Below are 121,216 nucleotides of genomic sequence, written 5' to 3'. Positions count from 1 at the left end.
TCTTCTGTCTGCTGCACTGTGCATCTAATGAAATGACCGGTGTTTCGGTATTTAACATTTATACAGGCGAGCAAGTCGGGACAGAGGGCAAGGAAGGTAACAGATCTACCCAACAAAAGGACCTGACGGAGCCTCCACAGGGGAGGGGAGACAGCACTAGTGTCTGCGTACCCTGGTGCACGGGCAACACACACACATTGAGAGCTTTTTGCCCCCAGGCACATGATGACATTTCAGCACCTTACTCAGACAATACCCCTGCAGTGCTTCTTGCCTATCACAGTTTCCTTTGTGCAAGGATTGTGTGTACGTACGTGCACATATGCTATCCGTCTGAGTGTCTCCAAGCACCTGTCTGCTCACCAGACCTCATTCTCTTCCCAGTCTGTCCCTTCTGTTCCCTCGTTTGTTTTTCTCCGTGTTATCTAACAGTATAGCCGGTCGTGTTGTGTTGCGAGCCGGCTGAAACAGGAAATAGCCAATATAGAGGGATGAACAACAGCCCGTTCCCACACTCCTACCCAAACATGCCGTTATTGAGCTGTAATGCAATTATCCAAGGAGTGGGGAGAAATTAGTTAGCAGTTTAGTGCTAACTTCAATGCAGTGGATGTTGGCATGTTTGAACAAGCAGAATACAGAGGAGGCAATAATAACAACTGCAGGTGGAGGATGTTATGTAAGCCGAAAGGAGGGCTAGAGAAACACTGGGATGTCGGGGTTTTCTTTTTTGTTTGCTTTCTTTGCTCTGCCTGCACTCATCATTTGGAGTGCTGCTTTAGTGATACGCATTGTTTGTTGTCAGCCGTGCAGTCGGCGGATTGGCAAAGTAAATGAATATCAAAGCCTATTCACCAGTTTCTGTTGTTCAGCTTTTCCGTTGAATAAATTTGGTAGCGGCCCTGTAAGTGTAGCCGTTTCATTCCGTCTTCCTGCACACCTGAGCTAGCTGGCCTTTCAGCACAATAGACTCAACCTTTCACTCTTTATCGGGCGTTATCGCAGCGTGTACGTGTGGGTGGGGGTGGCAATATCAGTTAAGAGCCGGCGGGATGAGATTGGTTTCCCATTTCATGCTTCCTGCCATCTCTGTTGCTATTGTATTGAAATTCATGAGCATATACTGTATTGGAAAAGGGACACAAAAAGAAGCGCACATATACACAGTCAGGACGTGAATTTCCTCCACCCAACCAACACCCACCATGCCAGTTCTGATAAAATCATTATCACCAGCCATGCGAGTAGAGCTGATGAATAATGTATGCACTGCTGATCCACAATGGTATATCCCTTCTGGCCTGCTACCTTTCTCTTAGAGTCTCTTTAGCTACTGGTGCTTCTTTCCACTGCTTAGGGTCATATCAGCTAATTCCTGGCTAACACTATTACAGTTTCCATTAGCATGGATCAGCACTATATATGCAGTGGTATGTGCACAAAGCATGTGTTGAACACATGTAGGCGCAGACACATAGACACGCACCAGACAGAAAAAATAAATTGAACAGGTATACAAGCAGACATCGCTCATTAATAGTGACGACAAATGTGACTGACAGGAATAAAAACTGAAACATAAGCAGGCATCAGGTGTTAGACTGCACCCCTCCATGATCAACACTGGGAAAATGTGACATACATCAGGGATAATGTCACGAGGGACAGTTGGGGTTTGACATGATGGGTGAGATGCCAATTATTCCATATCATATGTGGATGTGCCTTCCTCTGTGGTCCCTCACCCAACATACAGCCACATACAGGTAGTGTTGTGGTACTCATCCACCATGCTAAATGTTCAATCTGTCTTGAATTCATCTCAGTTTTTTGTCAAATCTCTTTATCTCCGCTAATATTAAATGATCATTACTTTTTGATATGAGGCAGATTTTCACTTGCGCAGTTGTATTTTAATCCTGGTTCACTGTCGCCAGCTCCAAAGGTCACATATGCAGGAAGTTGATGTTAACATTTGCTAATGGGCCAGTGGGATCTTTATCTTTAGACTGCAAGGTCACACAGCACAACATTAGCAGAAAAACCGCAACTGTAATGAATATTCATGTGGGAGAAGTTTGCTCATTACCTGCAGTTTGGTTATTATGCAGAAACATTGCATATTGTGCTGGTGGTCATTTGCACGCTACTGCTCATTCTTAAATATGCTTTTACAGTGCACGGAGACATGACCTTCAGCCCTGTGAGTGTGCTGTCAGAAAAAAAAAAGAGCTGGTTATTTACCTCATGGATGTGCCTGATTCAGAGCTCTGCTGTCTGATCAAAACATATTGAGTGTTGGCACGGAGTGGTTAAATCTGACAGACACAGTAGAAATGTATCTAAGTCATGCCATAAGTGAGAGAGGGGCTCAGTGTCATAGTGGGAAGGCACTGATGGCACAGAGCCAAGCAACGTAAACTATGTGAAGCAGAAGAAGTGATGCTTTTCTCATCAGCAACCGAGCTCAGTAAGAAAATGTGATTCAAGCGAAGAGAAACGCCAGTACAAATTCTGCTCACCATATAGTTTGGCATGAGAACAATGGTCTGTTTTTACCAGGCAAGATAATGGGCCTCAAAATATGATTTTATTTTTTTTAATTATCCTGGCTGATTACCTCTGTTCAGGTTGAAGAAGGTTAGATCTATGCAGACAATGATAATAGGTCACTTGACTCTACAATCTAGGGCTGCATTAAAAAACCGCTTGCTACATATTTATGATAATACTGCATACCATATATCGCCACAGCACACAATGTCAACTCGATTTATTTTGCTAGGACAGGTTTAGCTGGTTTCCAGTTTTGGAATGGTATAAAAATCTGGAAGTCGATCATTTTTCCGAAGATGAATGTTTACTTATGTAATGCCTGTCTGATGACTGGAAGGGACCAGATTCACTGCTTCACTGTTGCATAACTTAACTGTAAGTGTAACATGGGTTTAAACTAGTTCTCCTGGTATTTCTGCTGCTTTGGTAGTGTAATGTTAACTTTGATTCAATACAAGTGAGTGCCTTTTTTCTTCACTCTGGTTTGGTCATACTATTAACATTCCCCCCCTGTTAAAAAACTAGATCATTTTAATAACATTAGCAAAAAGATGATTATTATTCTCCCCCACTGACACTGCAATCCATACTGGAGAAATCCATACTACATGCTACTTTTTGTATAGTTATAGTACATGTTTACACAGTATAGTTTTTTGAATGCAGACTGTTAATAAGTGGAACATAGACTGTGCATGTGCAGGTCTAATCACGCATCACAATTAAAGTAATCTGTGTGTGCCTGCCATGGGTAGAGCTGTCATCATCATGAAATTTATTTGACAATTAACTGTCTCACAAATAATTGCCGTCAACAATTTAATTGTCTTTTTCTGCCATTCCTCTTATGCCATAAGCGCTATTAGCACCTTCAATCACTTGTCAAATAATTGTAAAATTGCCAAAGGCCTGCCAATGTGTGTGCACGGTCTTGAAAATAAAAAATGAAAGGAATACAAGAAAAATAGGAAAATCCAACATTTGATACACAAAGAAAGATGACAAATTGTTTTTTGTTGGACTTTGTTCGACTATGTTTCTACCTCCGTGCAGCTGCCAGGCAACTAATTGAGTGGCTCTGAGAAGTTAAGCTAGAGCAAGACTGAGCAAGATTAGCTATTTCCCCCAAGCATTACTTTTGAGAGTTAAGCAAAGTTAACTACATGTTGGAAATGGATTTACACTTAGCATAGAGATACAGCATCAGAGTGATATCAATCTTTTAATCTAAATATCAGCAAAAAAGTGAATAAGGAGTTTTTCTTTGGGGTAAAATCTGTGTGTACCAATGCTTCAAGGTGATCGCAGCTACTTTTACCATTTTACATTCTAAAAACAGTTGCAGAATGAGGTCAAGATAAACTCACAGACAGGAACACAGATGTATCAATGGCCTGTCATGGTGTAAATGCTCGAATCAGGATGTAAATTCCTTTTCCCTTATTAAATGAATGGATCGTGTTACAGTCGGCTCACACATCAATACTAATAAAGCACTCACTCAAACGTACTGGCAACTGTTCAACCATAAATCAGATAACACATTGAAGTTGCAGGTGCTCCCCCAAACACAGCACAAACAAATCCTTTCCCTGGAGACACTACAAAATTAAAACCATACCAAACTCATTTATAGTATATGTCTTTTTCTTGCTTATGCTGAGACAAACAGAAACGTAAACAAAACAAGTTGGAGCCGTACAGTCAGCACTGCTTTATTTTGGGATCAGATAGGTTTAAGACATAATGTCCAATGTGGGGTTTAGATTAAGACTGAAATAGGCAGCAATGAAAGCACATGTATTTCCAAAGGCAGAAAAAAATAATACTTAAAGTATCCTGCATGAGTCAGCAGAGATGTAGGGGCTTTGTGCTAAGCCCTCCAACAGCCAACGAACCAAGGATTTTGACTAATTACCGCAGAGAAGTCTATTGTATCCACATGTTAATCCATTAAAATGTCCTATGAAGAATATGTAGCAATGAATGAAGAGAAAATATATCTTTAAAACTGTTTAGGCAGGATAAACTCAAATCAGCACCCCAAAATGGACCAATACCAAGTCACAAAACGTCAGTGCCAAGTCCCATGAGAGTAATACCCACACACACTTATCTTCCCTGAGAGAATGAGAGGATATGGGCTGAGAAAGAGGCATCACTCGGCACTCTGCGTGTTTGGCAAGCCTAATCAGCATCACTGAGAATCAAACATAATCAGCAAGTATCAGCTATAAAGCCTCCATACATAATGGTACCTTCCAGATGAGTGGAGTAAATGCATGGTATCACACTCACCAATCATAATCCCCTTTAACGTAAACAGGGAGCTGCGACAATTAGGGCGCTGCATTCAGAGATGATTATCTGGAATACAAGCACATGGGAGGGGTGGGAACACTGCATGTGTCTGTTTTGTTTTCATGCTGGCTTACCTCAGCTCTCTTATTGTCTGATTCTCATTTGCAGAGAAATGAACAGTGAATGGCGGCAAAGGAATAAAAAAAATGTGTTTGTGCAAGTGGAGAAGCAGTAAAGGATGCAAGAGAGAAAGAGTGAGAGACAGAAAGGGCTGTATGGTGCTCAGATGGCTGCACACATGACGCACAACCTCCTGACCTTGTCACAAACTCATGAGCGCAAACTGCACGGCCCATTTCATTATTCACACACACACACATTCAGACCATCCTGCTCTTTTGTTATTTAAGCACGCTCCAGACACATCAGACACATAAGCTCAAACCCTTATGGGGCTGCAGCCTCGAACATCAAAAGACTTCACTGCTCATCAGAGACTGTTGGACGAGGATGGAAATGGGTTCTGACACGGCATCCTGGGAAAAACACCGGCCCTAAGCTTTGATATCGCATGTTACATTGGCCAGTAAAGAAACACACGTGTGCATGTGAAAGAAGGTAAATATCATGAAACCATGTCTCAGCTCTACAGTAATAATAGAAATATTATTCATTATTGTAAGTGATGATATTTATGGGAGACAAAACCACAAATGCAAACAGAATGATAGAGTAATGAGATTCCCTCTATTTCAAGGATGAATTTTACCCATAAAGTCCCATAGCATGCTGACATTAGCCTTCACTCCAAAGCACAGCTGTGCCGAAATACATCTACTAGAATCAGCATGACTACAGTGACTATAGTACAGTTAATAGAGCATAAGGGTTTCAAATTTTCTCTTATCCTCCTCCACTTTTTGCACACACACATTTCCCTACTCGTTTAACAAATCTTCATATATGGGTTGTATCCAGGTCAAGCAGCAGAGACAGAATTAGTTTCTTTGCTTATCTGCCAGTTGTGCTTGTCTCATTACATCTGTGACACACAGCCTTCTCAAATCTACAGCGTTTAGCCCCATTCAGTAGCACTGAAACTGCAAGCAGGCACAGTAACACACAGATGAAGGTATAAATGATCAGAAGGAATATAAAGGTCAGCACTGCAGTCACAACATGTGTATACAGTGTAATTGTATGACTGTTCTAAGGCCACGGTTCTCTGCCAGAAACTAGTGGTTTTCTCCATCTGGGTTGGGGGTGAGTTGCTGCCTCTAGTGAAGGAGTTTAAGGATCTTGTACACATGTGAAGGGAAAGTGGAGCATCAGCAGAAATGTGGGCATCGCACCAGACCATCATGGTGAAGATGGAGCCGAGCCAGATGGCAAAGCTTTCAGTTTACCAGTAGGTCTTTGTTCCACCCCTCAGCTATGGCTATGAGCTCTGGAAAGTGACCAAATGAATGAGATTGTGGATACAAGTGGCCAAAATGAGCTTTAAGTACAGTCACTGCTGCATGTCGAACAGAGGAAGCTGAGGAAGTTTGGTTGATCAGGATGCCTCTTTGGAAACTTCCTTTAGAGGTTTACTGGGAGTAGGGATGGATGGATGAATGGATGACAGTTATTTCCACATTTTACACCTACTGTTATAAACAATAAACCTCAATAACTGCAATATATAGGTGGGAAACCTTGGAGTCTGGCATCCACATGAATCTCATGACACAATGTACCACCCACTCCCAGATGGCACTAGCCTCCCCCAGCAGGACACACTTTTGCCATTCCACATAAACTGCTCATGAATGGCTCAAGGAACTCAACAACAGCCTCATCCTCTAAACTACTTAGATTACCAATCACTTCAACCATCTGCAGGGTGTTAGGGAACAAGCCTGATCCACTGAGGCCCACACCACACGACACCTCCAGATGACCTTTGTCTATACCCTGGTTTATTGTTGTTTCTGCATAAATGTACATTGTTTAATACAGATGAAATAAGTTATTTTACCCCTCAAGCATTTTTATTTATCAGTTTACATGATAAGCACTGATACAAAGCTGACAGTTTCTTCCCAAAAGGATAAATAAGAGCAGCATCTTGCTACTGAACTCATCCGACTGAGCTGGAACATCACAGCTTTAAACACTGCCACTGCTGCGTCTACTGAGTTTCAGCCACTTCAGCTGAAAGTTGACAGCCCGGGGGGAAAAGGGAGGGAGGGAAGAGAAAATGGGAGATGAGGTTAAGAGGTTGAGTGTGGGAAAAGGAGGGGAGGAGAGCGAAGAGGGGATTAAAGCATCAGAAGGTATAGTGTTCCTCTGAAAGATGACGGGCTGATGGCTGCTCCCACAGGACCGAGTGGAAGAGTAATCCCACCAAATGGAAGAGTTTAACAGTTACCACCCACGGAGAGAGAGATAGACGGAGACAGAGAGGAGACGCACAAACACAAACACACGTACAACATTTTCTACATGAGACAACCAAGTTGATGTAGGGCATTGTGACAACAGAGAAGCCACACATAACAGGCTGTACACAGACACAAACTATTGTAAAAAATACTACTAATGAATTGAAAAGATGTGTGTATGCTCCCATGCACCAAATGGCAAAATCCTTCGGAGTGCAGAGGTGGAAGATATTGTGCAGTGGGGTGTCAGATGTCCACACCTGACACCCCACTTCACCTTCCTCTGAAGCTTTCTGTGTACATCAGCAAAACCAAGAACCATTGTGCGCTGCTCTGAAAAGATAAAAATAAAAATACAGGACAGAGTGTTTCGCTGTTCTCCCGTGTCTGTAGCAGATTTGGAAATGTGTGACCCTGCGAACACATCAGTGCTTTGCTCGGTTTATGCTGCGTTAGCTGGCAAGCACAAATAATTAAAAGCACAAACGGCCAGAGAGAGGCAGACAACAGCAGGGAGAGAAGGATGGGATTTAGTGACGCTGAAAGACGCCGCCAAGCTAGTTTAAGCTCAGAGAAACCCCCAAAAAAAGCTTCCAGATACTTCATACTTCATCTGACTATTAGACTTTAGAAATAAACAGACAAAACATGTTAATCGCCCATTTGAGCCCCTCTAATTTTGTCAACAAATGTCTGAAAAGGGCCCACATCCCAAATATGTACCACTGTTTTTGTGTTACGTTGTGAAATAAAGGACTTCTGCAATAATGGCATAGTTTAACAAAAACAGCATGGTATTGATTTACTAGTATTCTCCTATATGTATTCATTTGACGCTTGTTCTGTTGATGACGTGTTTAATGTAATAATGTACTGTTTCATTAAGTGCTGCCATTATGACATACATTATAGATCTTCATGGTTAATGTTTGCATTTGTCAAATGAGCTTTTTCTGTAGTTACTACGCTATTTCAACAGCCGATCTGACCCTAAATTAGTATTTTAGTTAATTGATTTTCAGTTAGGGGTTGCACAGTGGGGTAGTGGTTAGCACTTTCTCCTTGCAGCAAGAAGATCCCCCGTTCAAATCCCAGCCTGGGCCTGGGATCTTTCTGCATGGATTTTGCATGTTCTCCCTGTACATGCATGGGTCTTCTCCGGGCACTCTGGCTTCCTCCCACAGTCCAAAAATAAGCTGAGGTTAATTGATTACTCTAAATTGCCCATAGGTGTGAATGTGAGTGTGATTGTTTGTCTGTATATGTAGCCCTGTGACAGACTGGCGACCTGTCCAGGGTGTCCCCTGCCTTCGCCCGAGTCAGCTGGGATAGGCTCCAGTACCCTCCGCGACCCTAGTGAGGATAAAGCAGTGCATAGAGAATGGATGGATGGATGGATTTTCAGTTAGTTGATTTGGTCATATTTGTTAATTTTGCGCCATCATGAACAGTCAAGATCTCTCCACACACACACACATATACACACACAGGTATCCATTACTCTCAGTCATGTGACAAGAATGGATGCTGACCTTTAGATGGGTGAGGTGAAGCAGAGGAAGCTTGTTCCCCATCTCATTAAACACAAACTGTTTGTCGAGTATGGATGATGAGTACGTTCCCTGAATGAGTGACAAAGTGCCCTCCTGACGAGCTGCTCCACTCTCGCTGGTTTCAACTGATTAATTGAGCAAAAAAATTACACACAGCTTGAGCAGGCAAATGGCTCCGGGGTCACAGTTAATGAGCAGCTATTGATCCTGTTTAAGGGCATCCATGTGTACTGGAGCGTTTAAGACGAACCGCTATCCACAGGTTTAAGTTGAACCCTAAGTTTAACCCTAATGGAATTGGCATTTGAATTTTAATTTGCATATAAACAAGTTATTTTAGAAACAAGTCTTCACCTTGGAGGATTTTCATATAATGGAGATTGGTCTGTAATTCACACATATTTGCTCAATTGCACTAGCAAGGGTCATGCCACAATAATGCAAGTTTACTGGTTTAATGAGGAATGGAAGTTTTGGTTAATGGGGAAGAATAATGGAGGACAGGACGGATAGGGGGAGGCTGATGTGGGACATTTAACTTTAGAGATTTGAGAGAAGAGACTGAGGGAGGGGTTTCCTTCTCATGTGATGGTTTCCCCGAGACAGCTAAGGAACCCAGACAGTGCCTGAAAAGTGGCAAAAAAGGAAACGAAAAGAATGGAAGAGGGGATGAACAGATGGGGAAAGGGATGTTGGGGGTAGCAACAAGCTCGGAGGTTGGCAGGAAGGGATCAGGGAAATGGGATAAACAGTGCTGGATGGGTTAACCAGGCATAAGTGGGCTTAACAGGTACCTAGAGGAGTGTTTGAGGTGCTGTCCTGTCCTCAGATAGCAAGTTAAATCATTTAGTAAGCTCTGCAGGGAGCTAAACGCTCCTCCAGTTAAGGCTGAAAACTGCTGTAGATCGGCACAGAAGATTGTTCTAGTAAAAGAGCAACTGTAAAAAACAGTATTGGACAAAAACATGCAATACCAGTGATTACAATTCAGAAAAAAAATGGATTCCTTTAACCAAATTTAGACCAAAACTATTGTAAAAATGGATATCTGCAATTACAAGGAGGTTGGATTTAGACATATTTACTGTAGATGCTGATTTAGTTAAATTGTGTCAAGAAGAGATAATTAATCAGCATTAAGTTCCTAAATAAAGTACAGTACAGTAACTAATCTAATAAAGCTGAATAGATTTTAAAAAAGGACATTAGATTGACGTTAATTCGCCTATTACTCAGCATCAGTTCCAGACAGCTACTGTCTAACCTAAATTCTTAGTCATATATTAACAGTCACAAAACAACACTTTTTCCCTGCATATACAGATATAGCTGCAGGGAGCAACAGAATGCTCACCTTCCACCAACCAGCTGCTGGTGGAAGAATCACCCTCACACTTACCTCCTGTCTGCCATTGCAGGTGTCGCTGTCACACCTCCTTTGGCAACATGAGTTCAATTAAAACGGGTTAATTGTTGTCCAGGACTGACAAGACTGGAGGCACAGCGAGTAATTAATACAATGACTTTAAACACCGGCTGCAGAACAGCTTCACCTCCACACACAAAACAAGCAACCTTGAGTAATGGTGACCAACATCTGTGGGGGAACTAGGAGGAATCTCAGCAGGAAACATAGGCTACATATAAAAATAACCATAAAATTCCACTATTATGGTTTACACTTGTGTAAAGTGATATAGCATGAACATATTGCATCTCACTGCTTAGGGTGCTGGCTAATTTACATGAAATATATAAAGCTTGGAGGTCAAGCGCTATTGCTAATGAGCACTTAGTATTGCAATAAATGAGATCAAGCACTTGGAGGAAAAGAAAATCAGCATTGCAGTAGAGACAGTTTGCAGACTTCCATGAACTAAGTCATACTGTGTGTTCTCTACAGTTTAAATGAGTAGCCAGTAGATTGACAGAAAACTACTCTTACTGTTTTTAATGAGAAAGTGGCAAAAATTTGTTGGTTCCAGCTTCTCAGATATGAAAATTATGAACTGCTGTCCTTACAAAAACTCCCCAAATTTGTCAGTGTGTATCCTGTGACATTGCGACAGGAATTCTTAGAGTTTTTGAGATTTTATAGGTCAAATGATTAATTGAGAAAATAGTCAGCAGATGCGGCCCTGGTCTTCTTCTTACGGTTCAGAATCTCTGAACATACTTTACTTTCCAAAAACGTTTCACAAGTAGATGAATAATTAAGCAAAACATGGGGTGAAGTGTATAATTCGGGGCTGGGTATTTCAAAAGAATGCAAAATATGCGCATATTAGCACAGTAATTTCCTCCTTCATCTCAAAGAGTGTGGGGGTCAGAGCTGAGACTCGTTCCATTATCTGCAATGGACAGAAAGGAGAACGGAAGAGCTGAAGAAAAAGCCTGGGAGGGAAGCAGATCTGGTCTGTCTATGGACAATGTGGAGTTTCTATTCTCTGCGAGGAGCAACAGAGACCTTCTCTTCATCTGTCTTTCTGTTCTCTTCCTTCCTCCTATCCCTCCAGCCTTCTCCTTCACCCTGACGGAAAAAGGAGTGTGTAGTTCTGCTGGGAACTGCAGAACACTTCGCACCTGTGCAGCACATTTCACACACTCGTATGAGAACTTTAAATGGAAATCTCACATACAAGTGCACACTGTAAGGAAGAAAATAATTGCAGAGGCATGAAATCTGTGCTGGTGTGTCTGTACAGAAAGGTCACCTTGAAGGCAGTAAACGCGTCTGCTGTAGGTTTAGTGCAAATAAACACTGATGTATTATTCTGATCAGACCCCTGAACAGAACGTAGAGTTTCTCTGGGCTGGGAAACATCTTGTTAAGCTGGCAAAGTTGGACAAACCACCTTGCTTTCTTTATCTTGTTCACTACTTCCTGCTTCTCTAACTCCCTGCTACATATTTGCTTTGATAACAGTTGAATGGGGAATGAATTTACATAACGGAATCCAGAGTGTGTCTGCAGGGGGAACATTTGCATGAATGGACTCTGGGGAACAAAGAAGTGGGGGACAGGAGGGAAGAGGCAATTCAAAACTCATTCGATTCAATTTATATACGGGAAATATGTAGATGAATACTAACATCACTGTAGCATTTCTCACATGGTGTCTTTTATACAGATGTCATGTTAACTAACGGAATTCCCATCGGACTGAGCTGTATACATGGTATTTTGTGCTAATTATCAGATGATGGTATGTAATTTAAGACTGTAAGCATTGTCTACATGAGTGTGTTTGCAAACTGAAGCCATCTTTTAGCTCTAACACAGCCTTCGAATATTGTTTTAGACAAGCAACTGACTACTGAGTTTCATTTTACCACTACTCAAAATTGCTCATCTGACCAACTGTCCAAACATGCCATTTACAAATATATAAAAGAAAAAGCACCTACAGTTGACTTGATGATTAATCTGTTATCAGAGTGATATGTTTATGACATACTGAAACATACAAAAATATAATATTAACTTATATATAAAGCAAATTCTATTTAAAAGAGTTTCAACAGTGCTTTGATTGTCTTGACTTAAAAGAAGATTCTCTAGAAGAAAATATTGCAAAAAAAAAAAAAAAACATAAACAGGGCAAACAGAAAAAAATGGTAGTTGCTAGAGGTACAGACCCGTACCCGTAGCCTGTGGCCTACAGATAGGGCACTTTCCATTTGCCAATCAGATACGCGAGATCTGGTCACGTGACTCCCAGTAGACGCTGGAGGTACGGACCCTAAACCTAACCCTAACCCTAACACTAACCCTAACCTTAACCTTTGCTTACCTTTCAACAGTTTGCAGTGGTTAGCAGCTTCTTGACTCGCGAGACTCGTGTACGGGTCCGTATCTGTCTGGCAAATGGAAAGTGGGTCCGTATCTGTCTGGCAAATGGAAAGTGCCGTATCTGTAGACACTACTGAAAAAAATACCAAAGAAGAGTGGAGAAATAGAGGTAAAAAATACTAAATACAGAGTTTCAATGTAATTGAATAACCACCAGTTGATATAAATACAGTAATTAAATCAACATAAATGCCACAGCAGAGTAAAAGAGAGTAAAAGATCTCATGAAAGCAAGCCTGTAAATTGGTTTTGAGAGGTGGTTTAAAAGACTGATTCTGTAGCCTTATCTCCTCAGGTAGGTCATTTCAAAGCCAAGAAACCCTGATGGCAAAAGCTTGATCACCCTTAAATTTAAGCCTCAACTTTGGAACAGTGATAAGTGCCCAACTTTAGGATCTAAGGCTGAAAACTAGATCAAATAGGGTCACCATTTCTGCTATATAGCTTGGGGTTGACCCTGACAAACTCTAAATATGACAAATAAAGCCTATTCTAAAATAATGAGGCAGTCAGGGGAGGAAATCCAGGATTTGTATCATGTTTTGCTGTGTGTTGGAACCAGTAAGAAGCCTAGCTTAGCTAATATACCAAAGTTATCCATTCCTTCAATAGCATTTTCAGGGCTGGTACAACATTATGAAATAGCTTCATACAAAGTAGCCATAAAGTGCAGCTTACATGAATTTCACAACATGTCAGTGTTGACTGTGATATTCCTACCAAATACCATTCACAAGTTGGATATAGGAGCTTCTTTAGAGGTCATGCATCTGGTAAGATATTTCATTGTCAAATATCCAATCATGCTGATCTCCCTGCCCTCCTAATCAGTACTGGCAAGAATAAAAAGCACTTTCTTGAGTAAAGGTGAGAGTTATGGTTGTGCAGGGTTAGCAGTTCACTCAGTTCAGAGGTCAAAACCCTAAACTGCTGTTTGACCATGGATGAGAACAGGGCTGTAATGTGTTAAATTGGCCTTTTAATCCCTCTGGAGACATTTTCACATAACCTACACCCAGTTAAGTCATGTCCTACACCCTGCTGAGGCTGGTTCACTATTGCCTATTAAATGGAGAGCATAAAAGGATATTAGCAGTATAAATAACTGAAGGAAAGCAAATAAAACGAACACAAAAAAGAGAAACTAGCTGGTAAATTTGAAAACCTCAGTGTTCAGGGGCTCCCCTCTTGTGGTCCCATGACATCTCTCAGGGGTCAGAGGTTAGGTCACAGGGGCCTTGTAATTAGTCTGTCTACCAACCAACCATGTCTCATAGGACGGGCACCATTTATGGCATCTCACCCCTGACCTATGGCTCCTAGTCTCTAAAATATCCTCACAATGTCGGTGGTAGACAGTGTACCGGAAGGTGAACTTTCACCCCAGAGAGTAGGGGAAGATCACAGGGGGGTGACCACCAATACCTCAATGGGAGCATTCAGGCTAGTGTGCAGAAAAGGTTTCTGGATTCATTTCAAAACGCGCATCTCCGTGCTTGCGGGGTTGTATCTCGAGAGGGTAATTGTACCCTAAATCACACAAGCCTTACTACTATCTGCCTGGGTTGAAGGAACTGCTCTGTGGTTGCAATTCAATTCCAAACCTGAATTAAGAGCAATTTCACCTCCATCACATCTGGAAGGACACCGCAGATCCTAGAGAACTTTTCATTTCCTGTATTGATTGATAACCTGGAAAGTGGAAAAATACTCCCCCTCAGATAACAGGCTGAAGAGCTCACAGATGAAACATTACAACCACTGCCAGATAGACGGGACATCTTCCGAGTGTCTTCTAGTAAAGAGGAAACTGCAGTGGGTCAGGGCTGTTTTGGTTGCATGTAAAGGGCCAACAGTGTATTAGTCAGCGCTGGTTGTGATGTTTAGCTTCATCTGTGCAGTACGTACAGTATGCAGCTTATAAACAAGTAAAAGCCTGTCCAGGATGTTCAGTTGGAGTTCTTGGCCATACATCTACTACTGCGACCCTGGGGGCAAAACAGTAAGCAACCTCCCCCAGAAATGTGACCACTCTGGTTCTTGTCAGGAGTGCTTCAGAGCGCAAAGCTGGATGCTCAGAGGGGAAAGGAAAAAAAATCAACCCTTTGACTGCTTCACAGACAAAGTACACCTACTCACAGACACACAAACACTCATGCCAGTGAAGTGCACTTTCCTTTGCTTATGTAACTTGCTTGAAAAGAAGAACCTCCACCTCTGAGTCATCTTTCTGTGAATACCAGAAGGACAGCCTTGCCAACACCCTAGTCTTACTGTACCGATGTGGGTGTGGGGGAATTGGTGAATAGCCTAACATTATTTCCCTTTTTTTTATATGATGCACACACACAAACTGCATAACAACAAAAGCGTTGGATCCCGTAAGACTGGTTCATCTGTGCTTTTGGGAAGAGCACACATGCTTTGTGCATAACCCTGGTGTAATGACCATTAAAGTAAGAATACACCTTAAGCATTACCGTTCACCTGTAAAGTTCGTGTGAAATGTGGTTCACACAGAGCTTTAAGCTTTATCAGAGTATATTGTATATGTTTTGCATGCTACGATTTCACTGAATTTGAAGAACTGTACTTACGTATGCATAATACGAAAGTTAGAACTTGCATGTTGCAGATATAAATTAAAAATCTAGTCCAATAAAATCCATCACATGGACCACATGTGATACACAAAGTAGGGACATGCTGATTAATAATAAAAAGCCAATATCATCCTGACATATGACTTCCAGCGTGATCTTTAACCAACAGCTGGCGAGAGAGCTCCCATTGTCTTTCTTATTCTATTCTGTTCCGTTTGTTTCTATTACGTTTTTTGCTTTCATACTAAGCTTTGTTGGACTCTCCTGCTGTCACGGCCCCTTTACTTCACTGTCAGCTGCAATGGTAGTCTCTATTATTCATCACCTCCACTCCCAGGCTATTTATATGAGCTTTTACAGCCAGTCTGTCTCTCTGCTCTGCTGGCTGCATCTGTCCACACTAATACAGCTACTTCAGCTTACAGATTTGAGCTTCCTTTGAACTGGGCTTGATAAAGCATCACTACAGGTACCCAAACACAATTCAAAAGACGTGCACATGTGCATTAAGTGACCAACACATCTGCACAAAAGAAGAATGCATTTATGCTCTATTATGAAAGACTGTTCTTTCTTTTTCAAAACAGAGTCTAAGGGACATTTTAAGGTTAAAACCAATGTCTGCCATCACTAATAATGCTGATGAGAACAGGCAAACCCCTGGTCATGCTTAAAACATGCAGATTTTCATTTTAGTAGAAAAGTAAGTAAAAGAATGTGCTAGTTTTTATTCAGAACTGTCAAAAAATCCTCTTCAAAGTAACACTTACAAGCAGTACATAATTTATGACTAAGTAGAAAGCAGACCAAGAGAAATGTCACTGCCACATGCCAGCAAATTTCCACACGCCTTGTAACATATATGATTATTCCGCTGCACATTTTCAGAGCTAAACATTTTATGTAGGAATTTACACACTCTGCAGCTTGCCTCTGGATTGCTCCCCAGGGTATTAACTCCACTCGAAGGGCTTCCAGTCTCTCATTTTTCCGAGAGTGGAGCACAGAGTCATGTCACTTCAGATGGGAGCATACGATTCTCATGAAAAGGGAATGGCTTTTAGAGTGCCCAGTTTAAGCAGCCATGCACTGACTGTCTGTAGGCACCCAGCTGTTCAGTTTACAGGATGGATGGATGAAGAACAGAGGCCAAGATTCCAACCACAAGCTGTTATTTATATGTTAGCAGCCTGACTGAGATGTTCATGAAACTCAGTGTTCTTATGTATGGGCAACAGCAATTAACTGAAATGTTTTTTCCAGTGTAGCACAAAAAGGGCTGCATGATTTCTGGCTAGAGAGAAGGAATGGAAACACTAACTTTCCCAGCTACTGATAAGCACTGCCACACTACTGCAATGTGTTTTTTTTTTTTACTGTTGTTGTCTAAATCTTGATAAAAGAACAAAATATGATCTGATCCATCTGTGGCAAATCAGATGAGTAGTTAGTGCAGTTTGAGTTATTAAGAGTAGTAGCGCCCTCTAGAGGAACATAGAGCCTAATACACAATGCAGAAAAAGCCAATCAAAGAGATCAAAGCTCATGCCTGTAAATCAAGTCACATCATAAAATTACCTTTTAATTATTTTGATATTTTTTAGTCTTTTTATTGAATCGGGGTTTGTTCACATGTCTAACATTAACATCAAGCCAAAATGTCTTTTTTCCCCCTCAGACTAATGAATCGTCTCTAAAGGTCTTGGAGGTCTTAATAGAAAAGAAATGCCTCTTTTAGCATGCTTTAAAATATTTGTTTAGAAACCGACCTGTAACCAAGTATGCGTCTCTCGCAAGCTGGGGAGAATATCATGATTGAAAAACCACCGTTGATGACACACCATCCCAGATACCCCATTGCTGAAAAAGTCAGGGGTCACCAGTCCTAGACTTTGTTTGAAGTGGATTGCTCTCGGGGTTGGCTGGATGCAACAAAATAACCAGATGTTATTGGTTTAGGTAAGGGATTTATTGCTTAGTAGCAAAAGGAACATAAAAGTGACAATAAAACGCAAGACTGGTGAGTGTCGCTAAAACAAAGAACGGAATAAAACATAACGAAGGCTAACAGAGTTTGTAACTAAGCTAACACAAAGAAAACAGCTAAACTCCCTAGCCAAACCGAACTACAAGAGCAACACCCACCACCTGGAACAAAAACTAATACAAAGGGTGTACAAACGAACCAAACAAAACTGATGCCTCACACTCATTGATTTCACAGTTCACAAAGACTGTAAGACAGAGTGGCTTCTTCACTAAAGTGGCAGGCTGCTAATTTGAGCCTCAGTCTCCGCTCGACAGCAAGCTCCACACCAAGATAGCAGCCGCCAACAGAAACCCAAAGTTTCGGCAGATCTCACCACGAGTATCTACCGACCGAAGTGTCTGCGGTACCCACCACCGTACCTGCAGACCGAAACACATTGAAACACAAAGAAAGTTCCACACACAAAGAGGCACCAGGGTAGACTGGTCAAAGTACCATCCACCCAAACTAATGGCATGGTGGCAGCTATAGGTTGCAGGTGTGGTGAAAGCTGCATCTGGTTGGATCAGAGGTGGAGGGGAGCTGGAGGGTGGCCCAATCAGGACGGCCGGAGGGCGGAGAGAACCGGAGTGCAGGGCAGGTCGTCAGCTCTGGTGTCATCAGCTGGAATGGCTGGCAGCTGGGTTCCTAGAGACTCTGAAACGACCAGAGTTGAACCCACACATGTAACTCTCCCCCACACAAAGGCCCAACAGGAACACCACCTCAAGAATCAAACGGCACACTGACACTGGTGGCTGTAACAGAAACCCATTCCATGAAGCTCTCTGCTGAAGCACTGTTCTTGAGCTCATCTGAAGGCTACATGAAGTTTGAAGGTCTGTAGCGACTGACTCTGTAGAACGTTGGCAACCTCTTGGCACTATGCGCCTCAGCATCCGCTGATCCCGCTCCATCAGTTTACGTGACCTACCACTTGGTGGCTGAGTTGCTGTCGTTCAAACTCACCTCCACTTTCTTATAATACAGCTGACAGTTTACTGTGGAATATTTAGGAGCGAGGAAATATCACGACTTGATTTGTTGCACAGGTGGCATCCTGTCACAGTTCCACGCTGGAATTCACTGAGCTCCTGAGAGCGACCCATTCTTTCACTAATGTTTGTAAAAAGCAGTCTGCAAGCCTAGGTGCTTGATTTGATACACCTGTGGCCATGGAAGTGATTGGTACACCTGATTCTGATTAGATGGGTGAACAAATACTTTTGGCAATATCATGCAAGTAGCTCCAAAACCAGCTGAAGCTAGGCCTCCTACAGTGTATCACTAGACAATAGATGAAGTGGGGAGCTAAGAGGGGGCTAAAGGGACAGGAATAAAATGCACAGCTTTTCTACACATAACTGAATATATTCTTGGGACTTGTCTCTTGTTTTTGCTTTTTGACTAAATAATAAATTCTGCCTTTGTGGGTCTTAAACAGTTTCTAAAATTAAACAAAGAAACTTGAAGAAGTCTTAAAGAGCTGATTAAAGAGCTGCATGTCATTCACATCTCAACTTCAAAATGGAGTCCTTATTTGTAAGAGGTGATGAAGCAGAAAGACTGAAAATGGTTGCTTTGGAGGACAACTTCATTACACATCGTGCACAGATGCAGAAAGCAACCAGCACTTGCTGGATAAAAAAAAAAAAAAAAAAACAGGATTACATTTTAAGAGTCTAATGATTAAAAAAAATGCAGAATTTGCTTGTGCTGATGCCAAATCATCAGCGTACTTGAAGGTTAAAAAAAAAAACAAAACAAAACAAAACTAAAAGCACCTGCCACAGTGAATCTGGCTTTTGTCCACTTTGTAATCCAGCTTTAGCTGGGTCTAAGATGATAACATTTGACCTATAAAAACACCAGGGTGTTGCCCTTTGTACAAGTAGGCAATAAGTGACCATATCAAGAAATAATCCGGTATCAGATAGCAGACGCTTTTATCAGGTGGTAAAAATTGACGGCAAATATTACTTACAAAGGAAACCAAGCCCACAGTATGTGCTAAGTAGAAGTGGAAAACTGACTGAAGGAGCCGTAGTTTAACAGAGGTGCAACAAATAAGATCACTGGCTCTGTGAAGAACAAGCATGAAAATTAAGGAGAAAGTGTTTTTTTAAAATCAATAACATGAAAAAAAAAAAATGAAGGCATAACTAGAAGGTATCTGTAGCTAAATATGAGCCACTTTCTTCATCAAAACTAAAACGGCTACAATCAGTTTATCCCCGAGTAACCCATACCAATAAGAATCCAAACCTGCTTTCCTAAAAATCACATGCAGCTTTTGTTTGTTAAACCTGTTGAACAAGTCAAAACGTTAACCCTAACAGAGGCCGACGATTCAAGGTCAGCTGCCAGACTTTGGAACACAAAAACTCAACTCTATCAACCTTACACAATATTAAACATCATAATAACCACACATGATTCAGATGAACTATTTATTTACTTTGTAAATTGTATACATCTGTTATTTGTGCGTTACCAATTCTTTGGGACCAAAACTAATCCAAACATAAACCCATACATACAATTGCCAATAGGAACGGACAGGGTGATAATATGGCTTATCTACTCAACAAAAAGTCAGAGTATTGAAAAAGACAAACTGTCACATCAAGTAGCTATATTGGTCTTATTACGTGCTTTAGGGAGAAAAGCTGCTTCCAGTGCTTCATGTTCTGGTGGGTGGTTTACTGGGTGATGCCAATGACTCCACAGGCCAGACGTCCACCAGCATTACCGGTCTTCAGACTCTCATCGTTTCCTCCTTTTCCCAGGTCATCAGCCTTCTCGTGGATCTAATATAGAGAACAAACAAAGGGATTTCCATTAACAACAGTTTATGGCTGAGACAATTAATTTCAGGCAGTTTGGTCTGACATAGTACACAATCTTTCAGCTGTAACCTAGAATACTTGTTTCACAAACTTCATTCATCAGATTTAAAATGAAAACTGAGTGGTGCTTGTTCTTACCACCATGGTTCTGCCAATGATGGAGTGCTGGCCCGTGAGGGTGAGCATCTTGTCAGTAATGCTTATCTTAGCAACATTGTCTGCTCCTGCAGTCACATTCCCCAGGTCTCCAACATGTCTGTTTACATTAATAAAGAAACATGTTAACAGCATACTTGCTCATCTAATCATAGAAGTCATTGGAAATTGCTCTACAATCAATGCCTACAGCTCACTTTGAAGTATGTATGTCTAGACCAGGAAATTACCTACTAAAATGTCAAAATTAAAGCCTTGTTCAGAAAACTGATTTTTGCAACACACACACACACACACACACACACACACACACACACACACACACACACACACACACACACACACACACACACACACACACACACACACACACACACACACACACACACACACACACACACACACACACACACACACACACACACACACACACACACACACACACACACACACACACACACACACACACACACACACACACACACACACACACACACACACACACACACACACACACACACACACACACACACACACGATCTTATCTGTTTTTCCTAGCATAAACAATCAATATCATCACAAAAAAAAAAGGACATATGAGTTAAATATTTCACATAGCATTAACTTTTCATGCAGATGACAGACAGACAAAGGCCAACGCTCTCTGTGTGCTTTATTTCCTATGAGTGTCACTCTAATCACAGACCGTAATATCATTCAAAGTCAGAGTTTCAGTCGTGGCTTAAAGTGCAAATGAGGACAAAGCGGTGCATCCACACCCTCACATTTTTCAAAGGAATCTGGAGATCTTTCTTGCATATTGTATGCTTTCCTCTTTAACCACGTTTCCTGTCTGTGCTTTAACTGTCACTTTAAAAAAAAAAAAATCCCCCAAAAAATGCTTACATAAAGGCTATTTTTTTTTCCCCCCCGCCCTGAAGAATAAAAACCACATACACACTCAGACAGGACATCAAACCTACAGTCAAACCATCTGCTAGTTGTAAACATATGTCAATAGATAGCATATCAAACTACACAAAGATCAGATGAAAAATTATGCAAACATCCTAAGTTGTTGCTAAATCACAGTTTACTACACAAAACATTTATACCAGAGCAGGTGGTCCCATTGTCAGTTACTGAATTAAAATATAAATAAACATTTAACAGTCCTAATAATATATATTTTAAGCATCCTTATCTTACATACAAGCTTTAAATTTATTATTGCATCTATAAGCTTTTTGCAAACATTTGCAATAATTTTAACAATAAGAATTACACCATGATTTTCTAAACAATAACACTACATTACAATGCCGCTCTTCCTCAAACCGGACTCACCTATCTGCATCGGTAGGACCGGCATGATTCTTGTTGTGGGGATTGAAGTGAGGACCTGCACTGATGCACCCTGAGAAAGAGGAAGTGTACATCTTTATGACGCAGTATATAATGAGCAACCTACAACTCCAACAATCTCAACACCGATTCTCACACACTTCTTGTCAGATACTCACCGTTTGTGTTATCTCCGAAAACATGGACATGGAACCCATGCTCACCAGGGGTAAGGCCTTTGATTTCTCCTGTTAGCTTGACAGGGGCTGAATCATTCTGCAAAGGACAACACAAAGACAAGAAATGTCAAAGCCAGGTGGCTAAAACCTGGATTACTTCAATCCCAGGCCCCACCCGAGGCAAACGGTCTGTTTCGCAACATAAATTTAACACCAATGGGAAGTAGATTAGTCTAAGTTGGTGTGGCTGCTAGACATCAAAACAGATCAAACAGAAAAGGCATATAAATTCCCAAATAAGTTTAAAAACAGGACTTCCTACTTTCTGCCTGCTTGAAACACTCAATTGACAAACTGTTTATTCCTCTTTTACGTCAAACTCTTTGTATGAGAAAATCTTATTCGTAAAAAAACAAATGCTTCTGACAACATAACCAATAGCAAACACAGCACAGAACAATCTGTGTGCTTTCATGGATGGTAATATTCAGACCAAAAATGCAGCACCATGTCTGCTATGACTGGGACATCACTGTATGGATTTGCCATCCAAATAGTCAGACCATCATGCATGAATTGCACTGAATGAAGCCTTCAGTAATCGGTAAAACCACATATTTGTGTCTTCGGGCAGTCAAATGCTTTAAACTCTCAGCCTTCATGAAACATGTTCGCTCAGTCCCGCGTTAACCTCATCAACAAGGCCAACTATGTAAAAGGCAACCAGGAGGAGTCAGGCAGTGACTCAGCAATAAACGTAATTACTGGACGTCTACCCTTTTCATTGATAGTATTGCATTTGCCTGACACTTGTCGGTATGAGCAACAGCTACAAACAGAAGAGCTCAATGGCATGGTGTCATCCAGCAATACATGTTCACATTAAAGGTTTTCAATGCAAACGCAGAAGTTATGCAACAGGCGATTCCAACAGAGAGCCTGTTAATCATGAACAAATCCAAGGCCTGTACAGAGGTTATGGCTGTAATAACTAGACACTGATTTCAGTCATTAGATTACCCTTGTTAATGAGTGTTTGCACAAGCAGCCTACTTTGAATTGACAGGCACAAAAAGCAGATACTGACTATATGCGCACTTTTTTAAACGTTGACTGACGTTCTGCGACGTGCAGACGGACGCTAATTTGTATCGAATAAGTGCAAACACTGTTATGTAATTTAGGCAAATCTGCCCAAGTTCAACGCCTTCTCAATCAAACGTAGCATGCAGCTAGCTAGTTAGCTATCTAGCTAACAGGGTTTCTCCTGAAAACCGGTGCAACTCAACTACTGGCTTGTGAATGGAGAACTTAGCTAGCTTAGCATTCGAGCGCCGAAGCTGCCAAGAAGGTGTACGTTAGGTTAAATCTCCGGGTATTTTTCCTTAGAATTACTGTTTACACAGTATTTTTCTGCACGTCTTACCTCCTGCTCAAAATAAACGGTCCCAGTGGTCTCCCCAGCTCCTTTCAGGACGCAGACAGCCTTCAGCACCATCTTTAAGCAGTTTCACGGACGGCCAACTTACCGTTGCGTGCTCCCACTCGAGACAACCAAATAAATGTAGATGCCTAGTGGGCGGGATTGAATCACAGGCAGCCAATCAGAACCCAATACAATCTAAACTACAAATTTGATTGGTCATAGTGTAGTCGATAGCAGCCTGTTAAACATGTGAACAATTGTTCCAATAGCAAATGTATTGTATATTATAAAATTACCTAGCAATACTGACTTCTAAGAAAGCTTTGCAATACACTTAAATTTAATTTTAAAAAAAAATGCAGTCCTGCTGTTTTTATTAACATCAGCACTATCAATATAAATATAAAGCTGGGATGCAAAGCTGCAAATGCACATCTTACCATCGGAAAAATCTTAGAATGAACAAACATAACCAGTAGGCCAGTGATCATCAACTGGCGGCCCGCGGGCCGAATCCGGCCCGCCGAACCGTCCAATCCGGCCCGCGACTGGATTCCAAAATTGTGAGGATCAAAGAGAAAATATCATGTGGTCCACACTATTAAAGCAGTCAGTCCAGTCATTATTAAAGGATCTATTTTCCACATCAACTTTTCGTTTCGTGGCCTTAGAGAGTGCCATTTTAAGAGGCCTTTTCCTGTCACTTCTGCGGTGTTTCTTTTTCAAGTGCTCTGTGAATAAAGTTGACTTGAGATGAGGCAAAATATCTCTATCACTCCTAGTGGTTGACTGTGGTACAGGTGATAGGAGCACTGACTCATAAAGGCTAAAAATGCCTTCAGTTTTGTAATGAAATGGAAAAAACATAAAAAATAAACATCAAATAATAATATTATGCCAAAATTCGATTTTTATTTAATTTTTGTTTGAGGGTCCGGCCCCCAAAGTGACTGTCTGGTAAAATTCTGGCCCTCTGGCAAATATAGTTGGTGACCCCTGCAGTAGGCACAAAGACTATAACTAAACTATAAGCTGATCACAATGAGATGAGCATTTATAGAAAATAATTTAGCAGGATGCACTACCACTTATGTGCTGATAGGCCTAAAAAATATAACTTATTTTACTCTTCACCATGTTGGTATTAGTCGACTTACTCCAAAATTGTGATACCAGACTCATTACATCCAGTGTATGAAATAAGTTTAAATGTCTTTATCCAACATCTGCCTGACAGTTAAGCATGGGTAAGGCACAGAGAATTATTACAAGCAAAACAATTTGGTACAAAAATAGTTTATTAAAAACAGTTTCCTATGGCTGAAATATTGAAGATTTTATGTCCATGTCTTTTGTATTTTTAACAAATCATAGAAACATCTGTCAATTTTCAAACCACTAGGAGTTAAAAACGTTAAAGCAAAGGGCCTCTGTTGTTCCTTCCAAGTCAAATCGTTTGTCTCAGAAAAAGAAATCACAGATTATTAACAACAATTAACCATGTCACCTTTAGAATCGTCAGTGATACAAGCATATTTACAGCGGTGTCCCAAGCAATACTCTTCATTTCATCACTTTAGTTTGACCCTTGTTGCCTCAGTGTAAAATTATTCCAGAACAAGAGGTGCACTTGCAGAATCTGGGCTTTAGATTTTAACTACTTAATATTTCATACACTATGTGTTCAGTGAAACACACAAGTTTGTAAGCTGTGTTTATCAAAAAACGGGAAAAAAAACAGCTACAGGGTTACATTTGGGAATTTTGTGTGGCAAAAACTAATCTGAATCCAAGTTTGACAAACACAAGAAAAAAGGATAAATGACGTCCAAAATACAGTTCAGCTCTTTTGTCTAATTCAAAAGATTTCTTTCTTCCTTCTATAAACACAGAGGAAAGACCGTTATGCTCAGACTAACTCATATTTAGAAAAAAAAATGCTTTCAAAATAAATGTGTGTAGGATTTTCCTCTGTTGAAACTTAAAGCACTCCTCTTTAGTTCTTTAACTGAAAAGAGAAAAAACATTTAGGCAGGGGTGTGAAGATTTTGACAGAAAAAAAATTTCTAACAGAACTGTCCTTCAGTTTGATTTTTATAATGTAAATGTTAATTTTGAAATTTGACAGCCAAGACCTTTAAAGAAACTGAAACTAAGACAAAACACCTCTATAACAGAAACAGATTTTGCTCTTTCAATGGAGTACAAACTAAGTGTCAAATGGATCTTTGTTTATGCATAACAATATGTATGTCTACTTTTCCTGCACTACCGTTGTATGTACAGATAAATGACAAAAAAGGTTGATTTGATTTCATACAACTTCCTGAGACCAAAGTCACTATTTTTATTCTCCCTTGTTAGTTTTCCATCTTTTTCTTTTCATTCTTAATTTCTGTGCAAGTTATTCCAAAATGCTTTGTCTGAAATGCCTCTGGCCCACTAGTCAATGTTAAGCAAAAGAAATGTGATATAATGCCTCCGTTTAAGTGTCAGTTCTTGGTTTTGACGCCTTACAATCACTTTTGTTGTCCAGTACTTTTGTAACCAAACAATGTAATTAAATACAGAGAGAGAGTTAGAAGATTTTGATAACTGTGACCAAGTGACACCTGGATCAGTACAGTGAGATCAAAGGATGTGAAGTATTTCTGATTTTGCAAAAATATTAGAATGATGCAGAAGTTTCTTTTTCAGGTATAATTGTCAGTACAATACGACTAACAAGTTAGACTCAGAGATCTTGTGAGAATAAGCTCAGAAGTTGTTCTATGTTCTTAATAATCTTACTAGTAGAGTACGCACATTTTACAAAAAAAAAACATGTATTGGAAGCAGATTTTTAAAGACACTGTAAATGTGCATGTTTGATTCAGGCACAGGTGCAGCATCAACTGTCTGGCAGACTGAAAGCCATATCGTCTTTATTCTGCCTGATAGAACGCGGGTCAAAGGATGAAAAGTGACAACATATTCAAAAGTATGCGCAATTTTTTTTGTGTCCAGAAGTACGCATTCCCTAACATGTACTTTTTTAAAATCATGGATTTAGGTTGATTTGATTTAAGGCCACCAAAGTCCTTCTGAACCTTTGCCTCAGCGGCTGTGATACTGCAATGAGGAGTTGACACGAAACACAAAGACAAAGGAAAAGTAACCACACCTCTCTTATTAAGGAGTTGTTTGAGATGGTATTCAGTCTTGGACATGACATTTTGGCAAATTTAAAAACATTTTTCTAAAAGAATAAATGTACAATGTTGCAAAGCTTTTGCTATCCCATGGAAGAGGGCATGAAGTAAAAATAAATTTGCAATAGAAATGATTTGTTACCCATGTCTGCCCACAAACAAAAAAATGGACAGAGTCAAGTTAACATGCAAACACTCTGCTCATTCTGACAACATAAGAGAAGGAGAAAAACTACAGTCAACAGCCAATATTCAACGACAGCCATTTTTTCCAAACTGATTTTCATCGAGACACAGATGCCAATTTTATCATAACCCGTGCAGCCTGAACATCCATTTTAATACGTCTGACAACATGTGTGGGAGATCTGTTTGTTTTCAAGAAATGTGCCACTGCCCAGAATCTGTCAACTGCAAACTGAGAAACTGTGACTAGTTAGAACTCATCTGCCAAGAGCTCAGACTGTCTGTCATGGTGAAAAACGCCTCATTTTTTTCGTTAATCTTTCAGTGGTTCACAGCAGTCTCTGGCTGAAGGAGCAGTCTATGATGCTGCCTCCTCTTTTGTTTCTGTGGTCTCACTTTGAGCAGGAGGTATAGGCTTGGAGGGCTCCGGATTTTCTGCAGCAGTAGTTCCCTCTGGTGGTGGAGCTAAAGGTTCAGATTCAGCCTTCTTTTCAGAGGCTTCCTCACCTGGTTCTTTATTGGTTTCCATGGTACCCGCGGGAGTCACGCGAGCTTGCTCTGTGCTGTTAGAGGTCCGAAATTTGTCCATGCTTTCCAGTTCAGCCAATCGATCGTCCTTGTCCCATCGTGTGACCCTCTCCCGCCGCTCCCTTCTCGGCCGGTCCCCTTTTCCTTCAGCTCCTCTGCCTCTTTCACGACTGCCTCCCTCTCCCCGTCCCCTTTCTCCTCCCTCTCCCCTCCCTCGCTCCCTCTCCCCGTCATCACCTCTCCCTCGTTCCCTGTCAGTATCGAGGCTGCTTCGCCTCTCCCTCCAGTCTCGTCTGTCTCGGTCTCTGTCCCGATCGCGGTCGCGGTCTCTGTCCCGATCTCGGTCTCTCTCCCATCCTCCTCCACGGTGATCACCCGCATCTTCCTGCCAGCCTCCGAGCCTGTCCCTCCCATCCATTTTATCACCACCCCCTCCCCTCCCTCCATCGCCAAATGGACGTCTTCCACCTCCAAAACCTCGGTCCCTCTCCCTATCCCTGTCCCGATCCCAGTCTCGATCTCTTTCTAGCTCTCGGTCCCTGAATCCAGGTCTGTCTCCCCTGAATGATCTGCCATCCATTTCGTCCGGTGTCTCCAGGCCACGAGGACCCCCTGGTCTAATAAAAGGAGGAGGAGGACCTGGAGGAGGAGGGCCATGGCTGTGAGGGAAGGGAGCTCTCATGTTGTGTGGAGGAGGCATTCCGAAGCTTGCTTTAGGGAGAGGTGGATCATGGTGTATTATCTGAGGGTGAGGCCCCCTGGGTATCATCTGTGGGGGCATCGGAGGCATGCTGGGATGAGGTGGTCTTGGCCCATGTGGTGGAGGGAAACGCTGCATGTGTGGTGGGGGAACAGGAGGACGTTGGAGTGGGATTATACCTGGCCGTGCACCAAGCAGACCACCAGCGGGTCCTTGGATGTTCCCTGGATGCCCACCTGGAAGAGCACCTGGAGGTCCACCTACCTGGTTACCTGATGAGGAAACAAATATAACAAACAGCTTTAATTTTGACGCAGTTTTCATAACTCTGGACAAGAGCTATGAAAGTAACTATTAATTATTTGTGGCTGTTATTGAATTGATAAGATTCCCCAAAGTTCACTGGACTAACTACTGGTGAAAAGTGAGTAAAGACACAGACTGACCCATTGGTCCCATCTGGTTGTTAAAGATGCCGGGACTCTCAAAGACTTCGTCATTTTTTCTGTTCCCCAGACCTGCTGGGTCAAGAGGTGGGTCCTCAACTCCACCTTTAGAAGGAGGTGGAGGACCGAGGGGCATAGCCCCTGGAGGAGGAAAGCCTGATGGAAGAGAGGTGGAAGGAGTTAAGGTGGTTTCAAAACAGGCTGATTAAACATAAAAAACATGCATTTCTCTATTTGGTTTATTTTATTTAGATTGGTACAAAAACCATCAACAGACTAAGCTGCGGGGCAGGAACCCTCTGAAGAAACAACAGCAAAACTGAAGTGATAAAACACATTTGCATAAAATGTGCATCTGCAGACATTTTCAGGGATAAATCTGAGAGAACAATGGTTCTGTGGTGTGTTGTATAAATGTTTTCTTACATAGAACTGAAAAAACACATCAATCCCAAACTTATCCCATGTTAAATTTAGATTGTAAGACAGAATTTGGTTTCATCTTTATTCTACGTGCGTATTACTTTCATGTGCTGTTGGTAACAGCATCTAGCTTGTTTATTGTCCTACCATAAAGTGGTAGTTATATGCTGTTTTCTCAGTTTCATAGATGCATCAGTCCATGTGTGGACTCTAAATGTATGCATTCTGGCCTCTTCTCTTCTTCGTGCATTAAAAAAATTTTGGTAAAAGTAACAGTTCAACATTTATTTTCTCCAACTGTGACATGGTCTGTTCCATTTCAGCTCTCATTACTTAAAGTACAATAAGAAACTCAATGCAGAGGCATACAAACTCCACCACTAACTAGTGTTGTATTGGTGTGATTGCAGAGCACATAAACCAGCACATAAGTATTAATGTGGACAATGATGTAAGCCACTTGCATAGGCTAAAATGCATTTTCTTCGTTGATTAAACATAGGAGTACAAATCAAGCTAAAAAGAGACTGAGTGAAAGCCAGATGACAGCTGAAGAGGTGCTACCTGGAGGCATCTGCATGGGGTTGAAGCCAGGTCTGATGAAAGGAGGAGGGGGGACACCTGGGGGGAAGGAAGGCGGAGGCATGCCTATGGGACCGGGGAAGACAGGAGGCTGGAGAGAACCCACACCAACCATGGGCTGCTGCATTGGAGGAACCTGAGAACATTTATATAAATTTACTTTAGATGTCAAAGTATAAAGTTATTTAAAAAAAAAAAACAACTCTTAGTGTCAGTCAGGAGATATCTGTAAACAATTATAATAAAAACCTTTGCCTGAGATATTTCATCTATCTGGTGGCATACCAGTCTGCCATAATATTTCAAATGCTGTCTCCACTCTTTTCCTCTGATTGAGGTCCATAAACAAACATATTAAATTGAACACTTGCATAAAAGAACAGCAGGCACAGAAATCTCATCAAAACAAGTTTCAGAATCGGCCTTACAAACATTTGTTTTTGTAATAGAGATCGAGCAACACATCTTTAATTCTTAAAGATTAAAATACTGATAACCTCTTGCAGCTGTTGTTTACCTGCACAGGAGGAGCAGCTGTGGGAACGACAGGTAATACTTGTGTCTCTTCAGGCTGCTGTTGCTCTGAACGGCCGTTGTGGGTGAGCTCCTCTGCGAGGTCAAGTGTCTTTCTTGCTCCACTCCACTCTGGAAAAGACAGCCATTTCAATAAAATTCACAAACCTTAAAGCAGAGGTAGGGTATGAATTGCTAAAGTCAGCATTTCATTTGCCAGATAGGTTATGGTGACTTTTTGAGAAAGAAGATACTGTTTTGTGTGTGACTAACAGGAATTCCCTCGTGCACTGAGTGTTTAGGTTTAACGGTCATTTGTTTGTATACTTGAAAGCATCTATACCTGGTGACAAGGTGTCTACATCCAGTATGCCTCCTTCTTTTAGCTCTTCCAACTGGTCCTCTTTAATTTTAGACCAGGGTATGTAGGTGACACCCAGCTCCACATCCCAGTACTGTTTAAACTCAGGCTTGATGCCCTTGTTCAAAGCCCAAGCAATCTGGCAAGAAAAAAAGAAAGACATTCTTGGTTTAGTCAGAAAATCACTAATTATTAGTCATTTAATCAACAGCAATCTGTGTTGGTCGCTCACCTTGATGGCTTTCTGGTTAACTTTGTATGACCCTCTACTAAGCTTCTGTAGAGCCCTGTAGGCATCTTGCCTATGTATCATGACAATATAGGCACATCCACGTGGAGGGATCATCTTTAACCGAGAGAAGGACAAGGTAAAAAATAAGATTTGGATTATCATTTAATTACGCATGTACACAGTAAACAGTTTATCTTTTTTAAAATCAGAATTTTACTAAAATACCAAACATAAACAACAAAAAAGAAGTTAAGAGTCATTGGTGCAGTAGCTTACATTAAAACACAGGATATATAAAAACAAACTTACTATAAGGTAACCAACAAATGCATAACATCTGAGAAAATGCAAATGTCACGGTTACAGGATGACGTTCCACTTGGATCAATGCAACCGATCTATAAGAGTCCACTTACATTGATGGACTCTATCTGCCCAAACTCCTCGAGTAAAGAGGCAACATCTTGCTGTTGTGTTCTCTTGTCCAACTGGCCCACCCACAGAGTTGTGCTGCAAACTGAAAGGGGAAAAAAAAATAGAATTCAAAAATACATATGTGATACATGACTAAAAGGATGGACAATTATTTTGTAAGCTAAATGATACCACTGAAATTAAAAAAACATGCTGTGCACCTAACAGATCATTTCAACCTTTAACATCTATCTGCATAAAGAAATGTAACCATAAATAGATGATGACTCACTGCTTAGTGTCTCGCTCTTGGGTGGCGGGAGGCCTTTCTGCCGTCGCTCTCTCTCCTTCTCTCTCTCCCTGCGGTCCTGCGAGCGAGAGTGAGGCGAATGATGACGTCGGTCTCTGGAGCGTGAGCGGGATCGCCTGTTCCTGGATCGTCGTGTACGGGAATTAGACCGTGACCTTCTCCGCTTTGGAGATCTGGAAAAAAGGCATTTGGGATCATATGATGTTCAAAAATATGGGCCCAGAAATGAAAGACGAGTTCAAAACATCAAATCCCATTTTAAAAATGCTTACCTGGAGCCTGAGTGTGACCTTTGACCATGTCTGCCATCCCTCATAGAAGAATGATCCATATCCATCGACAAATCCTGATTCGATATGGAGAAGTCATATTATGATATGTCACAAGCCATCAGACAGCATTACATCCTTGATTATGACGGCAGATTGCCAATATCTTGCCGTGGCAGGGTGCAAAAAATAGGACGCATAGAAATGCACTTAACTTCATTTTCACTGAGAATGGTTTACTAGGTGCCACTATTTTACAAATCCTTAATACTGTTCAGTCTACCTGTTGTTGTTGTTGGGCTGCATTGTGGGGAGGATATAACCCTGGGAAGCCTGGAGGCCCACCAGAACCAGGGAGAGGCTGCCCTGGCAGAGCATGCCCCATAGGAGGCATTGTAACTGGGAAACTTTGTCCTGGTGGTAAACCACAGACCTGGAGCTGACCATTAGGAGGGATGGAAACCTGTAAGAAACATTGTGCAAACACAACAGGGGTCCTCACATTACATTATCAGACAGATTCGTGCCTAGCTTTGTTAACATATTTTCAGATTTTTTTTTCTTTGTTCTTTTAGAGAGGGACTGCCTTCTACAAACAAAGACCATATACTATTCTGTAGATAGAATATGTAACATGTGGTCATACAGTTGAAGAACAAGTTACAATATTTTTCATCTTTTTTTAAAAAAGAAAGCAAAAATCAAAGACTTGTACGGATAAACTTCAATAAAAAGGAGCTCTTTTGTAACAAAAGATGCATTTCTTACTACCTGTTGTGAGAGGTCTTGCGACATGTTCATCATCTGAGGCTTAAAGTGCTCCATGTGCGGTGGGAAGGCTGGAGGCTGCTGCATACTGTGATGATAAAAAAATACATCAGCTTCACAGCTTTCATTTCATTTAAAAAAAAAAAAAAAATCATTCAAAGCATTCCAATTCGTGGCATCACAGACACGCTACAGTACATGTAATGAATCCAGGGCTTACAAGGAGGGCTGCGGAGTGATTTCATCCTTCTTCGTTTCTTCTCCAACTTCTGGTTCATCATCATAGTCAAAACGGTCGAGCAATTTCTACAAGACAAATATGATGAATTTGAGAATACACAAACAATGACATTTTTACCATAGCAGTTTGTACAGACTTGACATTTCCTTCACTGTAACATGCTCCAAACTGTGCCATAAAACGTCTCAACAGCGGTTCAGAATTACATTTAGCTGTCGGTGGCACGTGCAAATACAAAACCCCACTGTCACCTTGTCAAATGCTGTTTTCTGCTGTGCAGGTTGGATGGGCTGGGAGGGCGGTGGAGGTTGTGGAGCAACCATGCCCAGGCCAGTGGATATGTTTTGGGCTTGTGTTTGGAGAGTATGGGGAGGAGGCTGAGCGTTGGCGTCAGGCTTCACTGGATGCTGCTGAAAGTTCTGAAGCATCTGCTGCAGCTAAATGCCGAAGAGTGAAAGAATAGTTAGCAGTGAAGGCCGGGGAAATGCGGAAGTGATGAGAACAATACAAAACAAATGAATGAGGCCAAAGCTAATGCCACTTTGCATTAGTACACACACACCTGCTGACCCTGTGAGGACTGGAAGAGCTGTGCCACAGCAGCAAAGGCATCAGAGTTATGCAGCTGAGCAGCAGATGTCATTGTGGAGTTTGCCGTTACCACAGTAACTGGCTCTTTGGCTGGAGGGGGTGAAGAACCTGAGTGAAAAAACATAGCAAGAATACATGTGTACAGCACATAGATGTTTTTAAATGCCAAAATCGTTCATTGCTGCATGAATGTAACATTACTGCATCACTTCTTGTAATAAATGCTAAAATAAAAGCTCATGTATATTTTAGTTTTTCTTCAGATAGGTTATTTTCACCAGGGAATGCAACCATTTATTCGAAAAAAAAAAAATTATTCACACCAGTTAGAAGTGTTACGTTGAGTTGATAAAGTTTACAGCAACAAAAACAATTGTAGAATCATATTTAAAAACAGCATCATGGCTGTGAAAGAATCTGTACATACTTATGGGGACAATCAGACAAATTACCTGGCTCATCTGTGCCTGCATAGGGTGCAGCACCGCTGCTAGAGCCAGCCGCCATGTCCAAGAGGGGCTGAATGATTTCAATCTTAAACACCCCATTCTTCTGCCACAGGTTCAAGACTCGCACGATCTTACTCTACAAATGGAAACAAGGAATTTGTAAAAGGATTTATCATTAGAAGGATGACAATTAGTTTATAATACTCTAGCTAATATGTATCACTATTAAATTTCCTTACCCTGTCCTCCACAGGGCAAAGGCAGAGGTTCTCAAAAGTTCCTGTAATGTTTTTGGTGAACCGTGGACCAAACACATCCTTATCTGGTCCAAACTGGTGCCTGGACTGTCTAACAATGGAATCCACCACATACAAGCCTGCTACCTTATACTCAGGCTTACACTGGAGAGAAAAGAAGAGGAAACAGTTCATTCATGTTTAGCAAAGATGAACTGGTTCATTATTGAATTTAGATAGCTTCGGCTGACCTTTTTGATAAACTTTTCCACAATCTGGACCACATGTTTGTAGAGCTGAGAAAGAAAGAAACATTTATGTCATTAATATATAGCTATGGGTACACAACATCAGAAATATCAAATAATAAATATACGAGCAACTTTCTGATGCCAAGCTGATCCTTACTTTCATAGCTTTGATGGCTGATTTGGTGATGGAGATCATCTTCGCCCGAGATATTGGGGGCTTGGAGTCCATCAGTGAGAATAACTAGACAAAGTGGACAACATGTGGGTGAGTCAGGACACACGATGAAAAAAAAGCAAATTAAAAGAGAGGGCAATGCTAGAGTTTCACAGTTGATCATTTTTGTGCCATTTCTTTTGCTCGCTCTCGTGTCACACATGAAACATTCACAAGACAGACTCATTACAATTAAATGTTTCAGTTACAACAATACAAAGAACTGAACCTGATAATCCAAGCTATATGTGATGAATATACCAGTTTAATCAAAATAACTGATGAAGTGATTGTTTTCTTCATCTTTCATCACTGTCACAACTGGCAATCCGACTGTGACTGATTATATTCACTGATGACTTTTTCAAAATCTTGTGCGATTGCTGTGTTTTATAGTTATACCCTAATGGAGACATGCTGTCACAGTTTATCACTTTGATTTTCTGCTAATAATTCCTTCATCTAAGCAGACAGCTCAAAGTGATCTTTGAAAACAGAACTTCAAAGTCTCATTAGGTCTGATAAGATGTCGTGATTCATTCTGAATTTTCTGAGGTGAGGATCTAAAACACACAGCCACATAACTCACATTACATAAACAAGATACGGTATTGCAATCAGAATCAGAAATGTTTTATTGATCCACGTGGGGAAATTGCTAACAGTGTGCTTTGAGCATCTTAAAACATCTTGGCAGGTACTGATTAGCTTATTCTGAGATGTATGTACATCATGTGATTTTCATCCGTTAGCAACAGCTACTTTCTCTATTTATGTGGTGGAAGGATACTGACTTGAAACTGCAAGATATGTTTTAAGGAACAACAAAAACTGCTGCACGTCCGGGAGTAATAAATATCTGGTACAGTGAGCAAAATCTGTTTCGGATAAGATTACAAGTTTGTATTGGCCAATCAGTCTCAGTGGAGAATCAAGCAGAAGAAATTTTAAAGCAGGAATAAGAGAAACCTCAGCACCATTAGAGGACTTGACCTGTGTGTTCCCTGGACTCCATATAAACCCTCGGTAGTCAGGCCGTGCAGCAGCCTGGCCTGACATCCTCTCAGCAAACACAAGCTAGGCATGCTACTAAAGCTACAATAAACATTCAACCTCTAAGCTTGCACAGACACAATAACAGGATGATACCGTGCTGCACTGTATGTCTACTCATGATGTTGCTATTAGCATTGTTCCCAACACCAACGGTAGTGACCACAACTTACTCCCACAGGCTAACATAACGGCGGATAGTTGAAGCAGCGTTAGCTAGATATAGGCAATGTTAGCTTGCTAGGTAGCAGGAAATCCTCCTATTCGTTTCAGTAACACCACTTTGGCTTCAGGTGTACCACACAAACGCCAACTTCAGTTCAGCTTAAGCCACATAAGATGCCCAGCTAGCTAGCTCTCCGAGCAGGCCCACTGGTTCGACCTGCACGGCTAGCTCCAGTGAAGCACAGCAGCAACATGACCAGCACCGCAAGACTCGATGGGTTCAGGGTCTCAGAGAGCCCCAGATGCGGCTTACCTCGTGGTTAAAGGCGTTAACGGCATCCATGATTGCCACACGCTCCGAGCCTGCCCCCTAACTCCCGGTTCCCCGCGCACAGCGATGTTTATTCAAGGAAGGGTCGGTACAACATGTCCGCTCCCGGTTGCTAACGCCAGTTAGCCTCGTATTGGTAGCTTTCGGGTCGGCGGGTACGGCAAAGCATGATGGGATTCAATGTTGTTGTTCCGGCTTTTGTCCACTGGGTGGCGGAGTGCAGCGTGGATTGAAAACACGTGGACAAGGCATGAGACGGGGTACCTACAGAAAGATAGAATTTTTTTAAATCATATTTTTAAATCATATTCACTGTTAAAATGTAACACCGATCTATGTCATTTTGATAGAAAAATGTGTTGATGATCACAAAATACATGTTAGCTCAAACGAAATCAGATTTCTATATCTAATCAAATATAACTTCACTTAAATGTGTTATCAGACAGCTTCCACACAAATAAAAGCTCTGGATAGCTATTTTACATAGACAAAACACTTAAAAATGGATAAATAAAATCAAATAACTACAAAATATAACTGTATTATAAGTATATATAATATTTTGAAGTGAATAAATAAGTAGACCTCTGTGGTGGCCAATGGCCATGGTCAAAATAGTTTTGAAAGCCCAATTTAAATAAAGGGCAGACAAAGAAGAACCAAAGGTCAACAAAATGCTTTATACTTTTCAGTGGTTCACACAATTATTTCAACTGTTGTATTTGATTGTCCTTGAAAGGTTATTTGAGGATAATGAGATGCTGACATGACCTATCCCCTTAAAAGTCTCTGTTTTTAATATCAACATATATGTTGTCCCATTTAGCAAGTAGCCCCTCGGGTAAAAAAATGAGTCTTCAGTTCTGCATTTGATTTTTTCTTTATTTTGTCTTCTATATATTCCATGAAGGAGATTAGTGTTTATAGAATTGTATCAAATTTGGAGCTGAGGCAATGGAATGAGTTTGTAAATTGTACCTAAACACACATTTTCAGAAAGTGTCCCATGTTACGAATACTCATCTTAGTTGCCTTTAACTGTTTTATCATGTGCAGTGCACACACAGCAGACAGCAAATCTATTTTTTGCCTTCTCTCAGATACCAACTAGTATTAATAATGCTACAAAATACACATGAAACAAGTGAAGATTGAACAGCTGCTGGCTTTTTTTTAGGTATGCAATCCCTTACTCTTGTCAGCATTATCACAATATATTTCTGTGATGCAGAATGAGCAAAATGTCCACTGGTGAGAACAAAAATCAGATCTTTGACTCAGGCTAAGCGAAAGCAGCAATGCCACAGTTTAAAATACTGTGTAACAAGTGAATGTGCTGCTCTCCAGGATGTAAGTATTACCAGCAACTTGTAGCTATTTGAAGCATAAAGGTATATATTACACACCAAAATAGGCCCTGTGAGTGTTTTATTTTATGTTATACTATTGTATGATACATTCAAGCAGCATTTTAATATTGATTGAAGCAGAGCTGATTTAACTAATAAACTGTCAGATGGTTTAATTTACTGTATGACAGTTTGTGTTTTGTATCACTTATCATGATATCGTGGTGTTTTAAAATCCTACTACACTGTAAAGTAAGGAGTGACTGCATCTGCCAGTAACATGTAGAGAAAATGGGACATTTCCCTCTGACATGGAGTCAAAAAGTAACTTGGAATTCTTCTTTGATCTAGTATTTTGGTAGACATACTAAGTTACTTTGCACTACTGAATACACCTACATTGGATCTATTCTAAGTTTGAAAGTTGAGAAGGTGTTAAATCAAATAGGCAAAACTCTTTCATAGAACTTTAAAAATAATTAAGCTGTTTTTACTTGCATGATTCTCTCCAAGTTTCAACATTTAAAGATATGCACTTCCAATGAACACTTTTTCAATTGAACAGACCACTTTATGTGATGGATTAAAATATTTTATCTCACAGACTACTGTCAAACTGTAATGTCTAACTGACTACTTGCCATGTCCTCACTAAAGAAATGAACTATGTCAAGTCAGAGGAAAAAAACTGAACTCGTTTTTTGTTTTGACTGAATGCATGTTCCTGTAGTACAACAGGGCTCCAGTAGATGGTGCACTTATACTTTTGGTTCCCTAATGGTGTCTGCTGTAGTGTCTAGAAAGCATGGTCCAGCAGGCAAGTCAAACTGAGTGTGTATGTATTCCTCTCACTCCTTCTAGGGACCCATACAAGCAGTGAGCACAAAATGGCACAAATAGCCTTCAGCAGCACCACAAACAACGGCCTCATAAAATACCACAGTGCAGAATCAGCACCTCTCTGAAACAGACTCTAAAAACACCTGAAGGTTTCTATTAGTACCTGCAGAGCTGTAATGGATTGCATTATATAGTGAAGTGTTATTTTTGTTCAATCTTTGCAGGTTTGCTGTGTAGAAAAACATAATGCAATCACAGTGTCTCAGTTTAACCTGAGGACAAATACAGGTACATTATGTCTGGAACCCCCTCCCTGCAGGTGTCCTCCTTTGACTGATGAACAAGTTAATTAGGCCAGTGAACACCTCAGTGAGCATGAAGGAAAATGAGTCTTTGTCTGCCTGTGGTGTACTGGAGCACAACTTTCTATTGTTGGTAGAATCCCAAATTCAACAACAACCAGAGCAAAGAAAGCAAAATTATTTGGCACAGACAACATTTAATTAAGATCATTTGTTGCCATTACAAATGCAGGTGCCAATGTAATTAAATAACGTCTGCACAGAGCACGGTGTGGCCATCTGGGTAGACACTTTACGGACAGTTTTACCGACATGAATAAAATAGACAGGGACCCAGAAATCATGTTAGAGGAATTTTTAAATTAAAAAAATAAATATATGTAGTGCTTCTGTTGCTGTGTCTCTCTTCCGGCTACAAATGTATTCTTTGTTCATACCCATGTACTATCTGAGCGCACCACGAAACGCACGGTGCGCAGCGGCGTGGCGGTGGTACCGGGTGGAGTGCTCCCTCCTTGTTCTCACATGCGCTCCGCCCGCCTTACGCTGATTGGATTGAAAATTACCCCGGCTACCACTATCGTGTTTTTTTTTCCTCTTCCACCATCCCACTAAGAAACGCCCACCCATGAGGACCGGGAAAGTCACTTCAAACTGGGAAACAACACGCTGCCTGCACAGACACTATCCAGGAGATGTTTGGAGAAGAGGCGCAGAGCGTGTAGCTGACCTGTACCTCCGGCTGAGCCATCGCTATTTTTTTTAAGCCCACACAAGTATTAAGACAGGTTGCGTCAGTTAGGCTACTAACTTTCCATCACTGAGTCTGTTTTTTTGTGTCATTTTAATCTAAGCTCGGAAACTGCTGAGTGCGCTCACTGGATATGCGTGGGGTGAACAGGTGGCGCAAAGCTCCGGTTCCCTTAATTTGTCATTAAGACGCAGACAGAAAGGAGTTGACACACTTCACTGGACGATAAGCATTTAATAGGCTGTAGGAGGGTGAGAGTAGTGCTGCGTATTTTCCTCCCTTGGTAAAAGGAGGCACTTATCAATTGGGGAGCTGTGATGCCAGTTGCGGACAGCGACATGGTTGTGGACAACAGCCACGGGTTATATGAGGGGAAAACCCCAAGCAGTGCCGGGAGTGACAGCGTCCTCCCGGCTTCTCTGAGCAGTCCTGCAGCTGACATCCTGAAGAACTTCTACCACACCAAAAGGGTCGGGAACTATTTGATCGGGAGGAAGCTGGGAGAAGGCTCCTTCGCCAAAGTTAGAGAGGGTCTCCACGCGTTAACCGGGGAAAAGGTAAGCAGAATGCAACATGCAAATCCAACAAATTGTGTATTTTATGTCATGTTTGCATTATTTAAATTTACTCGCAATCTCTCACTTGTCATCAGAATGAATATAATTAATTTAACTCTGTTGATGTCTTATCATTTTTAAATTGAAAAATGCCACTTTTTAGAGAAGCTTCTAATATTTGAAAATCATGTGGTGCATGTGGTGAAGGTCTGATATACTTAAACTTTTATTTGACTTGAACATTATTTGCTTTAATTAAAAATTTAGTAATGCAATCAGTGGTCCCTCCTTGGAGAAAGTGATCAGCCCGTCTTGCAACAAGAGCTTTTGTCAGTGCAGCACCAGCAGCCGTTGAACTTAGTCTATGCGCAGCAGGGCAGCTCCACTGACAGTATTTACCTATTGTAAACCAGAGACAGAGACAGGCTTCTTTTTTATAACTGACTGTTCGCTCTGTGGCTTTTTTCTGAACCTCCGCTTTGTTTGCTGCAGGTAGTGGTTGTGGTGAGCTCATGATCTCACCGCTGTGGGCGCGCAAGCCTGTGGTAGGGACGGAGAGCCGAATTGACCGGCCTATGAGAGCGCAGCGCTGCTACTTGCATATGAAATCATGTCGTTGATAAATGAGGGCTTCAGTCTCATTAGGATTCCGCCAGCGCAGGGCTTTGATATGGGCAACCATTGGCCACTGGTTGCCTTTGTCTCTTCAGGCTTCTTTTTTTTTTTTGGGAAGCTGCCAGAACATTTGCATATTAGAAAAACAAGTACCTCCTTTTTTCCCAATGTGTTGCTGCCTGTAAGGCCATGCCAGTGTACAAAGCATGTGCTCAGAGGGCAGATTTAAGGCTCTGAATGATGCGCATGTGCATTGAAAAAAAAAATCGAATTAAAAATATGTTTGATTAGATCACCCCCCCCCCCCCACCTCCCAACTCATTCTGTTGCTGTGAGGAGAAAAACGCTCCTCTCCTGCCCCCCCCCCTCCCTTTTCTCTCACTGTCTTTGTTGAGGATGATGCAAACACTGGCAATCGCACAACCAAACACATCTCTGCCTCTCTATGCTCTCTCTCTCTGTCTCTCTCATTCATGTGTATACAGGAGTCCAACAGGCGCAGGGAGGGAGAGGAGGGCAGCGGGTTTATTCAAGCAAAAGAGTAGTCAAAGGGGGGCAAAGGAAGCAAAGGAGGATCCTTTTTTTTAGCATCACTAGAAAGTCAGTTAGGGATACAGAGATGAGACCTAGGGTGTGTGCTTTAAAGGCAGGGGGCCTGAAAGTGAGGAGAGGTGATGGTGCTGTCATGGTCTGGGGGTTTGGGAGGTCATCTGCACGTGTTTTTGACGTCTGTAACCCACTTTCCCCTCCATGCTCCCCCATCCTCCCCCTTTTTTTGTCTGAGGGGCGCCTGATAAACAACCCAAGCCCCCTGGCAGGGCAGGGCAGGGCGCACCCCTCCTCCTCTATACCCCACCCCTCCTCATATATAGACTACTGTAAAGACAGTGCCCCATCCCCCCCACCATACATACCCCCTTCTTCTTATCCACCGCTGTAAACACAGGCCATCTATTACTGCGCTCTGACAGCCCCACAAGGGCGCACATACATGCACTCGTGCACAGCCAGGTTTAATTAGCAGCCGTAAAAATGGTTTTAGAGGTGAATCAATTATCGGAGTTGAAAGGACGAATGTAAAAATGAAAGACAAGCTGAAGGGCGGAAGAAAGAGAAGACACATCTCACCATTTCATTAATGGATATGGTGATTAGCCTTCACTGGTCATGCCTTTCCATGTCTGTGGGCTCTCCTTGAGATGATTTGTTGTATATGGTGGCCACGCTCTTGAACCCAGTCTAGACGGGCTACAAGGAGACGCGGGCAAAGGATGAAATAGAGTAGATGGGTATGCTATTGAATGTAATTATCTACAAAGGGAAGCAAAGTGTTTGTCATTGAATTGGAGGACATGTTCTGTGGCATTTATGAGGAGATCCTGCAAGTTTTCTTTTCCAACAAGAAAACAGAAGAGCAACAGAATAAAAAATAAATAACAAATCTGCTTGGAAATCCACTTTCCTAGCCTGTGGAACTGTTTCTGAAATAATTCATCACACCACAGTTTGGATTCCGCATTTGTCCCGGCTTCTCATGTGTGTTCAGCTGCAACTAAACTGTGGCAAATGGGTGAACATCAACTGTCCATTTGGCGTCGGCGCCTTCTAAATATATCGGGTAACATTTGCTTTTCCCCTAGTTTATGATGGTTCAGTAACTCCTTCAGCTCTAACACACAAACACACACATACACACATCCCCCTCCTGCAGCCCCAGGGCCTTATAGCGGCTGGGTTGCCCCACACTCGGAGCAGCTGTGAGGGAGAGGTCAGTGTCGAGTTATACACCCCGCCACAGATTGGGTAGCTCATCACCTGTTACACTCCCTGAAATCGTTCCTTCGGCACACAGCAGCGCACCAGTCTATTCTCCATGGGTATTACTTACAATATCATATGTTGCGAGGTTTAAAACTCCACCTGTCAAGTGAGTGCTTTGTCTAAAATAACCTCACTTCATCCTCTTACTCTTTCCCTCTCCTGTAATTCTCCAGGTGGCAGTGAAGGTGATCGACAAGCGGAAGGCCAAGAAGGACTCATATGTGACCAAGAACCTGCGGCGCGAGGGCCACATCCAACAGATGATCCGCCACCCCAACATCACGCAGCTGCTGGACATCTTGGAGACGGAGAACAGCTACTACCTGGTGATGGAGCTGTGTCCCGGTGGCAACCTCATGAACCGCATCTACGACAAGAAGCGCCTGGACGAGAGGGAGACTCAGAAATACATCCGGCAGTTGGTGTTGGCAGTGGAGCACTTGCACAGAGCGGGCGTGGTGCACAGGTAAAAGAAAAAAAAACAAGAAAAACAACAACAACACACAAATTATTTGCATAAATGAATCAGAATGAATTGACAGGCATCCATAAATCAGAGAGCACGTGGTGTCGTGCTAAAGCTGCCAATAAGATCTCTGTCGCACGCGATCCTCTTACTCAAAGTGAGGGTTTAGAGCTTCTTGTGCACACATACTGTTAATCCGAAAAAACAAATCAGTCTGCTCAACATCTGCAGTGTGATTACGAGATTTTTCAGAGATCTTCTAAGAATTTCTTTTTAAAAAAGGAATTCCAGAGCAATTTTCTTACAAATACTGCTACCATGTCATTATAAAATGTTTGATTCAGTTTAGGGATGAACAGCATGTATACTGCATCTCTAAATCAAATGCCAGCTACGTATTTCGCCAGGCTCTACCTGGGAAAATTTAGTTCTTTGTCTGTCAAAGCCTGGGAACTAAATTTCTATCATGGCGAGATGGCCCATGTAGATAACTGTATAACAGGATTTCTGAGACTGAGGAGGGATTTTTGGAGACACACAATAGACTATGAAAATCAACCAGCTTGACCCACATTAAGAGGGTCATTGTGTGTTGGGGTTTGGGGGTGGGGTGGGGGATTCGGGGGGAGTAGATTCCCGTTGAACTCCTTTGTATGACAATGAAGGCTTAGATAAGTTATCTAATACAAACTCTGACTGTGCAGACGTTGACATCTCCTTTGTTCTTTGTCTTACAGAGATCTGAAGATAGAAAATCTCCTGTTGGATGAGCAGGACAACATAAAGCTCATAGGTAAACCAAGATCTGTTTAAATGTTTTTTCATCTTGCATGTACGGTTGTTGTAAAACTTGATACTATATTATATATTTTTTATATTTAAATGTACAAAAATTCCTACAGCAAAGGACAATAGTATTATTGAAGCGGTTCATAATATTTCTATAATTTATGTTAGCAACAACACCGTTCTTAACAACAACCTTCTTTAATGGGTGAGCTGAAAAGACAGTAAAAAAAAAAAAAAAAAATCACAAACAACACTCACCCCACCTTTTTTCTACCTCAGATTTTGGCCTCAGTAACTGCGCTGGCATCCTGGGATACTCAGACCCCTTCAGCACCCAGTGTGGAAGTCCAGCCTACGCCGCCCCAGAGCTGCTTTCTAGGAAGAAGTACGGGCCAAAGGTGGACGTCTGGTCAATGTGAGTTTTTACAAATATAATCAACACTGTAATAACTATAAAGATAAATATATTTCTTTATTTCCCGTGTGTGCCCAGAGGTTAAGTGTGTCTTTTGTGTCTTCCAGTGGTGTGAATATGTACGCAATGCTGACTGGGACTCTGCCCTTCACCGTGGAGCCCTTCAGCCTTCGAGCTCTGCACCAGAAGATGGTGGACAAGGAGATGAACCCTCTACCTCCCTCGCTCTCTACTGGTAAATATAACAGTAACAGTATAGATGTTCACCAGTTGTATGAGGAGAAATCATGCACGACAAGGTGTTTCTTTGTTGTGAACTAAATGAGACTGACTGGTTTCAGAATTTTAAGATAAAAGGCTTAAGTGCTTGTAAATGATTTATACTCCTTGATTAAGACTCTGTTCTTCCTCTATTTCTAAAAATAAATTCTGCCTTCAGACACTATCCTTATGAAGTTGTTAACAATTTACCACTGACCAACGTGAGCAAACAGCACGTGGACTTTATAGAGAAATTCAACAGAACTGCAATAGCCACTCATCAAACACACAAAACAAACAGACAGCACTGATAAAGCCGCTGATACACGTTTCTCAAGAAAGTAACCCTAAGTGATCAACCTGTCAGAAATGTCAAACGTAGCAGGGTATGACATAACGAGTCGCAACGCAAATGTCATGATGCTTGTCAGAAATGATCAGCGTGCATTGCTGAAGGTTTTTAGTGGCGTCTTTGGCACTGCATCAAATAGACCGTGTGACGGTAGCGTTTCTTAATATGCAAATCAGAATTCCTGAGAAAGTTGTTCACCCTGTTGTGGACTTTGAAAAGAAAAAAAAGAAAACAACAGGCTTTTCCAACTTATCAGTGGACTCGTATTCATTTGTACTGAAACTAGAATTACAATATATTTACAAAGGTATATTTAAAGATAGGTCATTATAAGCAGTGTGTGTGTGTGTGTGTGTGTGTGTGTGTGTGTGTGTGTGTGTGTGTGTGTGTGTGTGTGTGTGTGTGTGTGTGTGTGTGTGTGTGTGTGTGCGCGTGTGCGTAGGGAAGGTGTGTTTAGGTGGAATATGTGTTTCGGTTTATTGGAAGGGGCGGTGTTGTACCGCTGTCACTCCTCCTCCAGCGTGTCACAACAGTGCTACTCGCTAATATGCAAATCAGGGGATGCAATCCACTTATGTAGCTATAAATCACGATAATAACATCCCATCTGAGTTATACAAAAACAGAATGAATGTTCTGGCAGGATAAGAATCAGGGCAAGGAGGTGGAAAGCCAAGTTTGCGGTCTGTGGGTATGAGCTCTGAGACTAAAGTAATTGTGAAACCTGTAATAACACGTTTGAGCACTGGGAAGGATTCCACTTTATGAAGCGAGCATGAATGTTGATCCTCTCTCTCTTTTTCTTGCCTCAGCTGCCATCTGTCTTCTAAAGAAGCTTCTTGAGCCAGACCCCAACAAGCGTCCAAATATCCATCAGGTGATGGCCGACTCCTGGCTACAGCTGGCCAACAAGAACACAGGGGCTCCATACCTCAACAGGTAGACTCACGTACATTTAAGATCCTTTGAGACTGTCTTTTGCATTAGTAAGTCAACTGCTTCAAGGCATTACAAAAATGTAACTTTCTTGTTCTCCCTTCCCTTTTCTCTGATAAGGATCCACATTGAAGAAATAAACCACACAGTGTTGCTGCACATGACAGAGAAGATGGGATACAAGCACAGTGAGGTTCTCAGTGCTGTCCTCACCAATCGCGCCTGCCACACTTTGGCCGTCTATTTCCTCCTAAACAAGAAAATGAAGAGACTCTCCAAAGAGTACAGGGTAAGGAAATCCCATCTCCACGTTTTACACGTGAGACAGTAAAGAAAACCATTTGAACTTCAACACACAAGTGTTTCTTGGTGTCAGCACCAGTTTCTGAGAGTTACAAGATTGGAGGAATCCGAATGAAACCTAGTTGCACAGCAGGTGAGGCTTGTTTTAAACTACTGTTTATTACTTCTGCTCAGGAGATGCAGTTCCAGGAAAAGAAGAAGGGAGAAAAGCAGAAAAATGAATACTTCCAGACCCAGTGGAGAAAGCATGTCGACAAGCTGACCATCCCCCCAAAACAGACACCTGTCTACCTGGCTGTCAGCAAGGGGCCCAGCAAGGAGAAGAAACATCGAACAGGTGAGGATTCATGCAATACAATACATTTATATATGTAAAAAATGAAAAAAAAGAGTTTCGTTTTAAAAAGTGCCCCTTCATTCATTGTATCTGTTTTATTTACCTTTATTCATACAGGGTAGGTTGACTGCGAATGCATGTTCTTGTACAGCAACGACCAGTGTCACACATACGTAGTTCCCCATTCATCCATCCATCCATCCATCCATCCAACCATCCACTGTTTGTCTGTCCGTCCATCCATCCAACTACCCACCCATTCATCCATCCATCCATCCATCTGAGAGGAAACATCCTGGTGGACAACTTGCCAGTCAATCTTGGGGCAAAGACACAAACACCTATTTATTTAATTTAATGTAACTGTTGATAATCTAATGTGTTGACTGAGAAAGTATAGTACAGAAGTAAGTACATGGTTTGGAATTAAGCTGAATTTAATCTAGCAAAACAGCATTAATTCCGGTGCATTAAAACCAGGTCAGTGATTTTTAACAAAACGTGCCATGATCTGATCAGGCCACACTCCTTAAATAGGTGTTCACAAGTGCCAAATTAGTATTAGGCCAAAGCAGAAACCATATGTCCTCTCCCTCTTGTCATTTACTTTCAAAAGATACTGAGAAACCCCATAGGTTGTTCTAGATCCAGCATGTCAGGATGGGCTCTTCTTCAAAATGTGAAAAATTAGGACAGAATGTTCATTTGTCTATACACCTGGCTGTTAAATGCTCTGAGGATTACGTACATAAAGGCTTTGACGTGAGATATACAAGCTAGTAATTGGTTGAAAGTGTGAGAGAAGCTGCATTTCTCAACCTTTCGTTCAGTTGTGCAGCAAGTTGAGCAAAAATTACATTTGTAATTAAAAGGGTATCAGAGAAAATACAATATTTCAGAAATGTTAAAATGTTTCTCCTTTCCTCTTCAGGTCTTTTGCGTGCCATAACTGGTGGCCATCGTAATTCACCTCTGGCACCACCTGGCACAGTTGCTTCTTCTTCTATGGAATATCTAGAGATCCATCCTCTCTTTCCCAACACGCCACAACAGCGGAGACGCTTGGCCACTCTGCCGCAAGTCAACACGAGCCCAGAACACAATATTCCCGCTCCACCAGCACCATCACCGATCGGCATGCATTCCTTCGGCTCGCTCTCCAAAGCCGAACAAATTGAAGACACCCCGTCTTCACCCTGGTACAAGCTGACAAACGGGACTCTGTCTCCGCCCCGCCACGTCTCTGCCTTCCAACCCGACTCTTCTTACTTGAAAAAGGCCACAATCCCCAGTCCCCCTGTCCTCATTGTCAACCCGCAGCCGAAGAAGAGCATCTCGTCAGAGTGGTGCGGTTCTTCGGACACCAGTGGCAGCCCCCCCAGCACCATAGGAAGCCCACCCGGCAGTTCGGCTTTCAGCCCACCGAAGTCTGCCTTCAGTCCCCTCAACCCCACCTCAGCATTCAGTCCTCCATCCAACAGCGGTAGCAGTGATCCTGAGAGCCCAACACACCGCAGCAAGTTCCCCTCTATGGGCATTGGGCAGATCCTGAAGAAGAAGGTCCAGCTGCAGCCATTTACATTCCGACCAGAACAAGTTGTTGAGGAAGTCGTTTCCCCACCTCCCTACCCCATGCAGACTCTTCTCTGTGCTTCGGGTGCATTAAAGACTCTCTGCTGAAGGATACAAAACAAAAGATGATGAAAGACAGAATGAACTCAAGGCCACTCTCAACATTTTGTTGATGTTGGAGAGGTCTTCCAGAGCGGCCTTTTGAACTGTGAACTGTCCCTTTATTGCTACTGAGCCACTTTTCATGATGGACTTGATTATTTTAAATAAAATAAAACAAAAAAAGACAAAAAGGGTCAGCAAATACAACATTCTATCTCTCGTTACCACTTTTATTATGTAATAAGAAGTGGTGACATTGAGAGGATGAGATTTGAAACGGATCTCTGAGCAATGACTAAACCTCGCTGTGTCCTAGATACAGAGTGGACATGGGACATGATGTAATATGGGCCTTGCCAATTAATGTACACACACATACGCACACATGAAACACTGTATTATAGACCAAGTTAGAAATACTAACTTATGTAATTTTACTGTAACTGGTTACTAATTGAGTCGCAGACTGATTCACACCAGCTAACACATCCCAACTCTTCCCCCCACCCTGATTACATGTATACGGTAAATGTGTTGTCTCTGTGAAAATTGTATAATAGCTACTGTCTTCCAGCCGGCTGGCACTGTATCCTAAAAGCTGACTGGAAGAAGCTCACTGCACTATTCTTGAAAACCAAAACCTATAGTTAAAATGGTGTTTACCATCTTTTACCTCACTGCATTATTCATATATTAACGTATAACGGCGGTCAATTGTGACACGCTTGTGTGGATTTTCCCACACCGTTGCAGTGTCTAAGCGTAGCCATTAGAATCAACACACTGAAAGAGACGTAGGTACCAAGAGTAGAATGATACTCACTTTTTATACTGTTGTCTGTCACTCAGCTATGGTAATTCACGGTCGTAAATTTTCACGTTACATAACCTGTAACGTTGCCAGGTGTAATAAAATATATGTCTTTGTCAAAACAGAAAAAGCTGCTCAGTCTGGTTTAAGCAAACACACCTTCAAGCAGAAAAAAATAGAGCATCAAAAGCCTTATGTAACTGATCAACCTCACGAAAGGCTGACGGTCTGAAAGTAGGAACATCTGTGAAAATAATTCACGTCCTTTTGTCTTAATGCTGTAGTTTGTGCAATAGTCTTAAGTGTTAATTGCAATGATGAGTATTTGCCAAGAGCTCTCTGAGAGTGATGTGAAAATTGTCCCTGTAAATAGCAGTACAACTGTTGTACTCTCTTTCACTTTTGCCGTTCTGTACGAGCGGAATTCTGAAATGTCTATCGAGCTCACATTTTCACGTTAGTTGACTCTACGATAAGGCTTCCACAGGCACACGAGGCTTCTCACTGTTAAATGCTGTAGAATCTCTTGCTGTCCAAACGAAAAGTTGCATGAGTCAAACTGTACTGTCACCATTTGAATTTATGTCTTTGTAACTTTTTTCCGGTTGATACTGAGATTGATACAGAATCGGGGGGTCTTTTGTAAGATTTTGTAATGGATGGTTTTGTTTGAGTGTCAAGAGATTTCTATGCTGTATAAAGTATTTTAAATATTTATAAGGAATCCTTTGTGTCTATCTGGTCTTTCAAATGCACCTGTGTTCTGCCTGACCTTGGCACTGTACATCATATGTTCTTTGCACACATGGTAATGTACGCATCATTAGCTGAAAATTTATAAAATACACTTAAATAACTTTAAGCAGCTGATCCACAGAACGTTCTTGGTAATTTATGTATAATTTACAAAGAGCCTGAGGTGTATAATTCATTCCTAAAGCTCTCAGCTTCTCGAGGACGTGGCTCTTGGTCCTCTGTTACATAAGGTTCCTTTACAACCTCAGCGCCACTTGTCTCACATACCATATACATTTCTCACGGGAAAACCTGTGGTGGGTAAAAAAAGAAAAACCACTCCCTGCAACAGCTGAAGGACTCATACACACACATATACTACAACCCCTCCCTCTCTCTTCACTAACACACACACTGTAGACACTAATCTACTCAGCTGTGACTCCCCTCTCCCCATAATAAACCTCTTTGGGTGACACTGCCTAGTCGAGACAAAGAAGGGGGATCACCAGAGCTCTGAGACAAACATGCACATACATTGGACAACACAAACAGGGATGTCCGATTAAACCGCCATGGCTAAGCTGATAAAAGCGGAGGGGCAAGAGTGGCCCTAAAATGCATTAGAGCCAGAGCCTTTGTTTACCAAAGACAGGCTGACAGTTAGTCGGAATCCCTGGGAGGTCTGTTGAGAGAAACGGCCAACGGTCATAAAAACTGTGGCTTAACCACAGTTTAAGGACAGTACCAGGCATGGACAGGTTCTACCTGTACCTACTGTTCCCTGCTGCACAGGTGACATCTGTGCAGCAGTAAGTACTGCTAGGCAACTCTCCCAAATTTTCCTCCATAGAAAATAATGTTTAAAAACAAACAAACAAAAAACAAAACAATCAAATGGGAGACTACAATGGGGAATATCAGGTTTGGGAGCAACTTCGCTAAATATAGCAATAATTTAGTACATATCAAAAAACATCCCAAAAAATACTCTGAAATATGAAGATCTACTTTCTTTCTGACTGATATTAATATAAATGCCATATCTGTTGATTTGACATTGTTCAAAAATAAATCATATAGGTCACAAAATGACCAAAATAATAGTTCAGTTTATCCAAAAATAAATCCTACAGTTTACAGGAAAAAGCAATAGTTCAAAGATCGTTAAGGAAAATATCTAGAAGTTTGTTGCCTTTTTCGAAGATTTTGACTGCAGTGACATTGCTTTAGTTTACGCACAATTTCAGGAAACATTAGCGGAAGAAATCCATACCGATGAGATAAAGGGGACAACAAATCATTTTCCTTGACACCCGGATTATTTAAAACCTAATCTGTGTGTAAAGAGGTCAAGTAAGAACGATGGTAAACAAACACTACTCTCACCATCCCAAAAGGGTTTGGGCAATAAGTAGACTTTTTTTTTCCATCAGAATCATTTGATGGAGATAATAAGAATGCCTACTGTGACATACAATTATGTTATAGACCAAAAAAAGCAGTTACTGGGTAAGAATTTACTAACAAATATTACAAAATGTATATATATAATTTTTAGATCAGAGTTAGTTGTATTGACATTCTTATGGCTATTTATTTGTTTTTTTCGCCAAACATTATCAAGCTTTATATTTGGACTCATACACACCTTTAATATACTGTAATACAGCCATCCCTGTCAGATTTAGACAGAAGCTGAACACTTCATTCTTTTGCTGTATTAAAAATGAGACAACCAGGGTGATGGTATTCACAACATATCACTAAAGTACCTGTTTGTCATCTCTCTCCTTGGACAAATAAAAACATATCTGAATACTCAAATCATCAAATGGACCACTTAATGTCCAGCAGGACTTTATTTCTGTCAATCTGTTCAGGCTTAGATCCTGATGACACTAATCCTGTTTTCAGCCCACTCCTCGTCACATATACGCACACACACTCACACCAGGGTGTCAGTGGCGATGGGACGAGCCTTTGTGTCTGAGAAAAACAGACGATTAACCTGCTACACAGTGACGGACCCCGGGGATGTTCTCTCTCTCTCTCTCTCTCTCACACACACAGATGAGCTGAGCGTCCCGGTTCAGCCTCATGGACCAGTACTGCCTTCCTCAGCAGCTTTCACACAGGCAACGAAGGAGAGAGTGAGAGACAGCCAGACTGTACCTGGCAGACGCCGGTGTACACAAAGACGTAGGGGGAAATAAACAAGCAGATGTTTCTAATGAAGTAGGAGGCTTTGAGCACTCAGAGGAGATTTGGGTTATTCCGTCCGACGAGCCACTGACCGGCCGGCTATACTAGTTCGATCGCAGACACAGATGAAGGTGATTAATGAACTGAGAACTGAACCGAGTTGCTCATCAGAGACATGTCTGTTGTGCACCATTTGTAAAACAAAACTGGGTTAAGTTTCACAAAGACTCTCGCTCATGTTATACCCACTGAATCCTGAGATTAATTGGGAAATTCAACCTCCCAGATAAAGGGGTTTACTAATTGACCTGCCATCTAGTCTGCGCGACACAAAGGGAACGATGACATCAGACTGCCTTAATGACTTGTGGTCAAACATATGTTAGAGAATCAACGGTGGTTGGGGGGGGGGGGGGGGGGGGGTGTTGTACAGGCAGTGGCAATCAATCAAGTTTAAAAAAAATCATCTGGGTTCTCTGCTATTGTTTTCCTAATTAGATAATTTCTTTTCTCTTTTTTCATGATTACAAACAGAAATAGAGAGGATTACTTTTTTTAAAAAATTATACTTGCATAAGCATAATGTAAATAAATGCATATTTGTGAATACATTTTGGACGAAAATGACATGTTTAGGCAACACAGTCGGCATGCGGTTTTCACAGTGCTGCGGAAAATCAAGAGTTAAACCAGAAATCCTGCTATGAGCAACTGGTGGGGTGTGGCTCTTTGTCAGAGAATAACCAAATATTACGATGGCAAAGCAGAAAATTGGGATTCAGTGAGAGAAGCAAGTGATGACTAAATATTGTATGTTGGAATAATGCTGTTTTTCACCTTTCACAAAACCCCAGACACACGCATCTCATTTCCACTTTCCTCATCCCTCACATCATTACAGAGCTTTAAACTGCATTAAATTTAGGTCTCTCAAAGCAATAAAGCAGAAACATTTTCCCCTCTCACAAAGTAATCCTTTTTACTGCATGGAAAAAAACAAACAAACATATTTTTCAAACTTGGCACACAGGTGGCACTCCTTGAGATATTTTTTCCTCTCAAAAACAAGATCAGAAATTCAATCAAAGAGCACAGAACAGCCAATAGGAGCCCAGTGTCTGTGGCAATAGCAGCATCAGTCTGAGCAGCCATTGGTCCGTTGTTTCACACAGGGAGGACTGTAATTGGCTGCCAGCGTGCCGAGGCTTCATTGCCTCCATGGCAACATTGCTTCCTTATTGCTTAGGGAAGGTGAAAAGGAGGGAAAGAGGGGAGGCGACTTTCGCTCAGACACTACCTCTGCATTATTCATCCTTTGTCCCCAAGTGCTTGCAGAATGTGTGTAGATGTACTGACTGATGTGTGTATGTGTTTCTGTGTTGGTCTTGGTTTGGGTGGTAATGATTGGTTGAGACGTAAGGGGTGATCGGGGTGAAACCGGTGCAATAATTGCACTCAGCAGTGCAATGCATCCAGCAACACCATGTCTATATATAAAACGGCTAAATGAGTTCAGATGCCATTCACTGAGACACTGCCTTCGAATCCAGTCACAAGCCTATAAGCTTCAGTGCGCCGAATGGAACAACAAACAAACTGGGAAATATTCTCCAAAATGAGTGCGTTAGAAGGCACAGCAGCGCACATGTGGACAGTCAACTGGCTGGCTGGCTTGCATCATCCACTCGCAGGATGCATGCAGGTGCCTCATCCTTAAGAGCTGGATAAAGAAGACACCTCCTCCTCCTCCACCACCACCACGACCATCAGAAAACAACAACAACCACGCGGTTTGTTTGTTGTTGTTTTGACTTTTCCCCCTCAACAGTTGAGGGTGGGGAGAATTAGAGCGAGAGGGAGGGAGATAGAGAGACGAGGGTGGGGTTAGAGAGAGAGAGAAAAACATCACACTGAGATTACGGTTGGGGGGATGCTCGCTCAGGACTCCTCCTCTTTGTGTGCGTCTGAGCATGAGCGGGGGATAACGTCTGTTGACAGGCATGCTGGCCAGCGAGCTGGATGGCTGTTCCTCCGGCAGTGCACACGATGACGAGATGGCAACAGGCACTCAGCATAGCACGTGCTCTCAGTTGCCATCGCAACCTGCCCTTGGATACAGCGTGCTGGTTGGCCGTTTCTAACTGTTGTTGTTCTGTGAGGCTGATGAAACCTCGTGGGTGAGGGAGGGCAAGTGGTACAGCATGGAGCTGCTTTCCTGCCTTGGTAGAAAGTGTTGCTAGGCACATTAGAGGTCAGTTTTGGTAAACAAACAGTCAGGCTTTAATATATAATCAACCCCCAACCTCCTTCCTCAACCCCAAAGCCCTCAAACTTGCTGTTTAACTCTTAAATCCGAGAGATACTTCTAATTAGAAAGCAGGATGAGCCAATGATCTACAACGATCTTGGTGCAAAAGAAACATTTAAAAAGATTATCCTGATACTTTAAAGTTGCCTCATTTGGTTTAATCTCCAATTTGAAACTGACAGTCCTGAAACACAATTTAAAAACATTTTCTTCAAGGGTGGAAACAGATGAACGCTTTATTATACCAGATTCCTTTAGACAACAAGAAACTCGTACAACTGTGAACAAACAAAGCAAAAAATAAACAAACCTATAAGTTAATGAAACAAAAACAAATGAAAGGATGCAAATTATGACATATTTTGGAAAAATCTGATAAAATTTGCAAAAAAAAAAGAAGAAATACTTGGATTATACTTAGGAATTGCACTGTAATGTGCCCATCTGTATTCTTTTTTTCATGATGAAAAAAAAAATTCCTACAATGTTTTTCAGTTTGTGCCAACACCGGGCAAATAAAAATATGTACAGAACAATCCTGTTTGGCTTCAAGACTCCACACGTGAGAAAGGGAACAAAGAAAAAATGTGTATGTGTGACTTGGAGAGGCCAGATCAATACAGCATTGTGCTGAGTGTGCAGCCTGCCTGATGAAATCCTGCACAAATAAACATTCTGCTCAGAGCGCACGTTCACACTGCACTGAGACCCACAGAGAAGACGGTGCCTTGAGCTGCAGGAGCAGAGCTGGCAACATGATTGATTACAAGTGCAGGCAGTCTTTGTTTCACCACTGGTAATCAGGACAAAGCAGAGTGGAAGCTTTGTGTGTGTGTGTGTGAGTGTGTGCGCATAGGTGTTGGAGCACAAAGTGAGGCAAGGACGAAATGTGTTGCTGGAAGAACAGGGCTGATATAAAACCTAGAAGCATTAATGTAAAGGCAGGAGCAACGGGTGTGCATATTAGATCCTCATATTCAACATCTGGACAAATCACCAACCCCGACAAGTTGCCGTCCATCACTGTCGGATCTCATCACGTTATTCGTGAACGCCAACTTCGATCTCTTCCAGCCTCTGTGCCATGGACATGACCAGCATTTTCATCTGGAAAGGATGTGGAGGAGGGGGTCAAGCAGGAGAGATTGACAAGGTTTTGAAATTGTGCGGAGTTGGTGGTGTAAAGATGAACAGCAAAGGCAGAGAAATGAGTCGAGAGTGAGGATGGAAGGAGTCAGAACAGGGAAGAGAAGAAGCAGAGAATGGACAGGTGGGAAACGAAGGGAGCAGCAGGAAGCAGTGAAGAAGAGAGAAAGGAGGAGGAGTAAAGATAATTAGAAAAGGGAGATGGTGAGGAAGAGTGACAAAACCCAGAGAGGCAGTGGTCAGGAATGGATGGGCATGAAAAGGGGGCAGGACAGGGTGAGAGTGGGGGGAGACAGGTCAATGGGGGTAGAAGATGAAAAACCCAAACAAGTGTCTACAAGTCAGGCAGGCAGACAGACAGAATACATTAAGGATGGCAGCAGGGGCATTATCGTCACAGACAGTATAGACGAAAATGCATTAAAAACATATGAGCATGACTGAAAGGAAAGTCATTCAATGCATTAAATATTAAACGAGTAGTGCTTATTTTCATTTCATACACTAATAACAACACCGAAGTTCAACTAATGATAACCAAAGAAAGTTTTTTTTTTTTTTTATATCTTACTTTGAGAAATACAAATGTTTTCCTTTTCATGCAGCAGTATGTCAAAATGTGCAATCTAATCTATTAAAACAAATTTCACAGCTTGTTCAGAAAAACAAAATCTTTTCTTGCAGGTGTGTGTGATCTTTGTATTTTCTGTGCGCAATCGGTGAGCTAATACTGTTGTCTCAAAGACTGAAAATATATTATTTTTTGGTCCTTTTTCCTTTTTCAAAGAAAGCATTGATTTCTTTTAAAATTATTTTTGTGTCACATTTTTATAATTTGTGAATTTTTTTTTTTTTTAATCAGGTTAATCACTGAAACCTACAACCTATAAAATAACCAATGGTAAGGTCAATTTTTTTTTCTTTTTCAGCTGCTAAAACTGATGAATCACTAATTATTTCAGCAAAAAAAGAAGCTAAACTCGAGATGTAACGTGCAGGATTTAATTATCTAAACACAAGAAGCAGCACTACAAATATTTTGTCTACATAAAACATTAAATAATAATACATTCTACATAATACATTAAATTGCAAAACTTTCTTAGTTTTTGATATTTGCTGCTGTAGAAATGTTTTAGAGGCACCAAGAGGGTTCAAATTAGCACGAGTTTTGGATGAAAAAATGTTAAATACCACTTAAAGGAGAAATACTACTTTAAATCTTGCCCAAAGTAATTAAAGTAGTGTCTCAGTCAGCCTTAATGATTTACTAAAAGTGATGACAGAAAGTGCTGATTGTAATTCCTGACATTGTCCCAAGACATATACTATCTTGATACAACGTGCCAGTGGTGAACAACAAATGATGGCTACAAAACACCATCAGTGTGTAACCAAAGTCATGTTACTCTTCAGTTTATACACACAAGCACCAAACAAAGTCAGTAATAGTGTATATTAAGCAGTAAATGTCATTTAGACATTATAGGGTAAGCTTTTCCATTCAATTGTATGACGTCCTGTTACGCACCTCTTTGTTTGAGTGATATAGTGAAGCAACATAGTGAAGGAGTGACACAGGGTTCAGTACATGACATGTGTTTACAGTTTCTTAACCCATTTGTTTGGGCGGATCACAAAAGAGAGACAGAATTGAAAAGATAATAATTATGCATCAAAGCTATCAAAAATGACACACAGAGTACTGACATGGTATTTAACGTGCAATTATGCACGTAAATGTCTCAGTAAGTTGTTAAAAGCACACACTATGCTCTGTTGCTCATACATCACATCTTTTTTCCTTGTTGTCTTAGAGGCAGCCTAACCTGTTTAAAATATAGTGCTCCATAGATAACATAAAGCCACGGTTGAATTACCATGTGATTAAAACTCAGAGTTTGCTGTCAAGTAAAAACAATGCCAGAAATGCCACAAGTGAGCTAACGTGACAAAGGCGCAACGAAAACATGTTTTTCCTACAACAAAGATTCCTCAACATGCTCCCCATAACGTCTATTGTCCCTGGTGCAAGAGTGTGGGAGGGCTGGCAGGTACTCTGGCACGCTATCACCACCTACTGGCCAATTTGTGCTTTTATGGGTATTTGCTGAACAAAGGGTGATTAAGAATAACTTTGGAAAATACTACACTTTTGTGTTGAAAAATGAGAGAATAATTAAATAATGTAGCAGGAAAGCATAAAGCAGGAAAGGATTTCAAAATCTAAAGATACAGATATCTAAAAACAAAAGAAGATTTAGATGCTACCAAGGAATCTCAAAGGAAATATATTTGTTTTTTTCAGTCTGTCCGAATGGCATAGAAAATGAATTTGTTTGCAGGAGATGACCTGGACAGATGAGGTAATGTCTGAAATAGCAGTCTGCCCGTTATAGCAGTAAGGGTTTCCCAGAACTGAGCTGATGTCATCCTAAGTACAACCTGTGCATTGGTAATCAATGAGAAAGCTCCATCTGTAGGACATCGCAACCTGGAACACAGTAACCCCTGCTACAGCTGGTATAATGGGTAGGTCAGAGCTTTAGTTAAAAAAAAAAAAGCAATACAATTTTATGGAGTAAAAATTGATTGATTGGAGATATAATGAAGGTTATAGCAATGAGTTTAAGCACAGAAAACCTGCTTCTTAGTGAATTAAACACTTTATCTCACAGCAGGACATCAGAGAAACCAGACAAAGAACAGCAGCAGCAGTAATTTACCTCTGTAAGCTGTTGTTCAACAATGTTACAGTACTCCAGTGTGGCTGGCTGCTCTTTGGGGCCCTCTGCTGCCAACATCTGGTTTGCAGAGCCCAGCACGTAGCTGAAAAAGATTTACAGTGCAACATTAGGGTGCTTCATAAACTGGTAAATGGGGGCTGCATATGATCTCAATACCTCATCTCTCAGCACCTTTGCAACTAAATGAATCCAATAATATGTGCTTACTGCAAATACTACGTGTGTGAAGCTGTGCAGGAGCCTTATTTGGTGAGGTAGTTCACACCATGTCATCTTGTTGTCAGTTTATCTCAAACATACTGAGTTTGGTTTTCATTTGCTTATGTCCTTTAAAACCACCAGGGCTTTTCTGATATGGAGGTATTTTTGGCAAACCCCAAACAGATTTTAAGAGCAGCTGAAGAGGTTTTAGCATGTTCCACAGAACAATTACCAGCACCAAAAAGGGTCAACTGAGAGCTTAAAAAATAATTAACCAGACACTTTCATAATAGGATGGTAAAAAAAAAAAAAAAAACATAAAATAAAAATGGTAAAACACAGAGTTCTGTCAAGCAAGACAACACATGCATTGTTTTTACTTGATGTGGACTTAATTTAAAGTTGTAGAATTCACCATCCAAAGCACCATTCTAAGCCAGAAAAAAGACCTGACTGGTGACCACTACTGTGTTTCTTGATAAATTCAATTATGTTTATCTATTCAACTTGTGTAAAGGCATTTTAAGGATATACTGAAGCTGCCAGGATAATATTTGGTCATACTATTTGAAAAGAGGGGGTCCATGTTGTCAAGTCTGAGACCAAATTAGCGTTCATGCTCACTTTCCTGACATACAGATAATAATCATGCATTTCAATCTTCTCAGACAATGTAAAGATCTGAGTTCAGTGTAAGAACACGTCCATATTTTTATGTTCATACAACATGATAAAATCTTTTGACAGGTTTAAAAATCTTTCAAACACACATTTTGTTCCTCAGAATTTGAAAAAGATCCCCCATATATACAAATAAAACAAATTTTGTAGAAGCCAAAAATGCTGAAAACCACTGGTTTTATCTCTAACAATGTGTTGTAGCTTAAAAGCATGTCATATCTTCTTTTGAGTAAAATCTTCATCTTTAAGGTGACTAGTAGCAAAAGCTGTCAAATGAGTAGAATGCACAAGATTTCCCTGTAAAGTGTAGTGAAAATTAACTATAAACTAGTATAAAGTGAAACCACTCAAGTACCTCAAAGTCGTACTAAAGGATTTGTGTGAAGGTACTTGGTTAGCCGTGAATAAAAAGTAAATAAAACTAAACATACCTGTCGATGTCAGCTACATGGAAACAGAATGAAAACCTCTTGTGATCCAGATTCTTCGGTGTTGATGTGTAAACCATGCCAAGCACAGAGTGGCAGCCTCGACACATAAGATTCACAATCAGGCTGTGGAGGGAAAATCACAAGAGAACAGAGAACAGTTAGCCCAAATCATATATGCATGTATGATAAAATACCAGCAGGCTGAGGGTCAAATTTGGTTGTACTTAAGTGTGCGGGTAAAATATGACATGCATTTAACATTAGTGCTGTACATGTGCTTAAATTGTACTTGTATTATATTTGTACATGTACAGCCCATGTATTTTCAATTCTATTGCAGCTATTTGACAGTTTCAATCACTAATTAAAATTCACACAAAAATATGACTACCTGCCAAAAACTGACATATTAGTGTAGATTAAACAATGCAACAATGTCAAAAGCATTTAAATTTTGTCCCTCTCATGTTCTACCTAATAAAATGTTGCTTGCAAGATTAGGCATTACAACATTAACAGGGGCAGTCTTGTAACACAAAACACTTTACTTTTGATAAGTACATTTTATTACATTTTTGTGACTTTTATATTCATAACTATTAAATATAAGGCTTTGTAGTATTTACATAGAGTAGTTGTACATTGTTATACTGGCATGTTCATTTGATTTGAATGCTTCATTCAATACTAGACACAACCTTACCATCGAGATCGTTTGCTTGGTTCATACAGGTGACTTTCTTTTCCAATCAACACGTTGTCAGTGACCCCTGAAACCAAAACATCACGAACATGTCAGCTGCATAGTACAGTATTGTAATCACAGGGTAACTTAAAACTTGCACAACTGCACTTGAATGCACCATTCTGTCAGATTTTTCAGTAATTTGTCTTTTTAGTCAGAATCAACAGCCTTTCTGTCGACAGGTTTAAGTGCTAAAAACCTAATGGAAAAGCATATCTTGGAGGGGCAGTGGGATTTGTTGTTGCTGGCCAACTTAATTATTTGTATAAATATATTTCACCTTAGGCGTTTTAGCGTAAAATAAAGTGCTCTTTACTCTGAATATCAATGAGATAAGCATTCAATCTCAAACACAGACTCACGCTTCAGTCTTATTTGGTTCTGGCCGTCTTCACTTCCATCCCAGGACAGTGAATCGCCTACAGGCAACCGACACTTGGCGCAGATGAAGACCACCGGGTCGTCGCCGCCGTCCTCTTCCAGGGCGACTTGACGGAACAACTTTTCTTCGACGGCTGTGGAGTCTATACTGGACGTTTCAAACGTACTGTTCACTCTTTTCTGTCGGTATCTTAACGACTGTTTGGCAGACGCCATTTCTGCTGCGTTTCGAACTCGGCGGGTTGTGACGATGAAGCCAAAACCTCTGAAGAATCCAGATAACGCGAGATTTTGACTTCTGCATAAGTTCGTCTTCGTCTTTTTTTTTTTTAACCCCGATGCAATTTTAGTATTTTATTTCTTTTGTAGCCTAAATGAATACTTTTAGTTATACTGAAGTCGTTTTAATTTCAGTTTTATTGATGAATGTCCGTCATGTATACACCATTTTATCCTAATATTCCTATTTTTACTTTTTCCGGATTAGTGAAGGGGGTTCTTCCTGCGAACCGACGTAAGTTATCTTAACTCCATTTTCATCTTTGTGAGCCAAGCGGAAGTCCCCATATAAACTTTTTTTGATACTGAGACTTTTTATTTCCTTGTGTTTGTTTAAATACCCGTTTTATTTGTATTAACTTATACAATATGCACTTTTCTTCACTTTTGGTACATTAAAAATACAAATAATAACATTCCCAAACATAGCTTTGTTTCGTCTTCTCATTGGTTGACAACCAGGAAGTTATTGATGATTTTGGGTGGCGCGAAAACTATTGTAGTTTTTCCACATAGTTTGCTGGGAAAACGTTTTTTTAAGAAGCCGATTGTTTGTTTGTTTTTCCCTGTCCGTTCAGACACCATGTGTGAAAAGATTAATAAGGTAACGTTCAGTGTTTTTCGCTAACGTAACTCAGCATGTGACTGTCGTTGTTGTGTTTTGTTTACATCCTTCTGTTCAATATTATCGCTTGTTAAGGTGAACAACTGGCTCAGCAAAGTGTTCGGTGATCAGCCGGTGCCACAGTTTGAAGTAAACACAAGGACAGTGGAAGTGCTGTATCAGCTAGCACAGGCCAGTGAAGCCCGGTGCAGTGAGACAGCCCTGCTCATAGAAGACCTCAAGCAGAAAGCATCAGAATATCAGGCTGATGGTGAGTAAATAGTGAAATTCCCACTGCCATTGGGGTTTTACACTTATTTCACAGATAACAATACAAACATGGGCTACTTTTTTAGGCTTTCTCAGCTCAAAATTCTAACAAAAGGCAGCATTAACATAGTACTCAAAACATTTCTAAAAACATTATGCAGCACATGTATGCACATTAGTAGCTATAGAGGATAGCTATAGAAGTAAAGTGAAGATGCTTTCAAAACATTGTGCAGCCCTGCACAGTTTCTGTATGTATTTATAATATTTGTGAATATATATACTTGCATATATAGTATATGCACATATGAACATATTATATAGAAACATGTATGGTCATCTGATCATGACTTATTGTACTGTTGGATTTATTTTCAGTAACTAGACGGTAAATAGTATTAATACTTGTAGAAATAATGGTCAAAACAAAGACATGAGATCAAAGCTGTAATGAACTTTAACAGTACTTTTGATTCACTTTCTGTTTGCTGTTTAGTCAAATGTGAGACTTAAAATTAGACAGACTTCATTGTCATTCAGTGTACAGCAGTGCACACAAAACAAAATTCCATTGCAGTTGGCTGAGCACAGATTCTGCATATTGAAGAATGCGTTGAGATATAAAATAGATATTAAAATATGAAGAAAATAAAAACATACAGCAGCATAAATACAGTAAGGTACAATGGTGAAGAAATAGTAAAGTGACCTGTGGAGTTACAGTCGGTGCAAAAAAAATGAAAAAATGTTTGTAATGTGAGACAACAGTTGTTTAAGTCATACTCCAGAATTTCACAGAACCCAACTGTGTTTTGTCCAACTAGGTGCTCATCTCCAGGACGTTCTTCTACAAGGTGTTGGCTTGTCCGCTGCAAGCTTGTCAAAGCCCGCTGCTGACTACTTGTCTGCTTTAGTGGATAATGCTATGGTGCTTGGAGTGAGAGACAGTTCTTTGGGGAGGTACATCATCAATATTCCATAGCTGTCTTTTTTTACTATTATTTTCCTTTGAGTAGTTTCACAGATTTCCTAAAATAAAAAAAAAAGTCACAAAACATGGGCTACATATATTTTTATGTCTTTTGTAGCTTTATGCCAGCAGTGAACAACCTCACCAATGAACATATGGAAGCAGAGAAGTCAAACAGAAGACTTGAGAGAGAACTCAGGGCCCTCAGAAAGAGACTTGGTGCTACACTGGTGCTGCGGGGCAACTTACAAGAGTAAAAACGTGGCTGATGGCATTAGCATGTTGATAATACTACATCTTACAGAAACATGCTGAAACCCATCAACAACAGTAACAAATTCATAATTTGCTGCTGAATCTGTAGTAATCAGTGTTCTCATTTGTCAGGGATATCAACAAAACTTCCAAATCTCAGGCAGTGGAGAGCGCTAAAGCAGAGGAGAGACTGCTTGACATGAATTTTGTGACAGCAAAGGGTAAAGAGCTCAGTCACAGGCGAGAGAGATCAGAGGTATGTTGTTGTATTACACCTACACATGCACTAGCTGCTGAGTGGAACTTCTTGAGTTAATTCATTAATACATCGTACAGTTTATATTACCATGTCAGGGTCAAAAAGCAGGGCTAGTGGTAACATTTCCCTTAGCATTTTAGGAGATGGCAGAAGTCATCCAGATAATTAAAAGTACTCTTTTTGCATTTCTTTTTAAATATTCATATGTTAGTGGGAGGCTGGCTCTGGGTGAGAAAACTGAACCAAACTGTAATAATACTTAGTGACCTCAACAACCAGTAAGAACAATTGACTACCCAAAAAAGGCAATAGCATACACAGTCAAAGGTATAAAAATAGTTGATTTTAACTAATAACACAAGTTTATTCATACGTCAATAAATCTGGCACCACAAAAAAAAAACACTAATTCTTCTTCAAATGTGACAAAATGTGCAGAAATCACAATATTTCCTTCTGTGGTGTTACCAGTTTCATTTTGAGGCATATTGCATCATGTTACTGCCCCTGGCTTAGAGAACAGAGGTGATGCTGTGGACAACCTGACCTGACATTCTGAATATTAATGCAGCGGCTGGCTCTTTTTTTCTGCTCTTCGAATCCTACAGGCTGAACTTGTATCAAGAAACATGGACAAGACTATAACCCATCAGGCCATTGTGCAGCTCTCTGAGGTAATGTAACTTTCCCACATGCACCCCAGTCATCACCATGGATATGAAGATGTAACGCTGTTTGCTCTCAGGGCTTGAGATGTGTCATCCTATTTTTCTCTCTACAGGAAGTCAGTGAGCTGAAGAAAGAAATAATCCCTCTGAAAAAGAAACTGGGGCCGTACATGGACCTGAGCCCGGTATGTATATTTTCGTTTTTCTTCTGACTTTTCAGTCTTAATAACCACAACCAGATAGTGCGCACATTATCACAGTATCTTATTTTGTTCTTGGAGGAATTAAGTTCTTAGTATGTGTGTAAAATTGGCTTCCCTAAACTAACTTGACAGACCATATTCAGAAGGGATTTTACTTTACTTAATGCAATACTTTTCTCCTCTAAACCACTACAGAGCCCATATCTTGCTCAAGTGAAAATAGAAGAGGCAAAAAGAGAATTGGTGAGTATCTTAGACATTGGTTCAATAGTGAACTACATTTGGTTTCTTACTTTTCATTTTAATTGTATTTTTTTCCCTCCATTACAGGCTGCACTTGATTCCCAACTTGAGATGAATGTTGACTTTAAATGAAGATGTTAGTAACGCAACTCATTGTGTTTGTAAGCTGTAATTTTACTGTTTGAAAAATAATAAAGTCCATGTCTTGGTGACGCTTCTTGTTATGAATCGGGGTCAAAATTTAATTCAGTTCGTCAAAAAATGTATTTTTTTTGTGCAGTTTAACAGAGATTTGCATTGTGATCATCAACTTTAAAGTCACAGAGTCTCTTTGTACCATTAAAGATAAGCCTCAATATGGTTTCACATTCTACTATAAGGACTTTTATAACTACAGACAGATGACAAATTAAAGGAATTTAACACCATTGTTCTAAAACGCATTCACTCATGATTGTTTCTCAGTCCAAAAGTTCTCCTAACTGTTTAATTCGGTGGAGGCCTTGTGACTGCGAAGGCCACAGCATGATTCACAATATTTTCATACATATCAAACTATTTAGTGACCCCTCATTTCCTACAGATGAAGCCTTTGAGAGCACTCCCAGGATAGAAATGTTTCATCATAGGATAAAGGCGATCACTCAGAATAACTGCGCTGATTTCCAGTGACCCTTCCCTCTAAAGGGTTGAATCAGAATACTCAAAACAGAACAGCGCTACTGAATCTCCCCACTCAAGGATCGAGGATTCTGATTTTTATTCTTGAATTTCGCCCATCTGTAGCTGTTCCATGCAAAGAAGCAGGTCAAATTTTGTATCCATTTTATGCCAGCAGGACACCATTCTGATAGTTTTGTTCTCTATCCTTTTATCTCTATTTTATATGTACTATAGGCATATCAGGTGCAGTTTCATAAGATTAAGAAAATGCATTCTAAAAGGTTCCTCTAACTGGGACCACCCCAAGCTAATCACAAGACTTCTTTGGCAGAAAACGTAAATCACGATCTTCCTGTTTGCTGCAAACATCATTACCACTAATCAAATGTTTTGTCTTTATTTTCTGGTCACTGCAATCTAATTGAGAGGCTTTGTTCCCAAATTTGAGCTTGTTTTAGCATCATGTCATGAGAGTTTCCATTTGATCAAGTTTATTTGCCAGATGCGTATTTATTTTCCATGTGTCTGCCCAAACATGCAGAGAGGGATGGCATTGTATTCCAAATATTGAGTAAAAGAATCTGTAACAATGTTTGAGATTATATATTTTTTTAAATGCAGTTAAAAACACTACAGATTTTAAAAAATGAACACAACATTCTATTTTATGCATATTCTTACATGTAATTCCAACTGTATTCATTTGCTCTTTATGTTACCAGTCCAGGAGATTGCTGACACATTGCAACAAAAATGGCATGATTGGTTGTTTACAGGATATTTCTGTGTGTTTAAATAAGAATTTACATCATTTACATCATCATTTCACAACTTTTTCCACCATATCTGAAACCACCGTATCATTACACTCACTCAAGTGCAATTGTTATTTTTCTGTCTGGCCTACCCGTCTGACTTACGTCTTAAAAACAAAGTGCAGGAAATCTTTTTGAGTTTGACAACAGAATTCCACAGGCTTTGGAGGGATAACGGCACATGAAAGCGGTTTGGGAGCCATTCCCAGGGTGCCTAAAGCTAAAAGCACAGAGAATGGAAGCAACTTGTCCAGTTTGTATGCAAAATATCGGCCTGCGGTTCCACCTCCCCTCCTCCCTGCCATCCTCCCTCCTGTGGGGCTGAGCGTGGAGACCCCAACGGTCTCCGTCAGTTTGACTGTTGTAGGTCTGCTCTGTGGTCTGACACAGAGATTGAGCGGTTACCATGGAGTGGGTTCATGGATGTGCATGGGCTGGGGAGCAATTTACCCAGTAGGCCCCCGGCTTTATTGAAAGGCACCATGCTTGGGGCATGAATAGTTTATGAAAAGAAACAGAATCAAAACATCACTTGTTAAAAACCTGATGAAAAAACAAGCAATAGGCACTTTATCTTATCTTTGTGATCTAAATCAAGGGTTGCTATCAGGATTATATGTTTTGATTAGGAGCTGAAGCTGTATTTAACTTGATGTTTTTCTCATTCTCTGCATATTTTCACTTTTGCGTTATTAATTTTGGTATGAAAAGGTTGACAAATATGAATGAAGGGGCTAAAACTCTTAGGTTCAAGTTATTTGCACAAATCAGATACAAATTAAGGTGCACAGAGAATTTTTTGCTTACATTTATTCCATCAATCCTGCCAGAAATCTATATGACAAAAAATAATATACAATGAAAATTCTGACAGTTGATTTTTCCCTGCAAGCTTATAGTAGCAGATGAGAAGGAAGAGAAAAGCATGATGTGAAAGAATAAGAGACACTGAGGAAATGAGCAGAATGAAAGCACTTTGCCATAATCCACAAAGTAAACATGTGCCTCATGGGGGAGAAAAAAAAACTAAAAGCGTCTCCAGTGCGTCATACCGGAGAGTGTGTCGCCCCTCTTCCTTTTAAAATACTTTTATCTGCCACGCCCACATCATGATTCCCACTCAGCTGTTACTGTAAGTCGCTCTCACTTTCCACTTGCATCCATTCACAAATCTGCGCTGTTGACCAGCAGCAGGAAAAAGTCGGATTTGGAGAGTCACCGCCACCAACCACGCGTCGGATTAATCAGCTCGTCTGTCAGTTTTGGAGCAACTTGTTGCGCAGCTGTTATTTCTATCCTCCTCTGTGGTCCATTTTACCGCAGCAGGACGGGTCTTAATCAGCAGCAAAACAGCCGCTGTTATGCGTTTCCGTCGGCTCCTGATGTTTTCTGTGAGGGAACACACATGGATGAAGCGGTGACTTTCTCCCAGTTTCGGTGCGTACAGGCCAGAGGAGAAGATGACGCGGCCTCGAAGGATTCTTTCACCTTCTTCTGTGTGTGTTTTTTTGTTTAAATGAAATCCTAGAAGTCCTACAGTGAAATTCTCGAGTCTCTTTAATATGATCAAAGGAACAGGGGATGAGAGTCATGAGCTGCCACGGACTGGACTGGAGCCACAGCCTCATCTGTTTGACTTTACTGCTGTGGACCAGACGCATGAATGGACTGGCTGACTTCTCAAGTAAGATGATGATGATGGTGATGGTACTGTCAGGTCAGGATTAGAACGTTCACAGCGTCTCTCGAACCTATAAGAAAGTGCTACTGCCATTCACTCCTATAGCTGGTGTAATTACAGCTACATGTGGGGGCAGGGTAAAAAAAAAACAACAACAACAAAAAACTTATGTTGTTGGTGTATACTGTTATGGATGAGACGGCTCATAAATTACCAAAAGATCCTAAGTCAGACATTCAACTGTGCACTTGTCTGAGATGAGATAACATAAAAGACTAAGTAATGAGTAACATAAATTCCTTGTTTCACATTCTGACATTGCAGCGGTAATCAGCAGACAAAATCATGTTTACTGGACTTACAGATTAGCATCCATCTCTTAATGCAACATAGATCAAGACTGCAGCCATCAGTTTATGTAGAGAATAACATTCTCTGACTGTCTTTTTCTCTAACTTCTGATTCTTGCAAGATTCCTTTTCTTGAATACTAATAATCTAATCTTAAGATGAAGGATTTTTAAATCAGAAGCCACTATTCACATGAAGATTGGTCGTAGTGGTTGAACGCCAGTTGCTGGACTTTGCCACGCAGTGAAAGCAGACAGGAAGTCAGGCAGCACTGCACTGGTTTTATAAAGCAACATGAGACACCCCTGAGAGTGCCAAGGAGGCCAAATAATCTGATCCGCAACCACAGATGCATTACAGGTGTTACCAATACTGGGGAAATTTCTATTTACAACTTCTACAAACAGCGTGTTTTTCCACACTACTGTCAGCTCTGGAAAGATATTTTTACCATGCTGAGTGTATCTTCACCAAACAACCTGCTGATACTGCTTTTAAGCTATGCTAAGCTATGCTACTGTTGAGTTTTGGGCCATCTTTCCAATGCTTATCTCTGATCTGAGATAGATAGATAGATAGATAGATAGATAGATAGATAGATAGATAGATAGATAGATAGATAGATAGATACTCTATTCATTTCAATTTTATTTATTATTTTCATGTCTGTCGGTTGCAGCTGAGTCACTCATGACTTCTCAGTTGTGCTTAAGAGTGGACAACTGTACTTTTTTTCTGGTGTAAATGGTTTATTTTTGCTTATTTTTAACAGTTAAAATGCACTCAAAAGTGAATTGATTTTCCACAAATTTAAGCTTAGATTTGATCCATGTTTCTGATCCAACTAGACGTTGTGCATTATCCATTCTAGCACTGTATGAAAGCTGAAAATGTATTGTTTCTCTACAATTTGACAGTTTATGGCGGGATTTTTAAAGAAAACATGCCTTTCAAACACAATGGCTGGTTCATTGAATGTCCCTTTGGTTGCACAATAAAGTGGAATCCTGTCTTAGAGACATATTTTTATTTTATTTTAGAAAAACAACACAATTTTGAATTTCCCATGGGATTAATAAAGTATCCATCCATCCATCTGTCTGTCTGTCCATCTATCTATAATGAATTTCATGTTTGAAATTTGTGGAGCATCCTTTTTTACTTATCTGTGTTTTGTCATGCGCATTTCAACCTAACCGGTGTATTTTTCCTTACAGACTACCTATCCAGGATCATCACCAGCCACTATGCTCACGCCTGTGACGGCCAGCCTCTTAGACTCCACTGTCCACGTCACTCCACCATCTCCATCCAGTCTGCTTTCTATGGGAGCGGTGAGGTGCGGCTGTGCAGAGCAGAGCCAGACCCTCCGCCGACAGGCCACAACCACAGCTGTTCAGCTTTTACTGCTCTACAGGTGCATTTTATGTCACTTTTCTCTCTTACTGGGTCAGCTAATAGGTGGGTGTTCACCAGTTTTAGGTGATTTACTGGAGTGGTGTTGTCTCCATAAGTGATTTAGCTTTGCAGTGAACACTCCACCCTCCTGTGAATGATGTCATCTAGGTTTATAATCACAGCCCACTGTCTTCCATTTGTCAACCACTCAGTCTTCTTTGCATTTGATTTGGTTCTCTTTTGGTTGGCTCACTGTGGATTGTAATATCACATCCTGTGTATTTGTTGACCTCCTCTGGTGTTTATTGTGCAGAAGCTGCTGTCAGAGTGTCAGAGCCACAGAAATTGCCAGCTGCCTGTCAATCACCTGCTGTTTGGGAAGGACCCCTGCCCCGGCACAACCAAATACCTCCATGTGCACTACAAGTGTAAACCTAGTGAGTTCAGCAGCTCACATCTCACTTGTCCCTGCTGTTTCAGCAACAGTGTCTCGCACGCATTCACCCTAGAATGAGCACAGAATAACCTCACAGCTAGACGCAGTGTCTCCCCACCATCAGACCCTCCGTCTCTTCAACCTTACTATTTTCCCCTCACTCAGCTGAACACAAAAGACATGTGGCATGTGAAGGAGAGACCATGGTCCTGCGCTGTAAGCCCCCCAGGGTGCTGAACATCTATGCAGCTGTCTACGGGCGAAGTCTGGGTCAGACAGACACCTGCCCCTCACACCTGACAAGACCACCCCCATTCGGTGAGTCGACGTGAGTTTCATACTATCAGAGAACTATTGTGACTAAAATGTCTCAATAATCAATCATTTTGCATGACGATAGCGCACATAAAGCTTTAGCAAATAGTTACACGGCAATAAAAACGGGCAACATCCACTTACTGAACTTCACATTCATTTCTAAACCTTGTATAAATAGTCTAAATAAGCACAACCATGCCTATTTTGATAAGTAGCACCTGTTAGCCTCATATGAGGCTGAGAGTGTGACAGTTGGTGGGGCTAAAAGGTATTCAAGGATCTGCAACGGTATAATTTACCAACTTAACATGTCCTACCAGCAGTGCAAATCTGTTCAGTAAAATAAGAAATTTGCTTAAAAATACAAAACAATAGGGATTTACGGGGGAGTGTGGCTGTTATTAGATAAAAACAACACAGTAAGTCTGTTTCACTGCATATATTTTGACATGCCATAGCAAGACAAAACAGGTGTAAGTTATAACATCACTAATGGCTGCATTCCATTTGTCTCCCAGACAGTGTTAATGGAATTGGCTACACCTGTGCTTTTCCTTGTATGTCACGTCAAACAGTGGATGCGTTCCAATAGCCACACTACCGTACTATAAAGTGTGCCAGAAAAAGATTTAGTATGTCCCAATACATAGTATGTCAAATGCAGTTTGAAAAAAATACGAGGACATCCTGCGACATACAGGCTCATTTTGCAGCATGCCAGCCAGCGTGCTTCTCTGGCTGTTCTGACCCACAATCCTTTGTACATTACAGGATACCCTACAAATGTCAGTGTCTCCTTTGAGTAATGAGCTTGAGGTGCCAAGAGCACACAGACAGATGAGAGATCATTTCACATTGCAGGAGTGTAGCGGATAAATGAGCAAGATGGTGAAAGCTGAAGGTGTAATATTAGGGCAAAGTATTTTTTTCCCCCCAACTGTAGGCATACTGCATGCAATAATATGTGCTTTGCAGGGGCAGCTGCAGTATGTACTGACAGAAAAAAGAGAACGGGTGTGATATGGAATGCAGGGAGAGTGATGTGAAAAAGGCCCGTATAAGTACTGTGAGACATTGGCTAAATGTCACTGTGATTTCATGGTAGTTTTTCACAATGATATGACACAATGCTTTGGAGGATCTTAAGCAATCAGGCACTTTGCTAGATTAAAAAAGATGCCTGCATAAAAAGGGATTTTATTCTGGTTAAACTTCAACTATTTCAGCTGATGTACACTTCAGAGAACATTACGCACACAAATTCAGTGATTCTTACTCAGTGACTGACTCTCCGATTTCTCCTCGCTGCTCCCTACAGAGTGTCTCAACCATGAAGCTGTACACTTGGTGTCCAAGTCCTGCTACAACAAACAGAAGTGCGTCGTTGCCGTGAACAACCAGACCTTTAGAGACCCCTGTTTTCCAGGAACCAGGAAGTACCTCAGTGTGATCTATTCTTGCGGTAGGAGTCTCTCTGCTTCCTCATTCACAAAACATAATTACAAGCCCAGTGAAGAATTACGAAGAGGTTTCAAAATAGAAACTGGCTTTCATGATATTATGGATGGCTCCCGTCATGTATGTTTTTGTTTGTACCTTCCTACTGTGAATTCTTATCTGCTGATCCCAGCCACCAGCTGCTTTACTCTCACACCCAGAAACACAGTAGCAGGGAATAATAAGCTGTGAGCTCAGATTTGCAAGCTAAAGTTGACATCCTGGTAAACTTCCTGCGATTGGCACAAATGCCAGTGAGGTCATCCAGCAACATTGTTCATGTATCATAATTTGTAGTTGTGACTTTAGCTGGGTGTTGACAGAATTCTTCTGACTGGCACTGATGGCTCCATATAGAGCAAAACAATGTGTGGTAACCTTGTAGGATGGTTAATACAATTGGACAGAAATTATTCATGATTGGAGAGTGCATTTCTATTGTGGGACCAGTTTAGATGTGGGAGGTAACTTGCTGACAAATGGTCTACAATAGATTCACCAATACACAGCTACTGTATGATTTTTTTTTTTTGCAGCAATACAAAGACTCTTCTGTCTTCTTTCCAATAGTACCACAGACTTTACTAAGGGAGGCAGACCCAAACATATTCACCTCCACCTCATCGCCCACCATGGATACAGAGAAAGGTAACGGCATCATCCAGATAAGAACCATTGTCAAAATCAAATCAATCCTCCCTTGGTCAGACCTTGAAAAACTCATCCATGCCCTCATTTTTTCCTTTCTTGATAACTGCAACTCCCTTTTATCGAGCATTCCACAAAAATCCCTTTCCCGCGTACAACTGGTCCAGAACACAGCACCTAGGCTTCTTACTGGTTTTAACAGACGACATCACATCTCCCCTGTTCGAGCTTCCCTCCACTTGCTCCCTGTTCATTTTAGAATTGATTTTAAGATTTTACTGATCACTTTTAAAGCTTGCCAGGGCCTTGCTCCTGGCTATATTTTAGACATGCTCACCCCGTACGTCCCTTGCCTAGATCTTAGATCCCAAAGTCAAGGCTTAAATCTAAGGGTGACTGGGCCTTCTCTGTCAAGGCCCCTCGACTTTGGAAGGACCTGCCTGAGGAGATAAGGCTCATCAAATCAGTAAATTCTTTCAAATTGCTTCCTAAAACCCACCAAGTTCTCTTTTATCACTATGTTCTACCTGTCAAAGGTCTTCTGAAAGATGCTATACAAATAAAGTTATTATTATATATTATTATTATCATGCCATCTGCTGCTATTCCAGTCATGTATGATCTTTTCTCCACATCGCACTTGCAATTTTCCCAACAGTTTCTCCTGCAGATCCAGAGGAGCCTTTTTCCACTGGGACAAGGCGGCCAGACAGCTCAGGAGCTATGATGAGCAACTCTCTCCTCACTTATGCCTACATCAAAGGTAATGTTTTTCACATGCATGCACTCATGCAATCACCAGGCAATCCGTTCTTTGTTAGAACTCTTCTTTTTATTTTGATCACAGAGCACCCTGAAATGGCGGCACTGCTGTTTACCTCGAGTGTGTGCATTGGTCTTCTGCTCACGCTGCTGGCTGTTTCTGTCCGAGTGACCTGTAGAGGGAAGCACCGCAGGGACGACAGACTCGCACCCAAGTCTGGTAGCCACGAGGAGGAGGAGGATGAGGACGATGACGAAGATGATGATGATGATGACAACGGCGAGTTGACAGAGAACTCTTTAATCTCAGCCGCAGACAGGAAGGCGCTGCACGGCTGGGAGGAGGTGACGTATGTGAGCGAGGCTGCTGAACGGGCCGAGAGGATCGAGCGCAGAGAGATGATCATGCAGGAGATCTGGATGAACTCCTATCTGAATGGCACCTCATGTTGAATCCATCATGGACCAATGGATGCTAGTCTGCATCTTCAGGACTTTTTTTTTCATGATGCAGGTCTTTACATTGGATTATCGACGTTCCAAGAAATGTTTTGTTGTATTTTTTGCCATTTTTGTTTGAGAATTCAATTTGTGAAGGTCAACAAGGGTTTATGCTGCAAAATGGGTGATCATGGGCATTAATGTGATGCATTTATCACTAAATGAAGCTCAGATTTTAGACTAAATTCACTGATCAGATGTCACAAAGCTCCCATGCCATTCAAGAATATTATTGTAGTGACTCATTGTCAAGCAACTTCAGAACAGCTGTACTGGTTATATAAACCAAAGAACATGTCAGGGACCATTTAAACAGTTTCAGCTCTAATCCAAAGCTGCCTTTTAACACCAGGATTAAATCAGAGTTTTTTCAAACACATTTTAAATAAATGCCATTTTTTGTAATTGTGGTAAACAGTTTTTAGAGCTCATATTAAAAGAAACTGCATAAGCCATTTTGATTTGTTATGACAGACAAATATAGGCAATTACCATGTTTTTAGTCCTTGTAGTATAACTACTTAAGTGGTAGTTAAATTTGGCAGCTATTCACACCCGAGATTATCCAGTTTTACCTGCCACAACTAATCACTGTCTCTTTAAAGAGGCATCGGATTTGAATGTACAATAAAAGGTTTTTTATGCAGTATTTCTTGAAACTGGTCACACTGCTTTTAATCGCAACATCAGCGAGTGTGTGAAACGGTCAGTCTGACCTCTGCAGCTTCCTCATGCCTGCTGGGATGACCATCCACTGCTACGTAGCACCTTCCTGCTTCAGAGCAGCACCGACTTTCAGAGATGTGTGTGCCACTAACGGGAGACAAAGAGAGGAAAGGTGTTGCATCCTTGTCGCTGCTCTCCAAGGGAAGTTATGAGACTTTTACTGAAACATTTATAAATAATTAATACAAATCGTACCAACATTGTGTATATAGAGGTTACACTGGAAATTGTCGAGTTTTATTTTTCTTTTTACACACAGTAAAAATGTACAGATAATACTTTTTTTTAAAAAAACATTTTGTTTGCGCAGCTTCAATAAAAATGAGTCAAACAGATAAGCAACATTGGGATCGGATTTTGTTTCAAATAAATCTGGTTTATAAAGATATCAACCTTTATGACATATCATCTGTTCTTTCATATATATATATATATATATATATATATATATATATATATATATATATATATATATGCAGCTCAGTTTAAGTGTATGGCAGGTGTTAGTCTATAAATACATCTACTTCCAGCAATAGCATCACATCAGCTGTACATATAATATTCATTGGTAAGACCTCAAATAACAACAACTGGAGGCTGATTTTAGGGTTGTGATAAGGCATCTTGGCCAGCTGCATATAGAGCTGCTACATAAGCAGCACCAGTGGGTATTGTGAGTGTGACTGGCCTTCATCTTGGTCCCCATTTGATATTTGTGAGGCCTTGGAACTGCTTTTTGAGCGCCTGTCTGTCTGACCACTCTGAATCCAGGTAGCTATCATCATCTGCCTCCTCAAGTTTCTGAAAACGTAAAGAGTAGGAGGTTAGATGGAATTTTCCGCACAGAACACAGAACTTAGGGTCTTTACCGTTCCTCACCTTGAGCTCCTCCTGCCTTCTGTGGTAATGCATCATCATCTGTTTCTGCTGCTCATCTGTGATCAAAGGCTCTCTCGCTGGTGCCCCCTGTCCTTTCTGAAGAGAATAACAACAAAGGGATGAAAAATTTTCTCAAAACCAGCAAAAAACATAAAACAGCACACATATTATCTCTCACAGGACACAAAAATACCACCCCCAGATTGGTGAAATGACTCTCACCTTTTGGATTTTGACCACAAGCTTTGTCTTTTCATTTTTGCCAATGTAGTCCTGCAATTTTTTCCCCCTCTGCATCTCTTTGGCAGCCCACCAAAGCTGGCATTCGTCCTCAGTGATCACCTGCAGAGAGGCCTGAGGTACGGAGACAGATGGTGAGGGCGGAGGTACAGGAATGAGGGCAAAGGGAATTAAGTAGAAAGTGAAAGTATTTTCATTAAACTCAGACAGATAAAAAAATGAGACAAAATTTAAAAAGAAGGGAAACCTATTACCTTTAAAAACAATAGTAACTTTAATTTCAATCTTTGTTGACTTAAAACTATTTTTTTGTAGCCAGCACCCAATAGCTGATTGAGCTGTTTATTACCTGTGTTCCAGAAAGATCTTCCTCATCCTCAAACTCCATCCTGATGGGGTCATGAGGAGGAAGTCCCATTGGGTATACAATCATGACTGCACCCCTTAGCTGATCCAGTGCTTCTTTCACCATCTCCATAGTGACACAAATGTTAGCTTGAGCTTGTTTCTGCAGGAGGAGGAGGAGAAAAACAGACTGAATCAATTTATGACTAGTCTGGTTAACAATGTAAGAAGTAACGATCTGCCGTTAACACCAATACTCACTTTGGAGATCAGTGCTTTCGCCTCCTCCACTGTTCGCGTCAACACCTCTTTCATTTTATCATTTGGAGCTGGTGGAAGGTAAAGAGATGTTTTTTTATAGCATGTATTCATGGAAAATAAAAGAAAGTCTATGTACAAAACCTTAGAGTAGTATATCCAGGAGGGATGCACTTTCAGCATCAGCATATTAAATGATAGCACAATTTGGAGGTTAACTGATTATTTGCCTTGTTGCTTATCAGATCCAATATTCAGCATATTTATTGTTTTAAAAAGATTCCAGATAAAGTAAAGTAATTTTAAAATTCAGTACTTTGGCTCTGACACAGCCATCTTTCTATCTGCAGTCACTATTCTATGTAATGTCCTACAGCAATATCTGACTGGTTACATGTCAACAGCCTGTCAACACTATGTTTGTGTTGCATGTTTTATGTACTGTTATCCTTGTCTAACAGTATTGTATGTGTTCCTATGAAGAGTGCTTTGTTATTTGCACAATACTGTTGTTCATGTTCAATGTACTGCATATTGAGTTTGTCACCACACAGGCTGAAGGGAAACTGGTTAAACTTTCACACTTAAATATTTACAGAGTCTTTGACTGTGCAATGTGTTTGTAATAATTAAACTGTGTATGGACACATTTTGAGAGATTGTAATTTAATTACATGTGTAAAAATAAGAATAAAACAAAAGCATTTCAACATTTTTATGTTAGGATTTGTGTTACTTTCATAGGCTGTATGGCTATTCAGAATTAAATTTTTCATCTTTCATTTTTAATACAAATATGTTGGTTCCAAATATCAGTTATCAGTCTCCTTGACATCAAATGATCAGTATTGGTCAAAAGCCTGAAAAAATCGTACAGATTGATGCATAAATTTAATTGTGGAGTGGATGTGTTAGACGTTGCGGTTCCCCATCAAACCCTCCCCCAAAACAATGGCCACAAACAGACCGTAGGTGTCAAGGTTTCTCCTGACAACATTAAACATTTGCTTGCATTTACTGTGAAACTATGAAATCTACAAACAAGGGCCAGAGTGTCACCTTGTCCGTTTCTCCTCCCAATCTCATCCTTTCGGAATGCTGGCCCTCCACTGGGAACGCACTTATCTTCCCATTCATCCTTCAGATTCAGCTCCACAATCTGCTCCTCTGTCAGCCCCTGCATGTTGGGTGGCAGTGCAATGCCATGGTCTGCAAGCTCTGGGATCTCTGAAGAGACACAAAAGAACAAACAAGTCAGTGTCAATGCATCCTAGAAAACTGAACGATAAAAAGAGCTCAGAGATAATAAAAACCAAGAAATGCTAATTACTGTCAGTTGAAAATTATCTTGTACCAATACTACTATTTATAATAACTGAGCAAATTTAGTAGGTAAGTGTAATGTGTAAACAGTATTAAGCAGGAAATGCGAGCCTGCTGAAGTTTCTCCTCCTTCCAGTGAGTGCAGGCAGCTCTGACGATATGTTTTCACCTGAACACAATCTGTCCACTTTGAGCCTCCCGTTGTAAATGGCTGTAATTTGCTGGATCACCGTCTCCAGAGGCGCGTCCACTGTGGTGTTGAAAAGAAACTGGCTTTCATCTCCACGCTTCACATGCAGCTGCACCATCCTGTCACCTGTTCACCTGCTGAAAGAGACGTTTACAGGATGTAAGTTTACCCCTGAATACGCGACAACTTGTCAGTATGAGAACAGAGCTGGTGGACGTTGGTGAAACAGAGTAACCATAGCAACAGTGGTGTCCGGACGCTTCTAGAAAACACGAAGCTAACGTTAGCATTTAGCTAGGCGTTTGATGTAGCTGTTTACACTCACCGGCGCAGTCTGTTTAAGGAGTAAGTTCTCTACAGTGACCGGAGTGAAGATACTGACCTGTGTGGCAAAATGACCAACACAACACGTTTCTTCCACTGTTCAGGTTTGACTCACACTTTGTTTACAACCGGTGGCATTACTCCAATGAGGTCTGCATACTTCTTCTCCTGAGCTGTCGGACAAGTTACAGCAATGCAAGCAGTGTGATAGCACTGCCCCCTAATGGCCAGTAATGATAATGCTGTATTTCGTACAATTCGGAAACAAGTTTTTTTTTTTTTTCAGTTTTCCTTTTATAGCCACGAGGTTAAGTTACTTTTGACTTCAAGTCATGATGCAAAGGTCTCCTCTGGCATGGAAGTACCTTAGGGCCATAGAAATAAATTTATCCTAAGACACAAGTGAGATCACATTTGGCCATACTTTAGAGGCCCATATCTTTGTTTCTGTTATAGCTAGAATGACAAACTTGGTGTCAAAGTGTACATTTTTGGGGGTCAAGGAATCCAATAAAATAGGTTCCAAGACTAGAAAAAGAAAGCATTCTCCTTACCATAACAATTGAAAGTAAATTATGCAATTTACTTAAAGAAAAAAAACATGTCAAAAACATAGTTTCACAACCCAGTAATAATTTAATAAATAACACCTTAGAGTGTTGAATATGTTTATTATGGATGCACAGAAACTGAGCAATGAGACAAGTTCATAACTACAGTCATGGAAAAAATGACTAGACTGCTCTTGTTTTCCTCAATTTTTTTGTTTATTTCAGTGCCTGGTACCACTAAAGGTATCTTGTAGGAGATTCTGATTAGTCGGCAGTTACAGACCCAGGAGGAAGGGCAGGCACAAGTCCAGGTGTCTGTTTGATCTCTGTAAGTCCTCGTCCACAGCTGTCTGGTAGAAAACGACTGAATAATTTTGGAGCAGTTCAGTCCAATGGGATGTTGTTTGTTCTTCTTCCAGCAGGTTGATTCCAGAGTTGATGAAAGTCAGATGGACATAAAGAGCAGCCAGAAACTCCTGAATGCTCAAATGGAAAAAGCACAACACCTTGTCCCGGTACAGCCCTCTCTCCTCTTTAAAGATCTGTGTAAGCACTCTTGAGTACACTGAGGTTGCTTTCATACCGATGCCACACTCTGTCACGTTGGACTCAAAGAAGATCAGGTTTCCTCTCCGCAGCTGATTAAAAGCCACTTTTCCCAGAGACTCAATCATCCTCCTGCTGTCTGGACTCCAGTGTGGATCTGTCTCAGCTCCTCCATCATACTTGACCTTCTTGACTTTGGTCCTGGATGTACATCTCAGTCAGGGTTCTGGGCAGCTCTCCTCCCTCTCTGGATCTCAGCAGCTCCTCCAGAACTATAGCAGTGATCCAGCAGAACACTAGGATGTGGCACATGATGTGGAGGCTTCGTGACTTCTTCATGTGGGAGATGATGCTGCTGGCCTGCTCCTCATCTCTGGATCTCTTCCTGAAGTACTCCTCCTTCTGTAGGTCAGTGAACTCTCTGACCTCCGTAATCACAGTCAGGAGGGATCTGATTGTTGTGGAAGTCCAGAGGAAGGCGACACTCATCCAGACCGTCAAAGATCAAAACAACATGGAAGTCTTCAAAGCTGCAGATTCCTGCTGCTTTGGTTTCACTCAAGAAGTGATGAACAAGTTCAACCAAACTGAACTTTCTCTCTTTCAGTACATTTAGCTTTCTGAAAGTCAGTGGAAAGATGAACTGCATTTCCTGGTTGGTTTTGTCTTCAGCCCAGGCCAGAGTCACCTTCTGTGTTAACACCGTTTTCCCGACGCCAGCCACTCCCTTTGTCATCACTGTTCTGATTGGTCCATCTCTTCCAGGTGAGACTTTAAAGATGTCTTCTAGCCTAATGCTTGTTTCTGCTCTGTCTGCTTTCCTGGATGCTGCTTCAGTCTGTCTGACCTCATGTTCATCATTGACCTCTGCAGTCCCTCCCTCTGTGATGTACAGCTCTGTGTAGATCTCATTCAGGAGGGTCAGCTCTGAAAATGAAATCAGTTATCTCCAGTTTTAAACCTCATCATGTCTCACCTTGCTGTGACGTGGACGTTCACAACAGACATCTCCTTTGCTTCTACATTTTGACTTTACTGCAGCTGGCATGAATATATGTGATGCTGTTCCTGCAGCCCTGCCTCAGTCCAAAGCTCACTGTTTGCTCTGTAATATTCACATCTTTAACAAACTCTCCTCATAGCTGCTGTTATGCTGACATCTGCTGGACAAACACAACAACAACACTGTACATAAAGAGAAGCAGTTCGCTTCAGAAACAGGATTTTAAATGAGTTACTGAGTCAACCTGCTGCACATTCTTTACAAAGACGTGTTTGTTACTGGATTTAGTTGAATTTTGAAACTGGTAGAAAAGCATTTATGTTCATATTAAGGCTCCTTAATCCTCGTGTCGTCCTGTGGGTCAAAATTGACCCATTTTAAAGTTTGAAAACGTGGAGAAAAAAAAAAGTATTTTCACACTTCTGATGTCCACATTTTCAACATTTTTGGGAAATCTTGGAACATTTTTTGGTGAAAAAAAAAGAAATGTTAAAAATGCTTCTTAAGAACATTCACAAAAAATCAACCAAAAGAAGTTTACTGATATATATGTAGTCACTTTAGATATTTTTAGGATTTTTTTTGGAAGAGTTTTACTCTTTTTAAAAAAATAATTACAAGAATTACACCAAATTTGGTGGATTTTTTTTAAAATAAAACTTTTAAGGGATTTTTTTAAGGAATTATTGGAATTTTCTTCCTGAAGGTTTTGCATATTTTCAGAAATTTGAGGAGTTTTTTTGCCGAATTTTGGATTTTTTTCAGACAAGGGAACAATATTATTTGGTGCTCATAAATGAGGACAACAGGAGGGTGAATGAAACTGAAAAAGAACACAGAAATTAGCCACTTGGAACAACATTTAGCTAAAAGGCAGCACATATGTGGTATCATTACACAAGTATTTGATGCATGTTTATTATAAAATCAGTATTTCTGTGTGCTTTTCTTTGATTTAAGGTTATTTTATCATCCTTCCTGCATATTCACACCGTCGGGTTAAAGTGATCCTTTTAACAGTTCAGCAGGAAAGATGCAGCTTAACACTTGTTCAGGGATTCGCCATGAAGCCATCATGAGAAGGAATCCAAACATCTTCATCTGCTCCTTTAAAGTCTCACACTGGCAGCTCTGTCTCCACACTACATAGATGCTGTCTGCAGCACACGTGAGACACCTGGATGAATGTCTGCTGTATGAGGAAGTTTCAAAAGTGCTGGAAACCAACTCTTTGATACAATAATGGATCCAACAGCTCCGAGGAGAGTTCATATTTAACATCTCTCAGCTATTAACTGCTTCATATTGGAACAGTCTCCAAGTTGGACTAATAAACTGCAGCATGCTTCAACATATTAACATCTATCTGAGAATGTGCACAACTCTGAGAGTAAACTGAACACACATCATGTGCATCTGCACACCTGTGCACTAATCATGGTGTCTAATCAGCATCTTGATATGGCACACCTGTGAGGTGGAGAAGTGCTCACTATCACAGGTTTAGACAGATTTGTGAACAATATTTGAGAGAAATGGTGATATTGTGTATGTGGAAAAAGTTTTACATCTTTGAGTTCATCTCATAAAAAATGGGAGCAAAAACAAAAGTGTTGCGTTTATATTTTTGTTGAGTGTACATACGTGGCTATCAAGCACACATATCTGCTGAATATTTGTTGTACACTGATAAAACTGAAGTAAAATATGAAAATATAGTTGTCCAAAAAAAATGAAACAGAGGTTTCCCAGTGCTGACAAACCTAATTCTGTTGCAGCAACAAAATTATTTATTAGACAAGTAAAATGTCTGCACAACTGAACTGTGAATAATTTAGGATCCATTTACAGGTAGGACCGTATACATTTCATCTTGTGAAGTCAGGTTACAACCTGCAGTCAAAAATGACAAACACTCATGTCAACATACGTTTATTTTTGCATACATACAACATAAACTGCTTCATACATAAATGTGCCATCTGCTGGGCACTTAAAATATGGAACGTTTGATAATAACATGAATTACAGTTTCATGTTTGCACTTTAATACATACAGAATATGTTCCACAACACAGAATTTTATTTACTATGGATTATAGCCATAAAAAGGGACACCAACCTCACAAAAGGAGCAATTTGTTTCCTATAAAATCTCATCTTGAACCGTGACATGACACAAAGCACTGGCTAGTCACCTACTGTTAATGCAGATACAGTATCTACTGCGCACATTTGGATAACACAATAAATGCATTTAAGAGATGACACCGACATGTAAGCAAAGGCAGCCTGATACACTTGCTTACATAGATAGCTACTGCTTTCAATGCAGTGAATGAAGTTTTTTTTATTCTTATTGTGGATGTGTTTAAACATAGCGTAGAAGCATTAGTTAGCTGGGACCTTCCTACATCTGAAGTTTCTTTCTTTGCGTTCCATCAAATAGCTTTTCAGGCATTTTAGCCGATTACATAATTTCTGAGGGCTGGGGGAACGGCATGTGTTTAGTCTCCAACAGCTGGCGTGTGTTGTGTTAGGGAGGATGGTACGACCGCTGATCCTTTTGGACGTCTATTGCTTGCCTTTACCGTCAACACGAACGCCGACCATCAGCAGTGAAAGTACAGTACAGGGCGAAATACTGACACATCACCTCTGACAACACTGCACACACACATACACACACACACACCTCAAGAAAGATATCGGAGAGTCTCAGTAACAAAAACCCTCAACAGGAGGAAACAAGCATGGGTTGGATATCACAGCTGGATTTGACACTCAACACTCAAATCTCACTACTGTCTGGAATGTGCCACATTGCGCCTGATAAAGACACAACATTCAACTGGAAATGTTTTCTGGTGATGCATTTGTGTCTGAGCATACTGTGTAGTTCTGTCAACGTATTCAGTCAAAGTGGTGAATAATCTGTTAAGTGTTGCTACAGAGGAATTCTCATTTAGGTGGTTTAGAGGGAGGGGGGAACAAAGTCCTGCATTGTATTCTTTTCACATACAGTGATGCTGTTCCATAGCTGCTGGCAGGCAGGAGAGCAGATACACAGTTACAGCCGTGAACGAGTGAATACGGTGGCTGTTAGTTCAGAACCTGTAAGGAAATACACTGCTTATACTGAAAAGTGAAGACTTTCCTAAGGGAACAGCTCCAGTATTCCACTCTTAACTCTGTACACACACCCACATCCAAACACAAACACTGTTAAACACGACGACGGACGATATGCACCTCAAACACATTACATCACTTCTCACCACAGTAACGATATTAGATTATTTAGAGTAAATGCTATTAGAAATGATAAGCATGACTTTGTCGATAAACAAAAAGTTTAAAAAAAGAAAAAGAAGTGCCCTCTCATTGTTATGGATGGCATGTGTTCAGTGCCATGTCCACAGACCTAAATCACATCCTTTTCGTACTCGGAGCAACAGCAAACACACGCACACGGCATCCTCTGAATTTACAACAGCATGGTTGGATGCTTTGGAACAATCTAGAAGGATCCAAACACTGCAGAGAGGGAGAAAATCAAACAGCGCTCACATCTGTTCAATCTACACGCCCTCAATTTATGCCATCGACACACAACACAACCAGGAGAGCACACACAGCATTTCAGTGCATATCAGCAACTTTGTGCAAACCACTGGCATGGTCATCACATACGCACACATTTAGCGAGTAGTTTCCGTATTGAAAACGTACATTTATACATAATCACTATGTATAGGTTTTGATAAAGAGCTACAAAATATCTCCAGCTGAGCGTAACTGCCTATCAACAAAAGATGACTGGATAGAGAAAGTACATAATGCTTTACTGTCAGACGGGTGAGACATTACAGAGCATCAGTCCTGTGGTAGTGGACAGTTGGACCGACTGACTCGTGCTGCTTGTTTTCACACTGTGGTGTCAGCAACGAGGCGATGACGAGACCCAGTGCCAAATAAAGTACATTCAAGATAAAAGCAAGCACGCAATGCCACTTTTAAATTTGCATCTCTCAGACGAAAAAGAACAGACGAGACGTACAGCTAACTATTTGCAAGTCAAAACAACCTGATTTGGGGGCTAATGTAAAACCTGCAGCGTATAGCCTTCTGCTAGGAGACAAAAACCAAGAAAGTAGAAGGTTACCATCTACTCTGAGAATTCCCCTCTGATGAACAAATCAGTCAGAATGAGGGATATGAACCGCAGTGTGTCGGCAGGTGTAGCAGTAGCGAAGTTATACAGATTTACATGAAACCTCACAGGCGAACGCAGCGAGCTGCAGAGCCACACAAACGTGTCTTGATATTGCACAGGTGGGTTACACACGATTTGTGCGTGTAGATATAGTTTACATAACAATACACGGTAGACACAGGCACATGTTTGCTGCCATAAATAAAAATAAACATCAGAAGGATTCATATTAAAATAAGTGTTAATATCAGGGAACAAGCAAACATCTCTGTCGTAAAGTTAGAACACACATTTAGGCTCACTCGCTTCTCACATTACCACTCCAGATATAAATCCTTTCCTGTGATTCAGAAGGGGATTGGTCTATGCTTCTTAAATACTGTCTCTTTATTACATACACACACTTATACACATTTATTATAGATCTATACATATCTGGATATGCCCTTTATATGTGAAGGGTGATCCTATCTTTCTGTCGACTCCGTTGGGAACAAGCAGCTGTCACCGGCTCCCTTTTGGAGCCTTTTGTTACTGGTTGCAGTTATTTTTGGGATGGGAGGGGGGAGCGTTGGGAATGCTGTTGGGGCGGAGGACAACCACTTGGGCTCCGAGTCAAACACAGAGCTTGGAGGCGGAGGCTGACTTTGGGACAGTATTGAACTGGAAGGGAAGACAGGGTTCTGTTGTGTTTTGGTTGCAGATGGAAAATCCAAATCATCATCAAAAGTGACCCACTGCTGAGCAGGTTTCCCTGCTGGGGGAGGCGGCTGGGGACGAGGTGCAAGGGCAGGTGGAATTGAGGAGGGCAACGACAGGGGGAGGGCAGGGGCAGGAGATGGTTCAGGGGCGAGAGGGAGCAGAGGAGCAGGTGAGGGGTTAAGACTTGGGGATGGTCCAAACAGGGACACAGTCCTGTGGAGCTGGGAGGTGGGTGCAGCTGCAGGGGCTGCCATTGGAGCAGAGGTAGGGATGAGTGGTGGAGTAAGAGCAGACAGGGTTCTCTGAAGGTCTGCTGTTGGGGCTGGATGGTGGGAGCTGAAGTCTGGGGTGAGCGCTCGCCGCTGCTGATGCTGCTGCACCAGCGGGCCTGTAAAGGGGTTGGTGCTGCTGGGTCGGGCAGGCAGCGAGTCCGTCGGGAAGGGGTTGGGGGAGGCACGCAGCGTCTCCTGAGAACGGCTGCGAGATGGGACCGGAGGAGGAGGGAGCAGCGAGGATGCGAATGGTGACGGGGTGGAGAGTGAGGAAGAAGAGGAGGAATCAAAGGCCTGCAGGTCTGACAGAGCAGAGGACTGGAAAGAGAGGGATGAAGGGAGCGTGGTGGAGGAGAACATTGATTTGGGAACGGCGGGGGGAGTACGCAGAGAAGAGCCTCTGGTCAGGGACTGGGTGGTGTGCCAGGTAGATGAGGAGGAGGAGGACAGGAAGTCAGATGTGAGTGTGTCAAAGGGGTCGGGCTTCCATTGTGCTTCTCTTTGGATTCCATTCAGTCCATTGGTCTAAGGAGGGACAAAAGAAAGAAAATGCCATTCAGCAATCACAACAAACACTCTGTCAATATATCAACCATGCCGTGTTACTGCAGTGTTGATCTAACTAACTAATGGACCATACATTTAGAAAGTTTAAAGATACCCTTTGGAGTTTACTTGTAAACAAACTTTCAATGGATCTTACTTAAGTCCAGCATCATCCTTAACAAACCTACTGAACACACCGTCTTGTTAAAAACATTTGCATTCTTTTTGATCAGGTACCTTCTTCCTCGCCCTTGAATTTGTTAAAAAAAAAATAGGCAATCTTTGAGGTGAGTTTAGTTTTATGCAACTATAGACAACTGACATGCAGGCCTAGCTCATTCAACATGTATGGCAGCTAATCCAGTGGCTTGCATACGCTACACATTTGCATTACTGTCCTCCACAGGGTACCTTTAATCATTTACAGACACATATTGTGTTTAATTTACAACACTGACTTCTGCTGGCGAATGGTATATGCATCACAGTCCACATACAATCACACTAAATCTAATACAAATGAATGAAATAATTTTTTAAAAAAGTAAAATCAAATTATGAGGTCATTGCATATGTGCTCACTGTCAACACCAGAAGCACAGCGAGCCCATATGAAAGGACAAGTGAGGGGAAATGGCCAACAAACAACACAGCATTTTCATTCATCTTTTCAGGTCATTTATGGTTTGATATGTTGACTTGAGGAACAGAACTGAAAATAAAAAATGATCCATTTTATGCGGCTGAAACAAAAAAATACAAGGCCTTGCAGTAGACTGAAAGTATTCAGGTAAAAATAGCTTGATGTAAAAGGTAATAAAATCAATTCCAAAATAAGAGAAAGAGGTTACTGTGTGTAATGTATGAGACATAATAACATCAGAGCAGAGGACTGTTGTGCTATGGAGGATGAGGCGAAAAGAAGTGGTTTAATATCAAGTACCTGTCACCCTGAGGGCTTCTCCAGCTTGTGAAAAAGAAACAAATGTATCAGAGAGGCAAAAGCAGGAAGAATAACAGACAACTAAGCTCATCTAATGAGAGACAAAGAAGAAGTAAAAGAGGCTTTTTCCCCTATTGTTGCAGTCTCCATCTTCTACATCTGTAATTATTAACCGTTAAAATATCTAGTCTAACCAGCAGAATTTGAACAAAAATCCGTTGAGCAGAACTTAACGCAGTGCAAGCAGGAAAAGTACTCTCAACAAATAATTACGTTAGTGTTCTTTGTTCAGTAACTGAAATTCCGGCAATTTAATGACAAGAAAGTTGGCACCAACCTCTGCAGCTGGGGCTGTATCAGACTTGGCAGCATCAGGCGGCAGAGCATGAGAGGAGCGGGAACGTGGCGGGGGTTTAGGAGAGGCTAAACCCTGCTGAGGCCCGGCTGGGGCGGCAGGTGAAGCAGATGGAGCAGCTGCTTTGGGAGCTGCAGCTTGCTGCGGCAGGAGAGGAGCTGGAAGTGAGGGCTGCATCGGCGGTGGAAGCTGAGGCTGAGATGAAGGGGCAGCTGGTTGAGGCTGCATGGGTGGCTGCATGGGTGACGAAACCGGTGGTCTTCCTGAAGGTGGGCCTGCAGGAGGAGGTCCTGAGGGTGGAGGACCTGAAGGAGGGGGACCTGAGTGAGGAAACAGAGTCCTTAAGTTCTCTATCTTAATATTAAGTGTCTATTTTTTTTCTTTGGGGGGGGGGTCGCCATTGGCATATCTCTTCAGGATTTACTGGCATATTTACAGACCCTTAATTTAACCTAGGCTACAGAAACAAACAATAGCAGTTGGATTTCACTTCTTTTTGTTATTTGTAATTCGTCAAAAAAAAAGAAAGAAAGAAAACAATCAGTTTGTAAAATACATCAGTACTTCTTTAACTTTCAACTTAATCTAAAACACACAATTGGGCAACAACCGCCGAACACCGTTAGCAACAACTTAAACAACAAAAGCTATGGACTGTACGGCTATTTGTGGGCAAACAGTCAAGCCCGAAATTATTCAAATTTTGACTTAAATTTACTTTTATTCAACCAGCAAGTTTTTTTTTTTGGATTGTAAATGACACAGATGTTTCCCAAAACATAATAAGATGATATACAAGAGGCATCATTGTGGAAAAAAATATTTCTCAGCTTTTATTTACATGTAAAAGTAACTTGAAGTCAAAATTTGCTATGGGTATGAATAATATCGGGCTTTACTGTATGTGAAAAATCTAATGTCAGTTGGATGAGGACTTCTGACTTGCAGGCAGCATTTTTATATGTTCACTTAGAGATTAGGAACTTTGACTTGGATGTATAACACAAATTTCTGAAGTCATAACACTATATAAATGTCACCAAATCCCAAAAAAACTGCAGGACTCCAAGCCTTATTCTCCTGCTCTCTTTACCAAGATTCCTGTCAGTCTTGACTGAAAAAAGGCCAAATGCCAAAAACAAAAAGTTACAAAAAGCATCAAACGTCCCTTTGGTAATATTTTATAAAACAACTGCATTATTATAGTATACTGCCTTCTGTGAAAATATATTTCTTTACCCAGAGGCAGGTCAGTCGGTTTGGCCTGAGCACTGGGTATAGGTCGTGGGGCTCCAGGGTGGGTGTCTGGGATGGGCCGAGGGGCACCGGGATGCACCTCAGGGATGGGCCTGGGTGCTCCAGGATGAGAGGGTGGTGGTGGACGAGTCTGAGGGGGCAAACTGATCACTCCAGCTCGGGGAGGAATATTCTGGAAGACAAAGAGTGAGTAGAGAATAGAAATTAAGAGGTTGGGTCGAAACTGGAAAAAAAAAAAAAAGGTGAAATAAAATTTTAACTTCTTTTGTTATAAATCATCAAATGTAAACTCACTGGTCTGGGAGCACCGGCAGGTCCAGGAGCTCCAGCTGCCTGGCCTCGACCTGAAAGAGATAAGGCAGACAAGCCAAGCAAACAAATGTTTAAGGCAGCTTTCGTACTATTAAATATTCATCATGAGGACTGTGCACCGCCGGGAGAGATGTAAGAAACAGCAGGAGCATTTAAGAAAATGAGGTTCAAACAGATGAAAGTATAAATTCAAGGATACTGTACTAAATCTCACACGAGTAGACTACAACCCCCCCGCCCCCAACCTATGACAGAACAAATTCCCCATGGCTGACTTCATTCTTAGTGATGACTCAGTCATTCCTGAGCTGCAGGAGGTCTGGATAAGAGGCAAAGCTTTGTTCCGTGTGCCAACTGCTTACCACACAGCAGGCATACTCCTCTTCTTTCACTATTCTTGTTCTGAGCCCCTCTCAAAGCCTGTGAGCATTTTCCCACGCCACTTACATGTCTGCTTCTGTGTAATACTTCACTGTACAGTCACCAAACGTAAGTCAACCCTGCTTACCACACACACCCTTCCAGTGACAGAGGGGTTCAGCTAACCACAGACACCATACAAATGGGTGAGGTGCCGACAGGTCAAGTCACCAATAAGCTGCGCAACCAAACCCTAGTCTCCACGCTAGGAGGGACGTATTTAGTGTCAGGATTATAGTAAGCAGAAAGGGATAATCTCACTACCATATCACAAGGGAAATGAAACTCCACATAAAGCAAAGATGAACTTTCGTGGAACAAATAAAAACCTACATAACTGACTAACAATCATCTGTCTTCATTTGGTACACTTATGCCAAGTGAGACTACGTCATGCTTTGTGGCACTCACCTGCAGCGGAATCTGGTCGAGGAAGAGCAGGGCTTTTTGGTCCTTTGCAGCACAAAGGAAACCAAACCACATTACTGTTATACACAGAGTGGAACACTAGTGACAGGAAGCAGGAAGCAGGTGCTCTCTATGACAACATTTTACGAGAAGCACTAGGGAAAGCGTATGATGGCAATAATGCAGCAGAGTAGAGAAGCACGAGATGATCTCACTATCTACCTGCCTGAGAAGGATTTCCTCCACTAATTAGAATGGATTCCTGTAGTCAAGTAGACTTAAAGACCTTTTTAAGTCTGGATAATAGAGATTTTCCTTTAAATCCCATTATCTCCCTCGTTATGAAAAGACTACAATGACCATGTCAATAACAGTCCATAATGAAAGTGCACACTTGCGATATGTGTCCTGATTATAATGACTGATCAAAGAAGCCTCATTCTATGTTAGTCATTGCACTAATTGAACAGTTTAGTTTCAGAACCCAAAACAGATGTTTGTTGCAGCCTCATGTGGGTAGATACATTCAACACTAATATGCTAAAATGGTAGTGGATGCATTAGAAAACCATCAAAAATTAATGGGAATGAAAAGATGGTTTCCTTAGAAGAAAAGTCAGAACTTGTTTACAGTCTTACAGTAATAATGAGTGTATTTATCAGCCTCCTGCATTTGGACTTTGCACTTCCACCAGAAGCCTAGGTGCCATTATTAACTCAGACTTGAATTGTAACAACTACTTGAAAGGTGTTGCTACCACCTGAAGAACTTTGCTAGAATCAAGGGTTTCCTATGTAAAGAAACAGAGAAAACTTGAACATGCATTTATTTTCAGTAGGTTAGATTATTGTAATGGTGTCTTTAAAGGTCTTAACAAGAGATCAATCAAGCAGCTTCAGCTGATCCAGAGTGCTGCTGTTAAGAGTCCTAACTAACACCAGGAAACTGGACCATATTACACCGGTCCTCAAATCACTGCACTGGCTTCCTGTTAGTCAAAGGATAGAGTTCAAAATCGTACTCTTGGTCTACAAAACATTGAATGGTCTTGGACCAAAATGCAGCCTGTACTTAATAGCTCCATATGAAGCATCCAGAGCCCTCAGGTCATCAGGGACAGGTTTACTGTGTGTTCCCAGAACCAGAACTAAAAATAGTCAAGCAGCATTCAGCTAATATGCTCCTCACCTGTAGAACAAATGTCCTGAACACCTGAGGTCTGCTCAGACTGTCAGCTCTTTTAAACCAGGTCTGAAACCATATTGTTTACTGCAGCCTTCTCTGAGATGCTCAGTCTGTTTTCTTGTCTTTTAATGCACTTTTATGATCTTAATGTCTACTTTTATGTTTTATTTCTATGATTTTAATGTGTCTACCTTTGGATGTATTTCTTTGCCATTGTAAAGCACTTTGAATCGCCTTGTATATGAATCATGCCATACACGTAAACTTGCCTTGCCTCCTTATTCTGTATTCAAATAAGCTAAATATTATATGCAGCAGTCTACCAAACACATCTTTTTCTCACATGCACACACACACACAACTGAAAGGGCTCATAGGAAAGCACAATTTGTCAACCAGCAATGTCATAAAAGCACCAATGACATTGATGACCCAGTATAAAGTCTACAGGGACCAGGTGACATTTAATAACACAGCTCCTGGCCAGTTACCTTCACTGCCTCTCCTACCAAGCAGTGGGCTGGGGCATGGGCCAAAGTCTTAAAAGCCAAAGAAGGAACATAATAATTTTAAAGTAAAGTACAGCAGGAAACATTAAAAAAAATCAACTGGTTCAAAGTTAGCTGCAGTGTTGGTTGTACAACATTAAAACATCCATGACCTACTAGCTACTCTGACATTAAATGTGGGCGACAACGTCTCAGAACACTTGACATTTTCATAGTACTCACAAAGAAAACACAAAGGAAGGATAGCACTAAATTACCAAGCACAAAATGATATCGACTAAAATCACATACTATGGGGAGTGCTTGTATGAGGCACAAGCAGCACTGCGATTTGAATGACGCAAGCGATCATTCACCTCTTTTCACTTCCTTCACCTCATAAGCACAGACTTAATCTAGAAACTGTTTACCTAAAACCAAGAATGACATATTTGACACGCTGAAGCTACCATTCAGTTAGGATGGTATTTGGTTCAGTCAGAAGTGGGAGAGGCTGTGTGTTGCACTGATGTTTCAGTAAAACAAATGTGCTTGTGTTTCATGCCGTGCTGCAATGCCACTATCCAAAGCAAATGCCTGCTGGATTAAAGAAAGCTCAATGAGAAAAATAACATTTTCTGGCTCGCTGTTAAGTCTAAAGTCTGAAATATTCCAATAAATTATCAGCCGTCATCGCATATGTAATCCAAAGTCATTTTGGACATCCTCTAGAGCATCCCTATGACAGCAGATCTATGTATTCATAATTATACTCCACATAGGGAAAAACACTTTGCATGAGATCATCAGGCATGTATTCCAATCAGAAATCAATCCTCACACGCAAAAGTTGTAATGATGTGAACTTTTCATTTTAAACCACAGTGGGACATTATTGGCTTTAATGACGAACATTTGGTGATTTACAGCACATTGACTGAACTGAAATGAGCATTCGTATACGATACAAAGACTTGATAATAACAGGTCACTGAGGCAGCTCTAACTCATTGTTCTTCTCTATGTGTTGCTCAAATGGAAAAAGCAGCCGCTACATCAAATGCTTCGGCAATGTAAGCACATCGTTCCACAGCAATCACTTTACCTGCAGAGTCCTTTCTAACTGGGAGAGGGCTCATGCCTCCTTCATGGATGAGGCAAAAGAATGGGATAAAGGTGAAAATGTTAAAACCTGCCTGAAACATCTCATACTGCACCACGCTGAAAAATGTAAAACTGAAACTTCTAATGTAGGATTTTATTTCGTTAACCAAAGTTACAGGCTCTTGCTAGAAAATCAGGCTTTAATCAAATATAAACAAAAGGATTAAGGATGGCACTTTACCTGAAGGTGGTGGTGGGCGTTGAGGTGGTGCAGGTCTAGCTGGGGGCGCATTGGGACGAGGGGGAGGTGGGCGTTTGGGCTCCATGCTTTGAGCTGTGGGGGCACCGGGCTGGAAATCTACAGGAGGTCCTAGAAGGGAAAAATATATAAGATGGGGCAAATTTATACATGATAAGGGAGCGACTTGTGATAATTTTTCCAACTGTTTTTAGAAGCTGCCCGACTTCATACTTTATCCCCTCATTGAGAACATGTACTTCTTGTACCATTTCCTGAAGTGTATAGGATGGAAAAGCACATGCCTTTGAATTTTAAATGTAAAAAAAAAAGTGGGCTATTTTGTTTGATAAAACACACATCAAATTCTGAAACGCCTCTATGCCAGATTGTGCCATCATTTTTATCAATGTAATTAGGTCGCTGTGCAGACTGATGATGTGGTTTTACAACACACATTTAATGCTATACTACAAAATATGTCTCTAAAGCCGCACTGTGTACTGTTATTTACCTTGTGATGGTCGGGAAGGTTGTGGTCCACGACCAGGCCTGCTGGGGACAGGAGGTTCTCCATGGGTAGGGGAGGGACAGGGACTACTGCGAGGAGAAGGGAGAGGGGAGGATCCTGGGCCAGAGCCTGCTCCGGGCTGCAGATGCTGGGGAAGGATCTCCTCCACCTCCTCATCCACATCACCTGGTACAAGACAGAAGAAGGCATGACTTCATGTTTGGAAGCTTTAAACTCTACAGCCTCCTTCATAAAATTTGCAGTAAATACATAACACAAAACTGCCTTTACAGTCCATTCTTTTGAAGATAAGGCTTGGTGTTTCTTGGTCACCACTACTCACCTTCCATATCATAATCGTCGTCACCCATGTCTGTGTCTTCGGCCAGCAGGGTGGAGCTGGCTGATGTGGGAATGCTTCCGCAGATCCTCTCCACACTCATCTCCTCCTCCAGACTCTTGATCCAGCCTGGACTCTTCAGACGGATGTCAATCATCTTGCCAAGGACCTACATTATAAACCAGTCAACATAGACGAGAGAAAAGTAGAGGTTGGTTCCCATGTATACAGCCAGCAAAGAAGTACTGCAAAACTGATGCATGTGTGTTTCAGGCATATCCTGAAATGAAGCACACGGGTGATTAAAATAAGAGACTGTAAAGGATAGAGATGGATACACATTTTACATTAATAATGTTTCCACTTAGCTTTGAAGCAATTTATAACAATCAGTGATGACTTACAGTGGAAGCACTGAGAGACAGAGCAGCCAGAGCAGAGTAACCTTCCAGGAAGGTCACCCACATCTTCTCCTCAACAAACCTGCATAAACAAGAACATGGTCAATGCAGACTGACCAGCTGAAGGCGATATAGATTTATGTGTTTGTCTGTGTTCGGATGCCAGGCTAACCTGATGAGGATGACCTCTCCAAAATTAGCAAACTTGTCCAACAGCTCATCTATGAGTGCATCATCAAAGTAGTCATCAGGGCCAGAGGTGCAGAGTGACACCAGTATAGTGCCATCTGGAGGCCCCTGCAGGGCAATGACATCTTTGTAGACCTGGTGACGGGCTTCTGGGTCGACCTCTAGGATGTCCACATCCATTATTGCCACCACAGGCCTAGAGACACACGAAGAAAGGCAGAAGGCCTTTAATGATTAATTAAAAAGAGACAGCACATTTACGTTCTCACTACTGCAACAGTACCTTTTATGAATTAGATCTGATGGTTTCACATGACAAATTTTAATCTGAAATATTCACTCCTGCAGATATATCTGATTAATTACCTGTGATCTGAGGTCTTCAGCTCAGCCCTGCCATAGTACATTAAAGTGCCAGCACTCCAGGGATGATCTGGATCTTCCTCATTCTCCCCAAATGTGGAAGCTGCTCCTACTACATTCATCTCTTCAGCTGTAAAAAAAAATGTAAACATGCACAGGAGCAGACTTATGGATTCAGTACTACCATGCCTCACAGATTTACGTTTTTTTTTTGGTCATATGTAATTAAAGAACAATAGAAGACAGGTAGGGCAGAAGCAGTACATATAGAAATTCTACACCTAAACTAATGGAAATATTTAATGTTGCTATAATTTCTTTAGGTAATAGGTCAGAGATAGGACAGAGGAGGGTTGTCTGCAGTGGCTCTGCATCTGACCTGTTTTATCAAAGTTCCACTTTCTCCTCTTCCAAAGTATGCGGTCAGTCCAGGCTGGTGTGCGACACTTCTCACTGGTGTCATAATCTTCTGAGAAGAGGTCATACTTGTAGGTTGGTGCAAAATCCAACTTCCCCTCAATAAAACCTCTGAAGACCTGTGGATGACGTTTCAAGAGAATATTACAATTTAAACTACACGTGTACAAAGGAGTCTGCAATGTATTTCATTCATGATAAATGAGCGGCAGCAAGTTGGAAGTTGATGTCCTGATTAATGACTGAAGCTTAGATCATTCAGAGTTTTCCTATTCACATCTGAGTTTGGGTGTGGTATGATAGAAACAGAACCATGGAACACAGTTCACGGCAGTAATTAAAATGTGAATTTGCATATATCTGTGGAATACTGTTGTGATACAGTTCTCATTTTGTGTAGCCTGCACTGTACAAATAAAATAGCTTGACTTAAGAAATGCAAAATACAGGCAATATCTGTCTATCAACAAGTGGAATTAACAAAAACTGTCATGGCCCCTCCCTCTCCTGTGCTCTGCCTCACCTGATAAAGAGCGGCTGCGGAGGAGCGCAGCTGCTCCAAATCACCAATCAGCGGTGGATAAAGCCTGGCTCTGCCAACAGCTCAGCGCTGGGTCATTGCCTGCGGTTCTCCTGCCTGAGACACATCTCCTGCATGGAATATTCCTGTCCGGTCTGCTCTGCTTCGGCTTCCCCTCTCGCTTGGATTCCCCCCATCAGCTCCAGTCTCCACCCACTCTGGATTCCCCCCCGTCTGTTCTGGTTCTCCCTACCCCGCTGTCCCTGCCACAACCCCGCCACCAGCACTCCTCAGCTCCATCCCCGCCTCGTCTCCCGACCAACCCGGACCACGACGTGAGTCACTCCCCTGTTCAGTTTAATTAGCTCCCACCACGGCCGTTGAGCCATCGCCCTTAGTTTAGTTAGCCCCGTTCTGTTTAGTTCCTGTGCGTCCCATGTAGAGAGTTTTATGTTGAGTTCCTTAATTAAATCCTTATTAATTTATCTGCCTGCCTGAGTGCCTGTTTTTGGGTTCACACACCGCCTGGCCCTGACATTAAGCACCAACCCCTTGGTGTTTTACGTCTTGATAACTGAAAATAGTTAATTTTCTGATGCAAGGAACATCTTGAACAATTATTAACACTGTAAATCTACATTGGCACTACAGGTCATACCAAACCAGCATTCTTCTGGTCCAATAACTGGTCACCAGCTGTCAAAGCATCCCAGCTCTGCTGTTTGATGAGCTCTTTCACTTCCTCATTGGGCAGGCTGATACGATAGTTAAAATCTCCACACCAGAACACGTAATCGTGTGAGTACAGCAGACGACCCTGGAGGATAACATAGATGTTGTCAGTCTATCAGCTTAGGCAAGAGGGAGGTTTGCAGCGGCTTTAACGTTATGGTTATTACCATGGGGAAGCTGAGTCTGCGTGTGATCTCACTGTAGTCGTCGTTCCTCTCCTTCACCTGTGATTGGCCAGCAGCAAAGTGGGAGCAGACGAAGCAGATGCTGGTGGTATGGAACAGCAGGCGGATGGCCACGCCTCCTTTATTACCTGTGGCCCCACCCATTCCCGTTTTTACAGTATCCACAGCTACATCCCTGGAATATATGGAACGACAAGATGACATCTGTTACCACTGACTCAAAATTATTACTAAAGTTTCTGAAGAGAACCTGTATGGTTCGTACCTGATGAAGGGTGCATGCTGTGGGCGGATGAACACAAACAGGCACACTCCCACCAGCTGCTCTGAAGCAAGAAGCACATACTTGTGGTCCCGTGAGATGTTTTTTTGAAGCTCAGCTGCCCACAGTTTCTGGTTAGTGGTGCTGAGACAAGAACAGAAAGACGTGTTACAGCACAGAAACAAAAAATACATGAAATAAAGGAAGTCACAGTGATCCTTAACATTTTATCATGTTTAATGTATACAAGCTAACTTGAAAATGCAGGTCATTTCTACAAATCTATGGTTGTCTTATGCCTGTTTTATTGTAGTCAGTGCATTTAAATACTGAGCTAATTTTTTCAAAATAAAATACCGAAAGGTGCATCAGCTTTAAGCTATAACCTAAAAGACTGGGCTGTATGGACTACAGCAAAATACTGTATGTACTATAGCCCAAAGGTGAAATATTTTTGCTATTTCTTCGACTCTTGTGTAAAAAGGTCTTATCTTAGGTTGAAATCTTGCACACATACCTGGCACTGACAATGTTTCCAGCATTTAGTTCAACCATTTCTTCAAATCCGATTGCAAAGATATCTATGGGGTTGGCTTTGCTGTCTGTAAAGAAAGAGAAAAATCACATTTCTTCAGTGTAACTGTCTAAATAATCTAATACAATGATACATTATATCAGTGGAGTTTGTGAGTAGCATGGTGACTATTTTAAGTATCTCTAGCCACCAAGGTTTTGTTTCCGTTTGACCAGTAAATTGTGGGTTAGCATTACATGGTACTATGCACTATTAAATAGGAACAGCAGAGTAAATGATTCAATATGACAGTATTAAGCATGATGTTATTCTATGTAATGGCTGTAAAATGAGACGTAAAATACCCAAATCTGTCCTTAGGATGACCTACTCTATCCTTCATGACTCCCATTCTTTATTCGATATCCTTCTTTTCTCATTGTGATACTTGTGCTCACATTTCTTAACAAATTCATCTAACTTCCACTCTGTGGACCTCAAACAGCATCTGAACAGCAGTTACTAAAGAAGAAGGAAATCTTTTTGTGCTGTTTTTCCTCTCCAGAATTTCACAGACACCCTCAAACTTCAAACTCCAGTGCCTGACATTTTTGGCATTCTGGGTAATACACTCACTTGATTCCTTCCCAACAGATAGAAGAGATGATTAGCACGTTCTTGAGTAACTTTCCAGAGTCTTATCATTACAGTGAGGCAACCAGCAGACTGTTCCATCACTGACAAGAAGAGCCAGGCACAGCCAAGCACATACCCTCCATTCAACCCTAACTGGTTACTTTCAAACATAAAATGGTTGCAGTGATTAATCAAAAAAGCTTCTGAGGAGGTTGATGCATACATTTTGCAATCTTTTGAAAAAGCCAAGCTGGTGGCTAACGTATTTCCAGGTAAACATAAGAAAGCCAGCTGTAGGTTTTACCTCGTCATTTAGCGTAGAAGCACTTACAATGTTCCCTTTTCTTCGACTAAAAGAGAATAAATGAACTTTCCAAAACATCAAACGACTTCTATATCCTAATAAATAAGAGGAGCTCTTGGAAACAAAAACAACAGTGACAAACACCGGCATACCCTGAAACTCAGGATGGCCTGCCTTCTTTGGAGCATCCAGCAGCCAGTCGTTGAGCGTCTGGTTACGGAAAGCAATGCTGCGAAACTGTTTACCCCCGTTGACATTCCAGGTGCCAACACAAACCCGGATCTGCTTGGGCTTTGTGTATTTATGGTGGTTCTGACACATTCCCAGCAATACTCTTGGGGAGGCTGAAGAGGGGAGAAGAGTGGGATTAGAGTGCAAACTAGTTAAGTATGTGTATGTATGTTTGAAGGGTGGCATACAGGGAAACAAAACAAAAATGAGGAAAAACTAACAAAACCAATGGGACAGTATCCAAATACAACAGAGGAAGTCCACAACAGTGTTCTAAAACATGGGGCATGGGGGAAAAGATGGAAATCAGAATTCTTGCTGAAATACAGAAAACATTTACAAAATCAACCTTGGTAATGGCTTGCTACTGTCTGTAACTTTCCATTTTAGTGGATGTAAAAATGTTATTGTTTGTACAGAAAAAAGGCAATTTCAAAATGAATAAACTAAGATTTAGGGAGAGTAAGAAAAATGACAACATCTAATCCAAACAACCTGACACCGGTTTGACTGGTGTTGCTTTAAAAAAAAAGAAAAAGAAATCACAATGGAGATGAGTGTTACTGCAAATGAACCTTTCGAAGTATCCTCTTTTAATCACGGTTGCAGGAGCCTGATTATCCGTAACAGACAGCGGATTAAACCACTACCAACATTGGGTTGTAAATGAATGCACAATAATGAGCAGCAAACACAAATGACAGAACAACTATGTGACAGGGGAGGACAAAATCCATCCACTGGTGGCAGTCTGTCAGTTACTGTACCTGATTGTAAGACAGGCTCAGTGACTAAGATTGTGTGCAAGAGCAGGGAGGAGAGAAGGGAGAGAAGGGAGGGTTAACCAGTGCTTTAACAGATAATGCCAGCAGAGCAGTCGGTCAGTATTAATCTAACTGGGACAGCGAGCTGACTCACGGAGATTACGCTACCCACTTTACACAGAGGAGACAAACCCTTCTATTGTGCAATGTAGCTTCTGGCTGACAACAGACACATGTCCAAACTCATCAGAATATTCAAACAATTTCCACTGATGGAGGAAAAACAAAGCAGTAGTCTCAAAATCACTATTAAGAAATATAAAAGGTGTAATGTGCAACATGGCGCAAATCTTGTTAAATTACTCCTAAGAATATTGAAGGAAAGACTATCAGTTTACTCGAATCATAATATGTGTTTTGCACATGTTCTAATGAATTACCATAAAGACTGGAAGTGGTGAGCAAAGCCCGAGCTTTGTCTGCCAAATCACTGTTGAGTGTCGAGCCCAGCCTCAGGATGTCTATAGCTTCCTGCTTCGAACTGTCGAAGAAGTTGTTTTGGATGGTCCGCGTCACAGAACGAGCTCCATCTTTCAGCTTCCCCGCCTCCAAAAAAGGCAGATAAAGACACACAAAATTGAAAACACATACATAAAACCACCCTAATTGTGAAAAAGTCTGAATCCAGAATCCAGCAATGGAAGAGAAGCAAAGAAGAAACACTTCAGAGACATCCAGTGGATACAGATTTTTAAACTGACGGAGAAAGATCACATTTGCCTGACAAGGTGCAACTTCAAAATTTCAGTGATTGATGTGGTTTAATTTGAGCCACATGGCAATAATTTGGACAGATTCCTTCAGTTTTTAAAGAAAGACAACGGATGCTGTCTGACAATTTAGGCAACAATCACAACTGACAATATAGTAAGAAAGGGATCAGTTATCAAACAATTGTTATTTTTCCTTTGGTTTTCTTTACACATATATTTTTGTAGATCAGCAGTGAGATCTCCATGGAGCCTTCGAGACAGTGTGCATCACAGGAATACCCAAAGGGAAATAAAAATAGGATTTAAATAAAAATAAAAGAAGACAGAAATCCCACGTATCCCATCCTCCGTCAACATCATCCTCATTGAACCCGCAGACACTGAAATCAACAACCACCAGAAAGAGACCCACAGCTTAAAAAAAACAGCATCAACTGTCACGTTAACTTACCACGCAGGTAGAGAGGTCCAGAGGACAGCCGAAAGAAATAGCACACAAGAGTTAAGAAACAGAAAGCACACAGTTCTACACACACAGAGAGGGTCAGCTGGTCATGCAGAACTGTGTCACTGCATGCACAAGGCATAAGCAGTCAATACATAGTTATTGAAACGTGCAATTTATGGTTTAATATCAAAGTCACAATTTAAGTCTTCAATTCTGTCAACATTCAGCACAGGGCTTTGGGCTTTAGTGTGCAGCAGGAGCCTCTGTGGCATTTTTATTAGTGGGTGTTGATGTTTTCCTGTCCATGGCCTCATATATGAAACTGCTGTTAGCATGCCTGATCAATGATAGACTGGTCATCTTTGAGATATTAGTAGGATGTAAAGGTCAAGACTGGTGAGAAACTCTGACCCTTTGTGAGCGTTTGTGTTCCAAAATAGACTCAACAAAAATATAAATGCAACACTTTTGCTTTTGCTCCCATTTTGTTATGAGATGAACTCAAGATGTAAAACTTTTTCCACATAAACAATATCACCATTTCTCTCAAATATTGTTCACAAATCTGTCTAAATCTGTGATAGTGAGCACTTCTCCTTTGCTGAGATAATCCATCCCACCTCACAGGTGTGCCATATCAAGATGCTGATTAGACACCATGATTAGTGCACAGGTGTGCCTTAGACTGCCCACAATAAAAGACCACTCTGAAAGGTGCAGTTTTTTTTTTTATGGGGGGGGGGGGGTTCCCACTCCTCTTGATTGGTTGTGTGAAGTTGCTGGATATTGGTGGGAACTGGTACACACTGTCGTATACGCCGATCCAGAGCATCCCAAACATGCTCAATGGGTGACCTGTCCGGTGAGTATGCTGGCCATGCAAGAACTGGGATGTTTTCAGCTTCCAAGAATTGTGTACAGATCCTTGCAACATGGGGCCGTGCATTATCCTGCTGTAACATGAGGTGATGTTCTTGGATGTATGGCACAACAATGGGCCTCAGGATCTCGTCACGTATCTCTGTGCATTCAAAATGCCATCAATAAAATGCACCTGTGTTCTTCGTCCATAACAGATGCCTGCCCATACCATAACCCCACCGCCACCATGGGCCACTCCATCCACAACACTGACATCAGAAAACCACTCACCCACACGACGCCACACACGCTGTCTGCCATCTGCCCTAAACAGTGTAAACCGTTCTCTGAAATGCCTTTGGAAACGGCTTATGGTAGAGAAATGAACATTCAATACACGAGCAACAGCTCTGGTTGACATTCCTGCTGTCAGCATGACAATTGCACGCTCCCTCAAATCTTGCCACATCTGTGGCATTGTGCTGTGGGATAAAACTGCACATTTCAGAGTGGCCTTTTATTGTGGGCAGTCTAAGGCACACCTGTGCACTAATCATGGTGTCTAATCAGCATCTTGATATGGAACACCTGTGAGGTGGGATGGATTATCTCAGCAAAGGAGAAGTGCTCACTATCACAGATTTAGACAGATTTGTGAACAATATTTGAGAGAAATGGTGACATTGTGTATGTGGAAAAGGTTTTAGATCTTTGAGTTCATCTCATAAAAAAATGGGAGCAAAAACAAAAGTGTTGCGTTTATATTTTTGTTGAGTGTAGATAAGGTTATGTGAAAATAACTGAATTTTCAGAAATATTTCATGTAAGAGAGCAATATTTAGATATCTAATAATTTTATTACATCTTGCCTTAGCTCATACTAAAATAATTACACATGTTGGCAGCACTATGTCATATGTAACCCATTGAACAGTATTTTGGTGCTCAAACTGATTGAAGTACAACCAAATCAAAGAAATCCTATAATAAAGAAAGCTATGATAACTAGCTGTGCATATATTGTTTGACTGAATAACAGTGAACTTGTGCATTTGTGTGTGTTCACTGTCCACACTGTGTACCTTGGCCTTGCCATCCAGAGCACCTGTGCCTGCGTAGATCTTACTGATGGAATCACCATTGGCAGACCACATGGTTCTAAAAACCTCCTGGAACCGGGCCACCAGCTGCGGCTTCTCTGTCAAATTCATTTGTTCCAACTGCTTAGGCAGCATCTAAGGGAAGGGGGAAGAGGGGATTAGATTGCAGACGACAGACTTTGACAGAGGAAGACAAGAGCATTAGACACACAGCCGGGCTCCTACCTCAAGAGCAAAAAAGGCTTGGACGCTGTTGGTTCTATCCAAACAGTCCAGACAGTTGGTCCTGATGGTCCCTCCCTGAGTCCTAAAATGAAATAGCAAAGAACCATTCAAGTGGTTTTGCATCAGTTGAGTAAATCCTGAGTACCTACAACTTATTTTAGTGACAACCGTTTCACAATTTACACAAGTGGTTTTATCATCACATCACAGTACACTGGCTCATAATTAATATCAGTGCACTATCAAAATCTACTCACAGATCCTTGAAACCTGCTTACTCCGATAATCCATCACAATGAGACATGTTTGCAATGTTTTTGTAAATTTTACACATTTTAGAGGGTTAAAATTATGTTAAGTGAAGTGAGAGACGAGGTAAGGGCAAAAAAGGGGGTCGGTGCTGCTGCAACACCACATCATCAGGAATGAATGTTAGCTAGTGGTGTAGTTGTAATACATGGTAAGCTATGCAGTCCATAAGTGGATGCTGTGGCACAACTGTGTATACAATCTAGCCAATGACGCCTTGGTAAGAAATGCAGTTTATGTCACAGAGGGTGTCTAATCCAAACTACTCATAGGCAGGACAGGTACTCTAGAGAGAGAGCGTATAAATCTACCTTGGAAATTAGCCCCAGTCCAGAAGATTGTTTTACAAGCAAAACCAAGACTATGCTGAGTTGAAGATGTGTGTTTTGCAAATGTTAAGTTAGGTGTATCAACCAAACATTTCATTCTAAAGTTTACAGAATTCTGCAAAACATTATGAATGCTAAATTGTTGTTGCATGTTTTGGGAAATGTCTGGCAATAATGGAAAGTATAGGTGGATGGTAATTTATTTATTTTTTTGCATAAACATGCAAACTCACAAGTCCACAGCATTCAAATTTACTACTCCTCTGTCTGTTTTGTATTTTTTTTCTCACCTTGCAATGCCCATATCTCCAGAGTAGTAGAAGAACCCGCACTCTTCGATAAATTTGCTGAGCTGGGGTTTGAGGACACTGTGGAGTTTTTCGGCCTTGCCGCCCTTCACGTTTTGATGGTAGTCGAAGTTCACCATCTTCACTGCTGTTGCATGCTCTGACGCCTTCAAGTGACTCTGAAAGTGACAGAAGGGAGAAGCACGCATTTCCAGAAATTCTAATTGAATCCACAAATGTTGAGCACACATGGTCTATTTCCTGTACCAGCAAAACAAAGGACATCTTTGATCGTAACCTGTGACTATGCAGGCCATGTTTTAGGAACAAGTACTTCGCTGAAATATTGGCAACAATGTTACAGATTACTAGAAAGGTCTGAGATTCAAAGAACAGATAAAATATTGGCAACACAGTTAAGTGTTTTGCATATTTACTTTGGTAATCAAACACCCACATAACAGAGCAGATGCTAACAGGACCACACAGCTTATGAACCATAATGTATATAAAGTAAAAATGAAGTGTCCACTGCATTATTTATGTATACTATACTGCATATATATATAATGCAATCAAGGCAATTCAATTCTGACCTGATGGTTCAACTAATCCAGCTGTGGCAAAGCATAAAATGACTTAAAGATTAATAAATACAACAAGGGCTTATACAGCAATAATCATCTTCCCATGTTTTTACAAGACCACAAAAGAAGATGTGGCTTGAGGTCAGCTGAAGAAAGATCAAGTTACAGTAAATGGGGTTTAACCAAATCAGACAGTGAACGACAAAACATAAACCGCTGCTTTCTAACACTGCTCACTGACTCCTCCGCTGGAAAATACAGCAGGAAAGTGACGCACTCTGTCTGGAAGCACAGCGTCCACCCACTTGAAAGAATTCCTTACTGTTGTTATTGTGTGGGTTCACAATGAGAACAAAGACAGAATCTGTTTTGACACACATCACTTGCCGTCTGTGTATTTTGGACGGTCTGCCTTTTTAGAAACGCCACATAAATATTTCAGTGTCTGTCAGTGTTAAGGGACAAGGATGGCTCCCCTCACCTGAAACGCCTTGCTGAGCATGTGTTCTCCTTCCTTACTTCCAAGCAGGTTGATGATCACCTGCTTACCATACAACCTCCTCAGTGCAGTGAAGTGTCTGGAAAAAGACATGCACTCATATAAAAATGAACGTTTTAGCAATACCAGCCGTGTCTCGACCAACGCGCCCATGCTGACCACTGTCCAAAGTGCCAACTATATAAGCAGCCAGCTGGGACCATGGAGCAGTGAAAGAAGGTAGTTATGGTCTGATGAATCACGTTTTCACATGGCGGCTGATCAGTGTATACTAGGCTGTTGCAGTAAAAAAAAAAAAAAAAAAAAAGGCTAGATATTACAAAGGATGACTCATCATTCTTGAAATGAACATATTAGAAAGACTAGTAGAACTGCCAACTACTTGGTGTGAACAGTGACTAATTATATAATAATAAAATATATATATAAATAAAATCTAATATCTGATGTGTCTTGATATATTCATACTGAGAATTTGATATTTGCAATAACGGGCCTAGCCTTGCTGAGTCTATTATGTATGACTCAAAATTATGGGGAATCATAGCCTAGCCATGCTAGACAACCCACAGCAACGAATTTAATTCTCTGCCAGGATGGGTCTAGTTACCCTCCATAAGGCTCGAGGTTGGATGCTCCTAAAACTGGCCGGACCAATCACCATGAAGTGTAGAGTCAGAAGGCGGGTGTAACTAAGTGACGACAGAGGCGCGACCATTCTGACAGAAACAACCGGAAACAACTAGCCTAGCCGCGCTAGACAACCCACGGCAACGAATTTAATTCTCTGCCAGGGTCGACAACAAAAATGACAACAGTCGTTGAGCTCCATTAGCACCGACTCTGAATAATCTTTCTGTTAACATGTCTGTAATATACTTGAGCTTCACCCATTGACTGTATAAATAAGGCTTCACCGAACTACCGTATCCTCTGATTTCCGGCGCTCTAGGAGCCTGTTCATTGCGCTGATTGGTTGTATACCTACCCAATTGCTGCAGAGTGATTTGATAGACAACCTTTTAGCCCGCCTCCCTCCCTGTCCAGCGTGCCTAGACCCTTGTGTCTTCAGAGCATGGGTCTTGCACGGCTAGGCTAGGGGAATCATAGAACCACTAATAGTCTTTATAGCTATTCATGAAAAGTTTTTAATGGAGTGAACCACAAGGCAAATTTGATAATCTGAAATTTGTGGTGGCTGCTAAATGGTTGATAAGGATGGAGTCGGTACTATCAAGGTGTGGCACAGTGATTAGGGTGATCATCTTTCCCTTAGATGGCCTGTGTTTAGGCTCCAGTGACCATACATGTGGCTTAAATGTCCCGCAGCAAAGTAGGATCATGAGCTGTGATAACTCCAATTTCTGCTGCTCATATTTAATGTCTGTCTGCACATCAAATGTTTAAAGTATAGCTAAACCGATGTGGACAAAAGTTTCGCAGTCATTGTGTTTAAGAAAAGGAATACAGCTATTGAAATGACTCAAGGTTTACAGTGACATGCACACAGAAACATAGACACACTCACACACTGTAAGCTGTCTTTAAAACAGACATACAAAAAGTCAAGGAGTGAATAGAAACAGCCTGGAATGAATACAAACTGCAAGTTACTGGGGTCAACAGCTAATTAAAGGCTACTAATGTTTCCTTTATATTCTCTGCAATAAACCAGCCTCTGAGGACACACTTCAATTAACATGTTCTCCTTGACAAATCTTCTCTACTGTGGCTAAGACAGTAAGTGCAGGAGATCTAGTATTATGGTGTCTCCTCTGCTTTTCAGAGGAGCGGTAATCTGTTGGAGGCCAGATAAAGCAGCAGGAAACCGCACTACGCTTGTGCACACAGGCTACCAGAACATTTTAATTACCTTTCGAATGCTGGTGCATTTGCCTCAAATCCCCTTGAGAGTTTGACACGATGTGAACCGACCTGTCAAGACACAAGTCACAACGTCCGTCTATGGTAAAAATCAAGAAAGTTAAACAAAAAAAAGAGAGAGTTGCGAAATCACACACACGTTGCAGATGGCCAGAAAACCTGAGGATGACGAATGGATTTGTGATAGAAGTTGTAGACAATATTTGAAACAGGGAAATCACAGAGTAGAACAGGTAGATTTGTTTACGCAAAGACAAAGACGCCGAGCAGCGGAAAAATCTTGCAGTTACCTTCTCATGGATTTACAGATTGTTTTTCTACATTTCAGCCTCTTTTTCTCTCACTTATTCCCTTTTATGTGTTCTCACTTTGAGAGCATGCTGGCACTGACTGAGTCATGAGAAACACCACAGTCAGAGTCTTACAAGCAAACATGACCACACGAGTACATCAGCAAAGGCTTCGCAAGACACTGACGCTGTGGAAATGTGATCACACTGCACAGCAGGCCCCTACTTGTTCCTTTGTGTTCCCTTTCCATCTCTGCTTGTGGACAAATGTTCCCTGCTCTCGCTTCACATCTTTTCAAATCTTTCCTTTTCACTCACTTCAGGCCATGAGTTGAATGCATTTTGAGTCTTAACCAGCTATTCATTATTATGACTGCATGTTCTCTGGGGATATTACTGAGATCCACTGTGTGTACTTTGACTTCCAATGTGTTTTTGTAAGCCTTTCCTTCTTTAAGATCCCCCTTCCCCTCTCTTTTCCACTATCAACTAATCCTTTTCTCTGCTCTGTATTCAGCAGCTTACTTTGTTTGTATATGCCTAGTTTGGTTGAGCCTGTGTCTGGATAGAGTGAACATTTTGCTCCATGCTTCTGCCATTTGCCACTCCTGTCCTTCTCTGCTATCGTGCACATCTCGGCCATGCATATTTAATAACTTCCTGAGATGTCAACTGAAGCTGCTCAGGTTACAGGCCAGACTAAAACCTCTGTGACATTTTACTGCATTAAATACATTTTAGGAGGTTTGTAGCTTTGTCCATGATGAAAGATTCTGTTTCTACAACTGATGTATTAGTGTTTAAATTCAGTCTTTCAGAGGAATGTCATGAAATCTGGTCAGTGTATATTCAAGATAAATGCATATTTGGGAATATTACTGTAATGATCACTTTGCTCTAATGACCACTTCGGTAACTCTATTCTCAAAACAGCCATTAAAATGACAATGATTTTGTTTTCAACAATGACTGTAACAACTACTCCACTAAGAGAGGGCAGCTCTACCTCTTAGATGATTTGCATCTTTTCCAGGAAGATTTTACGACACTAAACTACAATTATGATTCAGATACTAATTTTCAGCTATTTATATTTTACACTCAGAAACTCTTTTTCGGGATAAAACCAAAATCACACATCCGGCTCAGGGAATGTATTGGAGAGTATGGGGAGGACAGCCTACAAGCCACAACTGCTAGAAGGGGCTAAGAGCTATAACAGCGCTTTAAAAGCAGGACTACGGTTCTGTCTGAAAACAACCCCGAGCCCTCTCCCCTGTGATTTGACCAGACTGCAGACTTTGTGGACTGAATAGGTGGCTAATATGGTCTCGGCTTTCCAGAGCCTCCAGCAGATTCAACGGATCAGTCTTCCATATTATCAATCAACACCTATACAGTTGACCTGCACATATCAGCAGCCTCAATGAAGGGAAGTGGCTGGGGGCTGTTTTCAGACCAGGCTCTCACCTGACCAAAGAAGTCTGGGAGCTGAGGAAAACAGAAAAATGCCCTTTACCAACCGCTATTACTATCTTTAACCTCCCCCACATCTGATTTAATTCATCCGTCTGTGCAATGTCAGGACAAGGTCAGGAGAATCCCAGTGAGGCAGTTTGGAGTGAGAATTAAATGGGTGATCCCAGATCGTGCTTCATTTATCCAAAATGGTATTTCCTAGCCACGTACTGTGCAGGGGATTGAACTAAAGCACACAAGGGGATTCCTCTGGTTTTCACACACGGTCTCTGGCATTGCACAGAGGAATACCTAGCTGCAGTATGAAAGCACCAGCACCAGCAGAGCCCCCCCAAAAAACAAAAAAAAAACAAAACGGGTTATACCAGGTGGGGGTTCTCATCCAGTCCAATAGGGTGCCGATTCTCATTCAGTTGCAACAAAACACCCTTAATGGACTTTTTCTGAACACAGCGACAAAATTTGTTAAAACTAGTACAAAGAGATGTGCTGTAATGACAAGAAGACTTTTCACTCCCTTCGCACTCTCTTAACACACACAAATGCCAAACACAGTTTATTTTAAGTTTGTCTTATTGTTTAGCAAAAGCTCCACGTAGGCATCATAATTTGTTCCTTATTTATGCACACGTTGTGCCAGCAGCTGATACTGAGCGAGTCTCATTTATGTCTGCAGAATAATGAAATCAGGACTTCTACGCGAACATCAGGTCTACTTTCTGATTTTCACATAATGCGGCTTCATCTATGAACGCCTCACATTCACAATTCAAGGCAATGCACGAGACAGATTTAGCTTTCATTACCTGGATTCCCGGCTGTTCCCAGAAAAGAGGAATAGACCCACGGATCTGTATGAAGGATGAAACTCTGTCATCCAGGAAAATAACCTGTTCAACACAAGATGAAAGCTTGATGAAGTTAACTTTGCAACGTGACAAAATACAGGTTTGTTCCTATAAAACACATTAATAAAACAGATTTTAAGGGAAGAAATGGCAATTTAAACAGGTGAGTTATAATTCTCTGAGCAGTGCTAAAACCATATTTTGGACCAAAAGCCAGTGGTTTGGAAATGTACAAATCAAAGTTCCACATCTAACTTTTTTCATGTTCAGAGGTCCAGAACAGCTAATGATAATGAAAAAACATTTTTATCAACACTCCTATAAATTATAAGCGACATACATCCAAGTTAAAGACGGTCAGGATAGTCAAATTACATTCTAAACGTGGGCGAGAAGTGGCATTATTTGCATCAGTGTGAACCCTCAACCTGTGATTATATCTGAAATGTCACATCTCTTGTCACCGGGTTTGCACAAAACTGAAGCAGACACTGCTCATTCAGGTAATTCATATTTATTTCTGACAGACATATTCTTACATCTACACTTGTTGCGGAAACTGTGCACTCGAGTAAATGACACACATTCAGTACGTGCGATTTAGAACCTAATGCATGAACTCTGCAGCGACAACACACAACACTACTGCCAGCATTTAACATCATCATGGCAGCAATGCCAGTAATAGATAAGCAACATTAAAAACCAGAATCATGAACAATCTCTTGTTATATAGTATATTAAACATCCCTTAAAATGTAATTATCCCTACATTTTTTAATCTTATAATAGAAAATGATACACTTCAGGTATGAGATGGCTCCAGATTAATCTGCCGTGTAATCCAATTCTGGATTTTGGAATGCACTAAGCTGTCAAAACTGCAGTGGCTGACCAAACTAACCAGTGACAATACCATCCTTTCTAACACACAAATTTTACAGTTACTACTGCATGTCTGCAGCTTATAATGTTCAACTTATACTCTGACTTTGAGTCACAGATGTTGAGTGATCTCTACGCTAATTCTAAAGGCAGCAAAATAGTGTAGTTGGACTGCATTATAGTGTATGAGAACTGCCATAGTTACAGTTATTGTGTCCCTCCTGGAGCCATATATTTACTCAAACAGGAACCATAAAAAGGGAACGTGCCATATATTATTTTTTCACAATGAACAACTGAAAATTAGACTCGGTTTTTCAAATATACACGTCTTCTGACAAATTGCTAAGAGAGCAACAAAATATACACACCTTTGAGACACTTAACTATTACTGTAACGTAAAAGTCATTTACACCAAATCAGTGTGTTAATATATTATTACCGTTACTATACTTTTTAATTGTTATACAAAAAAAACAACTCTTGGGACTCTGTGGGGCCGATACCATCTGTTTTGGAAGAGTCTTGTTTAAAATCAATTCCGGACTAATCAGATGCCTCTCAAAAAGTTTTGCATAATGGATGATAATCTAAGCATCTAAAGTGATTAAAACATTTGCACAATACTGCACTGATATTACCTTTAGCAGTATTGTATAACATTTTCCAGTATCAGAAGTACTGACATTTTGTAATGGCATTAGTACTGTCAAAACTGTATTAACAATCTGAATCTATGAATAAATATATATGATTCATTGTATAAAAACAAACTGACTCAAGCTTTTTGAGTGTGAAGAATATATTCATCGCTGCTTCCTCCTCTGTGGCAGCATTATATCTTTAAAACATGATTGGTCTGAAAAAATGTTGAACAAAAAAGTGACTCGCCTGCTCAGTCTCCACAAAGTTCGCCACCTGCCCATCATCATTTGTTCCTCGGACATTGAATCGAGTGCCAGCTCGCTCTGAGCTGAGGCGGGAGAAGATGCAGGCCTTGGCCTGTTTGTGCCCTGCATAGATGGTCCTGATCTCCACACCGCCACACATCAGCCTCAGCAGCCAGTCATCACAGTTTACTCCGTAATGTTTGAGGTGCAGGTGCAGAGATTGGTTCCTATTGATTCAGACACAACAGTAATTACAAAAAACTTAGTTGCAAATCACACAATTGACTGAAACCAACATTTCTCAATTGAAAGACTGTGTACGTTTCATATCTACTCCTTCAGATACTATTAAAGTCAAACTCCTGCTTTCAAGTGTGCGTATAACCTTGGAATAGTGATAATTTCATGCCCCTACCAAAAGAAGCGGTTATCTGTGGTGTCTTCTAGGATCCTGCGATGTGCATTGAGACTCAAGTCCATGCTGACTCCAGTGGCAGACCAGGCAAAGTAGAAGTGTCCTGAGTTAAGGACCTTTCGCACCTCAGCAATCCGGTCTTCATCTCCTGGGTCATTCTTCAGAGAGATAAAGTCTGTCTGTGTGACCCTGAAAACCTCTGAATCCTGCACCTTGCCCACAGAGCTGCATCCTGTCACAACCACGAGACTGTGGAGCATGGAGTCACCTGCAGACAAAAGGTAGCACATGAACACAAAAATATTTATGCACGGTGTGTTTTTAAAAAAAAAAGAGGAAAAAAAGCAAGCAGTCATCCGAAGCGATAATAAATCATGGATAAACATTAGGCCTTTCAAGACAGGATTAAAAAATGGATAATTAAATGTTGATGCCAATCCTTAATAGAAAATCACCAGCCAGTCAAATCTTAGCCATCTACAACACTGAGCTTTAATCTTTAAACTGCTTTTTCCTTGTTGTGATAGCAAGAGTCTTCAAGGTCATACTGAGGGCAGGTAAAGCAGCTTAGAAGTAAGCAGCAACAGGGCCACAAACCAGAGGGTCTTCACAGTCACGTGAACACAGAGATCAAAACCTGGATTGGACCTAGTCAGGAGGCAACAAACAGAAAATACTTTTTCTTACCCAAGTTCAAGCGAAGGACGCCCAGAATTCCATAGGCATCAACAATCTTGCTGTATGTACTTTTAATGGCCTCCTTCTCTGCTGCCGCTAGAAGACGAGCAAAAGTAACAAAATGTAAGGACAATATTGATAGCATTCTCTCTTGAACTTTACATTAAATACAGCCTGTGATTTAATCACTACACAGACTCATATCAATCTCTAAATATTCAAGAATAAATCTATTTTAGTGGGTGTAAAGACAATCTAGGTTATTTCTTGTTGCAGTATAATCAAACAAGATGCCTTACACAAAACGGCAACAGCGCCTGATTCAAACATGAGACATTCCTCCCTGGTCCTAGTTTCCACTATGACACTGTAAGGTGGTGGATCCAGCTTGTGGTAAATGCGATATCCCTTGCTGAAGGCCATTGTTGCTCCAAGATGAATAAACTGTTATGACCTGGAAAGCAAAAACAAGGATTGACAAGCAGATCAATCAAGAGATATTATCAGATATTCTCAATCAGACACAACATGTGCAATTTGATGGCAACAACAATGTCAGATCCTCTGTTTATTATTGATGGAGAGTTGACCTATAACCGATCAATAAGCACTTGCTTTTAAGGATGACCGGTCCAAAACTGGAGTCATTACACTTTGTGTAGCATAGCTTGTATAACTAAAGGCTTTTGAAAGACAAAATATGAATACACGTACACCTCTCTGACTATGGGTAATCCGATTATTAGGTTTCATTTAAATATTTTCTAAAGAATCCCATGACTTTACTAAAGAAGGAAATCTATCAAGTAATTAGGGAATAAACTGCGTGATCCGGAAAGACTGGGAAACTTATATTGCGAAATGCAAAGCCTAATACGCTATCAAATGCCGACATAGCTCAGGCCCACACCTACGACAAACTCACGTAAATTTAAAGTGAATATCGCAGGTAACCGGTGATTATGAGCATCAGTAGCAACGCGACCGATAACGGCAGTTAGCAGTCAGGCCGGGTAACTGAAATATCATCCATTCTGACTCGGACAGTCACGACTACATATTGCAACTGCAGAAGGCGAAGCTAACGCTAGCCAGCTTAACCGTCGGTTAGCTTCAATGCTAGATCTTGTGCGACTGGAGATCGGCAAATAAAACGAGAGAGATAAAACTATAAATCGAAATCAGCTTAGTTTTTTCACCTATTTAACGTTAGCTGGTAACGGTAGCTAAATGAGCTAGATTAATCACAGGGACGGCTATGATTCCTTAGCTTACAATATTTTGATGGTGGTTCTACCTGCACGTCCGGGATGATCAGCTGTCAGTTACTCACGAATACAACTGAGGAACTCGGCCATTTAAATCATATGCACCTGTGTATTCCTTTGCATATGTGCTTGACCTTACAACCGCCGGGTGTAGTTTAAATAAAAAGAGAGGATGAGCAACCCATCTCGTCTTACCGTCTCCCCCGCCGGGTTGTTACTCCGCTGTCACAACAAAATCCTTCCCGGTGTGTTCGTAGAATGGTACATTCCGACGCAAAGCACGCCTTCCTCACGCTACCGTAATACCTTTAAAAAACACAGTCTCGACATTTAAACAATGTCTCAACATTTAAAATACGAAAATAATTTTTTTGCATAGAAAATCCTCGGGATTTTGATGGGGGATCATTTATAAACAGGTTACTAAGCAGTAATACCGGCTGGATACAGAAAATCCCAGAGTGTTCTCATCCACTTTTATTCATGATTGACAGGTGATCTGATCAAATAGGCGCTTGTTTGAAAAGCTGACTTCCAATCAAATAGCAGGAGGCGGGATCTAAGCGTTTTGTAACGTCGCACATTTGTGTATAAAACAAGAGAAGCTACCCGGCTCGTATTCACAATACTGCTTGGGTTTTATTTAACTGAAAGAACATGATGCATGCGACTAGTTAAATAGGTAGGTGCTCTACTGTGTTGTCTTTCTAACATGTTAGATTTAAATAAAATAAAGGTTGAATTGTGTTGGTTTGGTGGTTTCTGTAAATATTGACCTGACCTTGCCCATCCTGCAAGATAGCTGCTGCGTTGACAGCAGCTATCTTACGTTTTGGTTCTACCTATCAAGCAATGTCGGATCTATAATTAAGTACATGCTGTCGGATGATCTCAAAAACATCCGATAGCATGTTACTTGTTTGGTGTTTCTTGTTAATACTGTAGTTTTTAGAGAGGAGTTTGGTAGTTTGCACTGTTTAGTCTGCACACTATGTCTGATTGTTAAAGCCTGCAAGACTGGAGAAGTCTTTACTGAGCTGTTTGATATTCTAGTTCATTTTTTAACTGTAGAAGAAAATTGCAGTCATAGTTTAGAGATCTGGCTCATATGTGTGTACTTTTATTATTAAATTATTAGTAGTATTTTATCTTATCTGTGTTCATGTTCATCTCTAAATGTATTCTGTTTTTGTCTTCTTTCAGGAAGTTTTTCCAGACACTTAAAATGAAGGGACTTTTCCTAGTGGAGCCCGTGGTGGCCCTGTATGCGTTTTCCAGTTTTCTCATCTACCCACTTATCCAGCAGTATGTTTATCGGAGGCTCTGGCAACAACTGACAAACACCACCTATCCCATCTTTGACAACACCTCCAGATGTGCAGAAAACAGCAGCAGCAGCCACTCACTCCATCAGGAGGTAGGTCTTAATTGCTGGATGTAAGGGAGCATTCATTTAAAGAGGATTCTCAAGGAAGAGTTTATGGAACAACTCCGCTGAAACAAGTTACCAATTCATGTACTCTGCCAGAGTTTTAGGCACTTAAGACTAAGAGAGGACTCTCTATAGGACTAATACACTGCACTGTGCAAAGCAGGAAAAGAACCTTTGCCTTAAGCACATGACTAATTCTTTTAGGTGTACAGTTTTTCAACATTCTTGGCAGGTAGGTTTTTCCAAGAATCTCGTAGAACTTGCTCTTCAGTAAATGTAAGTCATTTCAGTTGCTGCCTACTGTTATCCCAGACAAACATAAAGTGTTGCTTAGATCAGGTTACTGTGGGATCTATACCACCTTGTCCTTCTTGTCAAAAAGATTGTTATTGTTCACTCTGGCTATTTGGGGCTATTTGCAATTTCAAAATGAATTTGGGAACAAACAGATGCCTCCCTAGATATATGAATATGTAAACATGTAAAGTACCAAACACATAAACACAGTACGGTACTGATACTGACTTTCCCAGTATTACAGAATAACATTTTCGATATAAGAAGATCTGAAATTCTGTCATGGTATTAATACTGTCAATGTTGGAAAATGTGACGCTCAGTTGTGTCATTATTATTTGATTGTGTTAATGGAAAACTAACTGTATTTCTGATAGCAAGTAAATCATCAAAGCATACCGCATGAAAAGTAGGATTAGAAGACATGTACACCTGAAAGGATTCGTAATTTGTCAATTTTCAGCGTGTATTTATAGAAGAGAGAAGTGAAAACATACACAGACTGAGAAAACCGGTTTTGACTGAAAAAGCCACCCGTGCACCTGTTAGCTTTGTTCCCTTTGTCCTGAACAAGAAACCCTCAAAGTTCTTTGTTCTCCGTTGTATTTCAGGGTACTTTCATGGTAGTGTCACTTTCTCCTTTAGTTTATATCATTTGATAGATAGTTGAAAAAGTTCAGTTTTTTCCTCCTCTACGACCTGTTATTGCAGTTGATTTCATACACTAAGGTGTCAACCACCGATTACTAAACAACACTCTCTGTTTTTCCAGGAGGTGCAGAAGCAGGCGTCTCTCTTCTCCCTTTACTCACAGCTCCTCTCTACTATTCCATCTTTGATCGTCACTCTCATGCTGGTGGCCTACAGCGACCGGGGAGGACGTAAAATCACCATCATCATGCCTTTGATCGGCACGTTGATCTACACCCTAGCCTTCCTGACTGTGTCCTACTTTGAGCTCAACATCTATTTGCTCATCGGCGCCTCAATTCTCAGTTCTCTGTTTGGTGGTTTGGGCACATTTCTCGGCGGCTGTTTTGCCTATATAGCAGACTTGTGCGAGGACGGTCGTCAGAAGACGCTGCGTATGGCTGGAGTGGACATGATGATCGGCCTGTTGTCCGGAGTGGCTGCAATATCAACAGGCTACTTCCTGAGAGCCGCAGGCTTTAACTGGCCTTTCCTAACCTCTGCCATCTGCCAATGTCTGATCCTACTCTATGCAATTTTCATCCTCGAAGAGACTGTGAAGAAGGCTCCTACTGGTAGCGTAGTTTTAGATGGGCCTCCTCAGCACTCGGCCATAAAACAGATGCTCTTCGGGGTCTACTACATGTTTGCACGGGCCAGCTGCAGGTGTAAAACTGTTTTGGCCCTCCTCATGACCATCTTTACCAGCTTCTCCTTTGCCTATATAGGTGGGATCTCGCCACTGACACTATATGAGCTCAATAAGCCGCTGTGTTGGAGTGAGATTTTGATCGGCTATGGCTCAGCACTGTCCACCACAGTGTTCCTGGTCAGTTTTGTGGGAGTGTCTGCGTTTACATATTGTGGTGTGCCACAGCTGCTCATTGTCCTGCTGGGGATCCTGTCTGTCGCATCAGGCATGGTGCTCGCGGCATTTGCCAAGACAACTTTACTGATGTTTCTAGGTGAGAAAAAAAAAAGACTGTTTTGCCGATTACGCAAATTATGTACAGCAGTTTTTACTGTTCTGCAAAGTGAAGAAAATTACCCAAGCCTTGTCAGGCGGTTTTTTTTACAGGGTCAAGTGCACAGAGAACAAAATCCACCTTCCTCATTCTGTGTAATCATCTATATTTATTTATTTCTCTGACGATGGCGTCTGACTTGAGTTTCTTCTGAATTAGGGAATTTAATGTACCACAGTCTAATCCTTAGTAATCTAAACAAGTACATAGAAGACACAAATCAGTTTCAGATGAAGTTTTACATGCATTTTTTCATAGTACAAAGACTGTGGATTTTGTCCCATGGAATTATGTAAGAAAGTATGTTTTGACGTTTATTATTAACAGAGCTGCAGATTACAAAGAACATGTTTTAGTGTTTCCTCTGGGGACTTGACTATTTTATTTATGGCAAGTAGGTCTAAAAATACAGGGCATATCATATTAAAAATAAGAGCTATGTTGGCACCAGAAAAGCAGAGCAATAACCCCATAAAAACATTACAGGCTCATTGCATGGTTTACTGATTAACAAAAGCTAGCTATAGAATGGCTTTACAAGGTGTAAAAGTGCACCTGTAGTTACAGATAGTTATAGATTATTGCATTACGAGCGTATAAGGCAATATACTCATTATGTATTATCACTGCTTTGTTTATTTTAATTATCTTGTAGCCCATATCTAAATGAGAGGACATAACTCTATAAAAAATATATGTTTTTCAAACATAACCTTTGATTACTCAGATATATTAATTGACCCTAATTTTGATGCATGCATTTACAATTCCATGTGGTTTAATTAGAACTGCTGCAATATAGATAGATAGATTAAACCTTTATTAATCCCACAGCGGGGAAATTTACAATATGTTGCATAATGTGATTTCAGTCTTTTGTTATTTTTGTACCACAGTGAGGATACCAATGCTTCTGTCGATCATGCCTTTCCCTGTTCTACGCTCCATGATCTCAAAGATCGTCTCAAAGTCTGAGCAGGGTAAGTGGGTTTATGACTCTACATGAACCGCAGCACCGTGCCTGTGTTTGTAGAGTCAGAGTCCAGTGAACAGCTGCCTGTCCCAGCAATTTAAGAGTGCTCTTCAAAACAAAACACTCCAAAGTTTCTGTTCCTTTTAGCAAAGAATCTGGAAATCCAACTGCTCAATTTTCAGTATCACTTGTTGGTATTATTTGTTAATTTTTCTTCTCTCCTGGTTGTGTTTTTTTCACAGGTGCCCTGTTTGCCTGTCTTTCCTTTCTGGAGAGTTTAACCAATAATGTATCCGAAGCAGTCTTTAGCAGTGTTTATGCTGCCACAGTAGCATGGTACCCAGGCTTCGTCTTCCTGTTGTCTGCAGGACTCTGTGCCATTCCTTTGTTTGTCCTGGGGTAAGTTAATTATTTTGCCAGTCTACCTCTCAACCCTAAATCATATGTGTGAAAATATTTTACATAACTATACCATACACTTATAAATGTTCCAAACTAATTTCCTGTTGCACCTGCCAGGCTTTATTGGTTTCCACTCATTTCAGTTGGCCATAAAATAAACCTGTAGCCACCTAAAACATGCTTGAGAGAGATCATGCACTGCATGCCCCTCATTATTTTTAACCAACTTGTGTCATAGCATGTTGCAAGCAGTAACTGTTCTCCATTTTCAAAATTCTGCTGTCAGCAAATTCAAAGTGCCATCCAAAAATCATGGCAGCACAGTGTTCTGCTGGTAAGATTATGTTAATGTTGTACAGTGGCTGAAGGAGAGAAACATTCATTCAAAGTTAATTTTATAGTCTACAATAAAAAGCACAGCAGATTATGATGGAGCTTCAGGTGTAGAGTTACATTTTGTGGATGGAGTTGAATTACAAACACCTCTTCTTTCTGCTAAGTCACTGTTTTCTTTTGCTGAACTAGAAGGGAGGAAAGCATTGCTTGACTCATTATAGAAAAATACTCAGTTCCTCATCCCTTGTTCAACTTCCTTCACCAAGTAATTTCTCTCTTTGTTTATTGATGGCAGTCCCTGACTTGTACATGTACTATCGGCATTGATGCTCTTTTACAATAAAATGAGGAGGCCATGAGGGGATTCTTATCTTTCGTACACTGTGTTCTTACATTTCTGTTGTTACCCTTGAGTTGACAGTAGAGTGCTGCTTAGTCAGTGTGGAAAGTGTAGCATGATTCATTAAACTCCTAGAGCGAGTCCACTTCTGTCACATGCCCTCCTCCTTCTGTTGCACTGTGGTTGGTTGTAGAATAACAAAGTCACAGGTTCAGGAATCTCAGTCTAACAGCAACAAAAAATAAGTCTTGTTGACTGCAAGCAGTTTTTTATCTGAGTCATGCACTACATTGTCATGACTTGCTATCAGCGTTCAAGTGTCAGTTAAAAATACAAAAAATCATTGATCACTGATTGAACCCAACTTAACTAAATACACATCTTTAGATCCCTATTCCATTTCTCCAGTATTAGTTTGGAGAAAAGAGATAACCAAGTTCCCACAAAACTGAGCGTGCATTTTGTACTCTATTGTGTGCATGCACCAGGTGATACAAAAAGACAGGACATGTTTTTTCCCCTCCTGATCTGATTGAAACTTCTGTCCAACCGCAACAGTCAATTTTGATAGGTAAAAATATTTGGTATAGAAATGTGTTAAGTTCAGGAAACCTGATGCAAGCGTGCAGGAAGGCGCTACGCTGACCCTGCAGAGTGAACATGCCTTGTTTACTTAGAAGTGATAACAGTGATGTATCCCATTTTTTCTGCTTCTCTCACATTTGTCCTTTCACATTTCAGAGTGGTGGGTCTGATTGGAACGGATGTTGCCAAAGAGGACAGAAGTCCAGAGCCTTCAGTTTCAGAGGAGGAGAATCCTGTTGGAGATCAGAACGACAGCAATCATCTCATTAACTAAGCCACGTGGACTACCAAAACCTCACTCGCACTTTGTACATTTATTTTAAGATAATTTTTCTCAAAGCACCTTAAAAACTCATGTTTTTAGGTCAATGATGCAGATTATAGTTACACCTCTCATTTTTATTGCTGTGGTTCTTTGTGTTGTAGCAAATGGATTTGATTACAGCATATTTTAAAATATGTATTACATTTGCAAAATTGTTGGATTTGTCAATATGGTAGCATAAACCTTGTCAGTGAAGGAATATTGAAGTGATATGACATCCAGTTTATCTATCAGGTCTTCAGGTAAGAATAATTTCTGAACACTCTCATACATTATATTATATATTGCAGTTTTTGTTGTTATATTAATATGTTTTCATATGTTTTTATTGTGAGAAAATATTTGAAACGATTGGTTTTCAGAGTTACAGGTGACACGCCTTTTGTATCTTCTATCCTCTCAGGTGTAGTGCAGTGTTTGTCTGTGTGTTTACAAAGTCATCCTCTATCACTTTAAGAACAGGGGAGGGCTATAATTCTAGAAAATGCCGGTAATGAGTTCAAATTAATGACATGCTATTAATAACTACATTTTTTGCTTTTATTATGTATTCAGAGTCGGCTTCTCTTGGCTACTGGCATACGTGTGAAAACCGCAGATATGTGCATTTTAACGTGAATAACACACTGAGAGTTTATCATCAAAATCATGTAGGCCATTATGTGGCCAAACTGAATATATGCAATCAAATTCTCATTTCACTGGTGAATGTCTGTAAGATTTTAAGGAAAACTTGCCACTTGATACACCATAAAGAGGCTTATGGTTACGATATGACCACTCACAAAACCCATAACTCTCCATGTATTATATCGCTTGCATTGTTGTCACATTACTTTAGGCCTTGGCTGAATGAGCATAGCCTTTCGTGTGTGAGACATACAAGGATGTATATTGAACATTCTCTGGAAAAAACGATTTTGAGCACAATTGTGGTATTTCATAAAATGCCAGTAGCCGCAAGAAACCAAATCACACTTAAAAATAAAGCTAGGATATGTTCTTGTTCTACAATAAAGATTGATTTAAACTCATTAACAGGTATTTTCCTCCCAGAAGGCATTTATAGCCTTCCCCTACTAAGAAGGTAATTCATGCAAAGCATCAAATATGCCGTGTGCCATTAATTTTGATGACTATATAAAATTGCTTAAAACAAATGCAATTTTGATGAATTTTACTCATTTAAGCTGAAAAACAGCATATGGGTGTGTGTATAAAGAGTGTGAAACAAGCCAAACCAGTTAAACAAGTTAACCGCAGAACTGGGAAAAAGTTTTTCAAGGAACTAGGTGGTGCTTTTAAAGAAATGTACTGTCTCTACAGCTCAAACGTTTGTGGTCGTTCTCAGACATCAGTGTTTCTAATCTGAGAAATGGTGACCTAAACAACATGATGGGACTTTAGGTCTCCCTGTTGCCTGCTGAAATCACCACTATTGGAGATTTGTGAGCTGTCCCCTGACATCACGACATCAGTAGCTCAGTTAAGAATAGGCAAGGACGTTTCCTTTCCGATAATCAAGTGTTTTTTTTCAGGGAGGCCTTTATGTTGATGGAAAACTGTCTCGCTAATTAGACTCAGTTATTCAAGAACTGAGGCATCAGTCAATAAACCCATGTAGAATCTCTGGTTATGATGATAAAAAAACATAAGGAAAAAGACAAGTATCAGGATACTGACTGAATTCTTTGAGTATACAAGTAATAGATACTTGTGAAACCATGCAGCTGCGTATAGTTTCTCAAGGCGGACTTTGTGGTTCCAATGACACAATCGACTCAAGGTTGCAATACAAATGTTTTCTCAACCTGCGTTGAGACCACTGGATTGCATCCACATCTTTGAATTTTTCAGTCCTTCAGATGAGTTCAGCTACCAGGCATGTTCATTCACTTGCAAGATGTTACAAATATTATCCCCAACAAAGGTTAATTTTGCCTCGCAGCTAGAAGATCCCCAGTTCGTGGCCTGGGATCTTTCTGAGTGGAGTTTGCATGTTTGCCTTGTCCACGAGTGGGTTTTCTGCAGGTTCTCCAGCTTCCCATCACAGTCCAAAAACATGCTCAGGTTAATTAGTGATTCTAAATTGTCCACAGCTGTAAATATGAGCATGCTTGTTTGTCTCTATGTGTAGTCCTGTGATAGACTGCCTTTGCCCTAAGTCAGCTGGGATAGGCTAAAGCCCCACCCCGACACTAGTGAGGATTAAGTGGTGCATAGATGCTGGATGATGGACAAAAGTAAATTTAACAGCAGATTTTACTTATGAATTCCTTTTTAGCAGCAATACAACACATTGTTTTCATACAATAAAAGAAGCCCTACTTTACTTGGGAAGACGTGGTGCTACAACACATTTGCCACTAATCTGTACTTGCTTTCCTAGATTGTCAAGGTGAGGGTGTTTTAAGCTTGACTCTAATTTAAATCTGCATTCTGAGTCATAGTATGAGCATGTTCAAGTGGTGATGCTCTTTTGTATGTTAACCACTAGGTGTCACTCTTGCTCCAGGCTAACACACTGTCATCCAGGACTCATCATTACACATCTCCCTGCTCTTAGAGTGTATATGAATGGAGTTAAGACAATCATTTTTCATCCTTATTGTTGGCTTTTAAATAGTGAAACTCATATGTACAACTCCCAAATGCATGCATTCTTTTTTCGTTGCACATGCTGAACTCTTTGTAAAGATAGAGAAGAGCTGCTCTACTCGGTAGTTTCTAAGGTTACAAAGAGTCTATTGATGACTCTTCACTCTGTCAACAAACTGTATTATGTTCACCAGTACTGTCATGGTTTAAATTATAATCTGATAACCAGTTAAGAGCTGTCTCTA

The 121,216-nt window shown here is 41.0% G+C and overlaps 9 protein-coding genes across 24 annotated transcripts; 4 read left to right on the top strand and 5 right to left on the bottom strand.

The window, feature by feature from the left end:
* Positions 1 to 19,757: 19,757 nt before the first annotated feature.
* On the bottom strand, positions 19,758 to 23,421 carry sod1 (superoxide dismutase 1, soluble). Its single transcript, XM_022209689.2, has 5 exons — positions 23,276 to 23,421; positions 21,850 to 21,946; positions 21,674 to 21,743; positions 20,309 to 20,426; positions 19,758 to 20,131 (listed from the first exon to the last, which is right to left on the bottom strand). The coding sequence occupies exons 1-5, from the start codon at positions 23,345 to 23,347 to the stop codon at positions 20,024 to 20,026; spliced, it is 465 nt and encodes a 154-aa protein (XP_022065381.1). The 5' UTR covers positions 23,348 to 23,421; the 3' UTR covers positions 19,758 to 20,023.
* Positions 23,422 to 24,555: 1,134 nt separating this feature from the next.
* Positions 24,556 to 35,905, bottom strand: scaf4a (SR-related CTD-associated factor 4a). Its single transcript, XM_022209701.2, has 19 exons — positions 35,712 to 35,905; positions 34,124 to 34,207; positions 33,967 to 34,011; positions 33,719 to 33,880; positions 33,483 to 33,615; positions 33,002 to 33,138; positions 32,691 to 32,876; positions 32,419 to 32,504; positions 32,202 to 32,286; positions 31,714 to 31,893; positions 31,434 to 31,507; positions 31,144 to 31,334; positions 30,854 to 30,954; positions 30,438 to 30,551; positions 30,188 to 30,344; positions 29,849 to 29,976; positions 29,314 to 29,467; positions 28,327 to 28,482; positions 24,556 to 28,152 (listed from the first exon to the last, which is right to left on the bottom strand). The coding sequence occupies exons 1-19, from the start codon at positions 35,739 to 35,741 to the stop codon at positions 27,011 to 27,013; spliced, it is 3,345 nt and encodes a 1,114-aa protein (XP_022065393.2). The 5' UTR covers positions 35,742 to 35,905; the 3' UTR covers positions 24,556 to 27,010.
* A 2,915-nt stretch (positions 35,906 to 38,820) lies between these two features.
* Positions 38,821 to 49,035, top strand: hunk (hormonally up-regulated Neu-associated kinase). Its single transcript, XM_022209711.2, has 9 exons — positions 38,821 to 39,531; positions 42,141 to 42,433; positions 43,171 to 43,226; positions 43,502 to 43,637; positions 43,745 to 43,872; positions 45,063 to 45,189; positions 45,307 to 45,475; positions 45,664 to 45,826; positions 46,758 to 49,035. The coding sequence occupies exons 1-9, from the start codon at positions 39,292 to 39,294 to the stop codon at positions 47,504 to 47,506; spliced, it is 2,061 nt and encodes a 686-aa protein (XP_022065403.2). The 5' UTR covers positions 38,821 to 39,291; the 3' UTR covers positions 47,507 to 49,035.
* Positions 49,036 to 53,764: 4,729 nt separating this feature from the next.
* Positions 53,765 to 60,218, bottom strand: mis18a (MIS18 kinetochore protein A; the record flags this gene model as incomplete). The annotated part of the gene is made up of 5 exons (XM_022209330.2): positions 53,765 to 54,666; positions 57,432 to 57,534; positions 58,766 to 58,888; positions 59,469 to 59,535; positions 59,873 to 60,218. Coding segments are annotated over 5 exons (705 nt in total), but the record flags the coding sequence as incomplete, so codon positions are not given.
* Positions 60,219 to 60,633: 415 nt separating this feature from the next.
* Positions 60,634 to 63,854, top strand: haus1 (HAUS augmin-like complex, subunit 1). Its single transcript, XM_022209736.2, has 9 exons — positions 60,634 to 60,774; positions 60,871 to 61,045; positions 61,869 to 62,004; positions 62,133 to 62,267; positions 62,402 to 62,525; positions 63,137 to 63,202; positions 63,310 to 63,381; positions 63,595 to 63,642; positions 63,730 to 63,854. The coding sequence occupies exons 1-9, from the start codon at positions 60,643 to 60,645 to the stop codon at positions 63,772 to 63,774; spliced, it is 933 nt and encodes a 310-aa protein (XP_022065428.1). The 5' UTR covers positions 60,634 to 60,642; the 3' UTR covers positions 63,775 to 63,854.
* A 2,373-nt stretch (positions 63,855 to 66,227) lies between these two features.
* Positions 66,228 to 73,527, top strand: eva1c (eva-1 homolog C (C. elegans)). Its single transcript, XM_022209724.2, has 8 exons — positions 66,228 to 66,804; positions 68,369 to 68,568; positions 68,863 to 68,986; positions 69,151 to 69,303; positions 70,622 to 70,765; positions 71,371 to 71,448; positions 72,107 to 72,211; positions 72,296 to 73,527. The coding sequence occupies exons 1-8, from the start codon at positions 66,702 to 66,704 to the stop codon at positions 72,661 to 72,663; spliced, it is 1,275 nt and encodes a 424-aa protein (XP_022065416.2). The 5' UTR covers positions 66,228 to 66,701; the 3' UTR covers positions 72,664 to 73,527.
* A 119-nt stretch (positions 73,528 to 73,646) lies between these two features.
* cfap298 (cilia and flagella associated protein 298) lies at positions 73,647 to 77,197 on the bottom strand. 4 transcript variants are annotated; one of them, XM_022209748.2, is made up of 8 exons: positions 77,055 to 77,197; positions 76,652 to 76,809; positions 76,219 to 76,386; positions 75,163 to 75,230; positions 74,906 to 75,064; positions 74,539 to 74,670; positions 74,317 to 74,412; positions 73,647 to 74,238 (listed from the first exon to the last, which is right to left on the bottom strand). In XM_022209748.2, the coding sequence occupies exons 2-8, from the start codon at positions 76,788 to 76,790 to the stop codon at positions 74,128 to 74,130; spliced, it is 873 nt and encodes a 290-aa protein (XP_022065440.2). In that variant the 5' UTR covers positions 76,791 to 76,809; positions 77,055 to 77,197; the 3' UTR covers positions 73,647 to 74,127. The 4 variants fall into 4 exon arrangements, with proteins under 4 accessions (XP_022065440.2, XP_022065458.2, XP_022065466.2 ...); XM_022209766.2 differs by having other exon boundaries at positions 76,998 to 77,191; XM_022209774.2 differs by having other exon boundaries at positions 76,652 to 76,806; positions 77,055 to 77,191.
* A 3,815-nt stretch (positions 77,198 to 81,012) lies between these two features.
* On the bottom strand, positions 81,013 to 112,289 carry synj1 (synaptojanin 1). Of its 13 annotated transcripts, XM_022209855.2 has the most exons (33): positions 112,164 to 112,289; positions 111,000 to 111,154; positions 110,710 to 110,796; positions 110,023 to 110,290; positions 109,609 to 109,834; positions 107,790 to 107,873; positions 105,204 to 105,265; positions 103,313 to 103,409; positions 102,248 to 102,423; positions 101,320 to 101,401; positions 101,077 to 101,229; positions 98,353 to 98,518; positions 97,916 to 97,939; positions 97,070 to 97,261; positions 95,981 to 96,065; positions 95,467 to 95,607; positions 95,184 to 95,376; positions 94,943 to 95,101; positions 93,727 to 93,883; positions 93,351 to 93,477; positions 92,968 to 93,180; positions 92,799 to 92,877; positions 92,398 to 92,563; positions 92,058 to 92,240; positions 91,547 to 91,675; positions 91,307 to 91,345; positions 90,205 to 90,252; positions 88,531 to 88,572; positions 87,682 to 87,731; positions 87,370 to 87,559; positions 86,113 to 86,450; positions 85,776 to 85,799; positions 84,687 to 84,811 (listed from the first exon to the last, which is right to left on the bottom strand). In XM_022209855.2, the coding sequence occupies exons 2-32, from the start codon at positions 111,121 to 111,123 to the stop codon at positions 85,779 to 85,781; spliced, it is 4,101 nt and encodes a 1,366-aa protein (XP_022065547.1). In that variant the 5' UTR covers positions 111,124 to 111,154; positions 112,164 to 112,289; the 3' UTR covers positions 84,687 to 84,811; positions 85,776 to 85,778. The 13 variants fall into 13 exon arrangements, with proteins under 13 accessions (XP_022065477.1, XP_022065485.1, XP_051793087.1 ...); XM_022209785.2 differs by lacking the exon at positions 85,776 to 85,799 and having other exon boundaries at positions 81,013 to 84,811; XM_022209793.2 differs by lacking the exon at positions 85,776 to 85,799 and having other exon boundaries at positions 81,013 to 84,811; positions 98,353 to 98,509.
* A 244-nt stretch (positions 112,290 to 112,533) lies between these two features.
* slc46a3 (solute carrier family 46 member 3) lies at positions 112,534 to 119,533 on the top strand. The gene is made up of 6 exons (XM_022209868.2): positions 112,534 to 112,650; positions 113,172 to 113,385; positions 114,470 to 115,352; positions 116,309 to 116,392; positions 116,628 to 116,784; positions 118,205 to 119,533. Exons 2-6 carry the CDS (start codon positions 113,194 to 113,196, stop codon positions 118,320 to 118,322), a joined length of 1,434 nt encoding a protein of 477 aa, XP_022065560.2. The 5' UTR covers positions 112,534 to 112,650; positions 113,172 to 113,193; the 3' UTR covers positions 118,323 to 119,533.
* Positions 119,534 to 121,216: the final 1,683 nt, after the last annotated feature.

The sequence above is a fragment of the Acanthochromis polyacanthus genome, chromosome 17 (assembly GCF_021347895.1).
Source record: "Acanthochromis polyacanthus isolate Apoly-LR-REF ecotype Palm Island chromosome 17, KAUST_Apoly_ChrSc, whole genome shotgun sequence".
Classification (NCBI taxonomy): Eukaryota; Metazoa; Chordata; class Actinopteri; family Pomacentridae; genus Acanthochromis; species Acanthochromis polyacanthus.
The sequence above is the reverse complement of the archived record's forward strand: the minus strand, read 5'-3'. Positions and strand labels throughout refer to the sequence as shown.

Bases quoted from the DNA above. Each gene is read 5' to 3' on its own strand.
- sod1 (XM_022209689.2), bottom strand. From the start codon at position 23,347: ATGGTGCTGAAGGCTGTCTGCGTCCTGAAAGGAGCTGGGGAGACCACT. The intron at 21,744-21,849 runs GTGAGTATCTGA...CCTCTTTCTCAG, and splicing joins TTTCGGAGATAACACAAACG to GGTGCATCAGTGCAGGTCCT. The intron at 20,427-21,673 runs GTGAGTCCGGTT...TAATGTAAACAG, and splicing joins GGTCCTACCGATGCAGATAG to ACATGTTGGAGACCTGGGGA.
- scaf4a (XM_022209701.2), bottom strand. From the start codon at position 35,741: ATGGATGCCGTTAACGCCTTTAACCACGAG. The intron at 32,877-33,001 runs GTGTGTGTGTAC...TTCGGCATTTAG, and splicing joins AGTCCTCACAGGGTCAGCAG to CTGCAGCAGATGCTTCAGAA. The intron at 31,508-31,713 runs GTAGACTGAACA...ATATCGAATCAG, and splicing joins CAGCCCAACAACAACAACAG to GATTTGTCGATGGATATGGA.
- hunk (XM_022209711.2), top strand. From the start codon at position 39,292: ATGCCAGTTGCGGACAGCGACATGGTTGTGGACAACAGCCACGGGTTA. The intron at 45,190-45,306 runs GTAGACTCACGT...TTCTCTGATAAG, and splicing joins GGGGCTCCATACCTCAACAG to GATCCACATTGAAGAAATAA. The intron at 45,827-46,757 runs GTGAGGATTCAT...TTTCCTCTTCAG, and splicing joins GGAGAAGAAACATCGAACAG to GTCTTTTGCGTGCCATAACT.
- haus1 (XM_022209736.2), top strand. From the start codon at position 60,643: ATGATTTTGGGTGGCGCGAAAACTATTGTAGTTTTTCCACATAGTTTG. The intron at 60,775-60,870 runs GTAACGTTCAGT...TCGCTTGTTAAG, and splicing joins TGTGTGAAAAGATTAATAAG to GTGAACAACTGGCTCAGCAA. The intron at 62,526-63,136 runs GTATGTTGTTGT...CGAATCCTACAG, and splicing joins ACAGGCGAGAGAGATCAGAG to GCTGAACTTGTATCAAGAAA.
- eva1c (XM_022209724.2), top strand. From the start codon at position 66,702: ATGAGAGTCATGAGCTGCCACGGACTGGACTGGAGCCACAGCCTCATC. The intron at 68,569-68,862 runs GTGCATTTTATG...TTTATTGTGCAG, and splicing joins CAGCTTTTACTGCTCTACAG to AAGCTGCTGTCAGAGTGTCA. The intron at 71,449-72,106 runs GTAACGGCATCA...TTTTCCCAACAG, and splicing joins CACCATGGATACAGAGAAAG to TTTCTCCTGCAGATCCAGAG.
- cfap298 (XM_022209748.2), bottom strand. From the start codon at position 76,790: ATGGTGCAGCTGCATGTGAAGCGTGGAGATGAAAGCCAGTTTCTTTTC. The intron at 75,231-76,218 runs GTGACACTCTGG...ACCTTCCACCAG, and splicing joins TGGGAGGAGAAACGGACAAG to CTCCAAATGATAAAATGAAA. The intron at 74,413-74,538 runs GTGAGAGTCATT...TATTCTCTTCAG, and splicing joins TTGTGGTCAAAATCCAAAAG to AAAGGACAGGGGGCACCAGC.
- synj1 (XM_022209785.2), bottom strand. From the start codon at position 111,123: ATGGCCTTCAGCAAGGGATATCGCATTTACCACAAGCTGGATCCACCA. The intron at 97,262-97,915 runs GTACAGTAACTG...TCCCCTCTTCAG, and splicing joins TGAGCCTGTCTTACAATCAG to CCTCCCCAAGAGTATTGCTG. The intron at 90,253-91,306 runs GTAAAGTGATTG...TTGGCTTTTAAG, and splicing joins AGTTAGAAAGGACTCTGCAG to ACTTTGGCCCATGCCCCAGC.
- slc46a3 (XM_022209868.2), top strand. From the start codon at position 113,194: ATGAAGGGACTTTTCCTAGTGGAGCCCGTGGTGGCCCTGTATGCGTTT. The intron at 115,353-116,308 runs GTGAGAAAAAAA...TTTGTACCACAG, and splicing joins AACTTTACTGATGTTTCTAG to TGAGGATACCAATGCTTCTG. The intron at 116,393-116,627 runs GTAAGTGGGTTT...TTTTTTTCACAG, and splicing joins CGTCTCAAAGTCTGAGCAGG to GTGCCCTGTTTGCCTGTCTT.